This window comes from Cetorhinus maximus, chromosome 1 (genome assembly GCF_964194155.1).
Source record: "Cetorhinus maximus chromosome 1, sCetMax3.hap1.1, whole genome shotgun sequence".
NCBI classification, from domain to species: domain Eukaryota; kingdom Metazoa; phylum Chordata; class Chondrichthyes; order Lamniformes; family Cetorhinidae; genus Cetorhinus; species Cetorhinus maximus.
The window spans coordinates 117,595,062-117,739,240 of NC_135879.1; the positions used below are offsets into that span (position 1 = coordinate 117,595,062).

The 144,179-nt window shown below is 40.5% G+C and overlaps 2 protein-coding genes across 5 annotated transcripts; one reads left to right on the forward strand and one right to left on the reverse strand.

The window, feature by feature from the left end:
- The first annotated feature begins 13,946 nt into the window (after positions 1 to 13,946).
- On the forward strand, positions 13,947 to 111,878 carry rbpjb (recombination signal binding protein for immunoglobulin kappa J region b). Of its 4 annotated transcripts, none has more exons than XM_078545967.1 (11): positions 13,947 to 14,021; positions 48,576 to 48,614; positions 49,347 to 49,442; positions 78,011 to 78,176; positions 84,831 to 85,005; positions 86,602 to 86,739; positions 93,342 to 93,454; positions 95,328 to 95,468; positions 99,958 to 100,113; positions 105,090 to 105,193; positions 108,134 to 111,878. In XM_078545967.1, the coding sequence occupies exons 1-11, from the start codon at positions 14,002 to 14,004 to the stop codon at positions 108,444 to 108,446; spliced, it is 1,461 nt and encodes a 486-aa protein (XP_078402093.1). In that variant the 5' UTR covers positions 13,947 to 14,001; the 3' UTR covers positions 108,447 to 111,878. The 4 variants fall into 4 exon arrangements, with proteins under 4 accessions (XP_078402093.1, XP_078402102.1, XP_078402112.1 ...); XM_078545986.1 differs by lacking the exon at positions 13,947 to 14,021 and adding an exon at positions 14,116 to 14,134; XM_078545958.1 differs by lacking the exon at positions 13,947 to 14,021 and adding an exon at positions 30,729 to 30,772.
- A 22,170-nt stretch (positions 111,879 to 134,048) lies between these two features.
- Positions 134,049 to 143,548, reverse strand: cckar (cholecystokinin A receptor). The gene is made up of 5 exons (XM_078557526.1): positions 143,518 to 143,548; positions 141,721 to 141,972; positions 137,338 to 137,599; positions 137,107 to 137,234; positions 134,049 to 134,569 (listed from the first exon to the last, which is right to left on the reverse strand). The coding sequence occupies exons 1-5, from the start codon at positions 143,546 to 143,548 to the stop codon at positions 134,049 to 134,051; spliced, it is 1,194 nt and encodes a 397-aa protein (XP_078413652.1).
- Positions 143,549 to 144,179: the final 631 nt, after the last annotated feature.

A 144,179-nucleotide genomic window follows, 5' to 3' on the forward strand; every position in this document is an offset into this window, starting at 1 on the left:
CAATCCCTTGTACATGTGGGAAATCAGCAATGGTCTTGAAGCCCACAGCTCTGGTAGTCTGCCTCTCAGGATCATTGGTGAATTTAACAAACTTGTTAGTTCTCTTGAACAAGGCATTGTTCCAACTGCCCTGATGCACACATGAGTGGCTGCCTGCAAAATGCCACACGTTCCCATGGAGCCCCGGAATGATCCAATGCTGTAAAACTTGCCATATTGACTTTCAAGGCAACTGGTATTGCATTGCCTTCCATTCCATGGGGGCATAGGTCTTCATGAATGAATGCACATCGGTCAGTAACTGCCTGCTGAGATAGCCTCAGCTGTTCCTGATATTGCCTCTTGGACATCTGTAGGTAATTGTCTCACGTGCAGAACACTCAATGATGTACCATTGCTTGTTGTCAAACTGGCCCCTTGTTGCCTGCATCCTGAGTAGCTTCACCCTCTGGTACCACACCTTGTTAGCCTTCTGGCCATTGATGCACATGGCCCAAGGCCATCCTCACCTGCATCCTCTGCTCTAGCTTTCAAAAATGTTAGGTGAACAAGACCCAGGTAGCCTCGAGAAATGGAATTGTGGACAGAAAATATATGTGCATCACTGTCTACAGGGCCCTCATTCCTGGCCTCAGGCATGTGCACCAATGGAAAGCCCTGTGTTTTCCTTTGACCACACCGTGGCCTCCTCCCACCCCATATAGGCTTCCTCCCACCTCAATGTGGTCTTCTGTAACATCAGCCTGTCATTTCTGCAATACAGAGTATAAATCAAGAAATAATGAGGTTTTGTAAGAAAGGTATTGGAATAATTGTAGGTGATTTTAATCTTCATACAAATTGGATTAATTAAATTGCTCAAGGTATCCTGGAGGATAAGTTCATGGAGTATATTCAGGACAGTTTCTTAGAACAATGCATTTTGGAAGCAACCAGGGAGCAGGTTATATTAGACTTAAGTCTAACGTGCACCAAGACAGGTTTAATTAATAACCTCATAGTAAAGGATCCTCTAGCACAAGTTACCATAACATAATAGAATTTGACATTCTGTTTGGGGGCCTAAAACTAGTACCTTCAACTTAAATAAAGGCATTTACAAGGTTATGAATTCAGAGTTGGCAAAAGTGGACTGGGAAAATTGGTTAAAAGGTAAGATGATAGATAAGCAGTGGCAGACATTTAAGGAGATACTGCACAACTATCGATGAAGATATATTCCATTGCAAAAGAAAGACAGTATGAGAAGGATGCGCAATCCGTGGCTAACTAAGAAAGCTAAGGTGGTATCAAATTGAAAGAAAGGCATACAGCTCTGCAAAGATTAGTGGTAAACCAAAAATTTGGAAAAATAGAGTATGGGAGAAAACAAGCAAGAAATATAAAGACAGACCTTAAATGTTTCTATAAGTATATAAAAAGGAAAAGAGTAGCTAAAGGAAGCATTGGTCCCTTGGAGAATGAGACTAGATAATTAGTAATGGGAAACAAGAAAATGAAAGAGACTATGAACAAGTATTTTATATCTATCTTCACAGTAGAAGACACAAAAAGCATTCCAATAAGAATAGAAAATCAAGAGGCAAAAGGGAGAGAAGAATTTAAAACAATCGCAATCACTAGAGAAAAATAATTAGGAAAACTTGCCCCCTGGACCTGATGACCTGCATCTATGGTCTTAAAAGAAGAGGTTGCAGAGATAGTGCATGCATTGGTTCTAATCTTCCAACATTTTCTAGATTCTGGAAAGGTTCCAGTGGATTGGAAAACTGCACATACAATGCCTCTGTTCAAGAAAGGAGGGAGACAGAAAGCAGGAAGCTATAGACCGGTTAGTCTAACATCTGTCATTTGGAAATGCTAGAATCCAATATTGGTAGTAGGTCATTTAGAAAATCATAATAAAATAAGTCAGAGTCAACGTGGTTTTGTGAAAGTGAAATTGTGTTTGACAAACTTATTAGAGTTCTTTGAGGATGTAACAATTAGGCTGAATAAGGCTAACCGGTAGATGTAGTGTATTTGGATTTCCAAAAGGCATTTGACAAGGTTCCACATAAACTGTTACCACACAAGATAAGAGCTCAAGGATTTGGGTGTGATGTATAGAGGATTGGCTAACAAACAGGAAAGAGAGAGTTGGGATAATTTTCATGTTGGCAAACTGTAACTAGTGGAGTGCTACAGGGATCAGTGTTGGGGCCTCAACTATTTACAATCTATATTCATGAGTGGCATAAAGGGACTGACCGTATTGTAGCTAAATTTGCTAACAATACAAAAATAGACCAGAAAGCAAATTGTGAGGAACATACAAAGAGCCTTCAAAGGTATATGGAGAAGTTAAGTGAATGGACAAAAATTTGACTGATGAAGTATAATGTGGGATAATATGATGGTGTCCGCTTTGGCAGGAAGAATAGAAATTAAATAATATTAAATAAAATTTAAAATAAAAATCAACTACCTATTCTAAGTTGATTTCAGATTAAAGGTGACTACTGGGGCCCAGGATCGGAGGCCTAACACTTCAGCTTCAACTCAGCAGAGAGAGCAAGTTCCAGTTGATTTTAAAAAGTGTATTTTGAATCTCTATTCTAACTTGTTTTCAGATTAAAGGTAAATAGGATAAATATTTTACAGATTGATAAACTAAAGACCAGTAGGAAATTTAAAAACAAATTGAAAAATTAATTGAATAAAATAGAGATGCAGGGCCAGGCAATGTGTTGTAGCTGCATGATGTGGGAGCTGGTGGACCCCATTGTGGTTCCTAGTGACCACATCTGTAGCAAATGTTGTTGCTCGAGGAACTCCGGCTCAGAGTTGATGAGCTGGAACCTGAGCTTCGGACACGGTGACACATCAGGGAGGGGGAGAGTTACCTGGATGCTGTGTTTCAGGAGACAGTCACACCCCTTAGATTAACTACCTTAAATTCAGCCAGTGGTCAGGGACAGGAGGGTGTGACTATGAGTGAGGGATCCAGGAAGTAGCATTGCAGGAGCCTCAGCCCTTGCCCTTATCCAACAGGTTCAAGATTCTTGTTCCCTGTGTGGACGAGAGCGGGGACTATAGGGAGGATGAGCAAACTGACCATAGCACCGTGGTACAGGGAGCCATTCAAGTGGGGGGAGAAAAGAGAAATGTAGTTGTAATCGGGGATAGTATAGTTAGGGGAATAGATACTGTTCTCTGTAGCCAGGATCGAGAGTCCCAAAGGCTATGTTGCCTACCTGGTGCCAGGGTTAAGGATATCTCATCTGGGCTGCAGAGGAACTTGGAGTGGGAGGGGAAAGATCCAGTTGTTGTGGTCCACGTAGTTACCAATGATATAGGCAGAACAAGGAAAGAGGTTCTGCTGAGGGAATACAAGCAGCTAGGGGCTAAGTTAAAAAGCAGAACCAAAAAGGTAATAATCTCCGGATTACTACCTGAGCCATGAGCTAATTGGCACAGGATCAATAAGATTAAAGAGGTAAATGCGTGGCTCAAAGATTGGTATGGGAGAAATGGGTTCGAATTCATGGGACATTGGCACCAGTACTGGGGAAAGAGGGAGTTATTCCATTCAGACGGGCTCCACTTGAATCATGCTGGGACCAGTGTCCTGGCCAATTGCAAATCTAGGGTTGTAGATAGGGCTTTAAACTTAATAGTGGGGAGAGCATTCAGTTGCATGGAAATATAAAAAATCAAAGTTTATGGAGAGGGTAAGAGTGCAGATTAGTGACAAGGCTAAATGTTACCAAAAAGTGAAAGGAAAGGACAGTGTGTGAACTCCATATTGCACCAAAGGATCATATAAAAGTAGGGAAAATTGACAATAGGGCAAACTTAAAGGCTTTTTATCTGAATGCACGTAGCATTCGGAATAGAACTAATGAGTTAACAGCGCAAATAGAGATAAATGGGTGTGATTTGGCGGCGATTATTGAGATGTGGTTACAGGGAGAACAGGTTTGGGAGTTGAATATCCAAGGGTACTCAGTATTTCTAAAGGATAGGCAGGAAGGAAAAGGAGGTGGTGTAGCTTTGTTAGTAAAGGAAGAGATCAGTGCTATAGTAAGGAATGATATCGGCACTGGAGAGCAAGACGTAGAGTCAGTCTGGGTAGAAATAAGAAATAGCAAGGGAAAGAAGTCCCTAGTGGGAGTAATCTATAGGTCCCCAAGCAGTAGTTCAGCAGTAGGGCACAGTATAAACCAGGAAATACTGTGAGCATGTAAGAAAGGCACGGTAATAATCATGGATGATTTTAATATGCATATAGACTGGACTAATCAAATTGGCAAGGGTAGCCTCAAGGGAGAGTTCATAGAGTGTATTAGAGATTGTTTCTTGGAGCAATATGTTGTGGAACCAACCAGGGAGCAGGCTATTCTGGATTTGGTTTTGTGTAATGAGATGGGATTAAGTAATAATTTCATAGTAAAGGATCCTCTAGGGAAGAGTGATCATAGCATGCTAGAATTTCAAGTTCAGTTTGAGAGCGAGAAACTTGAGTCCCACACTAGTGTTCTGGAGTTAAACAAAGGTAACTACATAGACTTGAAGGTAGATTTGGCCCTAGTGGACTGGGCAGGAAGACTACAAGGTAGGACAGTTGATGAATAGTGGCAGATATTTAAGGAGTTATTCAATTCCTTCCAAGTAAAATATATTCCAAAGAGGAAAAATGATGGTAAGAAGGTGAAAAAGCATCCTTGGCTGAGCAAGAAAGTTATAGGTAACATAAAGGCAAAAACTAAGGCATACCAAATTGCAAAGGTCAGTTGCAGGCTGGAAGATTGGGAGACTTTTAAAGATCAACAAAGGGTTACTAAAAAAAAAATAAAAAGAGCAAAGGTGAATTATGAAAGAAAACTAGCGCACAATGTAAAAACTGATAGCAAAAGCTTCTACAAGTATATAAAAGGAAAGAGAGTAGCTAAAGTGAATGTTGGTCCCTTGGAGGATAAGACTAGGGAGTTAATAGTGGGGAACGCAGAAATGGCAGAGACGCTTAATCAATATTTTGCCTCAGTTTTCACGGTGGAGGACACTATTACCACCCCAATAGTAACAGGTAGTGCAGAGGGTATAGACAAGGAGGAACTTAGAACAATCACCATCACTAGGGAGAAAGTGCTGAGCAATCTATTGGGATTAAGGGGTCACAAGTCCCCAGGACCTGATGGACTACATCCCAGGGTCTTAAAGGAAGTGGCAGCGGAGATAGTGGATGCATTGGCTATAATATTCCAAAATTCCCTGGATTCTGGAGAGGTTCCAGTGGATTGGAAAAATGCTAATATAAAGCCCTTATTCAAAAAGTGGGGGGCGGGGGGGGGGGGGGGGGGGGGGCAGAAAGTAGAAAAGAAAACTATAGACCAGTTAGTTTAATGTCTGTCGTTGAGAGATTGTTGAAATCCATTATTAAGGAAGTAGTAATGGGGCGCTTGGAAAGTCAAAATGCAATCCATCAGAGTCAGCATGGTTTTGTGAAGAGTAAATCGTGTTTGACTAATTTGCTAGAGTTCTTTGAAGATGTGACAAGCAAAGTGGATAATGGGGATCTTGTAGGTGTAGTATATCTGGATTTCCAGAAGGCCTTTGATAAGTTGCCGCACAAAAGATTAATACACAAGATAAGATCACACGGTGTTAGGGGCAATATAATATCTTGGATAGAGGATTGGCTAACCAACAGAAGCAGAGAGTCGGGATAAATGGATCTTTTTCTGGATGGCAAGCTGTAACTAGTGGGGTGCCACAGGATTTGGTCCCTGGGCCCCAACTATTTACAATCTATATTAATGACTTGGATTCAGGAATAGAAGGTACTATAGCTAAATTTGCAGATGACACCAAAATAGGTGGGAAAGTAAGTTGCAATGAAGAAATAAGAAACTTACGAATGGATATGGACAGGTTAGGTGAATGGGCCAAAATTTGGCAGATGGAGTTTAACTTGGATAAGTGTGAGGTTATCCATTTTGGTTGGAAGAATGAAAGGCGACTTATTATTTAAATGGAGAGAAACTTCAGAATGCTTCAGTGCAGAGGGATCTGGGTGTCCTTGTGCATGAATCGCTGAAAGCTAGTATGCAGGTACAGCAGGTAATAAGGAAGGCAAATGGAATTTTGGCATTTATTGCTAAAGGAATAGAGTATAAAAATAAGGAAGCATTGTTGCAAATGTACAAGGCATTGGTGAGACCGCACCTGGAGTACTGTGCACAGTTTTGGTCCCCTTACTTGAGGAAGGTTGTAGTTGCATTGGAGATGGTTCAGAGGAGGTTGACTAGATTGATTCCAGTGATGCAGGTCTTGTCTTATGAGGAGAGATTGAGCAGTTTAGGCTTATACTCACTAGAGTTTAGAAGAATGAGAGGAGATCTAGTTGAGGTATATAAGATGCTAAAGGGCATAGACAAAGTAGACGTGGAGCGGATGTTTCTAGAACGAGAGGCCATAGTTGTAGGCTAAGGGGTGGTAGATTTAAATCAGAGATGAGGAGGAATTACTTTTCTCAAAGGATCGTGAATCTGTGGAATTCACTACCTCAGAGTGCAGTGGATGCTGGGACGCTGAATAAGTTTAAGGAGGAGATAGATAGATTTTTAATTAGTAACGGGTTGAAAGGTTACTGGGAAAGGTTATGGGGAAATTGGAATTGAGGCTGAAATGAGATCTGCCATGATCATATTGAATGGTGGGGCAGGCTCGGGGGGCTGAATTTCCTACACCTGCTCCTAGTTCTTATGTTCTTATGTAAATGCAGAATATTATTTAAATGGAGAGAGACTGCAGAATGCTGCAGTACAGAGTGATCTGGATGTCCTTGGTCATGAATCACAACACTTTAGCATGTAGGTACAGCAAATAATTAGGAAGGCAGTTTAAATATTGGCCTTTATTGCAAGGGGAATGGAGTATAAAAGAAGGGTAGTTTTGCTACAACTGTACAGGGCATTGGTGAGACCACACCTAGAGCATTGTGAACAGTTTTGCCCTTGTTACTTAAAGAGGAATATATTTGCATTGGAAGCTGTTCAGAGATAGTTCACTAGGCTGATTTCTGGGATGAATGGATTGTCTTATGAGGGAAGGTAGATCAGGGTGACTCTATGCTCATTGGAGTTTAGAAGAATGAGAGGTGATGATCTTATCCAAACGCATAAGATTCTAAGGGGGCTTGACCTCCTGAGAGGAGGTTTCGCCTCATGGGGAAATCTAGAACTAAGGGGGCACTGTTTCAAAATAAGGGGTCTCCTATTTAAGACTTAGAGAGTCATTTGTTTTTGAAATTCTCGGCCCCAGAGCATTGGAGGCTGGGCCTTTGAACATATTCAAGGCTGAGTTAGATAGATTTTTGATCAACAAGGGAGTCAAGGGTTGTTGGGGAGCAAACTGGAAAGTGGAGTTAAAGCCACAATCAGATCAGACACAATGTTACTGAATGGCAGAGCAGGCTTGAGGGGCCAAATGTTCTACTCCTGCTCCTATTTCTTACAATCTTAATGTCCCTCGACACCCCTACTGTCAACCTGGATCTGCCAGCCGCCACCCTTCACTCTCCCTCGGTCACACTTGACCTTCCCTCCATCACCCTTGACCCTTTATCCATCACCCTCTACTTTCCTCAATCACCCTCTGCCTTCCTCAATCACCCTCAACCCTCCTATCATCATCCACGACTTGCCTGCTGACATCCTCGACCCTCCCTCCGTCACCCTTGATCTGCCCTCGGTGACCCCCCCCCCCCCCCGCCCCCCGCCACTCTCCCGCGGTCATCCTTGACCTGCTCTGTCTTACTCTTGATCTCCCCTCGATCAATCAGCTGCCCTTGGTCCACCTTGACCTTCCCTCTGTCCTCCAGCTCCGCCACCCCCCACCCCCCCCCCCACCTCACTGTCCTCCACAACCCCCCTTAAGTCAGCCAGCACCCTCCTATAGACAGCTAAGACCATCCCTCGGACAGCCATGACGTGCGCTACACAAAGCATCTCAACCTCCTCTCCCCTGCTCCAGTGACATTCCCCCAAAAAAGAAAAACAGCTGCTCCAAATCCACCTGGAAGACTCATCCTCAGCTCCATGCCAGCCTGAACGGTGTCATGAAAGCGAAGGCATGTGTTTCCCATTCGCCTCCAACCTAACCGCAAAGGTACCATTTAATCTGAAAACTGTTTTGATGAACATTCATGACATGCTAATACATTACAATTAGGTTCTCACCACTTGCCTTCGGGAGACCTGATCCGCCGCTCAAACTGCTGCCCACTTAATCAGCGACTTTTTCCCGACGTCGGAATCCTGAGATTTCACCTCCCGCCCAATTAAGTTAATACCGTCAGCCAGCATTAAATTCCACATATTAACACTTTCTAATATTTTATTTACACCAGATGTTGGGCTCATTGCCCTGTACTTTTTGGGGGCATTCCAATGCTCCCTTTTAAGGATTGGTGTAATGTTAGTTCATTTCCAATTCGTCACCATGCTAGGGTGGCCACTGACAATGCTCAAGAATACCGGCCACTCCCTGCCAACCCTCGATGGAATCATTGTGAATCCCAATTTGAGATCGAATGCACTGAAACACTGCACCCTTTGCTAACTATGATTAATGGCTTTAATTTTTCTGGGTTAAAGCCATTATTGGAGATGGACGCCCAACCTACATTATTGAACGTCTTATTCCCGGTTCCAACCAGGCAGTAATGCCAAGCTGACAAATAAAGTTTCGGGGAGGACAGAGCTCTGTTCATACACTTCGTACCCAAGCATCTATGTCGAGAGGACCCACTGGGGAACATCTTTAAGGATGTGAAGATATAAAGATCCCCTAAATTCCGTTTTACAGCATATTTGTCATTCCACTGGACGGGATACCCAGATAGAGGACGAATAGGAACTTGATTTGCATTGCGACTCATGCATGGACGCAAAAAGTACGAGAGCAATACGATGGCACCATAAAACATAGGCGGCACTACATAGGATTCATTGTCAATTAATGACGTATCGATTTAGTGATGTCCAGAACCAATATAATTGCGATTTTAAATACATAACGGTATTTTTAACCAATGAAGACAAACATTATAGCCTTCAATTACGGTTATTAGAGTGTGGGTGTTTCTACATAAAAATACCAGACGTAAAAGCAGTATCGAACAGTGGCCAGATCAGCTGAAAGCCAGAGGGTCCCGTGTAAAACCGGATGAATGGTTACACTAAGCCAGGTCCATTTCTGATGATTTCATAAAGACAGTAGAAAGATCGTGACCAACGCTAGTCACTTTTATAAATCCATCCAGGATTGGTACTTTGTCCTTCTTCTTTCAGTGACTGCCTTGATTGGAAATTTTATTTCTTTAGGCACTTACTCTGTATCCGCCCCTAGAAATTGAGATTCCATGCGTGGGAGACTGTCAACTGAATGTTTCATGAGAACGGTGATACAGATTTTCTGTCCTTTGGTCATTTGATCTTTGGGATCTTTCAATGGCCACTGTTTTAGCCAGCTTGGTGCATATATATTTATGGATGTTTGTTTTTTTCGATATTTTCTGATAGTCTAATTTAATGTGAGGTGATGCATTTTGGCAGAAGCGATAGGGAGAGGCAATATAAGCCTCATGAAGCAGCTCTATAGAGTGTGCAGGAACAGAGGGACTGGTTGGTGGGGTGCATAGGTTGTGCACATGTATGGATCTTTGAAGTTGGCAGGGAGGGAGTGGTTAACAAAACGTAGCATCTTGGGCTTCAGAAATAGAGGCATTGAGTACGAAGCGGGAAGGTTATACTGAACCTTTATAAAGCTCTAGTTAGGTCACAAATAGAATATTGCATCCATTTCTGGTCAGCAGACTTTAGGAAGGATGTGAGGTTCTTTGAGAGAGTACAGAGGAGATTTACCAGAATAGTTCCAGGGATGGGGGATTTTAGCGACATGATTAGGTTGGAGAAGCTGGTGTTGTCCTCTTTGGAGCAAAGGAGTTTGAGGGGAGATTTGAGAAAGTTTACAAGATTATGACAGGTTTGGATATGGTAGCCAAGGGAAAACTGTTTCCATACGATAGCTAGGGGATACAGATTTAAGATTTTGGGCATGAGATGCAGGGGGAATGTGAGGAAGAACTTTATAATGCAGTGAGTGGTAATGACCTGGAACTCACTGCCCATGAGGGTAGTGGATGCAGAGGCCATCAATGATTTTGAAAGGAAATTGGACGGGCACTTGAAGGAAAGAAACCTTCAAGGCTATGGGGAGAAAGTCAGGGAGTAAAACAGACTGGCTTGCTCTGCAGAGAGCTAGCATAGACTTGGTGGGCTGAATAACCTCTTTCTGTGCCATAAATGATTCTCTGTCCTCCTTTAGTCTGCTTCTTAATCACATTGATGTTGTTTTTATCATTGTCACATTCCACCACAGAAGACACAACTTTATAATTCATGAACAATATCTTTTTGCCCTTATTAAGAACACTATGTCCTTGGATGCCAACATTAAGGGTACAATTTTAGTGTGAAAGTGAATGGGTTTGAGTGAATTAAAATTGGGCCCTTCTTTCTGTTTCCATTCTTCCCTATTGCTAGGTATTCCTGTATAATGTAATTCTAAACACTCCTGTTTGACTCTTTATAGATTTCCTAATCTATATGTGGTCAGCATATCTTTCTGTGCAATTTTCACTTATTTATAGGCCATCTGCTAATATTTTGCATCAATAATTTTGCACGGATAAACAAAAAGCTGCTCTTTTAATCTTGGGGAAATCTGGTGGCTACTCACATACATGTATCTTTAGCCATCTTGCATTTATCAACAGATAATTTAAAATGACTCATCTGCGTTGTCTCAGATATTCAATATATGTTCAGAATTACATTGCTACATGTGTCAGGTAGGTAGAATAGTGACCAGGCAATATAATTTTCTTCACTTGAAACTAAATCTGAGATAAAGCATCACTATAATAATAAGGTGGATAATGAGGAAGAAATGTTATTGATTCTAAAGTATTCATGTTTGAGTCTCCAAAGTCAAAAGCCAGACATGTTGTTTGGTTTGGTGCAAATTATGTGAATGATAATTCCTTGGTGACAAAGTCACATCGCCAAGATAATATAACTTGTTTTCTGTGCAATGTCAACATCAAAATTGCTTCACCTGGGAGATGTACCCTTGAGAATCAGTCAACCAGGTAAACAAAAGGAAGCATTTGCAGGTAACAAAGGAAATCACTCAATCGCAAGTTGCTTTCGCTAGGTGACAAACAAATATAATAAGACAAGTCTAAAGTAACTGAGTGCAGAGTTAACTGAATAGTTAAATAGTAAAGGCTTTGCCTTCATTCCCTCATAGCTTTGAGTTCACTGGCTTCTTGTTATCTCTCAACCTTTCCCTCCATGCTGGCTCTCTGGCTAATATTCAAGGCCACCTACTCAACCTCAACATCACCCGTGGCCTCACTACTTCCAAGGTCTCAATAACTAACAAAGCTACCTTCCATCACTTTCTTGTACCCTTCACTTACCCACCTCTAGGCAATCAATGTTATGGACAAAAATAGTAACTTAATTGGCATGAACAGCTTATATGGGTGGTGAGACACAAACAGTCACAACATTTTTATGAATTGGTAATTTGTTCTTCAAAGGAAGTTCAGTAACTAAGGGAATGATTTCCATTTTTAATCTTTAATTTTTTCCATCACAACTATTGCTTACATTTATTAATGGCTTAAATAGCACAATAGAAAGTTTGCTGGTGACACAGAGATAGATGGCATATTAAGTTGTGTGTGTGGGGGATGAGGGGGACCGTAACATTACAAAGAGATATTGATAGATTAAATGAGTGGATAAGAACATAGCAGATGGATTTCAACATAATTAAGTGCAAAGTCTCCCATTTGGTGCCAAGAAAGGATAGATCTGAGTATTTTTTACATGATTCAAAGCCAGAAACAGTGGAACTCCAAGGAGATTTCGGGGTCCATAATCACAGATTACTGAAATGTTTTGGTTAGGTACAAAAAATGAATCAAAAAGACTATCAGAATGTTAGCTTTGTACCTAAACGGCCAGAATATAAAAGAGAGGAAGTTTTGCTGGAGCTACAAAAAGCCTCATTTGGAGTAGGTGTACAATTCTGAGCACTAAACTTTAGAAAAGCATATTGAGCGCCATGCAGATCCACCTGAATGTTACCATGGCTCCAAGGTTTAAATTATGATGACAGATTGCATAAACTAGGTTTGTATTCTCTGGGTCATAGAGGGTTAAGGAAAGATTTGATTGAGGTTTTTAGGAATTTTTAGCGTAGCGAGAGACTTTTTCTACTGGTGGGGGAGACTAGGACAGGGTAAATAACTTTAAAATCAGAGCCAGGCTATCCTGGACAGAAATTGGGCACCCCTTCTTCATGCGAAGAGTGAGAGAAGCCCAGAAATTTTGCCCCATAAAAAGTAGATGCTATCCCAGTTGATCATTTTCATTCTGAGATCGATAAATGTTTGCCAGACAAGGGTATTACAGGATATGGAGCCAAAGAGGGGAAGTGGGGGGTTAGGATACTGATTAGCTATTATCTCACTGAATGACATTAACAGGTTTGAGGGGCTGAATTACCCACTTCCGTTTGCATGTTCCTAAATGTCAATTGTTTACATTCTTAACATTTGATTACATAAATCTTTTAATTGGAGCTATTAAGTGTAAATGTCCATTATTCCTGACAGCTAAATCAAAGCATTTGCAGTGTGATGTCTTGTAGATATCAGTTGTCCATGGGCAGCTGACAAGATTGCTAGCTCCAGAAAACAATGCATCGCATCTTTCTTGATATGTTTTTGCAGTTATCTAGTTTGCTTCAGTAATCCCAAATAATGATGCTCTATCTGTCTTCCTATTGTTGATTCTCATTCTCTGAACAGCTCAGTCTCAATTCTCAGGTTTTCATGCCATTCGCCTCATTCTTTGTCATTTTCTCATTGAGCACTTCATTCACACTATTTACCAATCTCTATTACTGTGTCCACATGCTCACTATTTCTTATTCTCATTCTTTGTCCATTCTCACTCTGAGTTCCATTATCTGCCAGTTTCTCATTCTCTCTCTGCCCTCATTCTCACTGTTTCTGTCTCTCTCACTATCCCTCATTGTCAGTTTTAATTTCTCTGTTCCTTATTCTCAGTTTCACTCTCTACCACTCATTGTTTCTATTTCTCTCTATCCCTCATTCTCATTGTTTCTATTTCTCTCTCACAATCCCTCATTCTGTTTTTATTTCTCTCCCTGCTCCTCATTCTCAGTTTCTATTTCTCCATCTCCCTCATTCTCCATTTCATTATTGAAACATATAAGATCCTGAGGTGACTTGAGAGTGTGGTTGCTGAGAGCGACTAGGGCAAGGAGACACAGCTTAAAAATAAGGGGTCTCCAATTTAAGACGGAGATGAGAATATTTTTCTCTCAGAGGGTTGTTGATCTATGGAGTTCTCTTCCCCAGAGAGCAGTGTAAGGGTGGGATGGTCATTTAATACGTCTAAGGCTGAGATAGATAGATTCTAAATTGACAAGATGGTCAAAGGATATGGGGGATAAACAAAAAGTAGTTGAGGCCACATCAGATCAGCCGTGATCTTATCAAATAGTGGAGCAGACTCAAGGGGCCGAAAGGCCTACTCCTGCTCCTAATTCATATGCTCGAATGTTTCTATTTCCCTTCCTTTGCCCCACATTCTCACTGTTTCAATTTCTCCCTCTCCATTTCTATTTCTCTCTCTCCATTTTCTATTTCTCTGCTTCTAATTCTCTCTCTCTCTCTCTCTCTCCCCCTCGGTCCCTCCTTCATTCTCCTGTCCCTCTAATGAAATCTCGCGATGCCCCTCCCCCGCCCCCCAGGCTCCCGCGAGATGTGGTAGGGCGGGGGCGGGGAGGGGGGTGTTGAAGCCTCGGGCGGAGTCTCGCGAGGTTTGGAGTTTGGGTGAGAGTTTGTGGAAGATGGCGCCTGTTGTGACAGGGTAAGTGTCCGATTGTATGGGTCGCGCTGCCTGGCGGCCCGTTGCTGAGCGCCGGCCTGGCCGTCAGGCCCCTGTGGGGTGATCCGGAGGAGGAGTAGAGGCGGGCTTGGTGTGTAGGTGCGGGTGGCGGGCCGGGAGGGGCTGCTGGTTTGGCCCGCAGTTCTATTGTTTGCTGCCTGTGTTTTTGTGGCTCCTGCTCCCCGAGTCACCGCCGTGAATCGGGCCCGGGCTCCCCGGAGCTCCCTCTTGGTTCAGTCCGGGCAGTGAGCGTGGCTCAACTTCAACTCCCACCCCCACACACCCCGAACCCATCTCCTGCCCGGCCCCTGAGCCCAACCCCGGTCAGGTCCCCACTCCGGACCCTTGGCATGTTTGTTTGTTTCTTTTTTGGATGTAATAGTCCCCATGGCCCCGCACCCGACCCCCGGCCTCAAGCTGTACCGTCTACCCGCACGATGCAGGAGGAGGATCAACTTTGGGACCTAGAGCTTCCGACACTTCACCTCCAAACTCTCGCTGTTTTTCTTTTCTCCTTTAAAGACTTTGTTTCTCACCATTGGTTACAACGGTTCCTCTTTAGTGATTTGGGGGAAAATTTTTGTCCTCTTTCCCTCCCGTTCCTAATATCCCACTTGCAGCGGTTGAGGGATTTTGAGAGTTGACATTTTTGGGCTGCTTCCTCATAATTTTTCTTCCGCTGAATGGTCGACTCTGAGTCCTGTCACTACTTTACTGTACATCTCCCAGTAAACGGTCCCCTTGGTGAAAGGACGCAGCTGGTTGCGGATTACCCCAGCCGAGCGAATCAAAGCTACTCGCCTGTAGCGCTAACAAGCGTGCTTGTGCGCATCGGGGTGTCTACAGGGAATTGCTCCTGAAACTGTTGCGTCCTGTGGGATTTTTTCTTTTTATTTCCACTTAACGTCCTCCCTCCTGAACTAAAATACTGGTAACGCCAATACTTTTTGCCTTTTCTTTATACTGCAGTTAATATATTAGATGGTTCAGATTATCCTAAAAACAGTTGACACAGTACAGACATTGAAACTCAGTTTGACACTTTTAAATGCCGTACTGCCAATCATATTAGGACGGTTTTTTAGGTAAACGCTGTAAATATCTTACCTTATAACTTGTTTTTTCTGTTGTGTATGTGAGATACAGTGTAAGGCAAAATATTTTACTATACACACGTTTTGCATGTTTTGAAGCCTTTCTGTATAATTTAAAGAATTTTTGGTGTGAGTGTCACTGGTAAGACCAGGATTTATTGTCGATCCCCCAGTTGCCTTGAGATGGTACTCGAGTGACTTGTCAGGCCACTTCAGAGGGCAGTTAAGAGCCAGCCATGGTGTGAGACTCTAAACATAGGCTAGACGGGTTAAGGTTAGCAGGCTCCTTTCCCTTAGAACATAATGAATCAGTTTGGGTTTTCTAACAATCTGACAGAACATGATAACTCTTGCTAAAAAGACCTTTTATTTTCAGATTTTTAAAACTATTCAAATGATCAAACTGCTACGGTGGAATTTGAACTTTCATTCTCTGGATTATTAGTCGATGAACATAACCACTAAGATGTGTAAGGTTACTGTTTAAATGAATCAACCTTGCACACTTCAGAATGATGAACAATAGTCAGGTGTTCAGAAGGGGGTACTCTAAATGTTGTTGCTGTCTAGATTCGAGTATTATGCACAAATTAAATTTTGCGTTTCTTCCTATGCTTTTGATTAAAATAGGCTTGTATTTTGCATTGACATTCAGCAATGAAGCTAGTCTTAAAGACAACCTGTCCATAATGATTCAAACTTCAACCTCCATTGAGATAGCCAACCCATAAAAAAAGCCTGATTTCAGTCTACAACAAACTTTCAATACTGTTGTTAGTTTTACTATTCCCATTGTATAAAGTGGCAATCTTATTCTAGGCACCCTGTTTGTTTGAGGTATTCTATATGTTTGTTGATGACTAGGCCAGGACAAATGAATATGGGTGAATAAAAACAGTTAAACTATGTTATGGATATCTAAATTGTTTTTTTTCTTTCATGGGATGAGAATCTTGCTGGCATGGCCAGCATTTGTTGCCAATTCCTAATTGTCTTTGTGGTGGTGAGTCACCTTGAAATATTGCAGTCCACGTGGTGTGGGTACCCCCATAGTGCTGTTAGAGAGTTCCAGGATTTTGATGCAGCAACAGTGAAGAAACACCAATGTAGTTCCAAGTCAGGAAGATCTGTTATTTGGAGGGACACTTGCTGGTTGTGGTGTTCCCATGCATCTGCTGCCCTTGTCCTTCTAGGTGGTAGAGGACATGGGTTTGGAAGATGCAGCTGAAGGAGCCTTGGTGAGTAGTTGTTGTGCACCATCTGTCATTGTATGCTGATGGTGGAAGGAGTGAGTGTTTAAGGTGGTGAATGGGGTGCAAATCAAAGGGACTACTTTTCCTTGGATATTGCTGAGCTTCTTGGGTTGTTAGAATTGCACACATCCAGGCAAGTGAGAAGTATTCCATCACACTCCTGACTTGCTCCTTGTAGATGGTGGGTGGGCTTTGGTGAGTCAGGAGGTGAGTTCCTCTCTGCAGAATTTTGAGATTTTGACCTCATGTAGCCACAGTATTTATCTGACTGGTCCAGTTAGGCTCCAGATTAATGGTAACTCCCAAGGTTTGTTGATGTTGTTGAGGGATTCAGCGATGGTAATGCCATTAAATGTCAAGGGACGAGGGTTAGATTCTCTCTCGTTGAGATGATCATTGCCTTGCACTTGTGTGGTACAATGTTACTTGCCACTTAACAGTCCAAGCCTGAATGTTTTCCTGATCTTGCTGCATAAGGACATGGAGTGCTTCAGTACCTGAGGATTCTCAGATTCATCAGTGTGCAATTATCAGTGAACGTGAAGGTGGTTGGGCCTAGGGATTGAGGTGATTGGCCTCAAACAACCACAACCATCTTCCTTTGTGCTAGGCCTGATTCCAATTGGTGGAGAGTTTCCCCCTTGATTCCCAGTGACTTCAATTTTGCTAGGGGTCCTTGATGCCACACTCAGTCAAATGCAGCCTTGATATCAAGGTCATGTGCTAGTAACAAATGAAAAATAATAAGCCTGTGTTAAGTGACAGGTGTTGATGCATTTGTATTGAACCACAAAATTCTGAACACACATCTGTGTCATCACTCGGTCTATCTATTGCTATCTCTGTAACATCACTTGACTCTCCCTCTGCCTCAGCTCATCTGCCAAAAGCATGATCAATGCCTTTTCTTCCTTCTAGACTTGACTATTCCAATGCACTGCAGCTGGCCTCCCATTTTCTATCCTCCATAAAATTGAGGTCACCCTTCACTCTGCCCATGTCTACTTACACCAAGCCCAGTTCACCCAACACCCATATGCTTACTGATTTACATTGACTTCCAGTCAAGCACTGCTTCAATTTTAAAATTCTCATCCTTGATTTCAAATCCTTCCATGACTCAACTCTCCTAATTCTGCAATCTTCTTCGGGTCCACAATCTTTTGAGATATCTGCACTCATCTATTTCTGGCCTCCTTAGCATGCTGGATTTTCAGTGCTCCATCATTGGTAGCCATGCCTTCAGCTGCCTGGGCCCTACACTCTGGAATTCCCTCCCTAAACGACTCTGACTCTTGACCACTCTTCCCTCCTTTAAGATGTTCTTCAAAACTTACCTCTTTGACCAAGCTTTTGGCCATCTGCCCTAATATCATGTGGTTTGGTGTCAAATTTTGTTTTATATTTGCTACTTTGAAGCACCTTGGGATGTTTTATTATGTTAAAGGCGCTGCATAAATATAGGTTGCAGTAGTGGGGTGAACGGCCTTATTCACAGATACGACAGGTGCCTCTGGTTTGACATCCACTCGAGAATCAACTCATATATGTTATGATGTTTCATTGTACACTTAGCATTGATGGATTATGTTAGCTAAAAATTGTTTTTTAGCATCTAGATTAGAGTTTATACCCTAATCTAGTTCATATAATTTTAAGGCTTCAGAGTTTGTGCTGCTAGTGGTAGCCTTTGTTATGATGTTTGTTACAAAGAGTTATACTCCACTGAAAATTATTGCAGGTGTCAGAGCTGGGAGATCAAAGAAGATGGTTTTTACAGTGGGTGAATTGGGAAGTTTTGTTATTCAGTGGATGAATTTAAATTTGCGGATGTGTACTGCTTGTTGGGTAAGGAAGCACGATAAAAGGATATTTCAAATGTCTTGGTATTAGTATGTTATTATAATGCAGTGCATGGACAGACTTTTTTAACTGATGTGAAGTAATAGTCAAAAGAACTTTGGAAATGACACAGTGGAAGAATTTTGGCTGCCGCGTGATTTTTTGCTTGTGCTTTAAATTGTAATGTAAGTAATTCATAATCATGATCTCAGTTGACACCAGAGTCCAACATTAGAGGCAGGCTGCATTGTGGGAAGCTGTCTTTTTGGATGAGATGTTAAAACAAGGGCCCATCTTCCCCCTTGGGTAATTGTGAAATGTCCCATGAAGCAAAGTAATAGGCAAGTTCATGTCATAGAAAATATTTATCCTTCAGCTAATGTCACTAAAAAGATTACCTGGCTATTTTTCTTATTACTGTTTGTGGAACCTTGCTGTGTGCATATTGACTTCTCTATTCCTCTACCAGAGTGATTGATCTGATCAAGGTATTTAAAATAATTTTGGGATTCAATAAAATAGATATTAGTTGAAGGAATCCAGGATAAGGGAGCATGATCTTAAAAGTTAGAATTAAGCCATTTGGGTTTGAAACGAGGAAGGACTGTTATATAAAGGATACAGGAAATCTGGAACACTCTTTCCCCCAAAAGCTGGGGATGTTGGGTCATTGAACCTTCAAGACTGAAATCAATAGATTTTTGTTAGGCTAGGCCCAAATGGGTTCCAGAGCTAAGGTTTGGAATTGGAGTTTAGGTACAGTTTGGCATCATCTAATAGAATGGTAGAACAGGCTCATGAGGCTCTTGTTTCTATTGGTATGGAGACCCCACTACTATTGAAACTCAGGATCTTATGCAAATATGGTTAGTTCAAAAACAGGCTGTCTGTATTTAGCTACAATTTATTGAATATTTGTAGGAAGTATATCCAGTTTTGCAAGACAGGTGCTTGAATGCATGATTGTTTTAATGGCTTTGGCATGATAGAACTTAGCTTCTGGTAGAAGTTAAATTTTAGTTACTGAGCAGGGACCAAGCATTGAATTTGAAACCCCCCCCCCTTATGTATTTCAACACTTGGCATCTGTTAAATAGATGCAAGTTGTGCTGTTCCTTTGTAATGTACAGTAACTACAGTAACCTGTGGTAACGCAGAGTGATAAGAGGCTTTGGAAACAAATGTGTTATTCACCTATAGTGAAATAGCACATTGTTTCCGGAAGTTTCTTACTACTCTGCCATGAGATCCATTTCTAGAACTGGCTTCTTCGACCATCAAACTACTTGCCAAAAATAAATGAAACTCTCTTGCACGTCATGGTTCCACTGGTGTGTATATAAATAAAGAATAAACAAGCTGCTGTGTTCTATAGGGAGTGGTACATCTTCAGTGCTAATGACACTGCTAAACCACAACACCAAAGCTTGTCTCTCTCAATGTGCTGCTTTAGTGCAAAACTCCAGCTGGCTTTGTTCTGTCACCTCAGGACTTTAACTCATCAATGGGATGTTAACAGCAGTTTTGACTAGTTTTAAAGGTCTGCAATTTAATCCAACAGCATAACCATAACGTGTGCAAATCTTTAGAGATCTGTTTAATCTATGCCAAAGACTTTTGAGCTCAGCAAATTGTTTGCTCATGAGGGGAAGGGCTTGTCAGCTGTCAGTTATAAACCCTGACTAGGGGGCTACTCTTCCATTTAAATTTTAAATTGACTGATGCAAATTTGGAAGGTGGGCAAGGTGACGCAAGATCTAAGCCACATTGTTCTTTGGAGTGGAGAGAGGTCTATCTTGTAATCAACCTAATTAACACCCCTTATTCAAATAATTATAAAGACACAATTAACATTCACTTAATTCAGTGACCTGACTTGGGAATTGGCTTTACAGAATTACAGATTCTGATCAGTAAAGAACTGAATTTAATATCGACAGCGATAACTAATTCTGAGCAGCGATTTAACTTTACATGTGAATCCCTTCCCTCTCAGCATCATACTATATAGCTTCTTGAACTTCCTGTACTGTTGTTAGCATTCTCAATTGGTTGGAGAAAGAAAATCTAGCAGGTAAAATGGTAAGATGAAAAGCAGTTTGCATGTTTTATTTGATCACTGTTGGTGCTTGTATTTATCTGCTAACATGGTGTTTACTGAGTGAATACACCATATTTCGACACCAGGGAAGCACCAGAAACTTTGTATTGAGAGGAACTGTCATTGTGGTCAGTCTGACCAATTGGAATACTTGTTTTCAGAACAGTGGAAGAAAGGAAACCCAACCAATAACGTGCAGCACCAACAGGGCATGCCATGGCAAAAGGCAAGCCCAGTACTAAATTGTGCCCTAGTCGGAGAACAGGAATGGATCTGGTGCATCACATTATGAGTCAACATTCTCAGCGATCACTCCAGTCAGAATTCTGTTTGAAACTGCTAGAAGCTGCACTGACATGTGCTGTCTGTTAAATTCAAGGCTGAATTCCAGACTGATGAAAGAGATTGCAAAGCTTCACACTATGCAAGCTATTTTCACTTCACTTGTGCAAGATATTTTCTACTTAAAGTTACCATATTTGACATAATTGATACAGCTGTTGCCATGTCTGTGACGACTTCTATGGGGCAACTTTGTCCTAGTGTCTTTTATTCCAGAGGATTCATGACCTGGGACAAGCTAACAAGCTGAATTGGAGTGTGTACTGCAGTAACATGCTGTAGCAGGTGAAATTGATAAAAATTAATATAGGAAGAAGTGAAATTGTAGATGTGACAAAGGGTCAGTAAGGACTTAAATAATGGCATCAGATATCAGCACTAAACTTGAGGAACACCCGAATGAAGATAATCTGGTAAACAGCAGCCAGAAGGGCAAAATGTTGTTTTTTAACAAGGGAGTGGCAAACTTGAAAGCCTTATTACATGATGGACAAAAGTTTTCAGGTTTCTGCTGGAAGGACTTTTCAAACTTGAAGCAGTGAAGACTTGGGGTAAGGCTTGTGGATGGAAAGAAATTAGCTGAAGATTAGGAAACAGTGCAGAAGTTAGTTATGTTGGTTTGTGTGTCTTAAGGGAAGTTGGGGGATGTAGTGGGGAACTGAGCACCATGTCCCAAGCATTCTTGTTGCAACCCTCCTGTTTCAAACTTAGATTAATTCAGAAGCTCATTTGTACAAGCTGGCCAAATTAGTTGATGGTAACGATCCATGAGCAGCAGTTGAATCTGAGAAGCTAGCTTGGGAAGGACAAATTAAACTAGAGAAAATGGTAATTGGCAGCAAAGGCAGATGAAATTTCATTACACAGAAGATGAAATGTGTGATGAGAGGGCTTCATGACAGTTGATAATGAGATTGAAAGAGAAATACAGATTTTAAAAGACTTCACATGCAACATGATCAATTATTGCAGAGCAAAAAGCAAATACATACAGTAACACAAATATATAGAAAAAACTCAAAGTTGGATGAAGCCTAGCTATTCTATATAAAAGCAAAATACTGCAGATGCTGGAAATCTGAAACAAAAACAAAAATTGCTGGAAAAACTCAGGTCTGACAGCATCTGTGGAGAGGAAAACAGAGTTAAGAGTTTTTCGAGTCTGGACTCAAAACGTTAACTCTGCCTTCCTCCCCACAGATGCTGTCAGACCTGTTGAGTTTTTCCAGCAAGTTTTGTTTTTGTGTTAGCTATTCTGTATAATGGGTCAGACCACACCTTGAATACTGTGTCCCCTGAGGCAGAAGAGGTACATGAGCTGTGGAGCCGGTTGGAGGAACTGAGACAGGACTGAGCTAGGAGGGAGAAATTTTAAATTAGAAATATTAAAGGGTTTTAATTAAGAGGTGCCCTACTAGAGGCATTAAAAAATATTGCATCTACATGCTGTGCCTGTTAACATTTTCTCCCAGAAACTCCTAAACTGCTAATAGAAGATTTCAGTCTGGAAGTACACCCTCCTGTTGTTGACGTTCCTGCAGTGCCACCATTGGGAAGAAGGTGTGATTACTGTGTGACAAGGTTACACTTTTCTATAAATTCACATTTATAGTAGAAATAAAACCAAACATTGAATTATATCAGCATCTCATTTAAATTATCCTCCAGCTTCTAACCGCATTTCAGCTGAAATATATTTGATTTTGATGCTCTAATCGCAGCAGTCCAGGACATTGACTGGTAAGACAGTAAATGGCATGTCACATCAGTCTGCTTCACTACTTCAAACTAAACTGAGATTAGGCAAGGGGATGAGTTAGAACTAGACAAATTTAGGGCTGATATTAGAAATTTCACGCAGTGATAAACACATGAACTCTATTCTAAGTAGTGTAGTGGAGGCAGAAGTTTTGATTATTTAAAAATATCGGTGTGATGGAGAGCTGTGGGACCTTGATAGATGGGCTGAATAGTTTCCTTGTTAGTGTCCCTTGTGACCGCTTGGTAATCTGATTTAAGCACAGACTGGGTTGATGAGAATATTTGCTATTTGTCCATATTGCTATTAACAAGTACATGCTTCCATGTTTTGTACCTAAGCAAATCTATTGAAGATATACATCCTTTCTGCTATTAATTAACCACAAAGAAACAAAAACTTTATTGAATTCTAGTAACCATATCTAGGATTGTTTCCTTCAAATTTTCGCTAGCATGGTTTAAATATCTCAGTTGTTGGCATGTTGAAGACTTATAGTGGAAAGCTAGAGTATTCTAACTTGATGGAAAATGTTGCTTGTGTGGAGATGCAATACAAATTTTTCATATACAAATTTAATTTTTTCTCTGATTCAGGCTATTTGAATTGCATCATGATTAAAGCAAAGTCTGTATTTGCTAATGTTTGTTTTTCATTTCTGTCTTCTATTTGTGGATATTTCCTGACCTTTGCTCACCGTGCAAGGTGAGGCCTGGCTGTGGTCAGAGTTGTGGCGTAAACCTTTTGTTGAATTCAAATACGTTTTATCACTTACTTGGAATATGTAAGCCTTTGTGTTCCATGACTTTAGTCTATGGGGGTAAAATACCCTGCACTCTACTAAAAATAATCTCTTCCTAAAAACATCTTTAAACCTAAACCAGATGTGTAACCCTGAATCAGACTTATTGGTTGTCATCATATATATTCCAGTGGGAAAGTTGTATAGGTTGTGTGCTTTCAACATTTTGATTGGCATGCTTATGAACTAACTATATGATGCTTGGTGCCAACTAACAAATTTGCTTCAGACGTATTTTTATACCTAGTGTCATTAGTGCACATTTGTTACTATGAAATGCTGGGAAAGCAGCAGTTTAAGGCTTCCAGAACAAAATTACCTTCAAATATTTGCACTGTGCTCAGTTAGAGGACAGGAAACTGAAATTTAGAAAAGACTTTATGAAATACTGATGTATAACCAAACATTATATGTAAATATCTTTCTGACCTGGACCATAGGATAGAGTGCATGGGCATTAAAATTGTGATGATTGTTTGCTATATTATTGACAAAACTGCTTTGTAGCATACAAATTGTGTTCTTGTTCCCATTAAGGTATGATAAAATGGATGGAAGGTAATAAAGTGAGGATGTGAGATAGTGTGGAGTGTTTTGGTGAAATGATCCCATTGAACCATATGTTGCTGAAACTACCTCAATGTGAAACAGTGGTTTATTGTAACTATGCCAAAAATATTGAAGGCAAAGGGGAAAAAGTATGGTGCAAACAATGTCCAGTGGTAAATAAAGTGAAATAGAAGGTGATGTCATCAACTGTTTGCCTCATACAAGTTCTTATTAAAGTTTTTAACGCCAGAGCTATGCGATATTACAGGCACCTTCTCCGGATTGTCTTCTGTTAACCTACGTCACGGGGAGTCAGTATTTATTATCCTGTATTAGCTGTATCAGCTTCTTTGGTTTTAGTTGAATGCCTAAGATATACTAAATGATGTACTGAGGCTTAATCCCATGTACATTATATTGGGTCCAAAAGTATAGCTAAAATTTATAATGGTTGTAAATTATGAAGCCTTATTTCACTTTATAATTGTAAATCCAAGTTAGACTGAAAATAGGCTGTGTAGAATTACCTTTGCCTGCATTTTGCAATCGGTGGAGAAATAATGTGCTTGCTGTCCATTCCCCTTACATTTACCCACGGAATAGCTTGAGTTTTTACAGTTTGATTTACAATGGAAAGTCAAGGCAGTGTGATGCCCTCTACAGGGGATCTTGGACCTGTGAGAAAAGGGCAGGCAACAGTGTCTCTTCAATCAGTCAGGTTGAAACATCCTTACTGAGGCACGCAGAATATAAACCAGGAAGGGTAAATTACAATATTTAATTCAATGGAAAATCATGTACAGAAAGCAAAATAGAGAGGGAAAGAGGTGATTGGGAGAGAGATAAGAGCAAAAAGTAACATGTTAAGTTTTAGTTTAAAAAAAAATCCAACAAAAACTAAAATCTGAAAGAATGTGGCTCCATACTTAACCTGTCCCTTTTAAAGCCACTCCTTAAATGTCCTAGGTAATTATAACTATTTGTAAATTGAGCTGAGGATGGTTAAATGTCTACAGATTGCCTAAAAATATCATGCTTCAGGTCAGTGAATTTTTTTTCACTTTTATTTTAGAGAAAATAAAGAATTGCTTTTACACAATGAGTTGTATGACCTCAGGATGTTACAAAGTGATTTACTGTCAATTAGTACTTTTGAAGTGTAGTCTCTGTTGTAATGTAGGAAATCTGGCAGTCGATTTGCAGATGGAAAACTCCAACTAACAGCTATCAGTTAAATGATCAGATAATCTGATCTAGTGAGGGGATTGGGAAGCTTACAAAGACCAACAGAGGACAACTAAAAAAGAAATAAGGAGGGAGAAGATTAAATATGAGGGTAAACTAGCCAGTAATATAAAAGAAGATTGCAAGAGTTTTTTTAGATATATAAAGGGTAAGAGAGAGGCAAAAGTGGACATTGGGCCACTGGAAAATGATGCTGGAGAAGTAGTAGTGGGGAACAAAGAAATGGCGGAGGAACTGAATAGGTATTTTGCGTCAGTCTTCATGGTGGAAGACATGAGTAACAACCCCAAAGTTCAAGAGAGTCGGGGGACAGAGGTGAGTACGGTAGCCATTACCAAGGAGAAGGTGCTAGGAAAACTGAAAGGTCTGAAGGTGGATAAATCACCTGGACCAGATGGATTACATCCCAGAGTTCTGAAGGAGATAGCTGAAGAGATAGTGGAGGCGTTAGTGATGATCTTTCAGGAGTCACTGGAGTCAGGGAGGGTCCCAGAGGACTGGAAATCACTAATGTAACCCCCCTGTTTAAGAAGGGAGTGAGGCAAAAGACGGGAAATTACAGGCCGATTAGCCTGACCTCGGTCGTTGGTAAGATTTTAGAGTCTATTATTAAGGATGAGGTTTCAGAATACTTGGAAGTGCATGGTAAAATAGGACAAAGTCAACATGATTTCATCAAGGGGAGGTCATGCCTGACAAATCTGTTAGAACTCTTTGAGGAGGTAACGAGTAGGTTAGACAAAGGAGAGCCAATGGATGTTACCTACTTGGATTTCCAGAAGGCCTTTGACAAGGTGCCGCACAGGAGGCTACTCAGTAAGATAAGAGACCATGGTGTTAGAGGCAAGGTACTAGCATGGATAGAAGTTTGGCTGTCTGGCAGGAGGCAGAGAGTGGGGATAAGGGGGTCCTTCTCAGGATGGCAGCCGGTGACTAGTGGAGTTCTGCAGGGGTCAGTTTTCGGACCCCAACTTTTCACTTTATACATTAATGATCTAGATGAAGGAACTGAGGGCATCCTGGCTAAGTTTGCAGATGATACAAAGATAGGTGGAGGGATAGGTAGTATTGAGGAGGCGGCAAGGCTGCAGAAGGATTTGGACAGGTTAGGAGAATGGGCAAAGAAGTGGCAGATGGAATACAACGTGGGGAAGTGTGAGGTCATGCACTTTGGTAGGAAGAATAGAGGCATAGACTATTTCTAAATGGGGAGAGAATTCAGAAATCTGGAGTGCAGAGGGACTTGGGAGTCCTAGTCCAGGATTCTCTTAAGGTTAACTTGCAGGTTGAGTCGGTAGTTAGGAAGACAAATGCAATGTTGGCATTTATTTCGAGAGGACTAGAATATAAAAGCAGGGATGTGTTGCTGAGGCTTTATAAGGCTCTGGTCAGACCACATTTAGAATATTGTGAGCAATTTTGGGCCCGTATCTCAGGAAGGATGTTCTGGCCCTGGAGAGGATCCAGAGGAGGCTCACGAGAACGATCCCAGGAATGAAAGGCTTAACATATGAGGACTCTGGGTCTATACTTGATGGAGTTGAGGAGGATGAGGGGGGATCTGATTGAAACTTACAGAATACTGAAAGGCCTGGACAGAGTGGATGTGGGGAAGATGTTTCCATTAGTAGGAGAGACTAGGACCCGAGGGCACAGCCTCAGAGTAAAGGGAAGACCTTTTAGAACAGAGATGAGGAGAAACTTCTTTAGCCAGAGAGTGGTGAATCTATGGAATTCATTGCCACAGAAGGCTGTGGAGGCCAGGTCATTGAGTGTATTTAAGACCGAGAGAGATAGGTTCTTGATTGGTATGGGGATCAAAGGTTACAGGGAGAAGGCAGGAGAATGGGGTTGAGAAACTTATCAGCCATGATTGAATGGCGGAGCAGACTTGATGGGCCGAATGGCCTAATTTCTGCTCCTATGTCTATGTCTTAGAGGTTGAGGAATAAACATTGGCCAGAACACTGGATGAACTCCTGTGCTCTTCAAATAATGCCATGAAATCTTTACATCCACCTGAGAAGGCAGACTTGGCTGAATATCTCAACCAAAATGATAGTATGCCCAATGACGCAGCCCTACTGCACAAGGCCAACAGCCTTGGTCTTGTGTGTGATACTTGAAGGCGCACTCTTCTGACTCCGTCAAGAATGCTATCATTGAGCCAAGGTTGATACTTAAAGATTTTGTTGGATTGATAGCAAAGTGTGACATTTTGAAGTGTGACAACTAGTGTGTGATAATGGAAGAATGATAGATGCAAGGCTTTTAAAGAAATGCATGTTTATAATTTGGCTGAACTCCTATGGGATTGCTCGAGGTAAATCAGATGTTTTATTTTATTCACTGAGGTGTTATATGGAATTCTGGTATGGAAGAGCTCTGATCCTTTCTTTTTAGGCAGTCCCTTGGGATTGAGGATGACTTGCTTCCACTTTGATTTGATGAGTTCAGAGATGGCTGATAAGTCGAGTGCACAATCTACAGATTCTGCCAGTGTGAGACAGGTGTTGCTTAAAGGGTTGGAAATGTGGGTTGGTTGGAGGTTTATGAACTCCCTCCAATGCCTTTACTGCCTCTGCATGTTCCCGACGAAGTGTCTCGATGTGTTCAGTGCCTTCTTGAATGAGCCTTCTCCATTTTGGTGGGTTGCAAGTCAGGGTCTCCCATGAATGAGAAGGTATGTTTTACCTCTTCAGGTATGCTTTGAGGACATCTCTGAAGTGTTGCCGCTGTCCTTCTGGGAGTCTCCTGCCATGACCGTGTTCCAAGTAGAACAGTTATTTTAGGAGTCTGGTGTCAGGCGTACAAATGGCATGCCCTGCTCAGTGGAGCTAGGGTTGAGAGATTAGCTACTGTTCCTTTAAGGATGCAAAGTAAATCGAGCTTAGAATTTAATTATTGTTTAATCAAGGAACTTTGGAAATTGAAATGTACTTGTTGGAAGTTTTTGGCTTCACTGAGAGGTACACAACGTTTTAACAATTTGCATTTGTAACAATGTGACACCTGAGTGTTGATGTGCATCTTTTAATATATTGCTAATGGATCTTCCATCTTTTAAGTTGGTGGATATATTGTTTTAAAATGCAGGAATGTTATGCTATGAAACAGAAAATGTGTTGTTGTATAAACAGGAGACACTCAGGATAATTGCTGGAACGGCTGTGTCTTTTAATGTGAGGGAAACAGAGGGAGGTGGGGGTGAAAAACATTTAGCCTTGTAAATGGAGTTATTAAATGACCAACCATTATTGAGGTATGTATAGATTTTCTTAAACATTCATTGAAAGTAAACTTGCAGGCTGCGGGCATCAAGTGGGGGAGTGGGACTGACTGGATTGCTCTGCAGGGAGCTGGCACGGACTCTAAGGGCCAAATAGCTTTCTTCTCTGTTGTAAATGATTCCACCTCTCTTTATTGCCAGTAGATTATTTGACTTTGATAGCTTAAGACTATTGCCTGGTATGAGGGTTATGGGCTAAGTATCTAGTTTATATTGAGTAAAACAGAAGCTGAGACATTGAGCTCAGTTTGGATTTCTTGGTTTTGTGGGTAAGTTTTTAGGTTCTTTAGGTCTTTAATTGTGGGAATGGTTTCCAGTACTGGTGGGGTATGCTGAAGGAAGTGACATCAGAGTAGAAGTTGGTCTCAGTAGTATAAACTGGGGTGTGATTTTACATTCTAGGGACTCGGTGGGATTTGCGGTCAGATAGAAAACTGTGAAGGAATTAGTTTAATTTTACAAAAATGAAAATAGAGAAATAAATGAAAATTAAAAGTGCAGTCACCATGTGTTGGGAGAGTATGTATCCTATCAGTGGACACAATAATTAAACTGCCAGAATTTTCAAAGATTGAGACCTCGAAAAGAAAAATTTTAATGACAATATGACATACTCTTCAAATTAAGCAAGTTCAAAAGATCTAAATTTTAAACACTTGGTTCCCACTTTGTAATTTTTAAGATTGCTGCATTAAAATTATTCAATAACTTGAGCTTTTCAGTGCAAGGAGGATTTCAATCAAAAGATTACAGTCAACGGAAAAAAGATTAAGTATATTGGTATGAAACATGTTTCTATTTTGTGAGAAATTGAGTTGTAGGTTTTTGAATTTGAAAGGAAAATGACTGAGGTTTTTGAAGAGTGATTTTTGATTTTGGTAAATCAAGATGACAGAGGAACAGCAAGTCAATGTTATTAAGCTATTTTGAGTTGCATCTGCCGCCTTCCAGATATCTCACTGTGGTTTATACAAAAATAATATCTTTAAGGTGGGAAAGAAAGGCAGCCATTGTCGTGGAGACTGAAACTTGCTAATTGGCATTAGTAGTTTACAAGTAGTTCTGTGTATCTAGATTTTGCCAAATCAGAACAGTAGTATTGAAGGCACAGTGCAAATTAGTAGCTAACTATCGCAACCATGTTCCAATTTCAATATTGTCCACAACACCTGGAGCTATGCTAATTCATTGGTGTTTTATGCAATCATTTTAAAGGTACATAAAAATAGAAACATAGTTATTTGATTTTGTTTCTCACCATATCTCATGGATATATGTGGATATGGGAGTCCTAGAGTCATCCATACTTAGTTTGTGCCCTGACAGATGCACGTAGAATACAAGAGTAGAAATGCTTAGCAGCTGCCAGCAACATCAAGGCAGCCTTTAACTGCAGGGAAGAGGCTGGGTATTCTGAGACAAATGGTTTGTCTCCTGGCCCCTCAAAGCTTTACCATCTACAAGATAAAAGTCAGGATTGTGATGGAATCACTCACCTGGGTGGGGACAGCTGCCAGAACACTCTAGAAACTCAATACCACCTAAGACAAAGCTGTCCACTTGATCAATTTTAGAATTGTCCACATCCCAAGAACATAAAATTGTTTTTAAAAACAAATTTGTTTCCCTGTGTGAATCTTAAATTGTGGCCGTGATGTCTGTACAGTAAAGGTATTTTTGAAAAAAGGAACTCCTAGAAAGTTTTGGCCTGAAAGATGTTGGAATTAATGTCCTTGTAAACTTCCAAAAGTAAAAGATTCAGATTATTATAACCTGTTATATCGTGTTTATTTTTGCAACATACTTTCTTATATAGTTTATAAAGTTATTGAGTATTTTCTAATGTTGCATTGATGGCCTAATTCCCAATCAATGCTTTGCTGAAGGGTCATTTGGAAATGCTACAATACATTAAAATTGGATGTTGCTCTGCACTTTGATCACATCGATCTCTTGACTTCAGTCATGCAGTCCAATCAAGCTGTTGCCAAGTTGGAGTCAGGCACTTCTTCAGAGAAAGAGGAAATGTCCATAAGACACTAAGGCCTTTTCTGGAAGCTGATAATTCTGCATTCCACAGTATGTCTACGTGTATTTTGGGAGACTGAGAGGGAACAGCATTAAGCCTCATTTCAGTCCACAGCTCTCTGCTAAAAGGCCGTGTATGGAAGCCCATAGATAAATAGAGTAGCAGATTGGCTGAGTACCACTTGCTAAGATAAAATGAGTAATGCTTATTACTGCAATGTAATATTTTTAATTACTTTACATGTTTACACTTTCTGTTAGTCCAGACTAGATATTGATTCTTTCTATCGTTATGGTCCCAGGCTGTTAGAAAATTACACTTCATAAGAAATTTCTAAAATTTGTCGGAGAAACAAACGTTTTGCTTTTCTCAAGCTGTACTAGATGTTCATTGAAGTGGATCAGGAATGAAGAAATAGATAGGAGCAGGTAACTAAGATTTTTTTCTGAATTTTTTTCACAGTTATTTGGATCAATTATACTTTCTTGCATCTTGTCTTATTTGAAATGTGCTTTTGAGATAAATACTTGATTTGAAAAAAAAACTTCAGCTTTGCCAAGCTTAATCAGTATGCTGATATGTAGTTAGATCTGCTTAAATGTGTTTCTCATCATTTTAAACATAAGGTGAATATGTGCTTCTGTTTGGTTTGGTTTACCTTTTTATTTGGTCCGGATTCTACCAAAACACAATAATACCAGTGCTGTCTTTGTAAACTTTCAGTATACATGCTAATTTTTAAAACTCCTTTCTAGAAACTAAATGGTTTCTGTTGGAAAAAATATGACCATTATTTGTGGGTGAGGGGTGGAACTTTAGTTTGACTGCTTTGTACTATGTTTACGTTTGAACTGATAACTATGGTATCTGAACAGGTACTTTTGGAAGAAAACTGTCATAATTAATTTATACCTGGTGAGCTCATTTCATTCTATTTGCCTCTTTCTGCATTGATGTGCTCGGTTCTTAAGTGTATTGTAGATGCTTCATGGTTCCACCCTTTTTTGATGGTGCTCACACAGTAGTAGTTGGACATCTCTGTTTTGTAGACAGTTCTTAAAATATCACCTAAACATTTATGCAGAATAATTTCTAGGCATTTTAAGTGGGAGGGGCACAGTGCAAATTAGGATTGGCATCTGATATTTGGGTTTCAAGGTTGGCTGTGTATTTTGTGTACAGGTCTTCCAATGGACTTGGTAATGCTGTAATTTCAGAAAGATGAGCTTGGCTTTCAAACATCTCAAATGGAAAAGATCGCAAAGGCTGTGGTACAACTTATACAGAAAGTGTTGTCATAGTTCTAAATTGCACTGTTTAGTGAAGGCAAAGCTGGTACTGTATTTTTATTTTACAATCCAAGAATGATTAGTAATTTATAGAAAAGATTTTCACTAAGAATATAAGCAGTGTCTTCAAGAAATGCCTTGAGTTCCCAAAACAATTCTAGCTGATGAGACTAAATTTGGCCTGGAGTTCTTATTTCTGCTTGCATACAAAACTAGACAAGGCAATGGGGTTGAAAGTAGAAGCTATTGTAATGAATGATACATAGTAAGTAGAACGTATTCTGAATTTCTACCCGATTGGTCCCAGATTCTCCTGTGCTGCTCTTTTCTGCTTACGGATTGGCAATAAATGGGTTTCATACATTTTATTTTTGACTGGAAGGTGACAGGGAGCTTGCTTTGTAATGAAGTATACATTTTTTTATTAGAAAAACCATTCTATTCTGCATTGAATATAGATTAGCAGTACAATTTTGGTCCAGCAAAATTGTTCAATGGAATGAAAAAGACTTGTATTCATATAGTGCTTTCATGATCACAATGTCTCGAAGTACTTTTGAATGTTGCCATTAATGCAGGCAGCACAACAACCAATTTGTATATAGCAAGCTCCCACAACAGCAATGAATTAAATGACCAGATAACTTTTTATTGATGTTGGTTGAGGGTTTAGTGTTGGCCGGGACACAGGGAGAAGTCTGCTGAAAAGTGAACTGTGATTTTTACACCCACATGGGGAGACGGCTGGAGTCATGGTTTAATTTTTCACCCCCTGACGGAAGCAGTTTAGCTGAGATCATATTTTATGAGTGAGACTTAATTTCTGACCACCTGGCACAGAGGTTAGTGTGCTACCGCTGAGCTAAGGCTGATGCTTGTCATCATTACTGTCTGTTCGTATATACCATTAGGTCTTCAGTAGTAAATTTTAAAAAAATCCTTGGTGTTCAAATAAATTCAGCATCTATTAGTTCCTGGTTTCTCTTTTGCCGTTAATGAAAGGTCATTGAACTGAAATGTTAACTGTTTATTTCCACAGATGCTGCCTGGCCTGTTGAGTGTTTCCAGCATTTTCTTTTTTTATTTCAGATTTTTGCAATCTTTTGCATTTTTTCTTTATTCCATTGCCGTGTCTGATTTTCTGAGACCAACCGTGTGCTGTTTCTGGCCGGTGTTCCGTGCAGCCCTAAAACTAAACTTGTATGTACGGACTCCCTCCAACGTTTTGAATTGTGGTTCAGTGTATTGATGAGCTAATGTGGTCAGATGCAGTTTCATCCTTTTCAGTTTCATGTGATTAGATCATGATCTGAGTGGGAAAGTGAGGGATAGGAAGAGAATAAAAGCAAGGATCTTCTCTGCATGAAGAGGAAATTAGCGAGTCACCGCTGGCTGCACACACACTTATTAGTGGGTGGTTATGCTTGAGATATGAAGAGTAGTTTTTCATCAGAAAAACTGTGGTCCAACTGGGAAGTGAAATTGTTCAATTGACTTACTACATATTTGGTAAAGCTGCTTAGTTGGACCTATGGGGAACTTTCTGAGAATTGTCCATCCCATTGACTTCACCACAAACACTTAATAGTGATTTCGACATTGGGGTGAGCAGAATTATGTGTATATCTGTAAGCAGGTTTCACAGGGAGCTGAGGGCTATGTGGAGCACTAACTTTGCATTGCTCACCAAGAACTGGAACAACTTGCCACACCCATAGCCAAGCTGTTTCAGTACAGCAACACTGGCGTCTACCGGACTATGTGGAAAATTGCCCAGGTATGTCCTGTACACCAAAAGCAGGACAAATCCAACCTGGCCAATTACCACCGCATCAGTCTACTCTTGATCATCAGTAAAGTAATGGAAGGGGTCATCAACAGTGCTATCAAGTGGCACTTGCTTAGCAATAACCTGCTCACTGATGCCCAGTTTGGGTTCTGCCAAGGCCACTCAGCTCCTGACTTCATTACAGCCTTCCTTCAAAAATGGACAAAAGAGCTGAACTCCTGAGGTGAGGTGAGAGTGACTGCCCTTGACATCAAGGCAGCATTTGACCCTGTGTGGCATCAAGGAGCCCGAGCAAAACTTGAGTCAATGGGAATCAGGAGGAAAACTCTCCACTGGTTGGAGTCATACCTAGCACAAAGGAAAATGGTTGGAGGTCAGTCATCTCAGCTCCAGGACATCACTGCATGAGTTCCTCAGGGCAGTGTCCTTGGCCCAACCATCTTCAGCTGCTTCATTAATGACTTTCCTTCCATCATAAGGTCAGAAGTGGGGATCTTTGCTGATGATTGCATGATGTTCAGCACCATTCGCAACGACTCAGGTACTGAAGCTGTCCATGTCCAAATGCAGAAATGCCTGGACAATATCCAGGTTTGGGCTGACAGGTGGCAAGTAACATTCATGCCACACAAGTGACCATCTCCAACAAGAGAGAATCCAACCATCGCCCCTTGATGTTCAAAGGTGTTACCATCACTGAATCCCACACTATCAACATCCTGGTGGTTACCATTGACCAGAAATTGAACTGGACTAACCATATAAACACTGGCTACAAGAGCAGGTCAGAGGCTAGGAATCGTGCGATGAGTAACTCACCTGTTGATTCTCCAAAGTCTGTCCACTACATACAAGGCACAATTCAGGTGTGTGATGGAATACTCTCCACTTGCCTGGATGAGTGCAGCTCCCACAACACTCAAGAAGCTTGACACCATCCAGGACAAAGCAGTCCACTTGATTGGCTCCACATCCACAAACATTCACTCCCTCCACCACCGACAGTAGCAGTAGTGTGTGTCACCTACAAGACGCACTGCAGCAACTCACCAAGGCTCCTTAGTCAGCACCTTCCAAGCCCACGACCTCTACCGTCCAGAAGGAAAAGGGCAGCAGACGCATGGGAACACCACCACCTGGAAGTCCCCCCCCCCCCAAGCCACTCACCATCCTGACTTGGAAATATATTGCCGTTCCTTCACTGTCGTTGGGTCAAAATCCTGGAACTCCCTCCCTAACAGCATTGTGGATGTACCTACAGCGCACACAACTGCAGCAGTTCAAGAAGGCAGCTCACCACCACCTCCTTAAGGGCAACTAGGGAGGGGCAATAAATGCTCGCCCAGCCAGCGAAGCCCACATCACGTGAATGAATAAAAAAAACACACAAACACTTAATTGCGATTTGGACATTGGTGAGCAGAATTATGTGTATATCTGTAAGCAGGTTTCACAGGGAGCTGAGGGCTATATGGAGCACTAACTTTGCATTGCTCTTCTAGAAGTGTTGTTGAACTTGTTGCTGCAGTGTTATGAAAAAACTGAAAAGAAAGGAGAGCCCAGGAGAGGCTATTAAAGTCTCCAGGACACAAAATAGGACAGTGTTTGGAAAGGGCTAGGAATCTAACTTCAAGCACATCAGATAAAGGGACGACAATGAGGAAGGGGACGGGAAATACAGGACTGAAGGTGTTGTATCTGACTGCATGCAGTATACGAAATAAGGTAAATGAGCTTGTGACGCAGATTGAAATTGGCAGGTATGATGTGGTGGGCATCATGGAGACATGGCTGCAAGGGGATCAGGACTGGGAGCTAAATATCCAAGGATATACATCCTATCGAAAAGATAGGCAGGTTGGCAGAGGGGGTGGGGTTGCTTTGTTAGTAAGAAATGAAATTAAATCGATAGCAAGAAACGACGTAGGGTCAGATGATGTAGAATCTGTGTGGGTAGAATTGAGGAACCGCAAAGGTGAAAAAACCATAATGGGAGTTATGTACAGGCCTCCGAACAGTAGTCAGGATGTGGGGCACAAGATACACCAGGAGATAGAAAAGGTGTGTAAGAAAGGCAAGGTTACAGTGATCATGGGGGATTTCAATATGCAGGTAGACTGGGAAAATCAGGTTGGTAGTGGATCCCAAGAAAAGGAATTTGTGGAATGTCTACGAGATGGCTTTTTGGAGCAGCTTGTGGTGGAGCCCACTAGGGAACAGGCAATTCTAGATTTAGTGATGTGTAATGAGGCAGATTTGATAAGGGAGCTTAAGGTGAAGGAACCCTTAGGAGGAAGTGACCATAATATGATAGAATTTACCCTGCAATTTGAGAGTAAAAAGCTGGAATCAGATGTAACGGTATTACAGTTGAATAAAGGAAACCACAGAGGCATGAGGGAGGAGCTGGCCAGAATTGACTGGGAGATGAGCCTAGCAGGAAAGACAGTGGAACAGCAATGGCAGGAGTTTCTGGGAGTAATTTGGGAGACACAGCAAAAATTCATCCCTAGGAAGAAGAAGCATACTAGAGGGAGGACGAGGCAACCATGGCTGACAAGGGAAGTCAGGGACAACATAAAAGCTAAAGAGAAAGCATACAATGCGGCGAAGAGCAGTGGGAAACCAGGGGATTGGGAAGCCTGCCAAGACCAACAGAGGACAACTAAAAAAGAAATAAGGAGGGAGAAGATTAAATATGAGGGTAAACCAGTAATATAAAAGAAGATTGCAACAGCTTTTTTAGATATATAAAGGGTAAGAGAGAGGCAAAAGTGGACATTGGGCCGCTGGAAAATGACGCTGGAGAAGTAGTAGTGGGGAACAAAGAAATGGCGGAGGAACTGAATAGGTACTTTGTGTCAGTCTTCATGGTGGAAGACACAAATAACATCCCCAAAGTTCAAGGGAGTAGGGGGGCAGAGGTGAGTATGGTGGCCATTACCAAGGAGAAGGTGCTAGGAAAACTGAAAGGTCTGAAGGTGGATAAATCACCTGGACCAGATGGATTACATCCCAGAGTTCTGAAGGAGATAGCTGAAGAGATAGTGGAGGCGTTAGTGGTGATCTTTCAGGAATCACTGGAGTCAGGGAGGGTCCCAGAGGACTGGAAAATCGCTAATGTTAACCCCCCTGTTTAAGAAGGGAGTGAGGCAAAAGACGGGAAATTACAGGCCAATTAGCCTGACCTCGGTCGTTGGTAAGATTTTAGAGTCCATTATTAAGAATGAGATTTCAGAATACTTGGAAGTGCATGGTAAAATAGGGCAAAGTCAGCGTGGTTTCATCAAAGGGAGGTCATGCCTGACAAATCTGTTAGAATTCTTTGAGGAGGTAATGAGTAGGTTAGACAAAGGAGAGCCAATGGATGTTATCTACTTGGACTTCCAGAAGGCCTTTGACAAGGTGCCGCACAGGAGGCTGCTCGGTAAGATAAGAGACCATGGTGTTAGAGGCAAGGTACTAGCATGGATAGAAGATTGGCTGTCTGGCAGGAGGCAGAGAGTGGGGGTAAGGGGGTCCTTCTCAGGACGGCAGCCGGTGACTAGTGGAGTTCTGCAGGGGTCAGTGTTGGGACAACTTTTCACTTTATACATTAATGATCTCGATGAAGGAACTGAGGGCATCCTGGCTAAGTTTGCAGATGATACAAAGATAGGTGGAGGGATAGGTAGTATTGAGGAGGCGGCAAGGCTGCAGAAGGATTTGGACAGGTTAGGAGAATGGGCAAAGAAGTGGCAGATGGAATACAATGTGGGGAAGTGTGAGGTCATGCACTTTGGTAGGAAGAATAGAGGCATAGACTATTTTCTAAATGGGGAGAGAATTCAGAAATCTGGAGTGCAAAGGGACTTGGGAGTCCTAGTCCAGGATTCTCTTAAGATTAACTTGCAGGTTGAGTCGGTAGTTAGGAAGGCAAATGCAATGTTGGCATTTATTTCGAGAGGACTAGAATTAAAAGCAGGGATGTGTTGCAGAGGCTTTATAAGGCTCTGGTCAGACCACATTTAGAATATTGTGAACAATTTTGGGCCCCGTATCTCAGGAAGGATGTTCTGGCCCTGGAGAGGATCCAGAGGAGGCTCACGAGAACGATCCCAGGAATGAAAGGCTTAACATATGAGGAACGTTTGAGGACTCTTGGGTCTATACTTGATGGAGGTTAAAAGGATGAGGGGGGATTTGATTGAATCTTACCGAAAACTGAAAGGCCTGGATAGAGTGGATGTGGGGAAGATCCATTAGTAGGAGAGACTAGGACCCGAGGGCATAGCCTCAGAGTAAAGGGAAGACCTTTTAGAACAGAGATGAGGAGAAACTTCTTTAGCCAGAGAGTGGTGAATCTATGGAATTCATTGCCACAGAAGGCTGTGGAGGCCAGGTCATTGAGTGTATTTAAGACGGAGATAGATAGGTTCTTGATTGGTATGGGGATTAAAGGTTACGGGGAGAAGGCGGGAGAATGGGGTTGAGAAACTTATCAGCCATGATTGAATGGCGGAGCAGACTTGATGGGCCGAATGGCCTAATTTCTGCTTCTATGTCTTTTGGTCTTATGGTCTAGTGCATCGACAATAACAGTGTAGCATTAGCAGAGGACTGAAACAAGGAATGTGCTTGTTATCTTTCAGTACAAGGTAGCATGCTAGTTAAATGCATGTGGAGAACTTGAGTTGTGTGTAGGTACATTATGGAGTAAACATTTTTGTATATTTCAAGTGATCAGATAAACATAGGCTTACAGAGGAAAGCTGAAGGACAGTGGGAGAGTTTATCTGGTGCTCTCAGCTTCAAGGTTGATATTTTTTTCCACCAGTGGCAATTCTGCTGTTGATGACAATGTAAATAAGCTAACATTGTTCCCTCCAGAGGCAGTAAAGTAACCAAAATATATACTTTCCATTTTGGCCTCTGGAGGCAGTGCCATACTGACAGGAAGATAAACAGAATCAGTTCAGCCTATCTGTATTGGTCAGTAAAAGAGTTTGAACTCATTGGCTTGTACAGACCATCCCTAGCCATTGTAAAAGGCAGGTAATCAACTATACAAGTTGGAATGGCAACTTTTAAAAAACTGTGCGTGTTTGAGCAAGTAGCTGCAGTAAATGTACCTAGAGCAGGTATATGGTTTAATATTTCCTGTGACATCAGGTAAGGCCAGTAAACAGAGAAACGAAGTTGTGATGATTTATTAGCAATTGCACTTGCAGAAATCTTTCATATGTGCAGTTGTTATTGCGGACATCTCTCCTTCAAATTGTTTCAAATTGATTTTTGCCCTTCCTGCAGCATTCAGATTTCCCTAATCATGGCATGGGTAATGTTCTGAATTCAGATGCAGTATGCTGTTTCTCCTTTGTCATCTTGATTACTTTTTCTGTTGAGCAGTTAACCACTCGATCCTTCGTCATGCACTCGTGTGGGATTGATTAGCAGTTTGTTTTATTCACAATTATTTGCACCTTAGTTGCCCAGCATTTATATATTTTCTGCCTGGTTCTCAGTGTGCAGTCTGGGAGAAAAGTACGACTGTTTGGGTCCTTGGCAGTGTAATGGGAGGAGGTCACAGGAGAAGTATTTCTCCTGTGCTTACAGGGGAAGGTGCCAAGGAAAGCAAAGTAGCTGTTCGGGGTAATGGGAAAGTCGAACTGGGTGGCAGGGAGGGAAATGTCCCCACTTAATGCTAAAAGGGGACAGGAGGGGAGGATGTGTTTAGTGATGAGATCAAGTTTCAGGTGACAGAATTGTTAGAGGTTGGCTCATCGAATATGGAGGTTGATGTGGGGACAGTGAGGACAATGAGGTCCTTTCTCATGCCCTGGAAGGAATGTGGGTGAGCGCATTTATACATTTTCGCTATATGTTTTATTAATTTCTCTAAATTGCCTCTTTATATCTTGCGTCAGTATCACTTCTGTCATTTGATTACTGAATCAAAGATCATTCCCTTTTTCTGTCTTGTCATGGCTCTGTTCTGACTTACAAGCTGTTTATCTCAAACATCTTTGGGTCTTGATACAGGTTCGGAGACTCAAAACTTTAACTGGGCCTTCCTCTCTTTATAAAAGTTGCGTGACCAGAGTGTTTCCATCATTGTTTTTATTTTAGATTTTCAGCATCAGTAGCATTTTACTTTCTATAATATGCTTATCCAGTTGATACACAGTACCCATAGCAACAAACTTCCGATACTTTAGATATTTTAGCTCAGAAACGTACGAATGGCTTGTTCAAAGTCTATCTTTCAAAGTTACTTGAGGTCTCAAGCTCTGATGTCCCAATATGGCTTATCTATCTATATAGTTGAAAGCATTTGATATTGTCCATTGGAAGTTAAATTTCTAGGAAACAAAAATATCAGGTTGTTTTCCCCCATTGTTTCAAATAAACAAGTTTACTATACTGATGCACTGAAATGTAGAATGGCAAATATCCCTTAGAATTGCAGTCATTGGAAAGGTGCAATTCTAATCAGCCATTGTTAAATTAATTTTTTCAAAGCAATACTAATTTTTATTTCTGATCTGAATAAACTTACTGTTGTATAAATAATCAAAGGTAACATGATTATTTCCCCTAAAATCATTCAGTTATCTATACAGTTGCCTTTGTGGTTTTTCACATTCTTGCCCTTTCTGCTGAGCTTTCAATTTTGTTCCTGTTCTGTTTCCTTCCCATTTCTTTCCCAGAGTTGGCAATTTTACCTGAGCCTTGGGGCTATTTCCACCGTCTGTAGATAAATTCTATGTGTGTGCACTTCGTGGAAACTAATTTTGGCTCTGTTTAGGTGTAATTATAATCCCCAACATTATATATTGACAGCCAGCTAGAAAAGAATTCTTCAGCTGGGCTGGGTTTTCTAGTTCCTGACAAGTTCTGAACATCACGGAAGTTGTAATTTTCTTTATATTTGCAGTGAGGAGGAAAAAAAAGTAAATATAAGTTTACATTTTTTCTTTAAACAAAAATTCTAAACTGTGTTTGGAGTGAATTTTTGCAGTTCAAAAGACTGCACCAGACTGGAATGGATTGTTTGCAACCCTTTGATACTGAGATTGAATATTGTGAATTTAGTTTGTTTCGTCATCCAGAGAATGTTTGAGGTTCTGATCAGTAGAGACTGAATGATGGGGAAACCTCCCCTGTGTACTACCACACTTAATTAGAGCTCCAGCAAGGACTGCAAACCCACAGTATCATTCTATGTAATGTAACTAAAAGAATAAAATATTTGAGGAAGAATAATGATTGTCTTAAGCAATCTTTGTAAAATGGTGATTGAAAATAACAATGACGCTATCTATTCCTGATGATGTTTTTGAACTAAAATGAAAAATATTCAACAGTTTGAATTAAGTAATTTTTGAATTAGATAATATATGTCAGTGAAGAATTTTGCTTTTTCAGTTTCAGTAATATATGTAATACTGTGTTCATTCTGATATAGCTTCAGTAAATATCCTGCATTACTGTTATTGTGTTGAGATTGCTGGAGGACCGCAGTAAACATTAAAAATGTGTTTCATATACTGAATGACCTGTGAACAATCTCAAGGGGGATATTCTCATTAGTTGAATGCTCATTTAAAAGGCATGGATTAATTGAGGGCATCCTGCATGGATTTGTTCAGGGAAGGTTATGGCTGACTAACTTGATTACATTGCTACATCCCCACAATTCAATAAGGGTAGTATGTTTGATCTAGTCTACGTGGATTTTAGCAAGACTTTTGACAAGGTCCCACGTGGCAGACTGATCGGAAAAATAAAAGTTGATGGGATTCAAGGGCAAGTGCCAAGTTGGATCTGAAATTGGCTCAGTTGCAGAAAGCAAAGAGCAATGGTCAGTGACTGTTCTTGTGACTTGAAGGCAGATTCTGGTGGAGTGTCACTGGGCTTGGTATATGTCAGTGACTTTTGATTATGGCTCTTACGTTTAATTCTGAAGTTTGCAGATAATACAAAAATTGCTTGTTTGTTTGATAGTGAAGAAAACAGCTGCAGGAAGATATCAATTGACTGGTCAGATGGACAGAAAAGTGGCAAATGGAATTCAAGTGTGAGGCTATTCATTTGGGGAGGGCAAAAGAATGCACAATAAATGGTAGGACACTGGGAACTGTAGAGGGACAGAAGCATCTTGGAATTCACATTTGCAGATCCCAGAAAGTAGTAGGATGGGTAGGCAAAAAGGAATATGGAATACTTTCCTTTATTAGCAGGGGACAGATTATCTGAGCAGGAGTATTTTGCAAGATCTATATAAAATACTAGTTAGACCACAGTTAGAGTACTGCATACAGTTCTGGTCACCACATTATGAGAAGAATATGATTGCACTAGAGAGGTTATGGAAGAGATTTATGAGGATACTATCAGGACTGGAAAATTCTAGCTATGAGGAAATATTGGATAGGCTGGATATATTTTCTTTGAAGCAGAGAGACTGAAGGGTGATATATTTGAGGTGTATGAAATTGAGGGATAAGGTAGACTGGATAACTTGTCACTGGCTAGATGGAGTTCTTTAAACCTGCCTTCAAAAGCCCAGTCAGTGGACACTCCTCAACAATGTGAGTCATTGCTTGGACTGCACCCCAGCTGCAGCCTGGATGGTCTTGGTGATCCCACTGATGTTGGATGGTTGCACGGAGGCCTTGGCCAGTTCCGAAAAGGTTTAAAAAGGCTCGCTCTTGCATTCCGCCTTCAAAATGCCAGCGCTAAGAAGGAACTGAACATCACCCCAGATGGCCAGAGACTGAAGCATGATCCCCACCCTGATTATCTAGGCATCACCCTTGACAGAACCCTCACATACAGAGAGCACCTACCTGCTCAAGACTGGAGAAAATAATTAAACTGGCTGGTACTGTATGGGGATCACAGGCCAAGATACTAAGGACCTCTGCTCCTGGTACATCGCGTACTCAACTGCAGAATACTGCACATCAGTTTGGTACCAATCTGCATGCACCAAATTTAGAGGTACAACTGAACTCAACAATGCCGGGTGGACACGCAGTGGGATCTATGATGAGAGAGTGGTTTCTGGTGGATGTTTTCTCCTGCCATAGGTCATCAGTTGTTAACTCCTCAGTGTGTTGGGTTTAACCATGTGGGATGGCGTGAGGGAAGGAGTACTGCTGATGTACAAGGAGGTCCTTGAATAAGGCTTGAGTTTTAAAAATTCTTTCATGGGGTGTGGGCGTCGCTGGCAAGGTTGGCATTTGTTACCTATCCCTAATTGCCCATGAACTAAGGGCCTTGTTGAGCCATTTCAGAGGGCAGTTGAGAGTCAACCGCATTGCTATGGATCTGGAGTCACATGTAGGCAAGACTGGGTAAGGATGGCAAATTCTCTTCCCTGAAGGACATTGGTGAACCAGATGGGTTTTTATGGCAATCAATGGTAGTTTCATGGTCACCATCACTAAGATTAGCTTTTAATTCCAACTTTTATTTATTGAGTTTAAATTCCAGCAGCTGACATGGTGGGATTTGAGCCCATGTGCCCAGAGAATTTGCCTGAGCCTCTGGATTACTAGTCCAGTGATGTTACAACAATGCCACCATAGTAGGAGTATGCCATCTCCAGCAGCTCGCCTGTTACAGTTAGCCTTCTGATGTGGAGGGGTAACTGGGGGGCAGTGTCCCTCAGGGCTGGGAACCAGGGGAGGTGAGTTGGTCAAAGAGTACCTGTGATGAGCATTGTTGAGTTCAGTTGCACCTCGAAATTTGATGTGTGCAGATTGGTGAGCGGTACCAGCCAGTTTATTGAGAAGGTTATTGTGGGTTTTAATTATTTTCTCCGGTCTTGAGCAAGTAGGTGCACTCGGTATGTGAGGGTTTTGTCAAGGGTGATGCCGAGATAAACAGGGTGGGGATCATACTTCAGTCTCTGGCCATCTGGGGTGATGTTCAGTTTCCTCTTCGCGCTGGCATTGCGAAGGTGAAATGTGTGAGAGACTGACTGGGGGTATAGATTTGAAGTAATAGGCAGAAGGATTAGAGGGTAATTAATGTGAAATTCTTTCACACACAGGCTGGCGGTGGGGGTCTGGAATTCGCTACCTGAAAAAGTGGTAAAGGCAGAAATCCTCACCACATTTAAAAAGTACTTGGCTGCTCTGTTCCAAGGAAAAGTACTTGACTATACACTTATGGTGCCATAGCTTACCAGGCTATTGACCAAAAGCTGGAAAGTGGGATTCGGCTGGATGGCTCTTTTTCAGCCGGCACAGACAGACTGGATCCCTTTTGTGCTTTAAATTTATGATTTAAGCTTAAACAAATGGTTTATCCTAGATTTTGTGGTTGCATAATTGAATTGTCCTAACTTCAGCTCAGTAATTTGTGACTCTTGTACTACTTTGAATAAGAATTTTGCACTTCAGAGTTGCTCTGAAATCTTTGTATTGATTCTTCAAACACAGATTAGGAAATGTTCATCTTACAAACACATTAGATTTATAAAATCCTTCACCATCCCAAGGTGAAATACAAGAGGTTTGACCAGTTTAATTGGCTAAACATGAAACGCTTGTAAACTCGTTTGAATTAATAATTTTCTGAAAGGAGTCTGTTTGATAGGTTGCATCCCCTAACTATTTTGCCATTTGGTTAATTATTGGTGGAGGGGTGGATTGTGATAAGGAAAGGAGGAAGCACTTTTATTTCTTGATTAGTTTTGTGCATCAGTAAGTCTGTCAGCATCATTCTATAATCAATCGCTTGGAGGTTCATGTGTAGCTTAGATTACTTATTTCTGTTCTTTTCACCTTTCTTTATACGCCATTAAAGAAGGATAGCTCCAGAAATCTGTCTTCTGTGACTTCATGGTGTAGCACACTGATGCATCAGCCTAATGTTGGAGAACAAAATAACGAACCTGAGAAATAAGCCAAAATGTGGCTTATTTGGGCAACATTATTCCTCTGCACTAAGTTTTGTTAATGTTGTAGTTATTCTCAAATATGCCATATTTACTTTGCATCTAATTGTTGAGAACAATCCTGGAAGGTTTGTGCTAACACAGCTATATATTTTAGGAGGAATCTATTTTTCATACAGTATATAAGAAATCAAAATCATTTTCTAACTGCATACGTACTCTGATCATTTTAGTTTACTGAATTGGGATATAATCCCAGTTATTGTGATGCCCTACGGCTGTGTCTTCATTCCTCCTTTTCTTTAGGGAATGGGTAATAATATGGGAGGTACTTCAATACAGTTTACGCTGGAAATAATGTTAGGCTGGGTGAGTTTCTGGCAGTGTGACAAACCAAGCACTAGCATGCTCAGGCCATCTGGGGTGATGTTCAGTCTTTTTTAACTGGTTAAAAAAAAGACCAGTTAAGCCATACTATAGCTTTCTGCCCTTGTTAAATAGCATCATTTACAGCACAGAGGGTGGTCATTCGGCCTATTAAGTCTAGCCAGCTCCCTGCAGAGCATTTCTGTCTTTTGGCATGAATCTCTATAAATGTGATATGAAATGAACGTGCATCATGTAATGCATCTCCAACACATCCCTTCCTTGACCTCTCTGTTGCCATTTCTGGTGATGGACTGTCTACCAATGTTAATTACAAGCCCACCAAGTCCCACAGGTACCTCGACTACAGCTCCTCACACCCTACTTCCTGTAAGGACTCCATCCCATTCTCCTAGTTGCTCCGCCTCCATCGCATCTGTTCCAATGATGCTACCTTCCAAAATGGGGCTTCTGACATGCCTTCCTTTTTCCTTAACCAAGGGTTCACCCCCCACTGTGATTGACAGGACCCTCAACCGTGTCCAACCCATCTCCCGCACCTCTGCCCTCACCCCTCCCCTCCCTCCCAGAACCATGATAAGGTCCCCCTTGTCCTCGCTTTTCATCCCACCAGTCTCTGCATTCAAAGGATCATTTTCCGCCAATTCAGCACGATGCTACCACCAAACACATCCTCCCTTCATTGTCGGCATTCTGTAGGGACTGTTCCCTCCCTGACGCCCTGGTCCATGCCTCCATCACCCCCAACACCTCATCCCCTTCCCACAGCAGCTTCCCATGCAATCACAAAGTACACCAAGTGCCCCTTCACCTCTTTCCTTACTGTCCAAGGCCCCAAACACTCCTTTCAGGTGAAGCAGCACTTCATTTGCACCTCCTTCAATTTGGTCCACTGTATTCGCTGCTCCCAATCCTAAATTGGGGAGACTAAGCGTAGGCTGAGTGACTGCTTTGCGGAACACCTTCGCTCAATCTGCAAGCATGACCCAGACCTTCCTGTCGCTTGCCATTTCGACGCACCATCCTGCTCTCATGCCCACATATCCATCCTTGGCCTGCTGCGATGTTCCAGAGAAGCCCAACGCAAACTCCCAGTTAGGCACTTTACAACTTTCCAGACTTAACAGTGCGTTCAACAATTTCAGACCATGAACACTCTCCTCCATCATTACCCCTTTTTTAAATGCAATTTTAAAAATTTATTTATTCATTTTTAATTACATTTTTATCTTTTTCCCCACCTCACCCCAAAAAAAACGGCCATCTGCCACTTGTTTTTATGTTGTACTTTCACAGAGCGCTGACCCTTGTTCTGCTATGAACACATTCTGCTATCTTACCTTTGTGTCACTATCAGCACCTTCTTCAGTCTTTAACACCATCATTAACACTCCCTTTGTCCTGTGTCCATGATATCTTGCTCAAATTTTTCCTCCGCTCCCACCTGCCCCATAACATCTATTTTGCTCCACCTGCTGCACCCATTCTTAAACAGTGTAAAATCCATCGCATTTCTGTTTCTCTTTAGCTCTGACGAAGAGTTCAATAGACTCAAAACGTTAACTCTGTTCCTCTCTCCACAGATGCTGCCAGACCTGCTGCGTTTTTCCAGCATTTTCTGCTTTGATTGCGTCATGTAGGGCTTTATATTGAAATTTTCAACTAAGTAAATAAACTATTAAACTGCAAACGTTCAGTCAGGTACAAGCTGGATCTGCACTTTATTACACTGCAGAATTTTGTAATGATCACAGGAAAATCACTTAGTTATTTTGGTGAAGCTTTCAGTCTAATGTCTCACTTAAGATGGAAGCCAAAGGTGTTACAGACAAAACTTGGACATGAAGCAGCAGTACCTGTCCCAAATCAAGATCTACCGGTACGGTGCAACAGTGCAGGTAAAGATAAGCGATTGGAATAGGAAGGGACAGAGTTTCTCATAAATTGTACATCAGCGAATAAGGTCATTGCAGGGACTAAAAGTAAAATGAAATTAAGCACTCTTTATCTGAATGCATGAAGCACCTACAATAAGATAGATGAAGTCATGGCACAAAGAGAGGTAAATGGTTTTGATTCAATTGCCATTACAGAAACATGGTTGCAAGGTCACTGAACTAAATTTTTCCTTGGCTTGAACATCAGGGGCCTTACTTTGCCTGCAGGAGAATTAGTGGGGTTTAAGATTCTGCATTAGAGGTTAGATTCCGCATGGGAGGTGCGGTGAAAGTGACATCAAGGCAGCATTTGACCGAGTGTGGGATCGAGGAGCTGTGGCAAAACTGAAGTCGATGGGAATCGGGAAACTCCACTGGTTGGAGTCATAACTAGCATAAAGGAAGATGGTTGTGGTTGTTGGAGATCAATCATCTCAGTCCCAGGACAGCACTGCAGGAGTTCCTCGGGGTAGTATCCTTGACCCAAACATCTTCAGCTGCTTCATCAGTGACCCTCCCTCCATCATAAGATCAGAAGTGGGGACGTCGGCAGCAACTCAGATACCGAAGCACTCCGTGTCAAATGCAGCAAGACCTGGATAATATCCAGGCTTGGGCTGACAAGTAGCAAGTAACATTTGTGCCACACAAGTGCCAGGCAATGATAATCACCAACAAGAGAGAGTCTTGCCATCACTGAATCCCCCACTATCAACATTCTGAAGGTTACCATCGACCAGGAACTGAACTGGACTAGCCATATAAATGCTGTGGCTACAAGAGCAGGTCAGAGCCTGGGAATTCCGTGGTGCATAACTCCTCAAAGCCTGTCGACCATCTACAAGAGCAGATCAGAGGGAAGATGTGGCCCTAGTTTTAACATCACTTCTGAAAGTTGGTCCATCTAACAGTGCAACACTCCCTCAATAGGGCATTGAAATGACAGACCAGGTTATGTGCTTAAATCTCTAGGTTTTGAACCTCCAATCTCACAGCTCAAGCCAAGCGTATACAACTGAGCCAAAGCTGAGTTAAAATGGGCTGTTGCCAACCTCTCTTTTTATCTATCTTGATGTCATAATATCCAACTGTTGAATAATTCAAGATTTTTGCATCCATTACCTTAGAGCCCATTCCATGTTTGATCACTCCTTGCATGAAGAAGTCTTCCCTGACTTCACAGGAAAGGGACTAAGACATAGAAATAGTAGGCTAGTTAGTCCCTCCAGCTGTTTCAATATTTAATTAGATCATGGCCGATCTTTACCTGAACTCCATTCACCCATTTTTGATCCATAGCTATGACTCTTTTTGAGATGCGATGCCCAAAACGCAGTACTCCAGATAGGGTCCTGTCTACTGTACAACTGTAGCGTAGCGTCAGTTGTTAACTTGTCTCTTACAGATTTGAACCAGCCCCTCTCTTATTCTACATAACCTGTGATTACTTTGCAGTTCGAGGCTGCCTATCTACTTATAGCAATAAATTACAGATGATTTGGCAAGTATTGACATGTTATTACATTTTGCTAGTGTTTGCATACTGTATACATCTTGTTAGCACAGTAGTGTAGTGAAACATGCATAAAGTGGTGTTTTGTACAAAGTGGTATTTCAGTTTGCAATTCAAGTGGATCACCTGGTGGCTTGAGCAATGAATGGTGTTTATGGAGCTCAGATTCTCTGCGGCTATGGGCTGTACCAGACATGTGACCATGGAAGGTTGGGACATGAAGTTAAGAGGAGATTTTGGTAAGATTAGGTTGTTAAAATTTGGCATTGGTTCTTGATGATAGAAGATATGATTTATATGTTCTGCACATGGTGGAGTGCACCTGGTGCAGGGAAGGGTTCCAGGAGGCAAATAATGTACAATTTTTGAAATTCGGATTTACAATCTTTCATGCCCACCTGTACTTTTTATTGTTTGCTTTGCAGGAAGTTTGGGGAGCGACCTCAACCCAAACGCCTTACCAGGTAAGATTCCATCACATCTGGTGCTTCGCACTTGGCTACAATTTTGGTTGAGATGAAAGTGTCACAGACTGCTGTGCAATTTAATTAATGTGTTCCATCAAAATATGGAGCATTTTTACCATTTAAAACACATAGGAAAGAACTACAAGAATAATAAGGGTCTCATACTGGGAACCAGTTATACTCAATCTACATTTTCTGTGGTAAAAATTGTATGAAGCCCGTAGAAGTAAGTTGACATACTAACTAATGAAAGTTAACTTTTCCCATTGATATTTTAGTGCATTCTTTCTTGCAGCCTTTACTTACATTGTATGGGCATGAAGTTATTTGGTGTACAGTACGGTACTTCATAAAATAGTTTGTGACATATTTGAAGAATGAGTTCGTAAATGCTGCCTATCAAAATTGATTTCTGTTTGTTACCCAGTTACACTGATTTGAGTAATAAATTATCTGATTAACAGCACTAGGTTGATTTGTGACCTCTGAAATTGCCATGTCCAATAACTAATCTCTTTCACAGCAATTTCAGAGGTATTTGAAGTCTTTTAGAATAAAACCGTTGTTGTTTAAAAACTGATGTCACATTTACAGCCTTTATATAAGTGGTAAAGCAATCCTTAAGCACACCATCTATTTTCACAACCCACAAAATCCTATTGTGAAGATTTAACACTTCAGATTTAAACTCATGGTAAACGCTGTATTTTACTTTTTGTATTTATTTAGGGAAGCAATGCGAAATTACCTTAAGGAGCGTGGTGATCAAACCGTACTAATTCTACATGCTAAGGTTGCACAGAAATCTTATGGAAATGAAAAAAGGTGAGTTGCTTTTGATCTCAACTGAGCATTTTGACTCATGTTGCAATTGTACAAGTTATCCATCTAGGAAGAAAAGGGAGAACTTGCATTTATATTTTGCATTATGATGTCATCAGGTGGTTCTAAATGCTTTACAACTATCTGGTTGCTTTTCAAACGCGGTCACTTATGTCAGTAAACTGCCAATTTCACATTCGAGGTCCCGCAAACAGCAAATAACTCAATGACGCGATAACCTGTGTTTGTAGTAATCGCAGTTGGAGAGCACCTTGCTTTTTCAAGAAATACCATGCTTAGCTGTGTTTTAGCATACTGCTGCCGCTGTTTAGAATGCACAAAGTCCTGTATTGTAGTTTCACCAGGTTGGCATCTCATATTTAGGTTTGCCTGATGCTACTCCTGGCATGCTTTCCTACACTAATTGAAATAGGGTGGCTCCCCTGCCTTGATGGTAATGGTAGGGTGAGGAATATGCTGGGCCATGAGGATCTAAAGTTAGGGTCCAAATATTACGTTACCACTCTGAATTTTTTTAATGCTGCCCAATTGCACTGGTTCACAGCAGATTTTGTTTGGTGATAGACAAATGAGCTTGAACCAAAACTTGAGGGGAGAAAATTCCTCTCAAAACTAGCACAATTTGCACTTGATTTGTCATGCATCTAATGTGGAAACATTTAGCCTTTTGTGCAATTATCCCATGTATTCATATGTTGCTTGGCTTGTTTGGTTCCATTCTGCAGACCCATATTTGTAAGTATTGTTACACTTTTAAGCTGCTTGCAGGTAAATATTAAATTTGGGTATTACCTTAAAATAATATTTGGCTATTTACTTGAGCAGCATTAGAAAAAATACAAAATAAGGTTATGAATTTCTGTCTGAAAGTTGGAGTTTTGCAGTTTATTCTGAAGTGAAATTAGAATTTAGTGTTCAGTTTTTGAGTAAAATTATAATTTTAAAACCTCACTGTCCACTACTGCCTCATGGCCTTTGGTCTATAATTGTTTTCTCTTCTGTAGCCCTAAGACTATCCCATTGCTGACTAACTATGAGCAAGAACTGCACCATCCTCCACATTCGTTGACCATTTTATCTCGTATATTCCTTCCTCTCCCATCATAACTCTTCCTTGCTCCTGGTTTCCACGAGCAGATGTACAATCTCATATTTCTCTCTATGATATTTGTTCATTTGCTAGCAAGTTTCTTGACATTCATGACCTTTGTGTAGATGGCTATATTAACATCCTGGCACTGAGCAGACATGGCTCATGGGCATTGACAAATGTGCCCTCTTAGTAAACCACCCCACCTGGCTATGCTTTGTTCATCACCTGACCCATCTAGACTATAATTTTAGCAGCAAGACCCTTATTTCCGATTCACACTTTGGCTGCTTTTTCTGTGTTCATTCCTCAGACAGCCTCTTCTCCTTCATTTGAATGTATGAATTAGGAGCAGAAGTAGCCATTCGACCTCTTGAGCCTGCTCTGCCATTCATTAAGATCATGACTGATCTGATTGTGGCCTCAATTCCACGTTCCGCCAACTCCCAAAACCTTTTGACTGCCTTGTTAGTCAAGGATCTATCTACCTCTGCCTTAAAAGTATTTATTGACCCTGCCTCCACCATTCTCCGGAGAAGAGAGTTCCAAATATCCACGACTCTCAGAAAAAATTTTCTTTTTGTCTCAGTCTTAAATGGGAGACCCCTTATTTTTAAACTGTGTTCCCTAGTTCTAGTCTCTCCCACATGGGGAAACATTCTTTTAGCATCCATCCTGTCAAGTCCCCTCAGGTTCTTTATATGTTTAAATAAGATCACCTCTCAATCTTCTAAACTCCAGTGAAAACAGGTGCAGCCTGTCCAAACTTTCCTTATAAGATAACACCCCCATCCCAGATATCAATCAAGTGCTTCTGATGTGTTTATATCCTTTCTTAAATAAGGAGACTAAAACTGTACACAGTATTCTAGATCTGGTTCCACCAACGCCCTGTACAACTATAGCAAAACACCCCTACGTTTTTGTTTCATTCCCCGTGCAATAAATGATAACATTCAATTTACCACCTTAATCATTTGCTGTACCTGCATACTAACTTTTTCCTGATTCATGTACTAGGACACTCAGATCCCTCTGTACCTCATAGTTCTACAGTCTCTTTTTATTTAAATAATATGCAGCTTTTCTATTCTCCCTGCCAAAGTACACAAGTTCACATTTTCCCACGTTATACTTCATCTGACAAATCTTTGCCCACTCACTTAACCTAACTATGTCCCTTTGCAAACCCCAATTGTCCTCTTCACAAATTTCCTGCATATCTTTGTATCATCAAATTTAGCAAACCTTCATCCAAGTCATTGATATAAAATTTAATTAGTTGAGATCTCAGCACTCTGTGGCACTCTACTTGGCACATCTCACCAACTTGAAAATGACCCATTTATGCCTACTCTGTTTCCTGTTGGCTAACCAACCCTCTATCCATGCTAATATGTTACCCCCTACACCATGAGTTCTTTCTTTAATGTGGCACCTTGTCAAATGCCTCCTGGAAATCTAAGATTTAATCTTAAGATCTAAGACATCCACAAGTTCGCCTTTATCCATATTGCTCGTTACTTCCTCAAAGAACTCCAATGAACTAGTCAAACATGATTTTCCTTCCACAAAACCGTGTTGACTCTCCCAGATTACATTGAGATTTTCTAAGTGCCCCTCTATAATCTCCTTAATAATAGATTTCAGCGATTTCCCAGTTACAGATGTTAAGCTAACTGGCCTGTAATTTCTTGCCTTCTGTTTCCTTCCTTTCTTGAATAGAGGAATCACATTTGCTATTTTTCAATTTGATGGAACCTTTCCAGAATCTAGGGAATTTTGGAAAATTAAAGCCAATGCATCTACTACCTCAGCAATCACTTCTTTTAAGACCCTAGGATGAAGTCCATCAGGACCTGGGGACTTATCAGCTTTTAGTTGTAATAATTTTCTCAGTACCCATTCCCTGGTGACTAATTGTTTTAAGTTTCTCCCTTTCACCACTTGATTCACAGTTATTTCTGGGATCTCACTTGTATCCTTTACAGTAAAGACAGGTGCAAAATACCTGATCAATTCATCTGCCAATTCCTTATTTTCCGTTATTAATTTCCCATCACTCTCTAAAGGATCAATGCTCCCTTTACTTTTTTCCTTCTTAAATACCTATAGAAACTCTTTATCTGATTACATTTCTAGCTAGCATTACTCGCACTCTAATTTCTCCCTCTTATTAATCTTTTAGTCATTCTTTGCTGTCCTTCATATTCTGTTCAATTTTCTGACCTGCCACAAACCTTTGCGGAATTATTTTTTCAATTTGACACTATCTTTAACTACTTTTGTTAGCTATGGATGTCGTGCCCTTCCTTTTGAGTCCTCCTTTCTCACTAGAATGTATCTTTTCTGAGCATTCTGAAATATCTCCTTAAATATCTGCCGCTGCATCTCTATTGACCTATCCCTTAATCTAATTTCCCAGTTCACTTTAGCCAGCTCTGCCTTCGTGCTCTTATAATTGCCCTTATTTAAGTTTAAAACATTTGTCTTAGATCCACTACTCTCCCTCAAACTGAAGGTAAAATTCAATCATATTATGATCACTGCTACCCAGGGGGAGTCTTCACTGAGGCCATTAATTAATCGTGTGTCATTGCACATTATTAAATCTAGTATAGTCTGCTCTCTGGTTACTGCTAAAACATGCTGCTCCAAGAACCTGTCCTGCAAACACTATGAACTCATCATCCAGGCTATCTTTGCCAATCTGCTTCGTCCAAACTATACGTAGATTGAAATCACCCATGAGCATCGCCCTACCTTTCTCTTAAGTTCCCATTATTTCTTCCTGTGTGTCCCATTCTACAGTGTGGTTACTATGAGGGGGCCTGGAATCCACCCACAGGCGACTTCTTTATTATTGCTTAGCTGTACCCAAACTAGGTCTACATCTTGATCTCCAAAACCAAGGTCATCTCTCTGTATTGTACTAGTGTCATCCTTAATTAACAGAGCTACCCCTCCAACTTTTCCCAGCTCCCTAGCCTTCCTAAATGTCATGCACCCTTGAATATTCAGGTGCCAGTCCTGCCGCCATGTTTTTGCAATGGCTATCAAATCATACAAAGTTATTTCTATTTGCATTGTCAGTTCATCTGTGTTGTTACGAATGCCACATGCATTCAGATACAGAGCCTTTAGTTCTGTCTTCTTACTAATTTTGTAACCTCTAGTCTTATCTGCTGGAGCACTCTTAAGTTTGTGCGCTCTTAGGTTTGTACACTCTGTCCCTTCCTGTCACGCTCTGATCATCATTTCCCTTATTCCCACCTTGCTCTCTTGCCTTGTCTTCTCTATTTAATTTATCACATCTTCTCAAACTTAACTCCTTGCCGCTATTTAGTTTAAAGCCCTCTCTACCACGCTAGCTATACAGCTTGCCAGCACGGATCATGTGAAGACCATCTCAACGGTATGGCTCCCATTTTCCCCAGTACTTTTTAATTTAGCTCCTAGCTGCTCATACTCTCTCGGCAGAACCTCTATCCTTGTTCTGCCTATGTTGTTGGTACCTATGTGGACCATGACCACTGGATCCTCCTCCTCCCATTGCAAGTTTCTCTGCAGCCCAGAGTAGATGTCCTGAACTGTGGCGCCAGGCAGGCAACACAGCCGACTGGATTCCTGCTCTTGGCTGCAGAGAACTGTGTCTATCCCCCCGACTATACTGCCCTCAACTACATTGCTATGAACTCGCCCCGCGCTTGAATGTCATCCTGTACCATGGTGCCATGGTCAGTTTGCTCATCCACCCTGTAGCCACCATTTTGATCCATACAGGGTGCAACAACCTTGAACCTGTTGGACAATTGCAAAGGCTGAGTCTCCTCACCTCTACCTATGGGTTCCTATACCTGCCTCACTTGCAGTCTCACTTTCCTGCCCCTGACCACTGACAAAATCAGAAGACCCTATCCTAAGGAATGTAACTGCCTCCTGGTACAAAGTGTCCAGGAAACCGTACCCCTCCCTGATGCATCAGTGGCTGCAGTTCGGCCTCCAGCTCAATGACTCTGAGCCAAAGCTCCTCAAGCCACAGACACTTAGTGCAGACGTGTATGCCCTAGATCACCCTGGTGTCCAGGAATACCCACATTCTGCAGTCGCAACATATCACCTGCCTTGCCATCTTTATTATATGTTAATTTATTTATAATTAATAAACACTGCCACTTCCAATAACCTTTTCTACTGCTTGTAAACCTTACTACAACTAATAATACCTACAATTAACTAATAAATTGCATGAGTTTTAAAGATAAACGAGCAAAACATTCACCAACCAATCACTTAGCTGTTTTCCTGTGATGTCACACTTTGATTTCTCACAGAATGTGGCTACTCCACTCTGGTGCCACAGACTGGACTGGATTGGATAACTCCTCTAGGTGGTGGTTACTGCCCATGGGCCCTCTTTTTGCCCAATCTTTTAGGTGGTGGTTACTGCTTCCAGGTCCTCTGTGCGCCCGCTCTTCTTTGTGGTGGTAATTGTATCCCCACTCTTCAAGTGCTTCTTCAAGCATTTAAGTAAGTACTAAATAAATACATGAAGGCGAGAGCAATAGAATGATATGCTAATATGGTTAGGTGAAGATGGATGGAATGAGGCTTTATTAGAGCCTGAACGTTGATATGGACCAGTTGAAGTCCATATCAGCCTTGTTCATGTGCTCTATATTCCATGCACATCACAATAACTTCATTGCGTTTCATTTGAAGTACTTTTTAGCGACTACAACCCCCTTCCTCCACATTTCTCTTTCCCCTTTTGAATGTGTGGCTTATGGTAACTCTCCTTTCTTTGTCTTGTACCATTTGGTATTTCACCTCCATTTTATCCTCTCTGTCTCATCCTCCAAATTTGTTTGCTTGCCCATGTTGCTGATAATCCTTGGATTTCACCATCTCATGCAGCCTCTCTACACCAATATTGTCTGACTATTTACTCATCTCAATAACCATCAACATTCCCCAACCTCTTCAAATTGCATTTTTACCATCTGTTCATGGAAGAAGCTTTCTGCCAAGTTTCTTAGACCTTTGCTGTCAAATTTCTGAATGCCTCCCCACTGACCCTACTTGTTATGACATGCCTGTTGGTAACTTGCTTAATTATTCACTTATCATCACCTTTAATGCACAACTATAACGGTTTCCCACTCCTGTCACCTCCTTGGTAGAGCTCCCATCATTTGAGATTTGAAAGTAGCTTGTGCACAATGGATTCTCCCTCCACTCCTCGCTCTTGAACCTCTCCCTCCCCACATATTTTGTGCTCTTGAACTTCTCCCTCCCCACCTTCACGCCATCGATGACAGTGCCTTACGATGCTGTGGTACTATTTTCTAGAATTTTTTGCAAGAACCTCGACCATATCTTTGCTGCTAAGCATCTGGCTACCCCTCTTAATCTGTTCTTTCCTGACTTGATATCCATTTCCTATACACGTGCGCTTTGAAGCACCTTATTACACAAAAGATTATGCACATGGAAGTTTAGTACACAGGATTTTATAACTGATTCCTGTTTCATAATGTTGCAGGTTGTTTCTGTATTCATGGTCTGCCTTGAGTTTTCTAGCAGTTCGTGTGCAGTTAGTCATGTGGTGGATAGTTAGGTTTTTTTTAATAAGTGGGACAGCTGTGTTTCACTCTTCAAAAAATGATGTTCATGAGAGTAAGCAGCTGCAAGCATTGTTTGTCTTAACCCTTTTCCTGAAACCATATAGTTAAGCTCAAGAAATGGTAGCAAAATGATGTGGCGCCTTAAACATGGCAGATGACTCAGGGTTCAGATTGCAAAGGATGCATTCCATATTAAAAATTCAGCAAAGAATTGATGCAATAACCTGCTTAGCATGGCCTTAGTGTGGAGAATGAAAGAACTAGCATGCTCCACAGACTCAATCTATTACATTTTTATCATTTGCACTGGCTGCGTATGAAAGCCAAAAAAGAAACTTCCCCTTTTGCCTTTGGAAAATAATCCCAGTTATTTTCAGAGAAAACCTAACATGTTTACTGTTATTGTAGATGGGCTTAAAGGCTGAGTTTTATATTTTTGGATGGATTTGCATTTACGCAGTATTTTTCAGATCCTTGATGTCTACAAAGCACTTCAGCTAATTAAGTACTTTTAAAGTATATCACTGTTGTAATGTAAGAAAACATTTGTGCACACCAAGGTCCCACAAAACAATGAGATAATCGGCTACAGTAATCTTCTCTAATGTTATTTTTTATTCATACACGGGATGTGGGCGTCGCTGGCTAGGCTACCGGTTATTGCCCATTCCTAATTACCCTTGAGAAGGTGGTGGTGAGCTGCTGCCTTGAACCACTGCAGTCCATGTGGTTTAGGTACACCCGTAATGCTGTTAGGGTGAATGTTCCAGGATTTTGACCCAGCGACAGTGAAGGAATAGTAATATATTTCCAAGTCAGGGTGGTGAGTGGCTTGGAGGGAGAACTTCCAGGTGGTGATGTTCCCATGCATCTGCTGCCCTTGTCCTTCTAGATGGTAGCAGTTGTGGGTTTGGAAGGTGCTGTCTAAGGAGTCTTGGTGAATTCCTGCAGTGCATCTTGTAGATGGTAAACACTGCTGCCACTGTACATCAGTGGTGGAGGGAGGGAATGTTTCTGTGGATGGGGTGCCAATCAAGCAGACTGCTTTGTCCTGGATGGTGTCAAGCTTTTTGTGTGTTGTTGGAGCTGCACTCATCCAGGCAAGTGGGGAGTATTACATCACACAGCTGACTTGTGCCTTGTAGATGGTGGACAGGCTTTGGGGAGTCAGGAGGTGAGTTACACATCACAGGACACCTAGCCTCTGACCTCTTGTAGCCACACTATTTATATGGGTAGTCCAGTTCCTTGGCAATGGTAACCCCCAGAATGTTAATAGTGGGGCATTCAGCAATGGTAATGCCATTGAATGCTATGGGGCAATGGTCAGATTCTCTCTTGTTGGAGATGGTCATTACCTCGCACATGTGTGGTGCGAAATGTTACTTGCCACTTTTCAGCCAAAGCCTGAATGTTGTCCAGGTCTTCCTGCATTTGGACATGCACTGCTTCAGTATCTGAGGAGTTGTGAATGGTGCTGAACTTTGTGCAATCATCAGCAAACATCCCCACTTCTGACCTTAGGATGGAAGGAGGGTCACTTATGAAGCAGCTGAAGATGGTTGGGCCTAGGATACTACCCTGAGGAACTCCTGCCGTGATGCCCTGGAACCGAGATGATTGACCTCCAGCAGCCACAACCACCTTCCTTTGTGCTAGGTATGACTTTAACCAGCGGAGAGCTTTCCCCTGATTCCCATTGACTTCAGCTTTGCTAGGGCTCCTTGATGCCACACTTGGTCAAATGCTGCCATGATATCAAGGGCAATCACTTTCACCTCACCTCTGCAGTTCAGCTCTTTTGTCCATGTTTGAACCAAGGCTGTAATGAGGTCAGGAGCTGAGTGATCCTGGTGGAACCCAAATTCAGTGTCAGTGAGGTTATTTCTGAGCAAGTGCTGCTTGATAGCACTGTTGATGACCATCCTTTACTGATGATCAAAAGTAGACTGATGGGGCGGTAATTGGCTGGGTTGGAATTGTCCTGCTTTTTGTGGACAATTTTCCACATTGCTGGGTAGATGCCAGTGTTGTACCTGTACATGGAACAACTTGGTTAGGGGCACGGCAAGTTCTGAAGCACGTCTTCAGTACTATTGCCAGAATATTGTCAGGGCCCATAGCCTTAGCAGTATCCATTGCCTTCAGTCATTTCTTGGGAAATGTGGAGTAAATCAAATTGGCTGAAGACTGGCATTTGTGTTGCTGGGGCCCCCTGGAGGAGGATGAGATGGATCCCGGCACTTCTAGCTGAAGATTGTTGTAAATGCTTCAGCCTTATCTTTTGCACTGATTTGCTGGATTCCCCCAACATTGAAGATGGGGTTACCTGTAGAGCCTTCTCCTCCTCCAGTGAACTGTTTAATTGTCCATCGCCATTCACGACTGGATGTGGAAGGACTGCAGAGCTTAGATCTGATCCGTTTGTTTTGGAATCACTTAGTTCTGTCTATCGGATGCTGTTTATGCTGTCTGACATGCAAGTAGCCCTGTGTTGTAGCTTCATCAATTTTAGGTATGCATGATGCTGCTCCTGGACTGCCCTCCTGCACTCTCCATTGAACCAGGGTTGATCCCCTGGCTTGGTGGTAATGGTGGAGTGGAGGATATGCAGGATCATGAGGTTACAGATTGTGGTTGAATACAGTTCTACTTTTGATAGCCCACAGCGCTTCATGGATGTCCAGTTTGACACTTATTCATATACTGAAATATAAATGTCAATTTGTGTTCAAGTCGCAAGTGAACCCATGACCCTCTGACACATGATTGTGAAATTTTTTCTTAGTATTGAAAAATGAATCCATTCTTGGCTTCTGTTGTAATTCTAACACTGCATTAACTATTTTAATAGTAAAGGCCAGATCCTGAATGGAGTAACACCACGAGTTATGGCAATTAAGCTAGATTTACCAACTGCATTTCAACTTCCTGTATCTAAAATATCTACACTTAAGTACTGACTTGTAGCTTTATCTTCAGGAGCTTGGCATTGCTTTGCTATTTGCATTTGAGAGGCCTTGAATAAATACTTTGCATCAGTCTTCATGATAGAAGACACTAATCACATTCCAAAAATACTAAATAATTAAGGGGCAAAAGGGAGGGAGGAAATAAATACAATAACTGTCACTAGAGAAAAAGTATTAGGGAAAATAATGGGGCTAAAGGCTGATAAGTCCCCTGGACCTGATGGGTTGCATCCTAGGATCCTACACAAATAGTGGATGCACTGGTAGTAATCTTCCAAGAATCCTTAGATTCTGGAAAAGTCCCAGAAGATTGGAAAACTGCCAACGTAACGCCCTTATTCAAAAAGGGAGGGAGACAAAAAAACAGGTAACTATAGGCCAGGTAGCTTAAGATCCGTCATCGAGAAAATGTTAGAGTCTATTATAAAGAATGTAATAGCAGAGCATTTAGAAATACATAGTATAATCAAGCAGCATCAGCATGGCTTCATGAAGGGGGAATCCTGCCTGACAAATTTATTAGAATTCTTTGAGGAGGTGACAAGCAGGATAGATAAAGGGGAACAGTAGATGTAATATATTTGGATTTCCAAAAGGCATACAATAAAGTACCACACGTAAAGCTACTTAAGATAAGTGCCTATGGTGTTGGGGGTAGTATGTTAGAATGGATAGAGGATTGGCTAACTAATAGAAGACAGAGTTGGGATAATGGGGGCATTTTCAGGATGGCAACCTGTGGAGTGTCATAGGGATCAGTGCTGGGGCCACAATTCTTTACAATATATATTAATGACTTAGATAAGGGAAGTGAATGTACTATTGTCAAATTTGCAGATGACACAATAGGTGGGAAGGCAAGTGGTGAGGATGACACAAAGAGTCTACAGAGGGATATAGACAGGTTAAGTGAGTGGGCAGAAACTTGGCAGATGGAATATAATGTGGGAAAACGTGAGGTTATGCATTTTGGCAGAAAGAGTAAAGGAGCTGAATATTACTTACATGGAGAAAGACTGCAGAAAGCTGCAGCACAGGGATTTGGGAGTCCTCGTGCATGAATCCCAAAACGCTAACACATAAGTTCAGGTAATAGGGAAGGCAAATGGAATGTTGGCCTTTATTTCAAAGGGAATGGAGTATAAAAATAGGGAAGTCTTGCGAAAACTATACAAAGCACTAATTAAACCATACTTAGAATACTGTGAACAGTTTTGGTCCCATTATCTAAGGCAAGATATACTGGCTTTGAAGGCAGTCCAGAGAAGGTTCACTAGGTTGATCCCGGATATGGAGGGATTTTCTGTGAGGAGTGTTTGAGTAGGTTGGGCCTGTACTCATTGGAGTTCGGAAGAATGAGAGGCAACCTTATTGAAACATATAAGATTGTTAGGGGGCTTGACAGGGTAGATGCTGAGAGGCTGTTTCCCCTTGTGGGAGAGTCTAGGACCAGAAGACATAATCTCAGAGTAAGGGGTCGCCCGTTTAAGACAGAGATGAAGAGGAGTTTCTTCTCTCAGAGGGTAGTGAATCTGTAGAATTCTTTACCGCAAAGGGTTGTAGAGGCTGGGCTGTTAAGTATATTCAAGGCTGAGATAGACAGTTTTTAATCAGTAAGAGAATCAAGGTTTACGGGGAAAAGGCAGGAAAGTGGAGTTGAGGATTATCAGATCAGCCATGATCTCGTTGAATGTCGGAGCAGACTTGATGGGCCAAATGGCCTTCTGCTCCTACATCTTCTGGTCTTATGAACTCCATTCAGTGGATAATGTTGACCATCACTTTCTGAGAGAGTGTTGCTTGTATTTGAATATATTCTGACTACGGTGAGAAGAAGCCAGTTTGAGCATAGGAAAGGCTGCAATTGCTAGCATGAGAACAGGAGGCTGTAAGGCATGTGGACTTCAGCTCTCAAGTAAGAATTGGAGGCAGCTTGAATAAGTGGCAAGCATGGGATGATGCAGCTCATTGAACCTGCTCTACTAATTTTATTTGGCATGGCACCTTTATTGTATTTACCCTCCTGCATTTTCTACGTATAATCTCTCCTAATTTTTACCAGCTAAGCACTTAACTCCATTTTATACATTGTAATCAACTTTGTCTCGAACTATACAGCGCAAAAGGAAGCCATTCAACCCATTATGGTCTCTGAAAAAGCTATCAGATTAGATATCTGATATCCCACTCCCCTGCTTTTTCCCCATTACCCCACAAATTTTCCTATTCAAGTATTTATCCAATTACTTTTTAAATGTCACTACTTCCAGAACCCTTTCAAGAAATGTAATCCAGATCATAACTGCGTAAATTTTAAGTCTTTATCTCCTCTCTGGTTCTTTTGCTATTGACCTTAAATCTGTGCCCCCAGTTACACGCTCTCCTACAAGTAAAAACAGAGTCAATAGGAAGAAACTATCAAAATACATCAAAATGTTGAACTGTAAACTCTGCCCATAACAATCTCTGCTGTAAAGGAGAACTATCCTAGCTTCTCTAATTTCTTCATTCCCTGGTATCATTTGACTAAATTCCCTCTGCACCCTCTCCAAGTCCTTGACACCCTAAAGTGTAGTGCCCAGGGTCGGACACAATAGTTGAGCTGAGGCCTAACCAGTGATTACAATTTTACCATAACTTCTTGTTTTTATACTCTGCACCTCTATTTATAAAGCTAAGGATCTCATATGCTTTTTTTAAACCCAGCCTAATCAACTTATCCTGCCATCTTCAAAGATTGGTGTACATAAACTCCCAGGTCTGTGGCCTTGTTCCTCCATTTAAAATTGTACAATTTAGTTTAAATTGCCCCTCATTTTGTCGACTAAAATGTATCACTTCACACTTTTCTGCATTAACTTTCATTTGGCATGTGTCTTCCCATTTTCACAAGCCTTTCTATGCTGCCCTGAAGTTTACTTTTATCCTTATCACTTTTTTTTATTTATTAATGGAATGTGAGAATTGCTGTCAAGGCTAGCATTTGTTGCCCATCCCTAATTGCCCTTGAGATGGTGTTGGTGAGGTTACTACATTTGAGTTTTGTCATCTACAGACTTTTAAAATATGCTTTGTACATCCAAATACGGGTCATTAATATAGATCAAAAGAGCAATGGTCCTAATACTGAGCCTTGGGGGTGGTTGGGGTGGGGGGTGGGGCTGCAGGGAGGCATCAATATTTACTACCATCCATTCTGGAAAAACAACTCATCACCCCTAGTCTCTACTTTCTGCCCTTTAGCCATTTACTGTAGCAAGGCATTCCACATTGTCCCATTTCTCTGTGAACAGGTTGTTCTTGATATGCTTATAATGCGTTTTAGTATAATTTTTGATGTCCTGGATCCCCTGCTTGAGGGACGGAGAGGGCATTCTCAAGTAAGGTATCAATTCCCTTTATTGTTTGAAACGCATCAATCAGATCATGGCTAAATTAGTCTTGTATCATCTAGGCGATTTAATCCAAATATAGCTAGTCCTTTCATCAACGGGCATTTCTCTGGTAAACACTGCTGGGCTATTTCCAAGGCCATTATAGTCTTTTGAATGTACACCAAATGAGATCTCCAAGCTTTCTGTGCAGTTGTAATTTTTTGTATTTCTATACCTTTTTTTGCTATGAAGGCCAGCATAAAATAAAGTGCCTTATCAGTTATTTCATCTACCTTTTAAAGACTCCTTACTGCTCTCCCGAATCCTATCCCTACCCACCCCCATTCCACAAGCATCTCTAGTTAAATACTTTATGGAAGTCTGAAAATATGCAGACAGATTTAATTAATTCCTTTTCAAAAGAAGGCTCCAATATCTAATTTCTTTCTGCTCGCCATGTCCTAATCCTCCTTTGGGAATCCCAGTTAGTACATTTAAAGATGATGACATTATACCAGAGACGAATAATGTGGTTTTAGACTTTTGGTCCATAGTAAAATTGTTAGTTATTTTAGAAGATTTTTGGAAGAGCAAGGTGAAAACTGCAGGATAACAGTAATATCATGCTTCTGTGCCCTATTTTGGGGAATCTTGACAATGACAATTTAAAGTAATTGGTAAAAGAAGCAAAAGAAACATGAGGAAAGACTTTTTCACATAGCGAGTGGTTAAGATCTGGATTGCACTGCCTGCGTATGTGGTGGAGGCAGGTTCAATTGAAGCGTTCAGAAGGGAATTAAACAGTTATCTAAAAATGAAGAATATACAGGGGTCACGGGGAGAAGGTGGGAGAATGGCATTAAGTGATTTGCTCGTTCACAGAGCCAGTGCTGACAAAATGGGCCAAATGGCCTCCTGCACTAACATTTCTGTGACTGTCCAAACCTTTGGTACTTTTCTTCTTTAGTGAGCAGTTGTCTTCCTTGGCTGGGAAATCTAGAATACAGGGCCACAGTCTCGGGATAAGGGTTCGATCATTTAGGATTGAGATGAGAAATATCTTCATTCAGTTGTGAACCTTTGGGACTGTACCTAGAGGGTTACAGATGCTCCATCGTTGAGTATCTCCAAGGCTGAAATAGATTTTTGGTGTCTCGGGGAATAAAGGGATATGGGATTGGGTGGAAAAGTGCATTTGTGGCAGAAATCTGTCACGGTTATTTTGAATGGAGGAGCAGGCTTGAGGGAATGAACTAGGAAGTAGACTACCAAACAGAACCTCAATGGTAGCAATCTCTGGATTACTCCCAGTACCATACACTAGTGAGCATGGAAGTAAGAGCATAGAGCAAATGAATATGTGGCTGGGAGAGATAGTGAACTAAGGGAAAGGCTTTAGATTCCTGAGACATTGAGACTGGTTTTGGGGAAGGTGAAATCTATACAGGCCAGAGGGATTGCACCTCAACACCTGTAAGTCAGGAAATGGAAGGAAGGGAGGAACTTAGGAAAATTACTATCACCAGGGAAGTGGTATTAAGCAAATTGTTGGGGCTGCGGGCTGACAAATTCCCAGGTCCAGATGGACTTTACCCTAAGTAAGGTCTTGAAAGAAGTTGCTAGTGAGATAGTTGATGCATTGGTTTTAATTTTCCAAAATTCTCTAGATTCGGGGAAGGTTCCATTAGATTGGAAAATAGGAAACGTAACTCCTTCATTCAAAAAAAAGGAGGGAGACAGAAAGCAGGAAACTACAAGCCAGTTAGCCTAATATCTGTATAGGGAAAATGTTAGAAGCTGTTATTAAATGTGTTATAGCAGGGCACATAGAAACATTCAAGGCAATCAGGCAGAGTCAGCGTGGCTTTGTAGAGGGGAAATCACATTTAACCAATTTATTGGAGCCCTTTGAGGGAGTCATATGTGATGTTGATAAGGGGAATCATTGGATGTATTGTACTTAGGTTTCCAGAAAGCGTTTGATGAAGCACCATATCAAAGATTATTGCAGAAAATAAAAGCTCATGGTGTAGGGGGTAACATATTAACATGGATAGAAGATTGGCTGGCTAACAGAAAGCAAAGTGTTGGCATAAATGGGCCTTTTTCTGGTTGGCAGGTTGTGCCAAATGGATCAGTGCTGGGGCCTCAACTATTTACAATTTATATAAATGACTTGGATGCTGGGGCCTCAACTGTTTGCAATTTATATCAATGGCTTGGATGAAAGGGCCAAAGGCATGGTTGCTAAATCTGCTGACGACACAAAGATGGGTAGGAAAGTAAATTGTGAAGAGGATGTAAGGAGGCTGCAAAGTGAGATAGGTTAAGTGAGTGAGCAAAGATCTGGCAAATGGAGTATAATGTGAGCAAATGTGAAATGGTTCATTTTGGCAAGAAGAATAAAAAAGAAGCTTATTATCTAAATGGTGAGAGATTGAATCTCAGAGCTCTACAGACACCTTGAAAGATCTGGGTGTCCTAGTGTATGAATCACAAAAGGTTAGTATGCAGGTACAGCAGGTAATTAGGAAAGTTAATAGAATGTTATAATTTATTGTGAGGGGAATTGATTACAAAAGTAGGGAGGTTATGCTTCAGTTGTACAAGGCATTGGTGAGACCATATCTGGAGTATTGTGTACAGTACTGGTCTCCTTATTTAAAGAAAGATGTAAATGCGTTGGAAGCAGTTCAGAGAAGGTTTACTAGACTAATACCAGGAATGGGCAGGTTGTCTTATGAGAAAAGGCTGGACAGGTTAGGCTTCTATCCACTGAAATTTAGAAGAGTTAGAGGTGACTTGATTGAAACCTAAAAGATCCTGAGGGGTCTTGACAGGGTGGATGTGGAGAGGATGTTTCCTCTTGTGCGAAAATCTAGAACTGGGGGCCACTGTTTAAAAATAAGGGGTTGCTCATTTAAGACAGATGAGGATGTTTTTTTTCTCCGATGGTTAAGAATCTTTGGAACACTCTTCCTTAAAAGTTGGTGGAAGCAGAGTCTTTGAGTATTTTTAAGATAGAGCTGAATAGATTCTTGAGTAACAAGGGGGTGACAGGTTATCCTGGATAGGCAGGAATGTGGGGTTGAGGTTACATTCAGATCAGCCATGATCTTATTGAATGATGGAGCAGGCTCGAGGGGCTGAGTGGCCTACTCTTCCTTTGTATGTTTGTGTATAACCGAGCTGGGACTATTGTCCTGGTGGGGCAGTTTGCTAATACTGTTGAACAAAGTTTAACGAACTTGGCAGGGGGGTGGGAACAAGGGTGTAGCATTAGAACGGAGAATCAGAGTGCAAAGGCGATTGGGAGGCACAGTTAGCACAACAGCAAGAAATAATAAGGTGCCAAAAGGGGTCAAACTAAGGGAGAATGCAAAAAAGTCTCAATTAGATTTAACAACGCAGATATGTAGGAACGTAACATAGTAGTAGGCCATTCTGTTCATCAAGCCTGCTCTCTATTCAATTAGATAATGGCTAATCATCTAGCTCAACACCACTTTCCTGCACTATATCCGTATCCCATGAGGTGTCAGCTGTGGCTCAGTCCATAGCACCCTCGCCTTTGAATCAGAAGGTTGTGGGTTCATGTCCCACTCCCGGAAACCAAGAACTGTGATTGTACTCAAAAGAGTTGCAATCTGTGACTGTTGATAACTCGAAAAAAAAATATCCGTATCCCATGATGTCATTAGTATCCAGAAATCTGTTAATTTCTGCCTTGAACGTGCTCAATGATTGAGCTTTCACAGCCCTCTGGCATAGAGAATTCCAAAGATTCACCATCCTCTGAGTGAAGAAATTCCTCCTCATCTCAGTCTTAAATGGCTTGCCCTTTATTCTGAGACTGTCCCCTGTTTCTGGACTCACCAGCCAGGGAAAACATCCTATTTACATCCACCTTGTAAGAATTTTGTAAGCTTCAATGAGATCACCTCTCATTCTTTGAAACTCTAGAGAATACAGGCCTAGCTTCCTCAATCTCTCCTCATAAGACAGTCCCACCATCTCGGGTTAGTCTGGTGAACCTCTGTTGCGCTCCCTCTATGGCAAGTATATCCTTCCCCAGATAAGAAGATCAAAACCATACAGAATACCCCAGGTGCAGTCTCACCAAGCCTCTATACAGTTGCAGCAAGACATCTTAATCTTGCACTCAAATCCCCTTGCGATGAAAGTCAACATATCATTTGCCTTCCTAATTGCTTGCTGTAGCTGCATGGTATCTTTTAGTGATTCATGAGCAAAGACACCCAGGTCCCTTTGGACAGCAACAATTCCCAACCTCTCACCATTTAAGAAATACTCTGCCTTTTTTTTAACAAAGTGGATAACTTCATACTTATTCACATTATATTCATCTGCCATGTAAACACAAAAGTGTGATTTTTAAAAAGGCTTTAACTGTGTTATGTTTTACAGAGATTTGTTATCTGACCTTGCCCTCTGTAACTCAATAAATTCACTTTAGTTCTGACAAGACTTTAATCAACTAAGGCCAAAGCAGAACTCAGGATAGTAAATTTTAAAAAGTTTATTCTTAAAAGAAAAATGGTATACTTATCAAATACACGACTGACTTTCACAACTTCAATTGGGTGATCAAGTCAGGTAGAAATGTGAATCTTTCTCAGCTTCCCGAACCGATAGCAATTTCCTGAAATCCTGCCTTGGAGCATTCAGTACCTCCACGATTGTAGTCCAACTTGCAAGCAACAAGATGGTTCCTGAAATCTACTTTTAACCATTGAATTCGCATCACTTCACCTTGAATCAGGCCTGTTGTAATTAGCCAATTGGTCATTTGTTGTTATGAGGTTAATTTTATTGGATTTAACCAGTTACATACATTGTTCCATGTAGCGACACAATGAGACTATTCATGATCTTCCCTTTACCTGAGTTTGTAAATGTCTTCATTCATTCTCCTGCACCTGCCCCAGATGGCCAAGGATGAATGCGGCCCATGTTCCATTCAGTATCTGAATGCTCTCTGTTCCCATGGACAATGCTTCCAGCAGCAAATTAGTATTTTAAACTGCAAGCATGTTATCTAGCCTAAATAACTACATGATTGATTACTTATTTAATTATAAACTGAGGGTCACTACTTATTTAGTCATCAGTTTCTGACTGGTTACTATTAAACAATAATTCTTGATCAATGCATGAGCGATTATAAAGTACAGAATACAAAATGGCTTCTTTAGCCCACTGTTAGTACAAAATGGTGTCTTGACCTGTTAGCTTACGACGGTGAATATATTGTAAAAACTCCCTAAAAAAATGGTCAAGTTAAACTAAAATCTACTGCCCAGGCCTGCTTGCAGCTGCAGATGCATATAGCCACATGGAAATATGATGCACTGATAACGGAGACCATACTCAAAAAAGGGTAGGGCTGGGTACTAAATATTCCTGAATACAAGGTGTTCAGGAAAGATAGGGAAGGACAGATAGGAGGCATGACAATATCGATTAAGGAAAGCATTACAAAGAAGGGTCCTAGAAGGTTCAATGACAATCTATTTTGGTTAGTGCTATGAAACAATAGAGGTACTATCGCATGACTGGGTGCATTCTGTTGGCCAAGACGAGCGAGCCAAAGGAACAAATTTGCAGGGAAATTAGAGAGATTAACTATAAAGTAGTGATAATGAGGGACTTTTGCTGACCTGTATTAGGATAGTTAGCGTAAAGGGCAGAGAAGAGAAAGTTTCTGAAATATTCTGAAAAGGAGAATTTTCTTAACCCCTATCTTTCCAGCCCAACGAGAAATGGCATTGCTGGATCTGGTTCTGGAGAATGAGTTGCGTCAAGTGGAGCACGTGTCAATAGGGGAGCATTTAGGAGACACTGATCATCGTGTCGTGAGGCTTAGGTTAGCTAGCGAAAAGTACAAGGAGTAATCCAGAGTAAAAATAATTAATTCTGGAGGAGGGCTAATTTCAGTCAGGTGTGAAAAGGTCAGGCCCAAGTAAATTGAAATCAAATATTGGCAGGCAAAACTGTAGTGGATCAATGGGTAGTCTTGAAAAGGAGATGGTTCAAGGCACATTCTGACAAGGGGGAAAGGTAAAACAATCAAAACCAGAGCTCCCTGCGTGGGGGGGATAAAAGCAATAGTGTAATATGAAGCAGAAAAAGGATGCATATGACTGATGTTATTTCGATAATGCAAATGAGAACCAGGCTGAATATAGGAGTTCAGAGGGCAAGTGAAACAGGAAATTAGAGAGGCGAGAGAAAATGAGAAGAGACTGGCAGCTAATAATATAAATGGGAAGCCAAAAGTCATCTGTCAGCATGCAAATAGTAAAATGATAGTTAGAGGGGGGAGGGGTGGTGATAGTGACCAAAAAGACAAATTACACATGGAGGCAGAGGGCTTTGCTGAGGTACTAAATTAATATTTTGTAACTGTCTTTAAGAAGAAAGGGATTCTGTGAAAGCCACAGTGAAAGAGGAACTAGTTGAGATACTGGATAGGCTGAAAATTGATCAAGAGGAGATTTTAGGAAGGCTGACTGTACTTTTGACAAATCACCACAACTAGATTGGATGCATCCAAGGATTCTGAGGGAAGTAAGGATGGAAATTGCTGGGGCACTGGCCATGATCCTCTTATCTTCCTTAGATATGAGGGTGGTGCCAGAGGACTAAGGAATTGCAAATATCACATGCTTGTTCAAAAAAAGGGTTTTAGCAAACACGCCAGTTATTTGATCCTCAGTGGTGACAAAGCTTTTAGAAACAATAATCCAGGACGAAATTAACAGCCGCTGGACACTGTGGATGAATTAAGGAAAACCAGCATGGTTTTATCAAAGGAAACTCATGTTTAACTAACTTGAGATTTTGATGAAGTTAACAGAGAGGGTTGATGAGGCAATGTGGTTGATGTGCTGTATGTGGACTTTGAAAAGGCATTTGATAAAATGGCGCATAACAGGCTTGCCTGCAAAGTTAAAACCCATGGAATTAAAAGGACAGTGGCAGCATGATCATGAAGAGGAGTGACAGGAAACAGTAATGGTGAATGGTTTTTTTGGCACTAGAGGAGTAGGGTTCCCCAGGGGTCAGTACTAGAGCAACTGTTTTCTTTGTTTGTTAATGATCTAGACTTAAGTGTGCAGGGCACAATGTCAATTTGTAGACGATACAAAACTTGGTGGCATTATGAACTGTGTGGAGGATAGCGATTGACTTGAGGACATGGGTAGGCTGGTGGAATGGGCAAATACATGGCAGATGAAATTTAATGTAGAGAACTGTGAAGTGATACATTTTGGTAGAAAGAATGAGGAGAAAAATGGGCGCAGGAACTGAGAGCTATGGTGTGATCAAGGTCCACTTGTACAGCAATAACCTACTCATTGATGCTCACTTTGGTTACCGCCAGGGCCACTTGGCTCTTGACCTCAAAGCAACCTTGATCCAAACATGGACAAAAGAGCTGAATTCCAGAGGTGAGGTCATGGTGACTATTCTCGACATTAAGGCAGCACAAGGAGCCCCAGCAAAATTGAAGCCAATGGGAATCAGAGGGAAAATGTCTCCACTGGTTGGAATCATACCTAATATAAAGGAAGATGTTTGTGGTTGTTGGAGGTCAATCATGTCAGTCCCAGGACATCACTGTAGGAGTTCCTTAGGGTAGGGTCCTAGGCCCAACCATCTTCAAATGCTTCATCAATGACACCTCCATCATAAGGTCAAAAGTAGGGATTCTCATTGATCACAAGATGTTCAGTACCATTGGTGATGACTGAGATGCTGAAGCAATCGTGTCTGTATGCAGCAAGACCTGGACAACATTCAAGCTTATGCTGATAAGTAACAAGTAACATTTGTGCCACACAAGTGCCAGGCAATGACCAACTCCAACATGAGAGAATCTAACCACCCTCTGCTTGACATTCAATGACATTACCGTTGCTGAATCCCCTACCATCAACATCCTGGGATTTACCATTGACTAGAAGCTTAACTGGGCTAGCCATATAAATACTGTGGCTACAAGAGCAGGCTAGAAGCTGGCAATTCTGTGGCATTTAACTCACTTTCTGGCTCCCCAAAGCCTGTCTACCACTTTCTGAATGCGTGCAGCTCCAGCAGCATAAGAATCCCGACACCATCCCAAGACAAAGCAGCTTGCTTGATCAGCTCTCCATCCACCTTAAACATTCACTTCCTCCACTACTGACACACAGTGGCAGCACTGTGCACTACCTACAAGATGCATTACAACAATTTGCTAAGGCTTCTTCGACAGGATCTTCAAAATCTGGCATCTCTACTACTTAGAAGGACAATGGCAGCAGATGCATGGAAACAGCACCATCTGCAAGTTATCCTTCAAGCCACGCATCATCTTGACTTGGAACTATATTCAATGTCACTGGGTCAAAATCCTGGAACTCCGTTCCTAACCGCACTGAGTGTACTTACACCAGATGGACTGCAGCAGTTCAAGAAGGCGGCTCGCCACCATCTTTCCAAAGGCTGGCCTCGCGTGAAAGGATATTACAGAAAAGTTGTGCTGACTGTTGTGGATTTTCAGACATTGCCAATAGCAAATCATTGTAGCAGATTCTTTATGTATGGGTTACCTCAAAGTCATTATCCTGTGCGTGTGGTGAGAATAGGCAAAGAAATCCCTGCTGTGATATAATTGGGGTGAGGTAAGCCTCTTGTTTACTTGGCATTGTGATCAAAAATCAAGTATTGCGTTTATCTGAAATTAATTGAGATTTGAGGAAAAAAAACAAATGAGAATTTTAAAGTGCAATAAGCTTGTTGGGTTCCCATGTGGTTCAGAAATATGGCTACAAAGCCATTCAAAAGAAGTTCAATGACTTAGTGCAGATGACGAAAATGATCAAAACAAGCAATGGGAAGCTTGGCTAGAGCAACTTGTCATGCACTCTGGCAGAAATTGTGTCTGGCGGTTAACCACAGTACTTAGTTTTAAGTTCTAAGAATTTAATATAGTGTGATTTAACATCAGCAGGAAACCAGCAACAGCTTACTTTGATGTCCTTTGTTTAAAGACTACAGGTGAGTAATTTGTATTGAGAATTATTGGAATTTTGTACTTTTATATCCTCTATTGTAGCAAAGCTTTAATATTCATGTTACTGTTACCCTTTAAAAACAAAATTCTCTACAAGGATAAGAAATTTAAAGTCAATCCTAACCTTCAGGGACTGCAAGTGCCAAGAGGCATTTTAAAAATAACTGAGTTTAAGTAAAAATAAAATACTGCAGATGCTGGCAATCTGAAATGAAAAAAATACTGGAAAAAAATCTCAGCAGTTCTGGCAACATATGTAGAGAGAGACTGAGAGAGACAGTTCACATTTCGAGTCAAATATGACTTCAGAACTGAAGGGAGATAGAAATGTGATAGGTTTTATGTTGTTGAAGAGACCTGGAATAAGGTGGAGGGCAGAGAAATTAAATAACAAAGATGCCATGGAACAAAAGGCAAAGGGAGTGGTAATGAACAACTGGAAAAACCCATCAAAGCATGGGGCAAAAGCCCACCCTAATGTTATCCACTTGCTTTGGAGAGCCTTTGCATGTACCTGTCCTTTACCTATTAGGCCGTTGCATCATCTTTCCTTATCTCACCATAGGCGATTCTCAATGCGGGTTTTCCCCTTCTCTCACATTTCAGGACTTCATTTTCAGGGGCTTCATAGCCCTAATTGGCCTGTTATCATTTATTTATTCTGAGCTGTTAAAAAGCCTGTTATTGCTATCCAGCCTAAGTGGTCTAATTCCTTGTTAGACTAGTAAACAACCCAATAATTCAATAAAGTAGCTTCTACTTTCACAAACTAACTTTTGCATTTCAGCAACCATCATAATTAAGCAAGGATAAATGAAAAGCCCAACACAACTTTTCAGTATGGTTATTTAAGTATTTATTCAGTTGCTCTTCCAAGACTGCAGAGGCATCAGCTGACCATGGCTCCTTTCTGGTACAGCTGTCATCACCCAAGAATAATCATTCGACTAGTTTTGCTTCTAGAGCAATGAAACCTTAAGCAGTTTCCAGTAAAACAAAACTTGAAATACTAGCCTATTCCTTTACCTATTTCAAGCTGATAATGTGTGTATATAAACAAGAGGATCAAAGGTTCAGAGAGAGTTGATTGGTGGTGGTAACTGGGGGAACCCAAGACTGGATAAGCCAAACACAAGGGAGCTATACCTTAAGCTGAGTTGCCCTGTGCCTGAGGTTCCTGAACTTGAAATGGTGCTAGTGCAGACTTTTAGTTAATACTCAACGGTGTAGGGTAGCTGGAGGGATTGATTGCTTGCAACAGGAAGCCTGGAAGAATCAGTTGGGGGACAAAAAAATGAGCTAAAGAACAGGACCAGCAGTTGAGGAGGCCAAAGAGCAGGGGAACTGAGAGTCAGGCATAGATATGCACTACAGGTGCCAGCAGCGCTAGAAGGCCAGCAAATATAGAGTGCCAGTGAATTGCCATTGTGAATGTTTAGCAGTTTGGTATAATTGACGCCAAGTTGTTTATGTTACTCAAATCCTGACCGTGAAGTTTTACAGAAGGTGCACGCACAATGATACCTTAATTAAAAAGAGGTGGTATATGTGCTCTGCAATTGAAGCCCAATAATCCCCAAAAACTCATAGATCATTGCCAACTGCAAAAACACCTTTGGAAGGTCAATGCTGAGATAGACAGACTGTGTGGATTATGTAGAATATGTAGCATAGAAACAGGTCATTTAATCCATGCCGGTGTTTATGCTTCACTCGAGCACCCTCCATCTTTTCTCATCTAAATCTACTGTCGTAATCATCTATTCCCTTCTCCCTCATGTTTGTCTAACTTACCCTTAAATGCATCTATACTATTTGCATCAACCCACTCCCTGTGGTAGTGAGTTCCACATTCTCAGCACTCTTTGGGTAAAGAAGTTTCTTCTGAATTTCCTATTGGATTTCTTGGTGATTAACTTATATTTATGGCCTCTATCACAGAACTGTTACAGTGTAGAAGGAGGCCATTCGGCCCATCATGTCTGCACCGGCTCTGAGTATATTAACTTAGTGCTAATCTCCTGCCACTTCCCTGTAACCCTGCACATTGTTTCTATTTAGATAATCATCCAATGCCCTCTGGAATGCCTCAATTGAACCTGCCTCCACCACACTTCCAGGCAGTGCATTCCAAACCCTAACTATTCGCTGTGTGAAAAAGTTTTTTCTCACCTCACATTTGCTTCTTTTGCAAAACACTTATAAAACTGTGCCCTCTGGCTCTCGATCTGTTTACAAACGAGAACAGTTTCTCCCTATCTACTCTGTCCAGACCCCTCATAATTTTGAAAACTTCTATTAAGTCTCCTCTCAGCCTTCCCTTCTCCAAGGAAAACAGTGCCAACTTCTCCAATCTTTCCTCATAACTGAAGTGTCTCATCCCTGGAACCATTCTCGTAAACCTCTTCTGCACTCTCTCCAATACATTCACATCCTTCCTATAGTGTGACGCCCAGAACTGTACACAATACTCCAGCTGAGGTCTAACTAGTGCCCTATATAAGTTCATCATAACCTCCCTGCTCTTGTACTCTATACCCCTATTAATGAAGCCTAGAATACTGTATGTTTTAGAAACTGTTCTCTGTACCTGTCCTGCCACCTTTAATTACTTATGTACATATACACCCAGGTCTTTCTGCTGCTGCACACCCTTTAGAATAGTACCCTTTATTTTATACTGTGTCTCCATGTTCTTTGTACCAAAGTGTATCACCTCACACTTCTCCGCATTGAACTTCATCTGCCATCTATCTGCCCACTCCACCAATGTGTCAATGTCCTCCTGAAGTTCTGCACTGTCCTCAAAGTTTACAATTCTACCAAGTTTTGTGTCATCTGCAAACTTTGAAATTGTTCCCTGCACACCAAGATCTAGATCATTTATTTTTTTTATATATATATATATATAATATATATCAGGAAGAGCAAGGGTCCCAATATGGGGAACTCCACTACAAACCTTCTTCCAGACTGAAAAATACCCATTAACCATTACTCTCCATTTCCTATCCCTCAGCTAATTTTGTATCCATGTTGCTACTGCCCCTTTTATTCCATGACCTATAAATTGCCTCACAAGTCTGTTGTATGGCCCTGGATCGAACGCCATTTGGAAGTCCATATACACCAAATCAACAGCCTTGCCCTCATCAACCATCTCTGTTACCTCTTCAAAAAAACTCCAGCAAATTAGTTAGGCACGATTTTCCTTTAACAACTCCATGCTGACTCTTGTGAATCAATCCAAATTTTTCCATGTGACGATTAGTTCTATCCCGAATAATTGTTTCTAGAAGTTTCCCCACCACTGAAGTTAAACTGACTGGTCTGTGATTGCAGGGCAGACCTTTGCAACCTTTTTTGAACAAGGGCATAATGTTTGTAATCCTCCAGTCCTCCGGCACCTCCCCCCGAATCCAGGGAAAATTGAAAGATTATTGGCAGAGCCTCTGCAATTTCCACACTCACTTCCTTCAATATTCTTGGATGCATCTTATCCGGTCCTGGTGTCTTATCAACTTTAAGTACCGACAACTTATCCAATATCTCCTCATCGATTTTAAACCCTTCTAGTGACTGAGTTTCCTCCTCTATCACCATGGCCAGGGCAGCATCTACCTCGTAGGTAAAGACAGATGCAAAATATTCATTTAATACCTCAGCCATGCCTCTTACCTCTGTGAAAAATCCCCTTTTTGGTCCCTAATTGGCCCTTCTCCTTTTACCACCCTTTTACTGTTGATGTCCTTATAGAATACTTTGGGACTTCCTTTTATGTTAGCTGCCAGTCTTTTTGCATAACCCCACCCCTTAGCTTTTCATATTTGCTTTTTCACATCCCTTCTGAACCTTCTGTATTCAGTTTGGTTCTCAATTGTATTTGCTACCTGACACCTGTCGTAAGCATACCTTTTCTTCTTTAACTCAATTTCCATCTCCTTTGTCGTCCAGGGAGCTCTGGATTTGTTTGTCCTACCCTTCCCTGTTGAGGGAACATACTTGACTGTGCCCAAACCATCTCCTCCTTGAAGGTAGCCCATTATGCAGCTTCTGTTTTTCCTGCCAACATTTGGTTCCAGCCTGTCCAGTCTAGCCCGGTTCTTGCCCATTGAAATCCGCTCTGTGCCAGTTGATTATTCTTACTGTGGATTGACTAATATCCTTTTCCACCGTAATCCTAAACCTTATGATACAACGATCACTGACCCTTAAATGTTCCCCTACTGTCACTTGATCTACTTGGCCCATCTCATTCCCAAGAATTTCTTGTTGGACTGGACACCTACTGCTGTGGGAAATTCTTTTGAATTCAATCCAGGAACGCTTGTCCCTCACTGCCCCTTACACTACCACTGTCCCAGTCTATATACGGGTAATTACAGTCCCCCATTATAGCTACTTTACAATGTTTACACCTCTCTGTAATTTCCTTCCAGATTTGTTCCTCTATATCCTGGTGGCCTATATGTTATACTGAGCAATGTAATTGCACCCTCCTTATTCCTTATCTCTAGCCAAATCGATTCTGTCTTTGAATCTTCTGACACATCCTATTTCTCCAATACCGCAGTACTCTCCTTAACCAAAAATGTCATCCCTCCTTTTTTCCTTTTCCTATCTTTTCTGAAACTTTGTAACTAGGAATATTTAGCACCCAGACCTGCCCTTCCTTAAGCCAGGTTTCCGTTATCGCCACAACATCATAATCCCACAAGGCAATCTGTGCCTGTAACCAAACAACTAGCTGCTTCTCCAACCAATCAAATTGCTTCTTTCCTGTGATGTCACAATTTGTTTTTTCAATCTCCTTTCGATCTCAGCGCTGGCTGGTTCTGAGCAGCTGACAGGTCTGCCTCTCCGACTGCCCTTCCCAAAGGTGAGTAATCTAGTTATGCTCTTCCCCACATTCTCTCTGTTTCCATTCTATCAATATCTTTCATAATTTTCAATATCTCTGAGAAGAGATGCAGTCTGTCAATCCTTTGCTGATCTGAATACCCATGCATTCCTGTTATCACCTTTGTAAATCTTCTTTGCATGCTCACCACTGTCTGTATATCCTTTTTATAATCTGGCAAGCAGAACTGCACGCAGTACCCGAGTGTGGTGTAACCAAGGTTTGCTGCAGGTTTAGTTTAACTTCCCTACTTTTTACTTCTATCCATGTAGAAATAAAGCCAGGTGTTTGGTTTGTTTTGTTTTGTGGTCTTGCTAACCCGTGACTTAACTTTTAGTGATTGATGTATTTGCACTTTGAAATTCCTTTGTTCGTCAACCGCACCTAGACTTGCGCCTTTCAAGTGACCTCCCTATTCTTCCTACCAAAATGTACTACTACACATTTGTGTGTGTGGAAAGTCCTGAAGGGTAGAGCCACAAAACAGCTGCAGGAGCAAGCAATATGGCAAAGTCTTGTATCTGGCCAGGGTAGTTAAGACAACTCACCGTTTCCATTTTTCAATTTATTTTTTATTCTTTTGTACCCTGAGTTTCTTTGTTTGGACATCCATGAAAGAAAATTTGTCCTAAGTACTACATTTTAGTTTGGTATTTAAAAAGGTAGTATTAAATGAAGTTGGTATTAAATGCGAAGAGTAAGAAAAAGTCACTTCATTTATGTTGTGTTGCATATTGATTTACTGTTTCTGTGAAATGAGTCAGTTTAAAAATGCTGCCATTGGGATTAGTTGACCTGGATTTTAAAGATTGGTTTACTTAATCATTTTGAAGTAATTTTGCTATTATGTTTACAAATGTGTAGTACTGAAGGTTAAAACTTGTGATACCAGCAATAATAGTGCAGAACATACACCATTTTTAACAATCAAGTACAATAATACAGTATCTAAAAATAATACATAGTTAACAGTTCTTGTACTCTTAGCTTCCGACAAATCATTCATTTAGCTGACTTTAACTACAATGCATTGTAGAGCCACAAAAGAGTGTACAATGGTGTTGGTTGTTCAACCAGCAAAACAATGGCACTTCATTAGCAATTTTGCTTTGTCGCTACAGACTAAAGTGATACATGTGTGCTTGTCAAAATGCTATTGAAGCTTTCATTTATATTCAGAAGAAAATATTTGAATGCTGTGTAGATTTGTGTGAAAGGCACTGATTAAGGAACATTAGTAAAGATCAGAGAAAAGGCTAGTAGTGATTCAATAGCATAATTTGGTTGGAAGTGTGTTTAGTGACTGTTCAGTATTATTTTGACCTACTTGAATTGGTCATTGTACATGCAAACTCTGAACATGCCAGGAAGTTCATTAAATTCTGCAAGTTAGTGGAAGGAGTAGTATTAACTGCTATTAAAGGTGAATGCTACTCATGTATTTCAATCTTGAGGCTAACGTTTTGCACATTAGTTGCCAATTCTAAGAGTGCTTTATGTTGCAGGTTTTTTTGCCCTCCTCCATGCGTATATCTAATGGGCAGTGGATGGAAGAAAAAGAAAGATCAAATGGAACGAGATGGATGTAATGAACAAGAATCACAACCATGTGCATTTATTGGGATTGGAAATAGTGACCAAGAAATGCAACAGCTTAACCTGGAAGGAAAGGTAGGCCAAGTACCTAGGCTTTTCACTTGACCAAGGATACAGCTAAACAACAATTATGATCTTTGTGTTGCAAGTACAAAGGTAAACAGCATGAATTTGAAGTGCATGAAGCATAATTTTTTTTGTTGTTTTGAAATGCTTCTCTGGCAACATCAATGCAGTTCAAAATAACACTGTTGTGAATGGTCTGTACACTAAGGGGTAATTTGGTGAGGTTAGGACAGCATTCATTCAGCATAAGATAGGATGGTCTGTGTGTGCCCTTACCTATGCCATTTGTGATTTAGGAATGTTTGGTATTGTTGACTAGAATGAAGCTTTTTTAAATTAAATTGTGCAGGGCTGGAAACTTGCCTTTTTCTGTCTGTCGTTTTGCTTGAGAAAGATTGTTTCCTAATTACCATAGGAAGCTAATAGAAGTGAAAAGTGAAGCAGTTGCCTGATGCATACAGCTACAGTATTTGAAATCAAGTGCTCAGATTGAGAACATCATTTGAAAAGCCTTGTGTATGGCTCGTTAGTGGTTCAGTTAATAGAACAGGTACAAAAAGCAATTAAAAACTAATGAAATGTTCAGCTTTATCTCAAGGTGGGCTGGATTACAAAGCAGAGGAAGTTATGGTGCAGTTTTGTAGGGGCTTGGTCAGACCTCACCTAGAGTACTACATTGAGTTTTGGGCACCATACTTCAGGACAGATGTATGGGCACTGAATGAGGTGCAGTTCAGATTCACTAGAATGACATAGGGATTTAGAGGCCAAAATTATGAGGACAGTTGCATAAACATTCTTTTAATTCCCTTGAGCATTGAAGATTGAGGGGTGATTTGCTCCAGGTATTAAAATGTTAAAATGATTCAATTGGATAGTTTCAGAGAAACCTTTTCCTCTGGCCTGGGAACCTAGAATGAGGGCATGTAATTCTAAAATTAGAACTAGGCCATTTAGTAGAGAAACCAGGAAACACACTCTTTGCCCATAGGAATAGAAATCTGGAATTTGTTCTCCCAAAATGCTGTGAATGCTGGAACAATTGGAGCTTTAAAGTCCGATCGACATATTTTCTCGTTATTGGGATACGGAGTTGAGATACAGATCAGCCATGACCTAATTCAGTGGTGGGACAGGCTTGAGGGGCTGGATGACCCACTGCTGTTCCTATGAATCTGAATTTAATTATTTGTTCAACCTCCACATACAAATAGACACTTCTTTCTAAAGAAGTTTCTGCTCCAGTTGTCCAACTCTCAAGCTGTTGGGAAAAGATGGCTTCATTTGGAGACTCATGCTGCTCTCTCCTTCACTTGCAGAAAATCTATTGTCTCCCACACTGAGAGGTGTCTTGATGCCATTTTATTTCTGAAAAATGGCTCAAATTTCTGCAGCTTGGGAGTTAAATTTTTCTTGTATAGGTATCTCTTGTGCACTCATTCTTATCAACACTTTTTTCAGCAAATGAGGCTTAGCTATTTTGAACTGACTTGATTGTTCATCTTCCATGTAATTGTTGGTCCTTGCTAATTCATAGTTTTAAAGCTTATATTTTGGCGCAAGCTTTTTCTGTAGTTGTTTCTACACTCACGATATTTTTAGGCATTTACCATTGCCTTACTACAAGTCATAGGCTTCATTTTTATGGAAGCACGTTAGCCAAGAAGGGGGAAAACCTGCCCGTTGAGCAACTGCCTGAAGCACTTGATGCACCAGTTAAAAAGATGTACCTGCTAATACCACAGCTCTCAAATTTTGAGAATACAGAAAATTGATTCATTGGCACAAAGCTCCTGCCTGCAAGTACAACGCCCTATCTTCAGAGCAGTCTAAATTTATGTGGCTTCATAAAAGACCCACACTTATGAGTGGTGTATGGTTTTTATAGCCATCAACTAATTCACTGTTCTTTGCAAATAGACGAGACATGTTTGATTTTTTGTTCAAAGGAAGGCTGGAATTCCTTCAGAGGAAGTACTTAATTAAAGCATAAATTTGAAGTTAGCACTACAGATATTTATGGCTTCATGTCAGGCACATTAGATCAAGTTTGCAGTCTGAAATTGATTTGTTGACCAGTTGCTGATAGGGATGAAGTCAAAATGTGTAACAGAGGCTAGGTAGTGAAGCTTCTTTAACAGCTGGCCCTGAATGTCCATTATGGACCAGGCAGCTAGTCCAGGGTAATATGGTGTTGCTTTGCTTATCTCAGAATCTTAGATGTTGCTACTATTTTCCAGAAAAAGCTGGGGGTTTATCTCTCCAAATGGTTTCCTAAGAATCAGGTTGTGTCGAGGCTAGAAACTATTGAGGAAGCATCAGCAAAGTCTGCTGGCTCCTCTGGATGCCCTTAAATACAAAAACAAGGAGTTAATGTTAAACTTGTACAGTGGTCAAACTAGGTTTAGGCACCCCATTATCGAAAGGAAACAAAAGCCATGAGAAGGTGCAGCATAGATTCAGCTCAAATGTTAGCACAAATCAAAAGTACAGTTATGAAGAAAAGTTTGTGCTTCTACACTGCGCCTGAGCAGGTTACTGGGCGGCTTGATAGAGATCCTCAATATTCTGAAGGGTTTGATTAGGTAGATTTCCCTGGGTTAGTGAATTATTAAGAGAGCACAAAGATAATCACAATGGAAGGGAAGTTTAGAAAAAAAAGACATAGAGGATAGTTAGAATGTATAACTCTTTGCCAGAAACTTATGGAAACAGTTGATGTTGCTGCAGAAATGGGAAAAAGCAATACATGTTTATGGAAGCACATTAGCCAAGAAGGGGGAAAACCTGCCCGTCAAGCAACTGCCTGAAGCATTTGATGCAGCAGTTAAAAAGATGTACCTGCTAATACCACAACTCTCAAATTTTGAGAATACAGAAAATTAATTCATTGGCGCAAAGCTCCTGCCTGTAAGTACTACGCCCTATCTTCAGAGCAGTCTAAATTTATTGAATTTGAAGGTTGACCATTTCAGACAATACTTTGAGATCCATGAACAATTTATTTTTCAAAAAAAATTCCACTGCAGGAATCTCTAATTTTTTTTAAAGTGAATTAAGTAGTTGCTACGGAAGAGGATTATTGTAAAGTACAAAGATTAAGCAAAAGAATGGGATTAGGCTAACTGGCCTATAGAGAAAAATTTCAGCACAAATTTGATGACTTGAATGCATTGTAATATTTTAGAATTTGACACACCCCAGATTTTTCGCTGCGGAAATTTAACTCAATTAAGGAGTAAGAATCATACAGAAAATAATCTAATCTTGATTTCCAAATAGAAGCAATCATGTATGTGTTTATCTTCTCGGATTTTAAAATGCTTGCAATTATTTACTACCATTGTGCCATAGTGACATGTCTGGTTAATCAATGACCTACAGCAAAGATGAGTTATGGTTTGCAGCTACTTAAGAGATGTTGCTGCAGTGGAATATTTTTTGAAAAGTATGTCTGAAATGTCGACCTTCAAATTTAATGAATTCAGTACTCTGAAGACATGAGTGTAGTACTTGTACACAGGAGCCTTGTGCCACTGAACAAGTCTTCCGTTTTCCCAGAATTTAAGAGTTGTGACGTTAACAAGTACTTCTATATAACTCTGTGAAGTGCACCAGAAATAATGACGGCAAGCCCAACCCCGTCAACCTTGACTAACATTTGGGGGCTTGTGCCAAAATTGGAAAAGCTGTCCCACAGACTAGTTGAGCAACAGCCTGACATAATCATACTTACCAGTCCACACCTTACAGCCAATGTCCCACACAACACCGTCACCATCCCTGGGTATGTCCTGACCCACTGGCAGGACAAACCCACCAGAGATGGTGGCACAGTGGTGTACAGTCAAGAGGGAGTTGCCCTGGGAGTTCTCAACATTGATTCTGGACCCCATGACATCTCATGGCATCAGGTCAAACATGGGACTGCTGATTTCCATCTCCCACTACCCCTTCTCCGTTCCCCGTCAACAGCAGGATTGTACTCAACCACAATCTGTAACCTCATGACCTGGCATCTCCCCAACTTCAGCATTACCACCAAGCTCAAGGTCAACTGTGGTTCAATGAAGAGTGCAAGAGGGCATGCCAGAAGCAGCACTAGGCATACCTAAAAATGCCGTGCCAACCTGGGGAAGCTACAGCGTAGGACTGCTTGCGTGTCAAACAGCATAAGCAGCATGCGATAGACAGAGCTCAGTGATCCCAACCAATGGATCAAATCTAAGCTCTGTAGTCCTACCACATCCAGTCGTGAATGGTGTTGGGGTGGAGGAGGCTATACCCATCCTTGATGATGGGGGGAGCCTATCACATCAGTGCAAAAGATGAGACTGAAGTATTTGCAACCTTCATCAACCAGAAGTGATGGGCCAATTATCCATCTCGACCTCCTCCTGATATCTTCAACATCTCAGATGCCAGTCTTCAGCCAATTTGATTCACCACATGTGATATAAAGAAATGGCTGAAGGCACTGGATACTGCAAAGGCTACTGGCCCTGAATATTTGAGCAGCAGTACTGAAGACTTATACTCCAGAAGAAGCTGTGTCCCTAGCTAACTGTTCCATTACAGCTACAACATTGGCATCTACCCTGCAATGTGAAAAAATGCTTAGCTATGTCCTGTCCATGAAAAGCAGGACAAGCCCAACCCAGTTAATTACCGCCCCATCAATCTACTTGCGATCATCAGCAATGTGATGGAAGGTGATGTTGACAGTGCTATCAAGCAGCACTTACTCAGAAATAACCTGCTCACTGATGTTGAATTTGGGTTCAGCCAGGGCCACTCAGCTCCTGACCTCATTACAGCCTTGGTCCAAAAATGGACAAAAGAGCTGAACTTGTCCTAGGCCCAACCATCTCCAGCTGTTTCCATCACTTGCCACATATAAACCTGACTACTTCAGTATCGAAGGAGTAGGTGAATGGTACTGGACATTGTACAATCATCAGTGGACATCCCATTTCTGACCCCATGGAGGGAAGGTCAGTGATGGAAGCAGCTGAAGATGGTTGGGCCTAGGACAAGTTCAGCTCTTTTGTCCATTTTTGGACCAAGGCTGTAATGAGGTCAGGAGCTGAGTGGCCCTGGCTGAACCCAAACTCAATATCAGTGAGCAGGTTATTTCTGAGTAAGTGCTGCTTGATAGCACTGTCAGGTTTGCTCCTTGATGCCACACTCAGTCAAGGGCAGTTGCATCTTTTTTTGAAATACGCAGGAGCTTGGGGAGCTGATAGTTTCACATTTGCTTGTCCATGGCAATGCATCAACCAATCAGAGTTGACTTGCCAACCACTCAGCACCCTTTTCTCCCTTACTATAAATTGTTGTGATCGTTTGAAATTTAGCAGTCTTGATGAGTGCAAGATGAAAAGCTTAAGCAACAAGTCTCTCTCTTTTCAGCAATATTACAGATGGCTGATATACAAGATTAACTTCATGTTTCAATTCCATAATTGGGTAATTTATTGATTACATATGGTGTTTGAGATTTTGACATTTTGAAGATTTAATCTCATTACTAGGATGCTCACCACCTTGGGTCATATTGAGTCTGGTAAGGCTGGTAAATCCAGCAGATGTAACAGCCATTTGGTTAGGATCCTCATATGTATCACAGAAGAACTGGCCTCTGATGCTGGTGTTCCTGAATCTGTAGCTGGCATATTTTGGGGTTCTCTTAACCCCTAGTGTTCATTGTCAGAACCATACACATGAACATCCACATTTCAAACTGCTTGAGCCAGCTGGTACAATAAAGCAGGTCTGTTTTTGTTTGATTTCCAGTTCTTTTCTGAATAATGGTCAATATTTAATGAATTTTAATGAGGGATTTATAGATCCTTGACTAAGAGGGAGCTGAAGGTTATTGAGGGTAGGCAGAATGAGAAGTTGAGGCCATAATCAGATCAGCCAGATTCTTAGTGGGTTGCAGAGCTGGCTTGAGGGGCCTACTCCTGTTCCTAATTTGTATAATGTTACCTTGGTTCAGTATATCAAATCCATAAAAGAAGGGTTCAGTTGAGCTATCCTCTGGAAGTTCTGTGTGGTCAGTAAATCAATTTTATTATGCTTTGCAGATATTATTTAGATCTTATTAAATATAAGATTAATACACAAATATTTTTCAAAGCTTAAATCTAAATGGTGGAATGAGACAAATGTAATGAGAGAGACAATGGAAAATGTGTTAAACTTCACAGCCATACCGTTGCAGGGCAGTGTTCTACCAAGAAAGATGAAAGAAGTCAATCAAAGTTGGAGGAGCAGATTGTAGCTTGTCAAAGTCTTAGTTGCACTTAATTTTATTCACTCCTTTCTTTGTTTTAACATAACTAATCATCCAGTTATTCAAGTATTGATGCCAATTCAGGTTTCTTCTCTTCCCCTCGAATAAGTGCTCATTTCCACCCACTAATTTGAAAGCACTTGTACCTCAGCCTAACAAAATTCAGTGTAGAGTATTTAAGGCCATGTTTTGCCTTTGATAAAAATGTGTAATTCTGCTTTCATTTTAAACTTTAAAACTCAGTTGAAGTTTAGAAAACCTGAAGTCAGTTCCGTGAAATTTCATCTTGTTTCAGTCACATGGGCTATGTTGCTTCCACCTTTATTTGCTTAATTGTACAGCCTTGTGTCCTTTTATTTTCACAGAACTATTGCACAGCCAAAACATTGTACATATCAGACTCTGACAAGAGAAAGCACTTCATGTTATCAGTAAAAATGTTTTATGGTAATAGTGACGACATTGGCGTCTTTCACAGCAAGCGGATCAAAGTAATCTCCAAACCTTCTAAAAAGAAACAATCCTTGAAAAATGCAGACTGTAAGTATCTATGTATTTGGCTGCCAAATATTACGTATCATGGACAGCACAATGAGGAAATGGTATACTTCAGATTTTTAAAAATGTATGATATTGTGCATAACCTGTCATCCTAAAAAAAAATTGTTTAAAAATTAACATTATTTCATTTGTTGGAGCCCTGAATTATGGCTCACTTAAAAACAATTCGGTCATTCTATAGCCTCAAGGTTGAGGGATGCTATGAATGCACATATTTTAGTCAAAAGTAAATTGTGTGTTTATCAGACCTGCAATTTGGTAGGGAGATGGGAGGAGGAAGCTGAACTGGAATGTTTTAAATGTGAAATTTCGAAAATATTGGCAAATTCCTGTAGAATTTGCTGCCTCCATCAGAGGGGAAATTATAAATCTAGTTATTTTCATTGCATCTGCACAGCACAAAGTTGCACAGTATCTTTATGAACTAAAGATGCACTGCATTAATGCACTACATACCAGGCTATGTAGCACTTGAGTTTGTTTGAACATCTACATTATGAACCTTGGCTTGGATGATTGAGAGAATTTGAATGGAGTGAGGTGCTTATCCATAGGAAGGAAATATCCAAGGAGTCTAACAGACTTGCTCTTGAGTACCTCTGACCAGTTATAAAACTCTCCAAGCAAAGGCCACGAAAAATGCATATTTTGTTCTTGATTGATGTATTCCCATTTTTTCCCCATTCCCTGAAATGTTAACTCTCGTTCTGTCTACAGATGCTGCCTGACCTGCTGAGCATTTCCAGTATTCTTTGTTTTTATTTAAGATTTGCAACATTCATAATATTTTACTTTTGTAGATCTTGTTTCATTTTTTACCTGATGAAATTGTTGACTCCCGCCTGGGTTATGGTTTCATAGACCTGATTTGCTATTGCCTTACCCAAGTTGTTTATTTTAAGCCTTAACAGTAAATTATTCCACTGTGGGCTGCATAACTGCTGAGCCAAACCTGTCCTTCCGGCATATACATGTAATATTTCCAGCAGAAAATGCTGTATGGTAATTGGTAATGAGAACAATAGTTATTTTTCCTAAACTAGTGGCACTGAGCCCAATTAAACATATGCACCCTGTCTGAGATCAGCAAATCACTGTAGACAAATGATCAAAGCTGGGTCCTTCCTGGTCTTGAGCTCAGCTATTCACTGCGTAAGCATGGAGGGGGTGAATGGGTTTTTTTTAAAGTTGTGAGAATACTTGGAAAATTTTGGATGAAAGTCTAAATTTTGTTAGTTTTTTCTAAAATAGGATAGAGTAATTGAAAGAAACTGTGAAAAGAATTTCAAAAAATGTACAAGGCGGGAAGAGAAGAGAAACTGTAACGAGTAAAAGAAAAAAATAATGAAACAAAACCTGGTACTATTATAGCTGAAACCAAGTTTGCCAGTTTCTACTGTGCACTGTACTTCGTCATCTTACCAAATGGCTGCAACCTAAAACACTTATGGAATAAAAGTTTGAGATTTTTATTCGAAAATTGAAACTTCAATGAGGTAGCTCCACCCATCCATTATCTCTGTTTATTTTGTTGTGATTTCCTATAATTGCTTAAAATTTTTCTTTCCTTTTTAGTATGTATTGCATCAGGAACAAAGGTGGCATTATTTAACAGGCTTCGTTCACAGACTGTTAGTACACGTTATCTACATGTAGAAGGAGGAAACTTCCATGCCAGTTCACAACAGTGGGGAGCATTTTACATCCATTTATGTAAGCAGCTATAATTAACCTATCCTTGTGCACTTTGCTATGCATACCTGACTTGTACATTATTTTTATATTAAATGTAATTTTAGACAAAGCCATCATAGTGCAAATTGAAGTCTCCAATGCATTTTTTTAAAAAGCATTTGCTTCTAAGAGGAAAAAACAACTTTTGGCCACTTGGCTGGCTGTTAGAATGTCATCCAATGTATTTATTGATGCTGAACCCATTGAAAAACCTCAACAACAGAGGAGAGTTTTAAGCTAGGAGCCCTTTCCCTATTGTAACTGAGGTGCCATTGTACGTGAGAAAATTGTGTTATCCAGCTTTGACATGTCATGTATATATACAAAAGAACAGTCTAAAACTTTTGTTTTAAGAATTATGTAGAACTGCTCTCATGGCCTAGCTGGTAAAGACATCTGTTCAAATATCAGTGAACCTTACAGACCAAAAGATCTCAGGTTTGCTTACTGATCTCTGCATTAACAGATGATGCCCATAACAACAGTTGAGCGCATAGCTTGACGTCAGTGCAAGGATGAAAGACCAGCTGTCATTTCCACTCCTCCGTGCTGCTGACTGACCCCTCCCCCAACTTTACTGGAAAGTGCTTGAACAGTTTAGGACTTGACTGTGCTGCTTTTCACAGTAGAACAGCCTGCAGACATTTGCCGTATTTCCTCACAGACAAAGAACTTGTGAGGTACCACATTGCTGTCAGTGCTAATGGAACTTCATCCCAGCAAACATCAGCATCTGTAAGAGGGGTGAAAATGGATTAGCAATGGGGGTTGACATCATTTAGGAGTTTGCAAGGCGAGCGAACATTTGACTATTATAAAGAGTGCTCCAAGCAGAGTTCACTAAGATCTTGCATGAAAGACTTCATTTATGAATTATCAGCTACTAAAATGACAGCATTTTGTCAATTTCTAATAGCCTTACTTTGTATCAGGCACCTTCCTCAAATTTGGAATATCTTGACACCTAATAATCAAATATAATAGAGTGTTGGACACCAAATCTAATACTCAGATGTGAACCAATTACTAAGTGACAGTGGTATCACCCTAATGTACTACCTACTGGGAGCACAGTCTGTTATTGTAAAATGTCACCAGCACTGAAGTTGGGCGAGCAAGTTTTATTTTTATTTCATTTTTTTTTATCTGTGATATAGGAAATCTCCATGTGAATTAATTTAAATTTAAAATGAATGTTATAGTTTCATCATAACTGCTTTTAGCTATTTTTATAATTATGTAAACTTATAAACAGAAATGAGAGTGAAGGATGAAATTTTGTGAAAACTGAGTTTCTTTCCTTGAAATAGTGTAGAAGGATGAAGGATAAAATTGCTAAAGCAGTTGGTTTGATTCAACTTTAATAACCAGTTTCTCAATGGTATTATTTGCTTTTTGAAATATATAGTATCCCTTCACATGCTCTCTTTAAAAAAAAATCTCGAAGATCCTGTTTCAAGTTGAATGAATGCACCTATGAATGAATGCACCTGCTGTATAGCATCCAAACGATGCTTTAAATCCAAATTAAATTTTCTATGCTAAAAATTACATTTGGATTTGGGTACCGCAAACTCTTGTGCAGCATAGAAAGCAGATTCAGCTGTAGCTGCATTAAAGGTTTCCATTGTACTAGAAAATGGTTTACAAATAAAACTTGAATTTGTGAAAATGGGTATGAGCCAACCTGTGGCTGAAGCTCACTTAAGCTTGTTGCTCGGCTTGATCTGTGAATGTGACTTTGTAAGCTGAATTTTGCAACAGGATTATTTTGTTCCAGTTTGAATAGGCTAATGGCATTCAATAGAGTGCCACATGAAAGGTTAATAGACAAGCTAAGCGCTCATGGAGTTGGGGGTGATATCTTGGCATGAGTAGGGGATTGCATAGTGGGCGGGGGAGAGAGTAGGGATAAACAGGACATTTTCAGGTTGGTGGGCTGGTACTGGTGTAGTGCCGTGAGGATCGATACTGAGGCCTCACCTGTTTAGTCTATATTGATGACTTAGATGGGATGACGGGGAGTCATGTGTCTGGGTTTGCTCATAAGGGGCTGGGTGGGAATGCAGGCTGTGGGGAGTACACAGGCTGCAGGGGGATGTGGACGGTTTGGGTGGGTGGGCAACGGTGGTGGATGAAGTATGGCATGGGGTTATTCACTTTGGTTGTAGGAATAGAAAAGCAGAATATTTTTTCAAAAGTAGTCACTTGGTAGTACAGGTCTTGAGTACTGCTGAAAGAAGAGACATGCTATTGAAGCTTTTCATCTGGTACTTATCAGGATAAATGCAAGATTTCCAAATTTCAAAGGGAGCAACAATTTATATTGCATGAGAAAAGAGTGCTGATTGGTTAGCAAGTCAGCTCAGGTCGAGCATTGCCATGGAGATTGCACCAGGGAACTACTGTACCCCATGGCTTTTAATTCAAAAAAAGGCTTAATGCCTGGACATATTCCTTTTGCCTGTAGAGGACAGGTCCCTGTGCATGAATATATGTAGCCTCTAGCAAGTGTAAGTGAGCCACATTGCGAGCCTAACTAATGAGCTTAAATTGCTCGTTAGTATAATTCTTAGCATACTCGGGATTGTTCAACAAGTGCTGTCCAATCACGGAATCACATCTAATGTTAGATATTATGTTCTGAGTTTTACAAGAACAGGCTGGTTGAGTACAGTCAGCATTCTGCTTATTGTAAACAGCCAAAGGGGCATACTGTTTGATGCGATCCATCAGTCGGGAGGTACGGTCTACATTGCACTGCCACTGAAATTCATATACTATGTTACTTACTTATGTGGTAGGCAGAACGTCTTTTTGGCTTGACAGCAGCACCCTGTTAGTGGAGAATACCATTTGTGTTGCTACTGTTTAGTAGCAGCATGAAACGGCTAGCTTCACCTGTTGATCAAATGTTTGAGAGACCTTACTCTTCCAGGGTAATTTGAGGTGGACTGGTCACTTTTGAGATCAAAAAGTGGCAGCCTTAGGTTCATTCATGAGTATGCGCAATACACAGTGAGCAGTCATCTGATCTGGGTAGCCATTAGCCCACAGGATAGCTTTAATACACCCAATTTCAGCATCAGGTTTGCATGGCAAGCAAATAGTTTGGGGCCTATTTACGAGATTGCCAATAAAGCCAATTTTATAGCACGTGGAGCTGTAGGAATCCCAGTGCATAAACTGACCAATGAAGTTGGCTTGCGCTTGACTATATCGTATCAGCATATCATGGCGATCTAGATGCGCTGCCATTTTCAGAACTTGTATTCATTGAACTTATGGTGTTACCATGGAATCCCCTCTAGGCCCAGTTCTTGCTCAGATTTTCGTCAGCTTCCACGAGAAATGTGTATTGCATATTTCCATTATTATAGATAATTTGTTTGCTATATTTGAATCTGCAGCCGCATGTAAGAATTTCTTTCCACACCTTAATGCGCACCAACCCACACTCAAATTCACCTTTGAAATGGAGCAGTCTAATGAGCTCCCTTTTCTTGATAAGCTAGTTGAGAAATCCACTAATCGGTTCCCCCCCTCCTGTCTACCTCAAGCTTACCTTTGCTGGTCAATACCCATTGGGATTTCTAGATTCCCATGCGCTATAATTTTGGTCTTATCGGCAATCTTGGAAATAGGGCCTGAGCTAAGGTTCACTAGATTGGTCTCTGGGATGAACGGTTGTCCAATCGTGCAAGCCTGAGTAAATTGGGTGTATTTTCTCTGGAGAAGAATGAGAGGCGATCTCACAGAAGCATTCAAGATTATTGGATTTAGCCATTTACGTACATTGTTCCATGGAGTGACACAATGAGATGGTTCACGATCTTCCTTTTATCTGAATCTGAAGTCTTCATTCATTATCCAGACACCTGCCCCAGATAACCAAGGACAAATGAGGCCTATGTTTCATTCGGCATCTAACTGCTCCCTTTTCTCCACAGACAAATCTTACAGCAGTAAATTATTATTTTAAACCTTTCAAACATTATTTAAACATTAGAATATTATCTAGCCTTAATAACTACTTGACTAGTTATTTATCCTTCAATTATTCATTGAGGTTCACCACTTATTTAATCACCTCTTTCTGGCTGACTATTACTTAGACAGTAATTCTTGATTAATACACATGAATGATAAAGTATAGAATATAAAATGACTCCTTTAGCCCAGTGTGAGTAAAAAATGGTGTCTTGACCTTGTTAGCTTACTTCAGTGCATATAATGTGAAAGCTTCCTAAAGGGGGTCAAGTTAAACTTAAAATCTACTGCCCAGGCCTACTTAGACCATCAACATCTTTATTTACTGCAAGTATTGCTGAAATTTTACTTGGTTCCAGAAATTATTGCCAAGCTATCTAATTCCACATCCAATCTGAAAAGAAATGCCATGTGGTTATTAATGGCTTCAGTTTCTGAACTAGCTGTTTGTGTCCCGAATCTGAAGGCCTGTATCTTTTGGGTTCTTGTTCAATAGAAGCCTTCTATCTTGTGCTTATAGCTAGCAAATTGGGAGGTCTAATAGGAAATTAAATACCATTCGTGATTGTATTTTAATACGTAGACAAAAAATGTGGATGCGCTTATATTCCAAGCACAATCTTGATTTAACTCTGTCAGAAGATTGTGCATTTTGGAAGAACTTTACTTAACTCTAGTTCTGAGATGGGTTCTCTTTGAGCATGACAAAACTACTGTGATTTACAAGTAATTTATGAAGTGTAGTTATCTTCCATTTGTCTTTGACCCTTAGCAACTATACTTTGCTGCAAAACTGATTTGTGGGCTGTTATTAAATTAAAAGAAACACCTTGCATGCTGTCAAGTTTTTGAAATGAAGTATACCAGTTGTAAATTATAGCCTGTTTCTTAACCTCCTTTCTATGGCCTTAGCTTTTAAGTGATATGTTATATATAATTTTTGTTTGAGGGAAAATGATTACTGTACCAAATAGTTTACCAAAATAGAAACCAAAAATGCTGGAAATACTCCAGTACCCGTGGAGGGAGTAAGAACTAGCATTGCAGGTTTCGGTTTATTTTCCAATCTGTTCTTTGTAAACACCTTTACTCTCCAACCTCGCCCCTACGCCGCAATTTTATATCTCCCCCTCAGTCTGTCTGCCCTTCCCTCTCTCTTCCCCTCCTTGCTGTCTTCCTTTCCCTGTGCTGGAGCCCTTGCTCACCCCACCCTGCTCCATCCACTGCCCTCCCTTCCCCATCCCTTTCCATTATGTTCTCACACTTCCCCTCTCCATCCCACAAAACTTGTGGTCATTATTTGATGTGCTCCTGGGGATTGTCTTTTGCAAGCAAACTGATGTGGACAGGGTCTCACAAGATGATGGAGTTAGCTGGGTGGTTGCCATTAGTTTGTGGTGTGGAAGAGTATAACTGGAGTTCAGGTATGTTCACAGGCTTAATCATGTCTTAGAAGCATTTAGTGTGGTGCACATGGAACTTTTATGGCTGCTTTATCTCTGATGTTTCAGCTAGAATGTAATTATGCAGATTTGTCTTGATTTGGGGGAAGGATTTACGTAACACTAAAACTGCATGATGCATTGAGTTAAACAGCAACCTTTCACTTCAGACCTGGGTTCAAATCTGACATGAATTGAATGCAACTGTCCTGTCAGCTACAGTAGAAAGATCCTGGTTCAGAGATCAAGATAAAATAGAAGGGGGTTTTACTCTTTATTTGGCTCTGTGGTATCTGACCTAGGAACACTAACTGACACTAAGTACTTGAGAATGGCAGATTTTCAGTTCCATATAAATTGCTGATCAGAGAGACATGTTGCCAAAGCTTTTCGTCTTGCACTCATTGAGACAAATGCAAGGATGCCAAATTTCAAATGATCACAACAATTTATACCACCGGAGAAAAGGGTGCTGGTTGGTTGGTAATTTGACTTGGCTGAGGCGTTGCCACAGAGAAAGCAACAGGGAACGATAGGCACAACATAGGTTCATACACAGGGACCCGTTCTCTGTAAACAAAAGGAATATGTTCAAGCCTTGCACCTTTTCTGAATTACCCAGGAGCTTAGGAAGCCTAACCCTTCCAAGCTTTGAAACTAATTAAAAATATTCACTTGCTGTTCTTCCTCTTGGATTCCATTGTCTGTTTTGGAGGATATCCTCCTTCCGTATTCCTCCAAGGATATCTTCAGTCTGGTTCATGTGATCATTTTCAAACTTAAGGAAAGCACTTGCAAGCCAGTATATTCAGGCATCCTTGCTCGACTATTAATCTGCTCCTTTTTGATGCCATACAACATTAACCTTAAAAACATCAGTCTTATGCTAGTCAGCAACTGTGCTCAATAAGCAGTATAATCAATGGTAGAATATGACTGTGAAAGGTATTCATTATGAGCAAAAAAATACCATGTGCTTGTAGTTCTTGGTGAAAATAATTTAAATTATTTGAGGGCATCCTTCAATAGCCATTTGCAAGTAATGCACATGTTATTGCATGGAGGTGTTTTGAGCAGGTTCGTTGACTGAGTATGCAACTAAATTGGAATCTAAGTACATGTGGTAAATATATTTTTTGTTATCTGCAGTGGATGACGAAGAATCGGAAGGAGAAGAATTCACAGTGCGGGATGGATACATTCATTATGGTCAGACAGTGAAGCTAGTATGTTCTGTTACTGGAATGGCACTCCCCAGACTGGTACAGTGGCTTTCTTTTAACAGTCTAGTGTTTAGGGCATTTTGTGTGTGTGTTTATTTTGCCATCTTTGCATCTCAAAGGCAGAGAAACTTGTGCTCCACAGTACAGTTGTATGGCTATTGGCAGCACTTTGACAATTTGCTCAAGCTCAGTTTTTCATGTGATTCTAGTCTCAGTGCATTGTTTGACCATGGGGACAAAAAGGGTGATATCTTTGCAAAACTGATTTGTTTTTAATAGTTGTGCACCTCCCAAAAAAAAGTCATGGATAGTGATCACAGAAACTTTTGCCTTCTAATTGCTCCTTAATTGTGGCATATTGAAATCGGCGAGCTCCAGTACAGAACAGGCAACACACCTGAGATGTCATGCTTTCCACTACAACATAGGGTGCATTTAATGCCTGAGATTTAACTAGCTACTGACTTAGTTAATATTGAAAGATAGGTTAGAAACAGTGATTCAAATTAATTTTGAGGAAATATTCAAGTATTAAGCAAACTTAAGTTCAGCAAAAAAATCAAGAATTTGCACTTGTATAGCACCTTATTGCAACATCAGAATGTCTCAAAGCCATTCACAGCTAAGGAATTACTTTTCCAAATGTAGTTCATGTTTATCTGTAAAAGCAGCAGTCAGTTTTTGCACAAGGAGGTGAAGTAAATACCAGTTGACATCAGTGACTTGTTTTTCTGGTGGTATTGAGAAATGCAGGCTAAGATCCAGATATCTAATGAACGGAATATGTCATCATGTTGATTAAAAGCCTTTGAACCCAGCTATTGGTGAAAGATATAATTTTCATTTGTGCCCTCTATCCAAGAGCCGCAAGAAAACCCAATTCTCTAAAGCTAAACAACTTGGATCAGTGCTGGCAATCGACCAGGCTTAGGAAACTCCAAGCATGCATATTTGGGTACTGATGGAGTTCAATTAAAACTTGTGTTTAAAGCACACGAGTGATAAACTTCCTGCAGCTTGCCCATCACTGTACTAGGCCAATTAACTCGTAGGCCAAAGTGTCAAGAAGCCCAGCTCTCAGTGACAGAACTTCCTGGAAGGATGGTCAATTGTTAGCAGCACCTTGGATACACTGGACTTGTTTGGCTTACATATCAAATTACAGGTTTGGCTTTATTTCAGTCTATGACGGGCATGTCATAGAACACAGGACTTAGGGGCAGGAGTAGGCCATTTGTCCTTTAGAGCCTGCTCTACCATTAAATTAGATCATGGCTGATGGTGGTCTCAAATCCACTTTGTCTGCTTCCAGAACCCTTGACTCCCGTGTTGATCAAAAATCTATCTAACTCAGCCTTGAATAATTCAGTGACATCCACTGTTTTCTGGAGAAGATAATGTCACAGCCTCTGAGAGGGAGAATTTTTCCTCATCTCCATCTTAAAATGGAGACCTCTTATTCTTAAACTGGGTCCCCAAATTCTAGTCTCTCACAAGAGGAAACATCCATCCTATCAAGTCCCCTCAGGACCTTATATTTCAAGAACTGAGCTACTGTAGTGCCAGGTTAATAACCCAAGTAACAAACTCCCCCTCAAAGTCATGATTTGCAACCAGTTGACAGATCTTAACCTTGTGTCACTAGAAACCAATTGCCTCACAGCAGATATCCGGAATTTGTAAACATTTTCCTTTCTGCAGTGGTTTACCTTTTCATCCAATGTCAATATGTTAAATAAGCTAGCAGTTCTGCTGTTGTGCCCACGTTGTGTTGGCTTCCATACATGAGATTGCATGAGCTTGTTGCTTTTTTTTTAGATAATTATAAAGGGGCTTTTTCTATCCCACCTTTCACAGCCAAGACCATTCTGGAACCCAGTAAACTGACCTTAAGTATCTTGATCTCTTTCAGATAATTCGTAAAGTGGATAAACAAACAGCATTATTAGATGCAGATGACCCAGTATCACAGCTCCATAAATGTGCATTTTACCTGAAGGATACAGAAAGGATGTACTTATGCCTCTCGCAAGAAAGGATAATCCAATTCCAAGTAAGAAAATGTTGCACAAATTAATTATCTTTTTTATTTCGCCCAATATCAAAAAATTGAGTATAGTTAGATATAGCTAACATAGATGTTTCTTAAATTTGACTTAAGAGCACTGAGAATTGAAGAAATTATACTCGTGAATCAGTGGGCCATCTTAGTTTCTGTAGTGTGCTGTGGTAGCCATAGTTCTCCAAATGATAGTTAGCCCTACATTTGAAATTCTGCCCATAGTTCCAGAGATTACAGTGTCAGATGGAGTTAAAAGCAAGCCATAAGACAATATGTCATGAGCACACAACAGCATCTCACATTGTTCTGATGACATTCTGAGAAAATTGACAGCTTGTATGTGTATAGGATGGATTCAGGCATAGTTATAGACCATGTAGTTTGCAGAGCATGGATATAGCACTGTTGACAGATATTCATAAATGTTGTAGTAAACCAAAACACGCATCTACTACATAGGTGCAGTACTAAAATTAAAAGTTAGTGTCTTTGCTCATTTTTATTTTCGATTCCAAATTGTTTTGAGAACATGTTTAATGGACAGTTCATAATTTCATTGCAGTTGAGTAATGTAGTTGCAGATCTTGAATATTTGTGGCATTAATCCCCATTCCTAACAAAGTTTCAGCTGAAATGTACTAAATACCATTCACAAATGGGTGGTTTAAAAACTTATTGCATCAGTAGGATTTTGATGCTGGTATCCTTAGTTGTTAACATTCTTGCAACACAAAAACATCATGCTCTTGTTGAGATTCCCCAAATGGTGCATCCCTGATTTCAAACTGTTCAGAGGAGTTCAATTGCTAAACTTCAGAGATTTTCAAACTTGGCTTGTCTCAGCATTGGGTCAGCAGGGAGCAAAACACATTTGCCTTCTAATTCGGACACATTAGAGTCTTTTTAAGAGACAATTTAGTACAATGTGTGGAAACAGAGCATTACTGTGCAGGGCAATTGGGGATGGGCAATAAACGCTGACCTCACATCCCATGAAAGATTTAAAAACAGGATGTGGGCTTTATCCATAGCTAGAACAAGATTAGTGTCTGACCTCTACGTTGTCATTTGGAGAATGGTAAAAAAGGACTATATGCTGCCATGAAAAGGGATAGGATGCAAGCATTTGGGGTTGGCAACCATCTCCTAGCTGCTGGTTTCAAGGTAACATGATAGAGGCCTGTGAGCAAGTTACACATCTTCGCTTTTCTTTAAAGGTGTCCCATAGGGAGCAGCTACATTAGAATTTAGCTGGCCTACTTGTTTCCTGTCAACAGACATTCAATTTACTCCACATCTACGCCTTTCCTCCTTCTCCCTTCGATTGCTGAAGGAGCTGTCTCTTGATATATAGTTCCATCGGCACCAATAGCTGTCCAGTACTTAATCCAAATAACTATGGTTTATTCAAGTTCTCTGTTTCATGCTAAGCAATTCCATCCCCCTCCCTGGACACTATCAGAGGATGAACGAGATTGTTTGCAACTTCAGCATCCTATTTGAACCTGGGTCAAGAACCTGGTTGATGATGTCTCATCACTTCTAACACTCTGCCCCTTGCCAGTATTTGCAGATACTTGAAATGAATGACATGCTGCCCCTCCTGTTAACCCTAGCTGAGATCAATAGTCAGTAGAGACTGAGGATCAACTTAGAAACACCTTCGTCTGTGTACCTCTGTACCACATAATCTAGGTACCCTGTAAGCTATCTGAGGTTTGGTTTAATTTTTTTCTTACAAATCTTAGGCATCAATCAGGGAGAAGCCTTGGGTTGGATATAGTTGTTGGTAGTGAGTTATTATATTTAGTACAAAAACTGGAAGTGAAAATGTACTTTTTACGTTGAAGGTTTATCTGCATGAAATGTTGTACTGTATTCAGGCTGTTTTTGTTATATTCACTCAACACTAATGTTAGGATTGTAACTTGACAAATTGCAGTGTTTTCAATTTGAGATGTAGTACTTATGGGTTTTGAAAATACTACCAGTATTCTGAAATTAACTAGAAACTTAAAATATTATAACATCTATGAGCTGTACTTAACCAATATAAATTGTCATTTTCCCCCACCTAAAAACCTGTTGAACTCAGTTCAGCTAAATATTTATCCAATCAGTGTAAATTAAAAAGAAGGCATTATATAAATGAGTGAGGGCCTTTTTTCACCTATAGTGTTATGACCACAGCCAGTGTTAATTGCTGTGCAAACCAAATCCCAGAGGGAAACTTGGCTTACTTGGCCCTGTTTTTTTTGTATTCTGAAAACGAGAAGACGACATACCAATCTCATCAGTAAGAGGCCTATTAATATGTTTGGGATTTTAAAAATTAAAAGTAAAAGTTTTATTAACAAGAATAAAAGAAAACTTAAGCACACAAGATTACAGTTACACAGTTAAGGTTGTCTTACAAAACATTCCCCAAAAGAACACTTTACTTGGTCAGACCCACAAGTAGACACCTCCAGGCGGCACTCCCTTATAGATGTTAACTAAAAAAACAATCCAGTAATATGACGCCAGGCAAACTGCTGTAGCTTCAGTAAAGGCATACCACATGACCGCTCTACCCTCTTCCAAGCTATGGTGGAATCCACTTCAGAATAAAACTGCTTGTTGCAGCCCAAGACTTTTCTGGCTTGACTGGATAGCTGGATCAAATGGCATCCTCTCCCAGCCCAGAGCTCCAGCTGTAGTTCAACAGCTCAAACAGCTCCAGCTATCTCCATCCTATGCTCCCCATAGTAACTTTAAAATAGCTTTCCCCCACTTCATCTCAGGTTCCATTGTTCTCACACCTCTTTGAAACTTAAAAGATTTTATATTTGGAAGGATTTGTGTCTCTATCTTATCCTTGCCTCTGAGTCAATAAAATATAATATTCCCACTACTATTGACTGATAGAACTCCTGCAAGATGCAGGCATGTTTCTTGTTACCTCTGACTCTCCTTTGATATTCAAACAAATTCTCCGCTTATCTAAAAATGCAAATGTTAGACCTAACCTATTTACTTGTGCCTCAAACTTAACACCTCTATCCTTTTCATATTTTAAACACCCAGATAACCTGACTGCTATTAATCTTTGCCCAGCTTAATTAAATCCAACACGCACAGGCACCCAGCTGCCTTCACAGAATGGCACAATATTCCCCAAAATAGTTTTTAAAAAATATCCATTCTCACAGTAGGAAGTTCGAAAGCATTCTTTTTAATGATGAGCCACTGTTGTTTTGGAGACAAACATAGCAGTCAATTGTCAACAGTAAGGACCTTCACAAGTAATAGCATATATTTCCAGTTAGTTTTGTTTTTGGTGATTGAAGGAATAAATGTTACCCAATACATTATAAGAACTCTGTTGTTATTTGAAAAATGCCATGGACTCCTTCATGTCCATGTAACAGGCAGGCAATGTAGATTTGACATTTCATCACAAAGACTGCTATCCTAGCAATACAGCTCTCCTTCAGTACTGCACAGAAGTGTTGACCTAAATCATGGGTTCAAGTCCCTGCAGTAGGTCTTGAACACAGCCCTTGATTCAGAAGTTAGAATGCTATCACTAAGGCAAATGGTTGTAAATCTTTGAGCTAACTGTTTTATTTTCAATTTTGGATGTTAATAGATCCCATGTGAAAATCAATGCTCAAAATTAAGCTTTTTTAAAAGAAAAACATTTGGCTGTAAGTTGAGTAGATTCATCTATTCATCTCCTATTGTTTTGGAACAGTATGTTGGAAGCTGGAATGACATTGCCAACACAATGTGAATTTAGATTCTCAAGTTGCTAAACCTGTATTTTAGTAAGAATATATTGCACTTATATATAATTTTGTTAGGTTATTCATTTTAACCTGAACCTGCATGGCTGAATGTATCAAAAGTTTACAGTCAGGCAGTTGCAACAAAATTATATTTTTAAAGATGTTGTTTTATGCTGCAGATGGAAATTCTATGATATTTAATTTTCAAGTAATAGAAATGCGTTTGCAGTGGAACCTTTATTACCTGCCATAATGAGGGGACTTCGTCAGTTGAGTAAAGGAAATTAAAAGGTGCTTGAGGGTCCCAAAGCTCTGGTCTTGGCACGTGTAACAAATTCAACATATGTTTATAAGGGCTACCTGTAGAAACATTTTGAAGCTCTTGAATAGCAATGACACTAGACAGAGGATTGAAGGCTTACAGTAAGAGTAACTAAATATAATTGAATCTTCAACCTTTAAGTTGATATTTGGTCTCTCAAGAGGGTATTGGTGGTGCAACATCCTTTGCCCAGTGAAAATCCGGGCAGATAATTGAAGTATGGATAATAGAAGTTCCACTGTAATTTTGAAAACTGAAGTGGTCTTTCACTATTTAAAAAAATTATGCCTCCATAAAGTAAATCAATGCAATGGATCTAGTTTGTGTGTTATGGTCACAGTTGTGTTTTTTAATTTCATTTTTGCCCCCTCCCTACCTCCCCCAACAGGCCACTCCATGTCCAAAAGAACCAAACAAAGAAATGATAAACGATGGAGCCTCTTGGACAATCATAAGCACAGATAAGGCTGAATACACTTTCTACGAGGGGATGGGGCCCGTACATGCACCAGTGACACCTGTACCTGTTGTAGAAAGTCTTCAGGTAACAGGACTTGGACGTTTATAGGTTTTGTTTGCTTACATTCAGATTGCAGTGGATAATTTTCTTTACATTAAGGCTGAGGATGTATCAGTGAAGTTGATTTTTGAAAATGCTGTAGTTTCAAGGTGTGCCCAAGAACCAGCCATCATCTGAAGAAACTGGTTATGAAGTTATAGTAACAAACTAGGTGCTATTTGATTTTTTTTTTGGAGGGATGGGGGGTTTGTGGGGAGAGCGAGGTTTCTTTTGTAGTTCTGCTAGATGTCTAATGAACAGAATATGTCATCATGTTGATTAAAAGTCTTTGAACCCAGCTATTGGTGAAAGATATAATTTTCATTCGCGCACTCTATCCAAGAGCAGCAAGAAGACCCACTTCTCTAAAGCTAAACAACTTGGGTCAGTGCTGGCAATAGACCAGGCTTAGGAAACTCCAAGCATGCATATTTGGGTACTGCTGGAGTTCAACCAAAACTTGTGGTTAAAGCACACTAGTAGTAAACTTCCTGTTGCTTGACCACTACTGTACTACTTGGAAAATTAGCTTGTAGGGCAAACTGTCAAGAAGCCCAGCTCTCAATGACAGTTACAACTTGCTGGAAGGTTGGTCAGTTGTTAACAGCACCATGGAATACTCTAGACTTGTTTGGCTTACATATCAGATTACAGGTTTGGCTAGAGACAGTCAACCTTATTTCAGTTTATACCAGGCATATCATCCTAAAGTCAATTTGACCTCAGAAAGACCCTACAGGTACTTGTAACCACAATTTGCATTTAAATAGTACCTTTTAATGCAGAAGATATACCAAGATACTCCACAAAGGGGTAATCAGAAGAAAAAGATGTCAAGCTGACTGAAAATATTCAGAGGCGTTACCAAAAGTGTGGTTGGAGGTTGGTTTTAAGATATTTAAAGGAGCAGAGTTGGTTGAAGAGGTTCAGGGAGGGAATTCCAGAGGATAAAGCTCAGGTAGCTGTTGGCACAGCCAGCTGTGGTGGAATAAAGAAAGAGGGACATAAACAGAAAGCCAAAGTTAGAGAAATGGAGACTTCAGAGGAGTGGAGAAAATTATGAATATGGGGAAGAGTGAGGGGATAAACACCCTGCAAAACAAAGATGAGAATTTTAGGTTGGAGGTAATGAGGTATTAGGAGTTAGTGTAGGCCATTGACGACAAAAGTGCTGGGTGAACAAGACTTAGTGTGTGATAGAATGTAGGCAGCATAATTTTGGCTTAGTTGTAGTTTGCAGAGTGTATTGAGTGATAGCCTTACCAGAGGAGCTGTTGGAATAGTCTAAAATCTGGGGGTGACAAAGACAAGTTTGGGGATTTCAAAAGCAAATGGGCTGAGGCAGAACAGGGATGGGCAATATTACAGAAGTAGAAGTCAGCAATCGTTGTGATGGAGGGACTATGCGGTCGGAAGCTCGGCTTGTGTCAAGTAGGATGCTGCAGTTCTGAACAGTCTGGTTGTCGGCCGGAGATTGCAGAATGAGTAGCAAGTGTGCTGAATTTAGCCAAGGCCTAAAAAAACCTATTCTATCAGTTTAAATGAGTTTGATCTGATATTTAAAAGCAAAATACTGTGTATGTTGGAAATCTGAAACAAAAACAAAAATTGCTGGAAATACTCAGCAGGTCTGACATCATCTGTGGAGAGAAAGACAGAGTTAATGTTTCGAGTCCATATGACTCTTCAGAACATTCTGAAGAAGAGTCATACGGATTCAAAACGTTAACTCTGTCTTTCTCTCCACAGATGCTGTCAGACCTGCTGAGTTTTTCCCACAATTTTTGTTTTTGATCTGATGTTTTAATTGAAGGAAGTGAAAGTTATTTGAAGACTTGGTGTTGGACAGCCAGTTTGATATCACAGATGAGGGATCAAGAGAGATCATGGAGAGGTAAAGTTGGATGTTGTCAGCTCACTGCACATTTGCAGAGGTTGCCAAGGAGCATTATGTAAATGATGAAGTTGAAGGACCAAGAATGTATCTTTTGATGGACTTCAGAGGCAATGGTGTGAAGTATAAGAAGAAATGCTATTGCTGGCGATGATGTGACTACAATTGAGAGGAGCAAACTGAAAGCAGTCCACTGATCTGAACAATGGAGGAGGTGGCATTGGAGGAGGATGGTGCGAGGTATTGAAGCAGGACCTTATCAACAGCCGCAGAGAGGATGAGGAGGGTCATGGTCATAAGCGTAGATTGTGTCATTTTTTACTTTGGTCAATGCTGTGTAACTCACAAGCCTGATTGGAAAATTTCTAGGGAAGTTTCAGGAAAGATGGACAAGGATTTTCATGATGACGTGTTTGCAAACTTTGGAGGGAAATGGAGCTTCGAGATTTGACAGTTGGCAAAGGCAGAGGGATTGAGAAGGAGGGTTGTGGTGACAGGTTTGAAAGGGAGAGGGGCAATATCTCAAGAGACTGAACCATTTGGAAGTTAACTAGGTTGGGCCCAGGAAAGAAGTTTGGTGATCAGTTTAGTGGGACTAGGGTCAAGGTAACCTACCTCCTAAGCAAAATTAGATTGGAGATCTCTTAATGCAAGATGAGGGCGAAACTAAAGATTGTCTCTTTAGAGTTTGGGCATGGGCAGCACCGAGGGGGGCAAGAGTGAGTTGGTGAGCAAGAGGAAATGGAGTGGCGTGGAAGGACTGGAAGAAGCAGATGTGCTCAATTTTGGTGACAAAGCAATACGAGTTCCTCGCACTTGCTGAAGCTGATCATGCACCAGTCATTACAACCGCTCTTTCCCCACCGCCCCCAACCCCATAGGATAGGCATGAGACAACTTATAAGTGCAGATTTTAGCCCTCAAGACATGGACAGCATGGTGAGCGACATATCCCTCAAACGCCTTCTGATAGGTTAACAGTGTTGACCATAGCACAGGGACATGCTCTTTCCACAATTGGAGATGCATGGCCAGTAGCAGCTGCTTTGCTCTGCAATTAAGATAGATGACTGGAGAAATGAGCAGAAGTATGCATACCCTAACTTCAGCATGGTGGAAGGATAGCTTGCTGGCACCTTCATGTTCTCGGTAGCAAAAACAATAGTTAAAAAGTTACTTGTCACCAGCAGTGTAATCCAAATCCTTGTGTGAAGCTTTGGAGCAGATGCCTCTCCAGGGTACATAGTGACAGATTTGTGCAGGCCACCCTTTGCTCCCTGCAGCTGTTCCCTGGGATGTGTGCTGTGTGAGGTTTTTTTATATCATGTCTTATTAGATTGGGTTTTTTTCTGTTTTAACACATCTATTAGTTCATCTGTTGGTGTTGATGTCCAAATGTAACATAATGGAAAACTTGATGTTCCTGATTTCCTTTTCCTGGAACATCATGAAGTCTTTTCTAACTTCAAATTTCTTTTAATTAGACTCGTGGACATCTTTGTAATATGTATAAGGAATGTTAGGAGTACATAATGAGGCACTTCCTTTCTGCAGATTCTTGATTTATTTTAAAAGGGCGTGCTGGAACCTTCACTGTTCGTGAGACTAAACTTCTTTCAAAATACATACATGTTGATCTCTGAATAAGGAGTAAATTACCATGAGGAAATTTCTTTCTCTTTAAAATCGTTATACCTTCATTTAAATCAGTTGTTCCACATTCAAATAAATGAATTTATCTTGATTTTTCATTAGAGGCTTGCTTATTTTAGGAACCTTAGTTGGAACAGAGCAATATTTCAGCAATATTTGTAGCCATAGTGTATAGAAGAAAAGGTGAAAAGGAATATATTACAAGACTGTAACGCTGAGGGATTTTAATGTCAGAATTGTGAACAACACATTGTTGACTTTTGTGCTTTTGAAATGAGAGAATTATCAGTTTGGTTGATACATAATCAATTAAATAATGAAGTTTGGTACTTTTTCTCTGAAGACTATACAAATAATACTGCTAAATTTATCAACCAAACTATGTGTTAAATTCTATTGAGGAAATATGAAATGAATAATTTAATTCACATCTGTTTCTAGGTTAAAGAGGCAAATATTTTTGTGCATTCTCCCTATTCGCATTGGTGCTGACCAGTTCTGCGATACAATCTTTTTTTGCCTTTTTTTCTGCTGTGCTGCCCTGATACCTATCATATTCCCACCTCTGTACTGCTGCCTTTGACTGTAGGCACAAATAGCTGTAAGTACTATTTGAGGCCTGTCAACTATTGTCTAAATGCTTCATAGAGCAGTCCTTATTTACATATTTATAGTCCTGGAAGAAAGCACATTATATCTATATTTAAATATTCTGTCCTGGACAACAAAATAAAAATATTTTCAGTTACTTTCAGAAGGTTTTTTCCAAGAGGATATGTCCAAATTAAAATTCCAATGATTAAAATGATCTCTCTCTATTACATCCAATTTGCTGGAGGTAGATTTTTCTAAGGGTGTGTTGGTTAAAATGCTCACATTTTGTACCAAACCAAATAACAGCTGAACCTAGAAACTGTGCAAGCAAGGAATTCAATGTGTTATTTAAGCATTTTAAAACCTCAAATTTTGACATTTTTATGCATAATTTATGATCAAGTTTGATCAAAAACACTAAAATTCTGCAAAATTTGCCATCTGTAAATTCAAGATTAAGTGCACAAGGTTACAGTGAAATTGAGAAATTTGCTGCAACTGCATCTGTAAAATTGAGATTGTCAAAAGATTTTTTTTTGGGCTACAAAGGAGTGCATTCTATGATAGTTAATTCTAACCTAAGGGATTTTAATTCAGCAATGAAAGAAGTATACTGTGTCCGTAAATACTGGGTCTACTTTTTAAATAAGCCTTGGTATACCAGTTGGTGCAACTGCACACTCATTGCTTTGGACACCGAACAGGTAGGTTTAAGCCAATATGTTTAATTGTTGTCTGGGCTGCATTATGTATGCAGCTCTGCATGGATGTATTTACAAGGGATGGCTATAAACAACTGAGCTTTTCTTTGTTTTTATAGCTGAATGGAGGGGGGGACGTTGCAATGCTTGAGCTCACGGGACAGAATTTTACACCCAATCTGCGAGTTTGGTTTGGCGATGTGGAAGCTGAGACCATGTACAGGTAAAGTGGTTTAGTTCTAAACAGCAAATTTATTTAGAAAGCTATTTTAAGAGCTTAATTTGATTGAATTACATTAAGAAAAATGCTGGTTTTACTTGTCTCTTTTTCTACTCATGTCTCCACAAAAGAGCAACTAAGCCAGATATAGAGAATGACTGACTATTAGCAGGCTGCCTGGCTGATTATATTTGACCCGTTGTTCATACACACTCGTACTTTTTCTGTCTTAAAGGGGCTACTGTTTCCCATTTGTGTATGGTTTATTGACACCTCCTTGTTCAGTGCTGCTAGCCACTTCTTTGTCATTTTTCTGCTATGCTTCTCTTAGACCTAGCCTGCTTCCATCTCTGTACTACTATTTTTTAATTCATTTACAGGATGTGGGCTTCACTGGATAGGCCAGCATTCATTGCCCATTTCTTGTTTCTCTTGAGAAGGCAGTGGTGAGCTGCCACCTTGAAGCGCTGCAGCCCGTGGTGTAGGTACACCCACAGTCTTTGCTTCATTCTTAGGCACAATTGTCTGTCACCACTGGGTCAGATTGCTAAAGTTTGTGCGTGTGTCTAATAAAGAAGTTGTTCTTTTTGTATTCTTAGTAGTCCTGGAGAGGAAAATGGTCTGTAAAAAGCTTCGAGGAACAGAAAAACTGGATTTATTTTTCTCTTTGGCTCAGAAGACTGAGTTCAATTCTGTTTTATAAATCACCGCCAACTAAAATTTACTAACCAAGCCTGGAGCAGGGAAGTCAACCTGTGCCTTTGCTCATCTCTATGGCTTAATCCTGCTTGGTATTTGTATCAATTGAACCATCAGGGAGACACAATGACACTTCAGTTTGTGTCAGCTATCGTTGGAAAAACTGTTAAAACTTATTTTGAGGAAATTGTGATGAAGGACTGTGTAAACAACTTTTCGTATTGTTGGATGGGACTAAGTGCCTAGCTCTTTCAGAGCACAGTGGCCAAATGACCGCCCTTTGTGCAATAATATCCTGTAATTTTGATTCAATCTGTGACTAAATATAAGTTCTAGCATTTATATAGCAACTTATTGCAACTTTGGAATGTTCCAAAGCACTTTACCACCAATGGATCATTTTGCAGTACAGTGTGCAAACACGATGGACAATTTATGCACAAGCTCCAATATGCAGGAAATGTCCAAATAATTCAGCCAGTACCACACTGAAGTGTCACTCTGAACTAGCAGTTAAATTCATAGTGGCATGTAAATTCACAACTTTTTGTCTCTGAAGCTAGAAAACTATGCCAAAAACTTTTTGCGCAAGAGCTAAAACTGAAAGTAGGAATCATGGTTACCAACGTGTAGCTTCATCTTTACCTGTTGGGCATTTCATCTTAACTCTTATTGTTACTTGACATTTGCCTATTTTGCCATGGTCTCCATCTGCATTTCCTAATATAAAGGCATCAATTCCTTTTAAAGCACCCTTGTATCAGTGCACTGGTTCTTGAAAACAATTTACAGCACAGAAGCAGACCATTTGGCCCATTCGGTGCAGGTGTTGATATTCCCCACACACCACGTTTCACTCCATTTAGTTCATCTTGTCCCATCAACATATCTTTCTGTTCTTTTCTTATCCGGCACTTATCTTGCTTTCCCTTATCTAAGCTATTCACCTCAACCATTTCATGTGGTAGTGAGTTCCACTTCTTCAATGCTGAGTGAAGGCCTTGGGTGAAATCACTTAATATGATAAATTGCCCTGTAAGAGGTTACTTTTGTCTTAAAATACACAGATGTGTAATCTTTTATTTAATCATTTTATTAGTCACATCAGGCAAACATGAAGATTCACTACTCTGTGAGGAACTGAATCAAAGCAGCAATGATTTATTCAGACCAGGTTCGATCTTCGGGCTGTGCTAATTTAGCTAATCTCTTCCTGGGCTAGAATAGTGGCCTTACCATTGACCCCAGCACCCAGGGGAGAGGAAAGTTGATAGGCTTCCACTCCCACTCACTATCCAACAACCAACTGCCAGAAATAAGCATGTTTTCTTCAGAATGTAATTTTTTTAATGTGAATTTTTAATATCTTTAGATGACTTCCAAGCTGCGTAAGCTAGGCTTCCTACCAGTGCAGATGTTGTACCAATGCCACCCTGTGGCAAACAAGAGATGCACTGTACGGTGGCAATAGTATTTTATTGATGCAGTAAAATCTTTAAAATGCTATCAATTGGCAGCAAATGTTATGGCAAGATGAAAGACTGCACTTTGTTGGAATAAAATTGAAATGTCAGCCTATGCTATATAACACCGTTCCTTCACTGTCGCTAGGTCAAAATCCTGGAACTCCCTTCCTAACAACACTGTGGGTGTACCTACAACACACGGACTGCAGCAGTTCAAGAAGTCAGCTCACCACCACCTTCTCAAGGGCAACTAGGGATGGGCAATAAATGCTGGCTCAGCCAGCGAAGCCCATATCCCGTGAATGAATTAAAAAAAAAACACTCGAGTGTTGAAATATCTTTACCTAGTACTACACTAGAGTACAATTTTAATAAGTAACCTGTAGCCAGAATGGCTAAACAATTTTCTGTTTTGCAATGAAATCTGGTAAAGTTGTACTTGATCCATCAGAGGTACATATTTCAATTGTGTGCTCTATGAATACAAACAAATCGTGGCTACATGTGAAGATTCTAATATTTGCATTGAAGCAGTTTGATAATTATCTCATTTCAAAAGCTGCAACACAATTGAGGGTAGCTACTTGCACCTTTGTGTGGCACTTTGTGGTTTTTCCTTTAATTAGGCTGATTTCAAAGGTACTGCTTTATGTTTTACCTTCTCGGTGCATAACTCTGCTGATCGATGGACTTAGCATGTATTTGCAAACAATCACCACATAAATAAAATTAAAATATTCTAACTATTTGCTAATTTGCTTTAACATTTTTTTTAAAGGTGTGCAGAGAGCATGCTGTGTGTTGTTCCAGATATTTCTGCATTCCGGGAGGGTTGGCGATGGGTACGTCAGCCTGTCCAGGTCCCTGTCACTCTGGTTCGAAACGATGGGATTATCTACTCTACCAGCCTTACTTTCACATATACACCAGAGCCTGGACCAAGACCACACTGCAGTGCTGCTGGAGCCATCCTTAGAGCTAATTCCAGCTTGATGGCATCAAATGACTCAAACACAAACAGTGAGGGAAGTTACACAACTGTCAGCACAAACTCAACTATTGTCACATCAGCAGCAACAGTAGTCTCCTAACTACCAAAGTGGTTTAAAGACTGTCGCCAGCTTTTTGGAAGGGAGAAGACGCAAAACTGTTGGAGAGCTGCAGAGAAAACCTACAAGTACCAACGGTTCTTGTGGTATTCTGGAAATCACCTACTTGTTCAGATGATGGACATGTCATTCAAGCATAGATAATCTGCAGGAGGTGTTACCACAGTAAGAAAATACACCTGAATATGTATAAAACTTTATAAAGAGCTAAAATGAAAAATCTATTTTTCAGCTGTTTAAAGTGTGGGCAAGATATAAAAAATTTGGGTGGGATGATGGTAAAACAGACTAGAGAATGCATACAAAAATAACATAGTTTCTATGGACCAAGAAACTTGTATAAGCTTTAGTGGAGGTACAGTTTCACCATACCTTTTTTGTATTATACATATAGTACACTTTTGTTACCAAATAGTTTATATTTTCTTCCTATGAGCAATGGGCCCTGAAGTATCCAGGTTCCAGGCCTGACCTTGCTGTATATTCTCATCACCTACTATACCAGTAAAGACCTATATTTTGGTCACTGGCTGGAACTGTCCTAATTTTTATTTTTTTTTAAACTTGAGTCGTGTGACTTTATTATCAATTGAAAGTGGTGTTTGAGAGGAGGACTTCATTTTTATGATTACCTGTCAATCTGCATACTGTACTTAAAGGATGTCTCAATATGACACCTTCACAATGTGGGTCAAAATCAGTTAATTAATATCCTGATTTTAGCATGATAGTTTAAGAAACAAAGAAGCACTAAAGTCATGCTGTCTAAATATGATCTGTTACACAAAGGCAATCTAAACACAGATGCAAGTTGGTTACTTTATTCTATAAAAGGTTACTCAAACAACCAAAAGATAGATGGAAATCGAAAAGGAAAAGTAGAGTTCTGATTCTTCAATTAGAGCTTTGATTCCAGTGATACTTTTGATTAATTAGTGAATTACAAGCCTTGTGTTAAGGTTGTAAGTTACTTCTTTAAATCTATCACCTTAAAGGGGTGTGTATTCAACTATGCAGAGCGCACAGCAATAACTTATAGGTGTTTCTGTACGCTTACTGATGTCTCAGTTGCCTTGCTGCTGTGTGTTAAAAACCGCTGGTTAGAAGCAGGCTGATGGGCATTTTTATCCTGCTCCACCTCACATGATATCCTGAAATTCTGTCCAGTGCGCCCATAAGCAAACGCATTTATAACAGAATTTCATGATGTCACATCAGGAGAGTTCTACATAGTGTCAGGCTTTCTTTAAATAGTTTTAATGCACAGTAACAATTGTGGGTAAATGCAATACCAGTTAGTGTACAAACATCTCTTTTTATAAAATTTAGCATTATGTGACAACTCAATTGACCACAATTTAATTCACATTTTGCTGCTTTTTATGATGTTCAACTAGTCCTTCCTCATACTTTTCTTAAGAATACCAAAAGGGTTATTTTTCCTTTCTGAATTCTCAGGATTACCACTGCAATCAAATTATGGCTGCTATCACATTTACTATGATATGTAAATCCAAAATTGTGATATTCTTTAATATCATCTCTTAATGCATTGTAATATTGGAACATCCCGATGTACTTCAGAAGCAAGAATATCAGAAGCTTTAAGTGACTTCTGCCCTGTCTGCAATACATACAACAGTACAGATATGTTAAACATAGCTTTATTTTTTCAATTATTTTAATAAAACAGTATTTAGTAATATCTGATAGATTTGCTTTGCCACTTATGAGTTAAAACTGAAGATTTTGGATACACTGACACCTGATAAATGAGGTTCTGCTATTAATTGAATTGGGAATGTGGCCATTAAGTATTGAGTCAATTTTGTGTGTTTTTTCCCTCACACAGCACTGCTTTTGTACGTTGAAACATATTCCCAGCTTTTTATATTTACAGTACTTCCACCTACATGTGCTATTTGAATTTTTTGGCTATTTGATTGCTACAGTGGTTTATTTTTATTTTTTTATTACATGTCTTAAGTGATAAATGGTGTTTAAAGTGTAATTTGTTCTTTGAAAACTGTATCTAACAGATTGACGCCACATCTGTTACATTCAAGCTGCAAAAGCCTGTTTGTAAAATAGTCGAGGACTGTAATAATGTGGATTTTAGTCCAGTATTTCTATGGTACAGGGTAGCTAGCTGTCTTTTCACAAAAGGTCCTAAGTTTTCCAAACAAGACTTTGAGTTTGAGAAGTTAGTGTCCATAGGTTAATTAACAGACATGAATGAACTAGGGCATTCAACATAAAATATCTTCAAAACCAGTACAATGAAAGCTCTTATTGGGTGTACTAAAATGGCAAACACTGATTATTGGAACAGAAGATGGGAAGTGTGTGTTAAGCACTCCTCGGTCCCTCCATGGTCCATGGGTGCACGTATTGAGGGAACAAATTTGTCCTACCTTGTAAGGAGAGTAGCTAACTTTTAATATGACTAATGTCTTCACCCTTTAGAGCTTTAGATGGCTGAGCTCATTCCGTGAGCGGATCCAGTGGCAACTTACAGCGACATAGTAAAGAACAACTTATATTTATATAGTGTTTTATGTCTTCAGGATTTTCCAAAGTGTTTCACAACCAATGAATTGCTTTTGAAATATAATTGCTATTATATATGCAAATATGTTAGCTGGTTGCAAATGAGATCTGTTTTTGTTGGTCCAGAAATCAGGAGAACTTCCTGCTCCTCTTCAGACTGTACCATGGATTTAATTTTACAGAACATCTGAACAAGCAGATAACCTAGCCTTCAGCAATGCAACACTCTCCTCAGTGTTGCTGTGAATTACCAGCATAGGTTTTGTGTGTTTATGTCCCTAGAGAAGCTGGAACCGAGACTCTGATTTGGACAAGAATGCTCTCCACTGTGTCACCCTGACAATCATTTCTGTAGTGGGCATAAAACTCAGGTGGGCATAATCACATTAAAATGTAAACAACTATTACAACTTTATATTGAAAATGTTTCCACCTACACTTGCCTTCAGCTTTAATTTAAATATCATAGAAATAAGGGAAGTACCTTCAAAGTGAAATATTTTTAACAGTGGATTTGATTTTTCATTCCAGTCTCTTTGATCTGTTAACCTGATATAACTTGTGAACTCCGCCATTGAGCAGTTTCAAAGTCAATTGACATTCAAGACCGAAAAGCTACTGATTGCCAACAGAGCCATAACTGATGGCTAAATGATTATAGCAGGTTTCATACCTGAAATGTCAGATTTGAAGGTGGCTTGCCATTGACAGCAAAAGTAATTTCTCCTGCGAGGTAGAAGATTTAAAAAAACTGAATTCAGTTCCAGCTACGTAATCTCCATGTATACTTTTGGCACTTGATGTACAATTTATGACTCGCAGCAACTGGTTGTGTCAAAAAAGGGAATAAAATTTGTTAAGCTATTTGCCACTTTGATCTATTTGAGTGGTCAAACCACTCGGGCTAGAATGAAAGTCATGTTTGTAAGGGCTGGACATCTAGTGTATTCTAAAAGGCCAATCAGCCCATTATTTGTCCCTTGTAGTATTTTTTAAACTCACCCAGTCTAACACTTTCCTATACCTTGAACTCCCTGATGTGTGTGATTTTTCCTATCTTTTCTCATGGATCATTCCAATAGCTTACCCATTGATTTCCCCTCTTCTCCCCCCACTTTCCGGACATATTTTGTATTTACTTTGCACTAAATGTGTGCCTAGTTCTGCTAATCTGACAAGTACACTGGGTTCACTTTCATTTTACCATTTAACTTTATGTACCCCGATCAGCTTAAACTTTTCTAAGCTTTCCTCGCAGCTCATACACTACACCTTGCAGAAATTCTTGTTGCTATTCTCTCCATCTTTGTCAATGTATCCCTCCATTTTAAAATGTAACCAGAATTTTACATGATGTGCAGGGAGTTGTTCTGTGCATTATAGAACTTCAGTGTGATCTTTGTAGACTGGCACTCCATTGCTCATGCTATGTATTCTGATAGTCTTTGCTTTTTTTAAAATCACTGCTCCACATTTTCTCAACATTGAAATGATAAGCCTATTGTCTCTCCCAGACCTCGTGCAAAATTTCCCCAGCTAATCCTATTCTTCATTGCATACCTAAACCCCCATGTATCCCTTTCTCCTAATATCCAATACATTGCATTTGTTAGTTTTAAATTTCATTTGCTTCTTATTGTACTGGACTGTACTAATATTCACCGAAGTTCACATGAACAATGGCCACGTGGGTGAGATACAGGAGGGTGTTCGATGCCTGTAGACTGTGCACCCAGCTTAAGTTACAGTTTTCAGAAGAGAGCAGTTCAAAATTGGTACTGAGAAAATGGCAGAAGAAAGTACTCTTGTATTCTGTGATAAAACAATTGTGTTTTTTGAGGCATAAGTTAGGATTTCATTATTCTGGTATGGATATATTTCTACTACTGTTTTGATATTATAAGTGACTAGGTTTTTATAGACATGGTATTTTTTGAAATAAAATTGCTTGGGTTTTTACTATTTCTGCTGAAATTTTGATCCCAAAATGTTAAAGGTTTGCATTATTTTAACTATATTTGTCCTGTGTGAAGGAACAGGAACATTGAATATTCTTGGAGGTGCTCATCAAGCAAGTTTTTAATATTTGTGTTCAGATGAGAAATATAGCATCATATGCTGTACATCTGTAACCTGCTTTACCAATATGAGCTAATCCTGAGATCAGTCCAGCTAGAGACATCTGGTATCTCATAGTTTGCAATCTAAAATGTTCAACTTTTAGTCTTGTGCCCTGTTTGCAGTGTCTTTAACATTAATGTCAACTTGTCCAACATGTCAGGTGATAGATGTGCTCTGCTTCTAGTCACTTTTGACAATTGAAATTTGATAAACTTGGCTTAGCTGAGTAGTCTACTTTCACTTTGACAATATGATTCACCTTTGGTGTTGGAAATGAGGTTGTTGCAAAGTGTTGAGTTTCCTGCCTGCTCAGAGTAAGACAGTAGTGTGAAGTGTGTCATTCGGGCCATCACCAGCCTGCCAATGCCCCCTTTCAGATTACCTTTTAATTCATCTTGGGATGTGCATACGGCTAGCAATGCCGCTATTTAACATAGCACTTTCTCAGGGCAAGAAAGTATTTTTAGCAGTGTGATGCATCTGAATGGCTTGCTAGATCAGTTCGGAGGGCAGTTAAGTCAACCATGTCGAAGTCGTACTGGAGTCACGCACGGGCCGGATCAGTAAAGGTGGCAGGCTTCCTTCCCTAAAGGACATTTGCAAACAAGTTGAGTTTTTATGGCAATCTTTATGTTTGCTAATAGCTTTTTATTTCCAGATTTTTTATTTTTATAAACTGAATTTGAAACTACCATGGTGTGATTCAAATCTGAGTCTGGATTATTAGTCCAAGCCTATGTACGGATTGCTAGTCCATAACACAACTGCGACACGACCATACCCTAGTGTACCTGTCAGAGCACTACTGATGTATATCAGTCCCACAGAATTCCAATATATATCCATTGTTTATGAAAGATACTCTCAATGGTTAGTGTAAGAGTAACTTACATAACATATTGGTTTCATTCAGACACTAACAAGTCTCCGCTCCATTTGGGCATATAAATCTTGCTTTGCTTTCCAAAGGTAAATGTTGAGCACTGGTAGAGTGTTGTAAAGTAGTAACTGGAAGCTTTACAAAGTTAATACGGTGTACATACTTTGTTTCCATCTCTCTCTCTCTTCCCCCCCCCCCTTCTCCAAAAGTCCCCTTTCATGTTCACCACACATTGTTAGGTGAATGTGTTCTATAACCTGTCTTTTAACAGAATTTCTCCAATTCTTGTGGGCGGGAGGTCCATCCCCTTCTCTCCCCACCACAAAAGAAAAGTCTTGGCTGATAAAGGAAATTAATTATATCTGAGTTTGTGGTTACAAACTAGCACTTTTTGCACTTGTATTGAATCACCAATATCTTGTACTACTAGATTGCTTTTGTGAACATTGCTAAATATTTAAAACTACAGGAATGAACAAAAATATTAAACATTCTCAAGTTGCATTATTTTCTTGAATAAAAAAAAAGACTTTTTACAAGCTCCGCAGCAATATATTTGATTTGACCAAATTCTACAATACCAAAGAACATCTTTCCTGTGGGCCAATTTGGAATGCTGCATCTGAAAGTAATTGTTTTTTATTCATGTCATTCTACCAAATGGAGGCCTTGGACATGCAAAGAGGAAAAAAGAAACCTACATGGGCATAATTCCATTAAGTAGAGCTATTTTTAGATCCTTTCATTTCTATATGGAAGCTGGAATAGCTGCCTTCAAATAGAATTCCTTTGCTTGTTGCTAGTGGACGATTAAAAGAAAAGTACTGATTCCAATTTCAGTCAAGACCCTAAACTTGGCAGGTAGTAAATGGAGTGCGAGGAGAAACAAGTTTGTCAAAGGCAACCGCTGACTTAGAATAGTGACTTGATTTCACATCTGGTCTAGGTCATTGCTGTAGAGGTAAATGCAGCCTACACTGGAGCTGCAGTTGCCCAGAATTCTTCCAAGTATTTGTTTTCATTCTAGGCGACAGCAAGAATTTAATAGCTTACTAAGTTGAATACAAACAAAAGGAAAGTGTCATACTTAACTGCTGGAGAATGACTTGACGGTTTTTATTTCCTAAATTTACATGCCTAAGGGAGTGCTATGTGGACTGCATTTTCAGCAGCTTAACGGGCACAGATGTTTTGCACTGAAGGGTGATGAGGCAAGTCTAACCAACTGTATACACCTTTAGATGCTCTGCTACACCAGAGTATGGCCTAATAAGAACAGCAAGGTTGTGGATCGGCCATTCTGCACATCTCAGATTCTTCCTGGATGGATGAACTTAGACACTTTTCCCAGTTGCAACAGCTAACTAGTTCTTAATTGATTCCTGGATTTTTTGCCTCCAGTTCTTTGTCTTGGAGTCCATTCTATGTGTTGATCATATTGTATGTAGATTTATCCATCAGCATGGTCATTTCTTGTCTTAATGAATGCTGCAGCTTGTTCAGAAAACCTTAGTTTTATGGAGACCTTGATTTCCAACCCCCCAAACCACGTTTCTAAAGTAGTGCTTCGACAGTAAAGCGCTTTAGGACATCCTGAAGTCATGAAAGATGCTGCATAAATGCAAATATCTTTTTGAACTTCACTTGTAGCAAAGTTAAGATTTTATTCACCAGCCATCTTGGTTATGCATTTTTCATATTCCTTTTAAACCCAAAAAAGCAAATGAAGTTATGAAGAACTAAACCCAATAATGTTTCTTAATGAACTGGTGCCTGTGCAGTTTAATGACTACTGTATATTATGTTGATCCACTTTAGATTAAAGCTGTCCTGTTTGTGTTGGTTTTTGAAGCTGTAGAATTATCCCATTTGTGTTGCAGGTTCAATTTAAGGATATTTGTTGCGACATGAACAATTATAGATACGCAGTTGAAAAGTTCACCTTTTTAATTTTTGGCCCCCAAACAAGTCTGTTGACACTAGTACATTAAAGAAAACACTGTCTGTATAGTTCAACTTGTACATGATCAAAAATGGCTGATTTGTGGCTGCTCACACTCTGCTTGCCATTCAATTTTGTCTCTGGCATTATTGTGCTAGAAAGCCACCTTGATATTCCTTACCTGTAGAGGCACTCAGCTTCGTTTCACTTATGTAATAGAGTGATGCCAAGACTTCTGTCAACCTGTACTTGTTATACTAGTTTAACAAACATTTGGTGAAACCAGTTAAGTTGTTTGAGAATTATGGTAAATCTACCAATTGTGGGTGATTTACTCTAGCAGCAGTAAAAAAAATGGCAGCCAAAAAATTCCTGCTCAACCAATTGCCCCACACTCTATCAGGATTGCAAAGTTTTGATGAGTGTCTATACCATAATTTATTCAAACTTAATTTGTCTTTATTTTAACAAAAAAGCTGCATATGCAATGTGGGCAATTTTTCAATATTTTTAATTTTTATCTGTTCTCCAAAGATGTGGTTACAAGAATCCAAACTGGCTCAGTCAGTGGTGATAAAATGTATTGCAGTAATGATACAAATAGAAGTCAGTAGCTGCAAAACTTAACTTGCATCTAGCATTTTGCCAAGCTGGTGGCTTCCCTGCCAAGTTGGTGCTTTTTGTTGATTCTATAGTTGTAAATGGAAGCTGAACTGTGCATTTGGTTAGCTGCTGTTTGCTAGTATAATAGCAATAAATGGGCCTTGAACAAGGGGTCATAGTCTCAGGATACTGCGTAGACCATTTAGTACTGAAATGAGGAGAAACTTCTTTGCTCAGGGTGGTGAGCCTATGGAATTCTCTACTACAGAAGGCTGTGGAGGCCAAGTCACTGAATATATTTAAGAAGGAAATAGATTTCTGGGCACTAAAGGCGTCAACTGGTATGGGGAGAGTGCAGGAGCACGGAATTGAGATAGAGGATCAGCCATGACCCGATTGAATGGCGGAGCAAGCTCGAAGGGCTGAATGACCGATTCCTGCACCTATTTTCTATGTTTCTAAATATTACAGTATCGTATTCTGAAGCAGAAAACACTTTTTCCAGATAATTGTCATTCAAAAGCTTAGTTGCAAGTTTATTCTAAAATTCTAATGATTGGAAGAGGATGAACACATTTCTTGTTATTTGAGAAATGGCAGGCCTGTTGCGGGGCTGTTTTTAAAAAAAAATAAGTTCCTCACTAATTCAATAACCAAAATAAACATTATCCCAGGAAACACACATGAGTCCAGTCATTATCAAGGCTTCTTTTATTTCAAATAGAAGTGAAAGTTCTACATATAAAAAAATTTACAGGTATTTTTCATTAATGTTGAAATGACACTGCAAAGTAATTTCATCGCACATCAATGCACAAAGCAAAGCGGCGCATCTTAGATTGAGCAGTGTGTCAACTCAAAACTGCTCATTTTGAAAACTATGTCAAAATGGGGAAAATATCTGTGGAACTAAATGAGTCACAAGTGGCAGATATTGTTACTGATGTGATGTAGGGTAAAAACAAAACTAGAAGAGAAAGAAGTGGAATTTTGACCTGGGGAGTATTATAAGGTTTGATACTTTTGCTTCTACTTAAAATTGTTCATCTGGTCAGCTTTGAAATAAAAATGACTACACAATTTTTGTAAACCAAAGCCCTTTGTAGTAAGTGGGCATAGATATTGGTTACATTCAAATCAAATGCAATTTCGCATGCTTCTGTTCACTCTCCCGGCCCCTCAAGTTTTCTGCCCAACTTAAGATCTATTATAACCATAATGTATATGGAGTAGAATTTTGTTCTGATTTAGAGTTGTATAAACTTGTCACTTTTGGAAGAACGCCCAAAAGAAAAGCAGAGTAAGCATGTTAACAATCACACTAGATTATTAAAGCAAACATTCAAACCCAGTAAAATGAACACATTCAAATCAAAATCAATATGCAGGTCCCCTTGTGCCTTTGTTGTGAAAGTTTTGCACAGTGAGATCTTACACCAGAGGTTAGAAAATTTGGTCTATGCCAAATTGGCTGCTCACAACTAGAATTCAATTATTGCTATGTAATTAGCCTCAGTACTATTGGGGTAGGAAAAGCTCTAGCAGTGACCCCTGCTGGAAAGTTCATGTGTGGACATAGGTTTGGAGAACTGCTGGTGCCTATGGAATTGTTCTCCCAATTTGAACAATGCTTTCAGAATAGGAGATGAAACAAGAAACAAAATTGGCAAAAGCACATGATGCTTGTGTGTGGTTTCTGTTTCTCATCCATGTCACAAAAAATCCTTATCAATGTGGTCTATTATTGTGCAATAGTGTAAAAGATAAATTACATCCTCCTGTAATCTGATGAAGGGTGCAACCCACAATCTCTTACCTGATACTATTCTTCAAAATCTGGTGCAACTGGATTTCCTGTTTTGATTTACGGATAAGCCTGATGAGTCCCTCCCTGTTGGGTGTACCTGCACCATATGGACTGCATTGGTTCAAGAAGGCAGCTCACCACCACCACCTCGAGGGCAATTAGGAATGGGTAATAAATGCTGGCTTAGCCAACAATGCACACATCCCATGAAGGAATAAAAAAATGTTCCAAGATTCATCGTTCTAAACTGAAAAGCTTGTTCAATTGCAGGCTGCAGTTCCCAGCATGCATTTCATATCTAAGATAGCAAAATTATTTAATGAGTGGTAACAAGGTTATTTGCAGAATTTTCCAGGACTTGGTTTGGAAAAATACTGTACATGAATTCTACTTTCCTACCAATCTGGAAAGACATTATCAGAAGAAACTAAAGGTTACTGACTGGTCCATGCTAACTCAGTTTGTGAGGGATATGGTCAGCATGCTCCAATTAGGTTCCAAACCTTAAAAAAAGATGTTATGACCATTCTACGACATTCGTTCATGATTTACATATTATACATTTTTTAAACTTAAAATCAGGAGAAAGTAGGTATGCAGAGAGATACCAAAAATAACTTCAATGCTGCAAGCTAATAATCTGTGGCTTTCCAAAAATGGCCAAGTTTTTCTGGAACCTTGTGTTCAGAATATCATTTAAATACTTTCAGGCCCCTGTATCTCGCATTTATAAATGGCAGTAGCTAATTGAGATAATCTTTTTTTAATTCTTTAAAGTTTTGAATGTTTTATATTCTAACGCTATGTATCTTTAATTATATTTCAGATTATTGTAACTGTTATTTAAGAATTCATACTTCAAACCACCACTTTTTAGTTCAAAGCAAAATGTAATTTTTCATATTTTACGTAACCTTCCTATTCCCCCATCGTGCAGGTGTTCTGTTTGCAGGTGTCTGTCTAGGCTATTATGTTTCTCATCACCAGAAGAACTTCGAGAGTGACTTATGACAGCTTGTGTTTGTCTCATTTCTGTTACCACATTGACAATCATAAACCTGAAACCATGTCCTACTGTATGTTGCTTTCGGGTGTAGTTCCACCCTTGCCAATTTCGCCTGCTGCAGCCGGAGGTTATAGATGATTGGCATCTCTTGTCCTCCTGGCACTTTGTTGCACAAATGTTAATTGCCACTTATCAGCACAAGCCTGAATGTTGTCCAGGTCTTGCTGCATGCTTCAGTATCTGAGGAATTGTGAATGGTGCTGAATATTGTGCAATCAACAGAGAAAACCTCAACTTCTGACCTTATGGAGGGAAGGTCATTGAAGTAGCTGCTGATGTTTGGGCCTAAGACACTACCCTGAAGAACTACTGCAGCAATGTCCTGGAGCTGAGATGATTGACCTCCAACAAACACAACCACATTCCTTTGTGCTAGGTATGACTCCAACCAGTGGAAAAATTTTCCCCCAGTTCGTATTGACTTCAGCATTGCCATGGCACCTGGATGCTAAACTCAGTCAAATGCTGCCTTGGTGAAATTCAGCTCTTTTGCCCATATTTGGACCAAGGCTGAAATGAGATCTGGAACTGATTGCCATTGGCAGAACCCAAACTCGGCATTGGTGAGCAGGTTATTGCTATTTAATAACACTGTCAGTGATACCTTGCTTTACTTTGATGATCAAGAGTAGACTGATGGGGTGATTGTTGGTCAGATTGGATTTGTCCTGCCTTTTGTGTCCAGGATATACTTGGAGAATTTTCCACATAGTTGGATAGATGCCAGTGTTGTAACTGTACTGGAACAGCTTGACTAGGAGGTACGGCTAATTCTGGAGCACAAGTCTTCAGTACTATTGCCGGAATGTTGTCATGGCCCACAGCCTTTGCTGTATCCAGTGCCTTCAGCCATTTCTTGATATCGTGCGGAGGGAATCGAACTGTCTCAAGACTGGTTTCTGTAAGGCTAGGGACTCGAGGAGGGGGTCATCTACTCTTCACTTCTGTTTGAAGATGGTCGCAAATGCTTCAGCTGTGTCTTTTCTACCAAGGTGTTGGGCCCTGCCTTAATTGAGGATGGTGATGTTTGTGGAGCATCCTCCTCCATTTAGCTTTTTAATTGTCTACTACATTCATCACTGGATATGGCAAGATTGTAGAGTCCAATCAGTTTCTTTCTAGGTGTCCACACTGTCCTATTTCCAATGGGAGCTGTAGACAACATCCCACTATCCATGCACCCCCCATGCCTCCCTAATCGAGGAATCATCATGGGTTAGTCCTGCATTTGGTGGACAGGACATACCTGGGCAATATTCCACATTGCAGGGTAGATGCCAGTATTATAGCAGTACTGGAACAACTTGTCTTGGGGGCATAGCTAGTTCTAAAGCAAAAGTCTTCAGTACTATTGCTGCTATATTGTCAGGGCCTAGTGCAAAGGCTATATCTAGTGACTTCAGCCATTTCTTGATATCACGTGGGATGAATCGAATTGGCTAAAGATTGGCATCTGTGATGCTGGGGACCTCAGGAGAAGGCAGAGATGGATCATCCACTCGGCACTTCTGGCTGAAGTTTGTTGCAAATGTTTCAGCCTTACCTTTTGCTTGTGTGCTGGGCTCTCCTATCATTGAGAATGGGGATATTTTGGACCCACCTCCTCCAGTTAGTTGTTTAATTGTCCACCATCGATCTGGACTGGATGTTGCAGGACTGTAGAGCTTAGATCTGATCTGTTGGTTGTGGGGTCACTTAGCTCTGTATCTTTTGCTGTTTGGCATGCAAGTAGTCCTGTGTTGTACCTTCACCAGGGTGACACCTCATTTTTAGGTATGCCTGGTGCAGCTCCTGGCATGCCTTCCTGCACTTTTCATTGAACCAGGGTTGATCCCCTGGCTTGATGGTAATGGTAAAGTCCGGGATATGTGGGGCCATGAGGTTACAGATTGTGGTTGAGTACAATTCTGCTGCTGCTGATAGCCCATAGCACTTCGTGGATGCCCAGTCTTGAGTTGCTAGAACTATTCGAAATCTATCCTATTTAGCATGATGGTAGCGCCACATGATGCAATGGCGGGTATCCTCAATGTGAAAATGGGACATCATCTCCAAAAGGACTGTGCGATGGTCACTCCCACCAATATTGTCATGGACAGGTGCACCTACAACAGGTAGATTGGTGAGGACGAGATCAAGTAGGCTTTTCCTTGTTAGCTCCCTCACCACCTGCAGCAGACTCAGTCTAGTAGCTTATGTCCTTTCGGACTTGACCAGTTCAGTCAGTAGTGGTGCTACTGGGCCACTTTTGGTGGTGAACATTGAACTCCCCCACCCAGAGTACATTCTGTGCCCTACCCACGCTCAGTGCTTCCTCCACGTGGCGTTCAACATGGCGGAGTACTGATTTATCAGCTTGGGGGCTGGTGGGGATAGGTGGTATTCAGGAGGTTTCCTTGCCCATGTTTGAACTGATGCCGTGAGACTTAATCGGGTCCAGAGCCAATGTTGTTGACTCCCAGGGCAACTCCCTCCTCACTGTTATCGCACTGTGCCGCCACCTCTGGTTGGTCTGTCCTGCCAATGGGACAGAACATATCCAGGAATGGTGATGGTGATGGATGGGACATTGTCTGTAAGTTAGGGTTTCATGAGTACGTCAGGCTGTTGTTGATTCGTCCAAGGGATAGCTCTCCAAGGCCCCAGATATTAGAATGGAGGACTTCGCAGGGTCAACAGGGGCTGGGTGTGCCGTTGTTGTTTCTAGTGCTGAGGTCGATGTCAGGTGGCCTCTCTAGTTTTTTTTTATTAACAACTTTTCTTTAGCAGTTTTATACAACTGAGTATAACTGGGCATTTAAGACCCATTCACATTGCTGGGGGTCTGAAGTCGCATATAGGTCAGACTGGGTAAGGATGGCAGATTTCCTTCCCTAACGAGCATTTTTATGACAATCGTTTCATGGTCACCATTACTGAAACTAGCTTTTAATTCCTGATTTATTAATTGAATTTAAATTCCACCAGTTGCCATGGTGGAATTTGAACCTGTGGTCGCAGAGCATTAGCTTGGGCCTCTGGATTATTAGTCCAGTGACATTACCATTTACGTCACCACCTTCCCTAATGGTCACAGTTGGCTTGCCCTGCATCATGACTTCAATTCCTGCAGAAAATGTTTGTATGACCAAACAGGATGGGCTTGTGTAATCCATTAAACACAAAGTGTTTTAGTCAAATACATCATGGGTCAGATTCCCAATGAATAAATCTAATCAAAATCATGTTCAGATACAATTTTAGCCTTGAGGGTATCACTTGAACTTTTTCTTTGGAAGCTCAAGTAGAAGAAAACTGTTAACTAGATAAAGCTTAAGTACCAACCAGGAGCAATGTTGTTTTGGCTGGAAGAAAAAAATGGACTGGAGGTTGTCAGGATAAATCCAAACATTGATGGGCATCTGTACCCTCTTGGTACTGTTCCCTTCCATACTTGGAAACAAATGAGGTTCAACACTGAAACTTCAAGTATTGGATTCCAATGAAATGTCATCAAACTGAAATTTGAATTCTGTTTTTCCCTCCACATATTCTGCCTGATCCACGAAGTATTTCCAGCATTTTTCTGTTCTTATTTCAGACTTCCAGCATTTGCAGTATTTTGCTTTTGTTTTAAAGTAATTGATGTAAGGATTAGAGGGAAGTTGAGATTTTATTGCACCAAGAGGATGGTGGGCCCAGAACCCACTGCCTGAAAGGATGGTACTCATCACATTTAAAAAATATTTGAATATGCAATTGAAGTTCCATGAGGGGAGATGGTGGCATAGCGGTAATGTCATTGGGCTAGTAATCCAGAGGCCAGGCTAATGCTCTAGAGATATAGGTTCATATCCCACCATGGCAACTGGTGAAATTTAAATTCAATTAATAAATCAGGGATATAAAGTTGGTGACCATGAAACTAGCGTGGACTATCATAAAAGATCCACCTGGGTCACTAATGCCCCTTTAGGGAAGGCAATCTGCCGACCTTGTCTGGTCTACATGCGACTCTAGATCCACCGCAATGTGGTTGACTCCCAACTGTCCTTTGAAATGTTTTCAAGGGCAATTTGGGATGGGCAACATATGTTGGCTTTGCCAGCAATGCCAACACTCCATGAAAGAATAAAGGAAAGAAAACCTACAAGGCTACTGAGCAAGAGATTGAAAATGATGTTAAGCTGGATAGTTCTTTTACAGCCAAACACAGTTGCAATGGACCAAATGCCCTCTTTCTGTGCTGTAAATTTCTATGATAATTTTCTGTCTGAATTTGCTTGAAAGTTAAATTAGCTATTCAGATTTCTTTGAGTTAATGTTCCTTGGAGCAAGGGAAAGTTAAATTCTATCATCATGGAAGGAAGAAAGAACTTGCATTTACAGCACTTTTAAAATTCTTGGGACATCCCAAAGTACTTCATTGTTCCAATACAAAAACATGTTAGGCTTTAAACTGGCAACCCTGCATAATGGATTGGCCTCAAGATGATTACTTTTGCCTCACCTGGTTTAGGTTTGGTGGTAGAACTTGGCACTTACCTGTTGGATTAAATTTCTACGCTCCTGGATTGATCCCTAGCTCCCTGTCAATGGCCCTATTTGCTCAATGTTTTCTATTGAAATCAATGGGTTGCTGATTTGTTAACACCCGTTTCACTTCATGTGATATCAAGAAATGGCTGAAGGCACTGGATACTGCAAAGACTATGGGCCCTGACTATATTCCGGCAATAGCACTGAAGACTTGTGCTCCAAAACTTGCCGCACCCTTAGCCATGCTGTTCCAGTACAGCTACAACACTGGCATCTACCCGGCTATGTGGAAAATTGTCCAGGTATGTCCTGTACACAAAAAGCAGGACAAATCCAACCTGGCCAATTACCGCCCCATCAGTATACTCTCCATCATTAGTAATGGAAGGGGTCATCAACAGTGCTATCAAGCCACACTTGCTCAGCAATAACCTGCTCACTGATGGCCAGGTTGGGTTCCGCCAGGGCCACTCAGCTCCTGACGTCATTATAGCCTTGGTTCAAACATGGACAAAAGAGCTGAATTCTCGGTGAGGTGAGAGTGACTGCACTTGACATCAAGGCAGCATTTGACAAGAGTGTAGCATCAAGGAGCCCTAGCAAAACTGGAATCAATGGGAATCTGGGGGAAAACTCTCTGTTGGTTGGAGTCATACCTAGCATAAAGGAAGATGGTTGTGGCTGTTGGAGGTCAGCCATCTCCGCTCCAGGACATCACTGCAGGAGTTCCTCAGGGTAGTGTCCTAGGCCCGACCATCTTCAACTGCTTCATTAATGACCTTTCTTTTATCATAGCCAGAAATGGGGATGTTTGCTGATGATTGCACAATGTTCAGCACCATTTGCGACTCCTCAGATACTGAAGCAGTCCATGTCCAAATGCTGCAAGACCTGGTCAATATCTAGACTTGGGCTGACAAGTAGCAAGTAACATTCATGCCACGCAAGTGTCAGGTAATGACCATCTCCAACAGGAGAGAATCTAACCATCACCCCTTGATGTTCAATGGCATTACCATCACTGAATCCCCTACTATCAATATCCTGGGGGTTACCATTAACCAAAAACTGAACTGGACTGGCCATATAAATACTGTGGCTACAAGAGCAAGTCAGGCTAGGAATCATGCGAGTAACTCACCTTCTGACTCCCCGAAGCCTGTCCACTATCTACAAGGCATAAGTCAGGAGTGTGATGGAATACTCCCCACTTGTCTGGATGAGTGCTGCTCCCACAACGCTCAAGAGGCTTGACACCATCCAGGACAAAGCAGCCTGCTTGATTGGCACCACACACACAAATGTTCACTTCCTCCACCATCGATGCACAGTGTGAACCATCTACAAGATGCACTGCAGGAATTCACCAAGGCTCCTTCGACAGCACCTTCCAAACCCACAATCACTACCACTAGAAGGTGAAGGGCAGCAGATAAATGGGAACACCACCACCTAGAAGTCCGTCGTCCCCCACCCCGGCAAGTCACTCACCATCCTGACTTGGAAATATATCGCCGCTCCTTCGCTGTCGCTGGGTCAAAATCTTTGAACTCCCTTCCTAACAGCACTGTGGGTGTACCTACACCACATGGATGGCAGCGGTTCAAGAAGACCACACCACCACCTCAAGGGCAACTAGGGATGGGCAATAGATGCTGGCCCAGCCAGTGAAGCTTAATCCTGCAAATGAATTTTTAACAACTCCCATGATGCTGGGGTAATGATGACGGTACCTGCAATTCAACTGTTCCATGCTGAATAGTAGGGCAAATTTTAATGTTAAATTAAGTCCTTGAAGTTTATTCAAAACTACTTTTGCGGGTTAGGTATAAATTTTGAGCGTTTTATCTTTTGGAACTTTTACCTGTCATGCTCCGCCTGTCTCAGGAGATTAAATGGATTGGTTAGTGTAAATTACAACTGGTTCCCTGAAGAAGCAAGTTCAAAGGTACAAGCTCTTAATTTTTGATTGGGTTACATATATTCCTTATGCATATTTTCTCGAAATTCCTACTTCTGGATATAAAAATATGAATGGTATTTTGGCATTGATTAAAAAGTTACTCGGATTGAACATTTACCACCTTATGGTGCGTAGGGTTAGGTTTCAAGGAGGTGCATTCTTTTGCCTATTGTAGGTAGTTTTGCACAATATCATAGCTATTTTCACTTATTCGGTATAACTGTCATATATTTACAACTTTGAAGCACTTTATCTCTGGCATGTTGTTGTTCATATCCTACACATCACAAAGCAGAGAGAAGGGAGACCTAAAAATACATTGAGGGTATTGACATTGAGTTTTCAGGAGCCCAATTTATCTGTGTAAACATCCTTGTTTTCAAATCCCTCTGTAGCATCACCACTCCATACCTTTGTAATCTCCCCCCATCCCCATGAGATATCCACAATTTTACTTACTCCACTATTGATGGATGTGCCTTTGACTATCAATGCCCTAAGTTCTGCAATTCCCACCCTAAACCTTGACATCTCTTTCCTCCTATAAGATGCTCCTTAAAAGCAATCTGGTTAACCAAGTTTTTGGTCATCTAACCTAATATCTCTTTATATGGCTCCATTTCAAATATTGTTTTATAACACTCCTGTGAAGTGACTTTGAATGATTTACTATGCTAAAAGGTGCTATATGAAGTCAAGTTGTTCTCTTCTGGTAGTTTCACTAAACAGCCATTTGGTGATGACTGAAACAAAAGGGGGATTCCATTCTTTCTTTCAGGCAACAGCATGCTGTTTGACTGGAATTTACTTCTGACTTTTTATACTACAAAACTTTCATTTACAGTTGTCTTAAATTTCTAAGTCACCACTTTTGTTTCTGGCCACCAGTCTTCAGAACCAGAACCATAGAAACTTACAACGTAGAACAAGGACTTTTGACCTGTTGTGGCAGTGCTGGCTCTTTAAAAGAGCAGTTGTGCTTCGTCCCACATCCCTGCTTTGTCTGTAACTCTAAGCTTCTCACCCTCATGAACCTGTCCATACCCTCTTTAAATGATTTATGGAATCAGCTTCTGCTGTTGTTTCAGGAACAGCATTCCAGATTCCAGCAACTGAGTTTAAAAATAAATCTTACCTTGCGAGAGATCATTTGCCAATAAGTTTGGAACTATGACCTCAAGTTATTGACCCAGAGGAAATATTTTTTCTCTATCTAAACTTATCAAAGCCTTTCATCATCTTGAAAACCTCCATTAAGTCACCTCTTAACCTTCTCTGTTAACAAAAGCTTGGCAGTTAACTGTTCCCTGGTGCATTCTCCATGGCAATGCCTCTACCAGTCAGAGTCTACGTTCAGACCAATCAGCACCCTCTTCTCGTGTAGTATAAATTATTATTCTGAGATTTGGTATGCTTGCGAGTCTGTCCTGATGAATGCAAGATGAAAAGCTTCAACAACATGTCTCTTTTTTATAGCAGTATTCAGGTTCTGTACTACCAAGTGACTATTATTAACTTTTTATGCCCAGTGTTTAACTAATCAGAGTAGGCAATAAGGTTTAAATTAAATAGAAATAGCAACATTAAAGGGCCCTTAATTTTTTTAATGAATTTAACATCTGAGACAGATAAGAATTAAGTAAAACATTTAAGTTGAATTACCTATAAAGTGACTTCAGCATAAGAGAAAGAGTTAATTGTCTATTTAAGTCTTGAGTTTATTTTTCAATTTTGCTAATGGTCTAATAAATTATGGTACAGCAAGGCACCTCAGTCCTATGGAATGCACTTCCTCTTCCATGTGGGAACTCCAGGATGCTGCTTGTGTTCAGGACTGAACATGTGCAAGAAATGTTGTCAGCTGGTGGAGCTCAAGCTCTGGATTTTGGAACTTGAGTGGCAGCTGGCAGCATTGCACTGTATCAAAAAAACTGAGTGCTACTTGTATAATGTTCTTCTGGAGGTGGCCTCCCCTAAACTTAGAGGGAATGGGTGACCACAAGACAGTTGAGGAGGATCAGGCAGGTACTGCAGGAGTCCCCAGAGTGCACCTCACTCTCTCCAACCAATTTTAAGTTCTGAATACTAGCAAGGATGACAGTTCCTCAGGGAAATGCAGTCAGGGCTATGTCCACAGCACCACGGGTGGCTCAGGTGTATAGGGTGGCAGGAGGAAGTTTTGGAAAAAAAACAATAGTAGCAGGGGTTTCTATAGTTAAAGGAGCAGACAGGTATTTCTGCAACTGGTGCCAGGGTCAAGGATGTCACTGGCTGCAGAGCACTCTGCAGGGTAGGGCAAACAGCCAAAGGTTTTGGTACATATTGGTACCAGTGACATAGGCAGAAAGTGATCACTTCAGATTACTTGCAGTGCCACATACTATTCAGTATAGAAATAGGATAAAACCCATGAATGTCTGGCTGGAGAAGGGTTGCAGGAGGGAGGGCTTCGGATTCCTGGAACATTGGGAGCAGTTCTGGAGCAGGTGGGACCTATACTGAGGTGCAACCTGTCTATAGAGGGAGGACCAATGTCCTCGCAGCGCAAACAACTTGGAAGGGGAGTGGGGCCCAGCATGTATCATTAGAAAGGAGTAACAAAATGCACATAGGTTTTGGACAGGCCAATATAGAGTAAGAAATAGTGAGGATATTGGATGGCGTCAGACTGAAGGATTGCAGTAAGGTCTGAGTTAGGTTTACAGTGCATCTATGTAAATACCAAATCATTGTAAATACTGTTGGTGAGCTATAGGCACCGGTAGTCACATGGGAATATGATGCGGTGGCAATAATGGAGACCTGACACAAAAAGGTCAGGTCTGGGTGTACTAAATATTCCCAGATATGGGGTTTTCAGGAGAGATAGGGAAGGAAAGAGAAGAGGAAGAGTGACAGAAATTTTTTTGAAAGATGTAATGTAACGTTCAAGAAGAGAATCTAATTGGTTAGAGTTAAGAAACAATAGAGGTACCATTACATTACTAGATATATACAAACATTTGAATTAGGATCAGGAGTCGGCTGCTTGGACCCTTGAGCCTGCTCTGCCATTCAATGAGATCATGGCTGGTGTGTCCTATAGGTCATCAAATAGTGGGAATGTTCAAGAGGAGCAAATTTGCATTGAAATTGGAGTTGCACAAATGGTAGAGTAATAATGGGGTACTCCCATTATACTACTATAGACTAAGTTAGCAATAGTGCCAAGGGCAGAGAGGGTGATGAGTTTATTAAGTATGATCAAAAATTTATTTTTAAACAGTATGTATCTAGCCCAACAAGGAAGGTGGCATTGCTGGTTCTGGTTCTGGGGAATGAGGTGCATCAAGTGTTAATTGAGCAACATTTAGGGAACAATGATCATAGTATCATAAGGTCTGAGTTAGCCATGGACAAGGATGAGGAACAATCTAGAGTTGAAGCACCTAAAGGACAGCCAGTTTCAGTGGGTTGAGACGGATCTGTCCCAGGTAATTTTGAATCAATGATTGGCACTACAGGCAAAATTGTAACAGTGCAATAGGCTACCTATTAAAGAGGAGTTGATGTGGGTACAGCCAAGATAAATTCCCATAAAGGGAAAGGTAGGACAATGAAAGCCAAAGCTTCCTGAATGATGAAAGAGATAGAGAGGAAGATAAATCAGAAATGGGGTGCATATGACATACATCAGGTTGATAATACTATTGAGAAACGAGATGAATATAAAAAGCAGAGGGGAAATGAAAAAGGAAAATGAGGCAAAGAGAGATTATGAGAAGAGACTGGTAGCTAACATAAAAATGAAGCGAAAAGTTTCCTAAAGGCATACAAGTAAAAGAGTGGTAAAAGGTGGAGTGTGGCTGATTAGGGACTAGAAAGATCTACTCATGGAGGCAGAGAGCATGGCTGATGTACTAAATTAGTATGTTGCATCATCTTCCTTGGTAAAGTCATAGTTTAATAAGAGATAGTTGAGATGTTGCATAGGCTAAAAATTGATAGAGGAATTATTAGAAAGGCAGGCTGTAATTGAAGTTGCTAAGTCACCAGGAATGGGTGGGATACATCTGAAAGATGCTGACAAAGTGTTTATAAAAGCAGTTAGGATCCCGGGTTTTACAAATAGATGCAAAGAGTACAAAAGCAAGGATGTTATAGATGGATTCTCCTGTCGCTTTGACTGATGAGTGTTCAGCAAGGAGACCAATTGTTCACCATCTGCTCTGCTGAAGGGTCATGAGGACTCAAAATGTCAACTCTTTTCTTCTCCGCCGATGCTGCCAGACCTGCTGAGTTTTTCCAGGTAATTCTGTTTTTGTTTTGGATTTCCAGCATCCGCAGTAGTTTTTTGTTTTTATCTTTGTTTTGTCTCATATGTGATGTTAAACCAAGTATTGATTTGTAGATCTGTTTGCAAATATTACATATGAAATCACTGTTGGAGGGGTGGGTGAAAAATTGGCTTTGTGGCAGAGACTTCTCCAGTTGGATCTGTTGAGTTGTTTTTCTGATGTAATGGAGTTTCAGGCTCTGAGATTGGTTTTCAGAATGCCTTTTGCATCCAAGTTTGGGATGTCTTATGATGCAAGTTCCCATGTTCAATTGGCTGTAGAATACCACTTTTGGTATGTGGGAATCCTCTAAGCGAATCAGGTGGCTGAGCCAGCGAAGCTGAGCTCCAATAAGCATGCTCCTGATTCCAATTATGTGGCATCTTGCAAGGACTTCGGTGTTAGGGATTTTGTCCTGTCATTTGCTGCTGCAAATAGATCTTAAACAGCAATGGTTGAATGCATCTAGTTGTATTAAATGCCACTGGTAGATTGTCCATGCCTCACAGCCACAGAGAAGTGATGAGTGAACCATGGTCTGGTAATAAGAATGTTACAGTGAACCTTTATCAAACACTGCTTCAGTATTGTGCTCAATTCTGGGCACTGCACTTAGGATGTGAAGGCTTTAGAGAGGGTGCAGAAAGGATTTATGAGAATGGTTCTAGGGATAAGGGATTTCAAATACGTGGATAGATTTAAGAAACTGGTCCCTTTAGAGAAGAGAAATTTAAGAGATTTAATAGTGGTGCTAAAAATCATGAGGTGTCAAAACCAATTTGACACATAGAAGCTGTTCCCATTGGTGGTAGGGTCCAGCAATAGAGGACACTATTTAAGCTGCCTGACAAAAGAACCAATGGCGACATAAGGAAAATCTTTTTTTTACATAATGAGTGGTTAGGATCTGAACTACACTTGCTGAGTGTGTGGTGGAGGCACATTTACTTGTGGCGTTCAAAAGGAAATTGGATAAGCACCTGAAGAGAGAATATTTTCAGGACAATAGGGAATGGGCGGGGGAGTGGAACCAGCTGAATTGCTTTTGCAGTGAGCCTCCAAAGGCACGGTGGGCTGAATAGCCGCCTCCTATACGGTAGGCATTTTTCGAGTAGATAGAATTACGTAGGATATACAGCACACAAACAGGCCATTTGGCCCAACTAGTCCATGCCAGTGTTTATGGTCTACCCAAGCCTCCTCCCATCTTTCCTCATCTAAATCTACCATTGTAACTATCTATTCCCTTCTCCCTCACATGTTTGCCTACTTTCTCCTTAAATGCATCTATACTATTCGCTTCAACCACTCTGTAGCAGTGAATTCCACATTCTCACCACTCTTTGGGTAAAGAAGTTTCTTCTGAATTCCCTATTGGATTTCTTGGTGACTATCTTATATTGATGATCCTTAGTTATGCTCTTCCCACAAGAGGAAACATTCTCTCTCTACCTACTGTTTCAAAACCTTTCATAATTTTAACCTCTATTAGGTCACCTCTTGAGCCCCCTTTTTTTCAAAAAAGAGATCCAGCTTGTCAACACTTTCCTGATATGTATACCCATGCATTTCTAGTATCATCTTTATAAATCTTCTCCATACCTTTTCCAGTGCCTCTATGTCCTATTTTTAATATGGTGACCGGAACTGCACATAGTGCTCTAAGTGCTGTCTAACCCAGATTCGATATAGATTTAGTTTAACTTCTTTACTTTTCAATTCTATCCCACTGGAAATAAAGCTTAATGCTTGGTTTGCTTTTTTATGGCGTTGCTAAGTTGTGATGTAACTTTGTGATTGTTTATTTATACTTGAAGATCCCTTCGTTCCTCCACCTCACTGAGATTTGCACCTTCTGAGTAATAAGTGACTTCCCTATTCTTCCTACCAAAATGCATTACCTCACATTTATCTGTTGTATTTCATTTGTGAATTATTTGCCCATTCTGCAGGCTTATTAATGTCCTCTTGTAATTTGTTGCAGTCTTCCTCAGTATTGACTATCACCCCAATTTGCTGTCATCCACAAATTTGGAAATTGTGCTTTAGATTTAATCTAAATGTGAATTGTGAAGAATAGTGGTCGCTGCACTGATCCTTGTGGAATACTACTTCCTACCTACTCTGAACAGCTACCCTTTGCTCCCACTCCCTGGTTTCTGTCTGAAAGCCAACCAGTAATCCATTCTGCCACCTGTCCCCAGAAAAGCTGCCCTTGGTTTGTCTTTAATTGGTTTAAATTCTTTTTGGTAGTACTGTTAAAATGGGATTGTCTATACTCAAGCCTATCTCATTTCCAAGTTAATCAGAATTTATTTCAATGGCTGTACATAGACTTTTACATTTTTGGGGAACTTGAAAATCACCTATATTTATAAAGTTGACAATGGAGCAATATTGCAATGATAAATACAATCAAACTGCATTATTATTCTAAATGGAGCTAACAAGTTTAATTTTTTCACTTATTATAAAGCAAATGCATGTTTATTTCTGAATTATTAATGCTTATTTTCATAATTGTTTTAGTCAATTAGCCCTACTTGTAGCAAGCTAACTTTATACTGAAGTACTTTTAATGACAAGAATAAGTTTTCTTTTTTTAGTTTAAAAAAACTAATACCAGAGCCAAACTATACAGGGCTCTCCTAAAGCACAGCTATGGTTGTGAATAATTGTAATTGAGCTACAACGGTTAGCCACGATCAAACCTGGAACCTTCCTAGAGTGAGGCAGCTAGTTCACAAGTACCCTCGCCATTCTGGGTTAGGGAGCAGATTTTGTTCCTTATTGCTATCTATGAAAGTATGGGCAGAATTTAGACCCTATGATGCCCTGTATAGCCTAAGGAGCTTGACCATTATGATTCCCATGTGAAGAATTGCCAGTCTATAAGGGGTATTGGTTGTATGTGTCAAAGTCAGAGAGTTGGGAGTAAATGGAAAAGGAATAAATAGAAACCCTAACTTAAAGTGAATTTATATTTTATAAAGATAACACAATAAACCAACACAGCATGTCATTTCTGCTTAGACTGCAGTTAGGCAACACAGGTGCGCCGATCTCACCAACTTTGCAACTTTCATTACACAAAAGTAAAGATATCGCCTCTGTCAAGGATAGACCATGTAAACTATGACAGCAGTAAAACTGGGCATAAAACTTGGCGGCAGATTTTCTGTCGTCGCTGGCAGAAGACGAGGAGCTAGTTCATTAACTCACCACAAGGAAGTCGCGGGTGGAGAGATATTTCAGTTCAAGCCAACGGAAGATAATTTACCAGCAGGGAGAAGTCTGCACCATTAAATGAACTTATTTAGTTAATTCACCATTTCAGAAATAGACACTAGTGTATGGACGATTCGCTGTTTAAATCCCGAACCCCTCAAAATGCTTATTGCGGATAGTTAGCTGAACTGAATGTTGATTTTCACACGGTCAGTACTGTACTGGTTTGATCATCACCGTTTGATAAATGATCACGTGGAATAGCCAGTGAAATTCCATTAACATATGGCCAAAGTTTCATCTTAAAGATTAAATATTTTCTCGGTAAATTGACTTTAGAGTTTTGTCTTTCGGTTATGACCCTATTGTCCACCTGCCAAGCAATTTTATAGTTGCGTCCTGTATCATTATTTATGAATGTTTTTTCAAACCGTTAAATCAATAAATGGGCAATAGGCCAAATATCTCTTCCATCACCGAACGACGCTTTACAGTTTAAAAAAATAATAAGCAGAATTAATGCGAGAACACGAGAGATATTCCATTTGAGTGATACCCTTGGTTCGAGGCGATCCGGGGCTGTAGCTGAGTCAGGGGGCGGTTGACACATTCACATGGGTGTAGGTACATCTGGAGATGGAGCCGCTGGTTGTGCGTCTCTCCTCCTCTGTCTCTCTCATGCGAGGGCGCCGTTTGATGCGACAGAGAAAAGTGGCCAAGAGAGCCATGCGGAATCGTTTGTTCATGAAACAATAGATGATGGGATTTACACACGCCGATGTATAGGACAGCAAGTGGATGAATGAAATCGGGGTCCCGGACAGCAACTTGTCAGCCGAGTTTTTATCAAAGGCTCGCCAAGCATTCACACTGAAAACAGGAGTCCAGCAGATAAAAAACATGACCACGATCACAATCAACATCCGAATTACTCGCTTCTTTGCCGTTAAGTTCGCAGTTGAACTGTTGCTCCTTGGCCTGTTCGTTTTAACACTGATGCTGCCTGATAATCGTTGCATCTCAATCGTTCTTTTTCGTTTGATGCTGTGTATGTAACATCCGTCTCCGTCTTCATATTTACTGTCACTGCCACAGCTACTGACTTTTCTCACTGAGAAATGAAGTAATGGAAAGTAATACAATTCAGCCTTCGGATTTCGACATTACTCTCTCGACAAATTCCAGCTTTACATTCTGCTGCTCTTTGCTACATGTCCCGTCCCTGATCTGAGAGTGTGAGACAGTTTTGGAAAACTTCTGAACAAGTTAGCTAAGTCTGACGTGAAAAAGATTTCGAAAAATGGGGATAGATTTTCCTCAAAGCTCAAAAGAACACACGAGGATTGTGATTGAGCAGCATTTGTACAATCATTGCCAGAAACGATAATCTTATTTTTAGGTTCAGTGGTTACAATTAGTTCTGTCTAATGACGTCTTTTGCCACACTGATCAACCAAGCACGCCCTGTATAGCAGGATATTTTATCTGTGATTGAGACATACTGAGCACACCTTGGATCACTTTCTAGGAGCAGTTACTTAAATCCTTACAATCCTTTTAAATCCGAAAATCTCCTTACTTTAACATTAGAAATGGAAAGGCCGTGGGACAATATATAGTGTAGAACGATGAGGGGTTGACTTAAACACGTATTTATTTATCCCCTTTCATGTCCGAATGACAACTGAAAGCCTTCACTTTTGAAATATTGTGTTGTATAAAAGCAGTAGCCAATTCCACCCCACTACCCACCGCCCCCCCCACCCCCCCCCCCCCACCCCCCAGCAGGTCCCATTAGCAGAAATTAGATAAATGGCCAGTTCCAGCTCCACTGGACAAAGTGACACTAGATCGCATAGACCCTTCCAAATAGACAGAAGCAATCTTGGTTAAACATTCCAGCACCAAAAATCAATGAATGGTGACCCAGGCCAGCAGCTATGTTCATGCCTGCTGGTGGCACTGCTGAGGTTTCCAGGAGGGCACGAGTTTACCACGGAAGAGACACACAGGCCTCACTTTGGGCGTTTCACTGGCGCCCATTTACCCGCGGGACAACACATTTTAGCGCTCACCTGCCTGGGGAGCATCGTGGGGATGGTTTCCCAGTCCCATAACCTCAGCCAAAGTCAATTTGACCCTCTAAGAATAACACGGTGTTGAAAAAAGCAACTTCCCCGGCCTCCAGCATGGAATCCACATCCATCCTTGTACCTGATGTAGTGACTTCGACTGATTCTGAAGGACATAGACTAGAGACACAGAGCGGTCCCATTCCAGATTCAGCCTCCCAAGGAATTTCAGAGCCCTCATCTGACGTCTTTTTTCGCGCCTGTTTTACCTGGGGTTCACCCATTGTAGAATTCGTTTAGTCTATGAAGTGTCAGCCCAGGTTAGTCAGCCCAGTCCCAGAGAACCCCAAGTCTCTGATTCAAAGGCCAGATTACTAACTACATCGAGCAATTGATACAAGTGAACCGGGGGTTATACATTTATCACGTTTATGATTGTTACTTCAGCTATCTGTTGGATTAGCTTGAAAACAATATTGAAAGAACTGAATAGAGGTAAACCCTACCAAAGAGCACGTGTTTTATTTGCAGCCATTAATCCAGTTAGCGACTCTAGAGTTTCCTTCAACTGTATTTCTATATCAGTAATAGTTTAGCATCTTATTATCATAAGCTTCATGTAGGCATTCTCGTAGAAATCAAAGTGTCATGATTTTGAACAAAAGTAAAATATATAATTTGTTAGGAAATAGTTACCCTCAATTCAAAGTGTGAATTAAAATTATCTCTCAGTTCAATTTTGGCCCATAAATTCACTTTAGTTTGTTATTTACATCGCCTCAGTCATTCCATCAGAAAATAATTAAACTTTTAACGTGGAATACAAGGTCGAATCATCGGGAATACACCAACTAGGCCTTAAACGCGTTTGTAGTTTTCATATCAAAACATTTCCTCAATAGAAAAACCAAGAAAATAACAATATTGTTACTCTGTATCTCGAGTCTGAGTTCTTCAGAATCAGTCGAAGTCACTGCATCAGGTACAAGGATGGATGTGGATTCCATCGTGTGTTAGTGGCATGAATGATATAGTCACAAAACCTCAGTCAATGACTGATTACTACGCTGCTTTCCATCTTTTACAGCTTGTCGACTGATTGTCCATGCATTTGTTCTTTTTATTTACCTCTTTAAAAGTTGTGACACACCGAAAGCTCCCCCCCACCCCCCTCCCAAACTGTACCGATTAGTATTTGAATACATGTTGAAACCGTATGTAACCCAAACTGGTTTTTAAAGGAAGATTGTGGTCTCCGAGTTATCATCTATTTAGCAGGCATTGAAATAAGATAACATTTCCTTTCATGTACACTATCAAGATGAGGCAACCAAAGGCAAAATAAAATCAAAGAAAGGGAAAGTATAACGGGGGGCGGGGGGGGGGGGGAATCAAGATCAACGACGTGATTGATTGTTTGTTAAAGAAATGACAACAGGGGCTGCCTACATCTCCACACGGCAGTATCGGACGCCTAGTTAGAAACCTTGATGGGACTGTCTGCAGTCCAACTGATAACAAAGAAAGACCACTGCAGTAAACCATCATATCTTCCAGGTCCCACCTGCTCAGTTACCTTGACTCCTCTTTCTCCGATTCGCTTCGAATTGAATCCCACTGTAAAGTTCGCGAGAAATCAGTCCATATGCCATCGTCATCACTACTCCAGGGACCAGAAACAGAATCAGTAACAAAAAAATATACCTGCGGTGAACAATCATGAGACAAGTTAGATACAGGTAAATCGAACAGAGCTTTGAAATGATCAGACTTCGAATCTTAAACTTCCAATGAGGATGGTGATTACCAGGACTGTTGTGTGAAGTCATTCGGCCAAAGGAGACGGCACATGTTGCCTGTGCTGTTGTTTACCCTGGTGAAGGGCACCAAGGTGTTGTAGATGGGATACGGTAACATGACAATAACTGAGAGCAGCCAAGTAGCGGCGATTACTTTGAAGGCGTGAGATTTCGTTTGCCAGACCCTGGACTTCAGCGGTTTACAGATAGCACTGTACCTCTCCAGAGAAATCGCTACCAAGCTGAAGGTGGAAACGCTAACAGAGATACCTAAAACATAACCACAACATTTTATAACTGAAAAAAAGTAATTTCCTTTACCGTGATCTACAATTCGAAAACGATCTGCACTATTTTGGATTTCCTTCTCCCAATGCAAGGCTAATCTATTAACTGAATTTAAAGTACACTTTACAAAGTCTAAAGATGCAGCAATTCACAAATGAATGTAATTTTCATTTTAACAGTTAACCTAAGTCTAGGAAGAAACGCAGAAAATACATATATGGCGTGTAATAATTTTGTTCCTGACTATTTATGGGGTATTCTGGGTTGGTGCGGATGAAGGGGTGACGAATCTTTACGACTAGAGAGGGAGAAAAGCAACGTCGGTATGTATCATTTCCGTGACACGATGGCCAAGGAGCACGTTTGACAGTTTACAATGATCTACCTCCCATTGCAGAAATTGATTTTCATTCTGATGTTTAAAAAAAGGCTTGGATTCATCCATTTGCTCCTGATAACCGAATGTATTTATAAGTAACCCAGGGACATAAATATTTTGGAAAACGTCAGAAAGTTGCTGTAAAGTGAATGTTTTGTATAAGTTTATAAAGATTCACCATCACCCGCAGTCGCTTCTCTTACCGCTCATGCACTGTTACCTCCGGTGTCCCCCAAGGAGCTATCCTGGGCCCCAACCATTTCCATGTCTACACACTGTTCCTCATGGATTCAACCAAAAACATGCTACTTTCCTTATGCATACTAACTAAATCCAGCCCTATCTCACCACTACTCTTGACCCCTCCACTGTCCCTGTTTTAACAGGTTGCTTATCCAACATTCAGTACTGGATGAGCAGAAGCTTCCACTAAATATTGGGAAAACTGAAGCCACTGTCATTGATGCCCACCACAAACTGTGTTTCCTAATCAATGACTCCATCCCTCCAACAAAAACAGAAAATGCTGGAAAACTCAACAGGTCTGACAGCATCTGTGGAGGGAGAAACAGAGTTGATGTTTGGAGTCCGTATGACTCTTCTCCATGGTAAATGTCTGAGATTAAAATAAACTGCAACTTTGATGCCAATTTTTGACTCAGAGATGAGCTTCCAACTACATACACATGTTGTCACAAAGATCATCAATTTCCACCTCAGTGACCACTGAGTCCTCACTGCCTCTGCTCACCTGCTGCTGAAACCCAGCCTCTACAGCCCTTTGTGGTAAAGAAACAAGGGGAAACAATCTCTCAGCATTGACCCTGTCAAGCGCCCTAAGAATCTTATATGTTTCAATAAGGTCGCCTCTCATTCTTCTAAACTCCAGTGAGTACAGTTCTCTGTCCATTCTTCTCACGATTTGAAACCTCCATCAAAAATCCGCTCAACCTTTTCTTCACTGAGAACAACCCAGCTTCACCAAATGATCAACGCAATTGACTCATCCCTGAAACCATTCTCATAACTCTTTTCTGCACCCTCTCTAATGCCTTCATATCCTTCCTAAATTGTGCCGCTCAGAATTGGATGAAATACACCAGTTGAAGCCGAACCAGTGCTTTATAAAGGTTCAACTACTCCAATTTCTTACTTTTATGCCTCTATTTATAAAGCCCATGATCCTGTATACCTTAGCAACCACTTTGACAACATGCCTTGCCACCTTTTACAACTTGTGTAATCAGATCCACCGACTCCTGCATCCCCTTTAGAATTTCACCCTTTATTTTATATTGCCTTTCTTAATTATTCCTACCAAAATGTATCACTTCATACTTATCTTCATTAAATTTGATATGCCACATGGCGATCCATTCCACCAGCTATGTTGTTTTGAAATCTATCACTTTCCTGGTCACTGTTAGCAATACTTCCAAGTTTGATGACATCTGAAAAACTTGAAATTATACCTGCAACCAAGTCTGGGTCATTAATATATATCAGGAAAAGTAGTTGCCCTAATATGAATCCCTAGGGAACCCCACTGCATTCCCTCCTGCAGCCCAATAAACAACAGTTCACCACTACTCCCTGTTTCCTGTCACTCAGCCAACTTTGTGTCCATGCTGCCGGTATCCCTCTTATTCCATGTTCAACTTTGCTGACAAGCCTATTGTGTGGCACTTTATCAAATGTCTTTTGGAAGTCCATGTACACCATAATAACCACATTATCCGCAACAAAACTCTCTGTTACCTCATCAAAAAAACTCAAAACTCAATTAAATTTGTTCAACACAATTTGCCCTTAACAAATCCACACTTGTTTTTTTTAATTAGCCCACAATTGTCCGAGTGATATTTATTTTTGTCCCAGATAATCATTTCCAAAAGCTTTCCACCACCAAGGTTAAACTAACTTGCCTATATTTGTTGGGCTTATCCTCACACCCATTTTTTGAACAAGTTTGTTAAATTCATAATTCTCCAGTGCTCTGGCACCACCCCTTGTATCTAAGGAAGATTTTTCGCAGCAGTTAATTCTGAAAAAACTTTTGAAGATATATTTTCATAACTCTTCAATGTTAAACTTGTAATTTCAGTGTTAATAATATGCTTAGTGTTTTGAAGCACATGGGTGTCAGGAAAGGGCTTTCTGTATTTCAGAAGTTTATTAGCATGTATTCATTTCATGGGCTCTGGATTGAGTGAGGTTGATGGAGTTAATGGTCTACCTCCTCTGCATTTTACTCAGTTCTCAGTTTTTACATTATTTACCAATGTTGTGATTTCTATCATCAGTAATCTGTCCCAATACAAATCCATACTCGCAAATAACTAAGTAGAGTTGTATTTATCTTGTCCCTTTAAGGCTACTATTTAAATCTAGGGGTTGAGTAGAAAGAGTAAGTGTTCTTAGCAGCTCCACTATTGGTTCCCAAACAACATGCAGTAAAATAGCAGTGTAATTTATCACTGTTTCTGAGTAGAGAAAAGTAGTACAGAATTACACAGATCACAGAGATAAGTACAGATGAGGGGGCATTTGGGCAATCCAGTTTATCCTTCCATAAAACACTACATACCACATTCAAGTCTCCTTGAGTAATCCCACATATTTTACCTCCACCATCACACTGCCTAGGAAACCATTTCAAGTATTAAGAAATCTATGATCTAATTTAGTTTTTTTAAAGCAATTAAAAAGTGTGTATGATACATGAAAATCACACTTGGCAACACATATCTCATAAGTCATTTAAAGAGGAAGTATCACCTTATTTGGGGCTTTTCAAGTAGATTCCATGTCATGAAAACCAATAGACAGAAGGAACATTCAACGGAAGGTCTTCACACACCGCTACACCACCCCCCTCATTCCCCTTTAGTTTGAAATCAAAGTTATGACATTTTTTTTGAGATTGAGACAATGGTCATTGACGAACAATCAAACCCTGACTCTGCCTGCAAATCTCGAAATGAATTTTTACCACACAGGGTCACCTTAATGCATCTCACTGTGAACTGAAGGTTCACCTCCAAGTCACTCACCATCTTGGAAATATATCGCCGTTCCTTCACTGTCACTGGGAGGTGACATCAGGAGGGAGGAACTCATTCCCTAACAGCGCTGTAGGTGAACAACGCCACATGGACTGCAGTCTCAAGAAGGCAGCTCACCACTACCTTCTCTAGGGCAATTGGAGGTGGGCAATAAATGCTGGTCTAGCAAGTGACGTTTACGATTAAAAAACACAGTAAAGGCAGCATTAAATGCAGATTATATCGAACAGAGTTTAAACATTAACGCTTAGCAAATTTAGTACATAAACACCGATCGCAGCTGCTTTATATTATTAAAACCTCTTCCTGCTTGTAGCATATTCAGTTATAACTACGAACATTCCGTTAACATTTTTCCATGTGTAGAGATGGGGGGAGACAGGTTAAAAGAGTCACGCTTGCGAAAATAATGACACTTAACGTTGGCCCTAAAGCCCAACTTTAGTTCAATCCCTAATAAATATCCAGTTTTTGGGACCTCCACTTGGATTACCCAGTCTTATACTTCACAGTTACTTAAAAAAATTCTACCAATTAACATCATCCCGAGTGGAGTTTAGAAGAAATGGGGAATTAAAGTTTTACTCTGGTGGTCTACTTAACCCGTGTTTCAGTGGGCGGTAGTTGCTCTACTTTTACACATTGGGATGGATTTTTACCCATGAAGTAAGCGACAGCCTTGCAGACGGCGCTTCCGAAAATGAAATCCTTGAGCAGGTTTGGAATGAGGGTGAAGGGCATACAGAAGAGGCACAGCATCAGATCACTGGTCGCCAGCGATAGCAGGAAAGAGTTAGTTACAGTCCGCAGCCGCTTGTTCCTCAGCAAGACAGCGATGATCAGGACATTCCCCAGCACACTCAGGATAAAGAAGAGACAGTAAAGGAATATCCGCACAGTTTGATCCACATCTGGAAGAAAAACAAAGGAAACCACGTTAACTCATGTACACATTACCGTACAGATCAGCAGATCACTCGTGCCCATTTCTGTGTCTCTGCCTTCCTCCCCTCATCACCTTTGGGCGGCCGTGCAGTCTCTTCCCAGCTTTCATTCTTGCAGCTCTCCGCCCTGCTTTTTGATCTACCTGTCGGAGTTGGACTTTCCGTCAGGTTTAGGAGTAGATGAGAAACCATCTCCATTTCCAATTGTTTTAATTGCTTTCTCACTCTTTTGAACAACGCAGTTGCCGCGGCGATTGATCCATTTTAAACTTTGCCAGATCTCCAATGCAGTCTCCTAACTCTAACCATTACATATATCCCTTCCTTCTAATAAACCAAAATGGCGCTGTCAAATCACACAAGAGATATTGAATATCTAGTAAAAATCTGTATTTAAACATTTAAATTTCTTTGCTATAAAGTTAATGTTAATTATTTTCTGTCCTTTCAAAGATAACCCGATTTAGCGGCGATGCTTCAGGCTGCTTTCGGTAGCTGCTGCTGGACTCGGCTCGCTGGGCTGGCCGGAGCGCTGTGAAATGTTCCTCATGTGCACCCTGTAAACTGAAGACCTCGCTCAGAGGAATGGATGGAGTGAGGCACCTGCCAGAGGTCTCAGTTCCAGCCCGAACCAGTCACTCAGACCCGCCCCGTAACCACAGCACAGCGCAGGACTGACAAGCGGAAGGATTTACCTTCATTATTTGGCTTTACATCTTGTGCACTGTGACAGAACAGGATGGTCCATTCCCGTCCGGGGAATAAAGGACGTTCCTGGAAAGTAGTGAATCAGCCTCGACTACCTACCCGGGGCGCAGATTGAGCCAATTGCCCCTTTCCCCTTCTATTTCTCCTCCTTTTCCCCTTCAGTGTATGTGTATTGCTTAGCTCCCATAGTATTAGAAATAATATGGGGTTTAGAACATCGTCCGGAGGGAAATGTCCAGGGAAGTGGGTTCATCAGACCCCTCGGCTCATTCCGATGGGGTCAATCAGTGGAGAATTGGAGAACACTCCAAGGTTTCTGCTGATCTAGCGCCGAATTGTCTTGTCCCATTTGCAGCAGAACCTTCCGGGTAAGCAGTCACCTATGTAGCCACCGGAATCCGACCAAACGCTCCAGATAGTGAACTACACCTTGAAGGATGTAGAAGTTAATTTCCCAGCTCTTCCCTTGGAGGGAGGGCAAACTGACTTTCATTTTCTTTCTATTTTTCTAACTTTCTTTAAATATGGTTCCACTTTGACTTCTTTATATTTGAGCCAATCAGATGCAAATGTGAGATAGACTTTGGGGATGTGACACTTTCAACTCTTAATAACCTGAGATATGGCCGATGTGCTGGAGATGGAAACTATGAATTGCCACAACATTGCTTGCAGTGAGGTAGAGGAGTCACTGTTATTCAATTCAATTCAAATGTCCATTCACAAATTTGTTGCAAGTACATTACTTGTTCATTAAAAATCACATATAATGAAAAATAAAAATTATGCCATCACCAGACAAACCGAAAACGACAGTCACAAGTTTCACGATCATCTTCACGAATGTCCTGATCTCACTATCTCACAGGAGAAAAGTTAAAAGCTAATGAAAAATCCGAAGAAAACTGAAACAATGAGCAATGTAAAATCTCGTGTCGCTGCAGTGCCATCTTAATCACACGAAGTTAGACGTACAGCAAGTCTACCTTTTAAACAGACAGCGGGTCCCCAACATTAAATGTGCATCAGCTTCACAATGTTAACCGTACGGCAGCTCCCCATTTTGAACGTACAGCAGGCTCACACTGCTCGATGCTAAAGCTCCAGGCTCGCCCGGCAGTGAGGTTCCCCTTCCCCAGTCCCTTCAGGGATGCTCCAAAGGAGATACCATCAGGGCTACTGAAAAGTGATTGAATAATCCCGGATTTTTCTTGGTACTTTGGGAATTGCATTTTTTCATTTTGTCCATTATTTTGTGAATAATGTAAATCAGTTGCCTTTATATACATATTTCTTTGCTCATGTACTTAATTTTTAATCCCTTATAGTCTTTAAAGTTGAGCATACACAGTAAATGCGTGCAAGATGCACTAAAGATTCAAATGGAAAAAGTGTAATTTCCCCACCATTGGCAGGTAGCTTTACCACTGAGGTCACCACCATTGATTGCGACAAAGGTGGAATAC

Excerpts from the sequence above, each read along its gene's own strand:
- rbpjb (XM_078545967.1), top strand. The coding sequence starts at position 14,002 with ATGGCGCCTGTTGTGACAGG. Across the intron at positions 14,022-48,575 it reads ATGGCGCCTGTTGTGACAGG|GAAGTTTGGGGAGCGACCTC; the intron begins GTAAGTGTCCGA and ends TTTGCTTTGCAG. Across the intron at positions 95,469-99,957 it reads AAAGGATAATCCAATTCCAA|GCCACTCCATGTCCAAAAGA; the intron begins GTAAGAAAATGT and ends CTCCCCCAACAG.
- cckar (XM_078557526.1), bottom strand. The coding sequence starts at position 143,548 with ATGATCGTGAAACTTGTGACTGTCGTTTTCG. Across the intron at positions 141,973-143,517 it reads ACTTGTGACTGTCGTTTTCG|ATGTGGATCAAACTGTGCGG; the intron begins GTTTGTCTGGTG and ends TTTTTCTTCCAG. Across the intron at positions 137,600-141,720 it reads GGCTGTCGCTTACTTCATGG|GTATCTCTGTTAGCGTTTCC; the intron begins GTAAAAATCCAT and ends GTTATGTTTTAG.